The sequence below is a fragment of the Amblyomma mixtum genome, chromosome 2, assembly GCF_055824585.1.
Source record: "Amblyomma mixtum isolate Tamu chromosome 2, ASM5582458v1, whole genome shotgun sequence".
NCBI lineage: Eukaryota > Metazoa > Arthropoda > Arachnida > Ixodida > Ixodidae > Amblyomma > Amblyomma mixtum.
Window position 1 is genome coordinate 169,465,866 of NC_143013.1, and position 137,237 is coordinate 169,603,102.

At 48.4% G+C, this 137,237-nt stretch overlaps 3 protein-coding genes across 4 annotated transcripts; 2 read left to right on the forward strand and 1 right to left on the reverse strand.

The window, feature by feature from the left end:
* The first annotated feature begins 10,172 nt into the window (after window positions 1–10,172).
* On the forward strand, window positions 10,173–108,154 carry LOC149361538 (fatty-acid amide hydrolase 2-like). Of its 2 annotated transcripts, XM_089572707.1 has the most exons (9): window positions 10,173–10,255; window positions 10,552–10,609; window positions 74,401–74,614; window positions 87,311–87,520; window positions 93,400–93,519; window positions 102,521–102,678; window positions 104,157–104,252; window positions 105,521–105,714; window positions 107,380–108,154. In XM_089572707.1, the coding sequence occupies exons 2-9, from the start codon at window positions 10,559–10,561 to the stop codon at window positions 107,804–107,806; spliced, it is 1,470 nt and encodes a 489-aa protein (XP_089428833.1). In that variant the 5' UTR covers window positions 10,173–10,255; window positions 10,552–10,558; the 3' UTR covers window positions 107,807–108,154. The 2 variants fall into 2 exon arrangements, with proteins under 2 accessions (XP_089428833.1, XP_089428832.1); XM_089572706.1 differs by lacking the exons at window positions 10,173–10,255; window positions 10,552–10,609 and adding an exon at window positions 45,782–46,246.
* Window positions 16,823–25,836, reverse strand: LOC149361539 (uncharacterized). Its single transcript, XM_089572708.1, has 3 exons — window positions 24,853–25,836; window positions 20,938–21,170; window positions 16,823–17,180 (listed from the first exon to the last, which is right to left on the reverse strand). The coding sequence occupies exons 1-3, from the start codon at window positions 25,834–25,836 to the stop codon at window positions 16,823–16,825; spliced, it is 1,575 nt and encodes a 524-aa protein (XP_089428834.1).
* A 15,640-nt stretch (window positions 108,155–123,794) lies between the features above and the next one.
* Window positions 123,795–132,055, forward strand: LOC149361540 (uncharacterized). Its single transcript, XM_089569524.1, has 2 exons — window positions 123,795–124,102; window positions 130,092–132,055. Exons 1-2 carry the CDS (start codon window positions 123,888–123,890, stop codon window positions 131,998–132,000), a joined length of 2,124 nt encoding a protein of 707 aa, XP_089425650.1. The 5' UTR covers window positions 123,795–123,887; the 3' UTR covers window positions 132,001–132,055.
* Window positions 132,056–137,237: the final 5,182 nt, after the last annotated feature.

Sequence of the window (137,237 nt, forward strand, 5' to 3'; positions counted from 1 at the left end):
CGATCTTTGGGAGTCGCGGATTGAGTGGATTTGGCAGGAAGCGAACGGAACGACACACACTGTCAAGCTGCCATTTTTTTTTATTCACACACACACACACAGAGCAAAGAAAATGTGAAACGGCGACGGCGCACCAACGAATACATGACGCCATCTCGTGACTGCCCATTACACTACTAACACTCCCCCTTAATGGACAGTCATTGCGCCCACACTTTTAATGCCCAAACATTCACAGTGCTTGACAGTCGTTCTTCCATTTAAGGCCTTAGTGAAGAGGTTAGCACAATTGTTCGACGACTCGACGTACTGGAGTTGTAACTTACCCTCTTCGACCTTCTCTCTCAGGAAATAATACTTGAGGTCAATATGTTTGCATCTATCTGAAGTAACTTGGCTTTTTGCAAGTGCAATTGCACCCTGGTAGTCAGCCATTAAAATCTGTGGTTCGTGCATGAATTCATGAGCATTGAGTTCCTTCATGAGATTTTGGAACCACATTACTTCTTTTGTAGCTTGACACATTGCTACATATTCTGCTTCGACTGTTGACAATGCAGTGCTTCACTGCTTCTTGCTACTCCAGGAAATTGCAGCACCAGCTAGCGTGGACACGTACCCGCTGAATGACTTCCTGTCAGCTTTGTCACTAGCCCAGTCTGCGTCGAAAGAGGCTTGTATGCACTTTCGAGTTCTCTAGTGGACTAGTGCATTATCCTTTGTATGTTTCACATAGCGAAGAATATGCTGTATCCCATTCCAATGTTCTTCTGTTGGATGTTCATTGAACTGGCTCTTATAAGTAGTCGCAAAAGCAAAGTCCGGCCTTGTGCCTCCGGCGAGGTGAGGTAGGTCCTCACTTGATGAGTTATTGCTGTCTCCTCTTTGATGCTTGCTTCCAGGATCCAAAGGGAACGATGCTGTCTTTGCGTCTGACATGCCAAACGTCTCCAGTATGTCGTTAGCGTAGGCTGTCTGGTCCAGCGTTAGTTTTCCATCTCTTTCTCTCTTCAGTCGTATGGAAAGAATGTGGCTAGACTCACCCAAGTTTTTTGCATCGAACACTTGACCCAAGCGGCTCTTGAAGTGGGCAATCTCTTTCTCATCTTCTGCAATGATCAGCAAGTCATCAACGTACACTCCTACGATGAGGTTCTTCTTCTTGTTGATATAAACACAGGGTTCTGCTTTTGACCTTGTCATTCCTTCTGAACTGAGCATTTTGTCCAAAGCAAGGTTCCACTCCCTTCCAGACTGTCGTAGCCCGTAAAGGCTCTTCTTCAGAAGGCAGACTCCATCCTTCTTACAGTCATTCAAAGGCTGCGGTAGTTCCATGCAGACGGTCTCCTTTAGAATACCATTTAAGTATGCTGTGGTGATGTCCATCTGGTGGATCTTTCAATTTCTCTCAACTGCTATGGTCAGCAGCGTCCAGATGGACTTCAGCTTCACCACAGGAGAGAAGGCTTCCTTGTAATCGGTACGTTTAACTTGTGAATATCCGCATGCAACCAACCGTGCTTTGTACCGCTCTAGGTCACCATTTTCATTGTACTTCTTGCGGAACACCCACTTGCATTTTACGACTTGTCTGTCTTTTGGTCGTGGCACTAGCTCCCATGTATTGGAAACTTCGAGGCTGTCCAGTTCACTCTGTATAGCTGCTTTCCATTCCTCCTTGTCAGGTGCAGATAAGGCTTCATGTAGAGTTTCTGGATCTCTTTGGCTGTTTTGTGTCGCTATGCAGCAGCCGTGACATTCCTTTTGACGTGGTTTCTTGTTTGCTAGTCTTTCCGACCGTCTTAGTGCCTGTGTACCACAATCTGTCACGCTGGACAGTCGCTGCGTAGCTCGTTCGTCCTGTGTAGTTGCCTCGTCTTCATCAGCTGATGAGCCAATTTCTTCAGCGTAGTTGTAATCAGTATCATTGCGATCTGAACTACCAACATCATGTGGCTCGTTCAAGCTGTCTTCAACTTGTAACATGACAGTGCAATCAGTGTCGCTATGTGCTTCAGTCTTTCTACTTGCAACTTGGGTAAGCTTGCATGGGAAGGACTCTTCTTCAAAGGTAACGTCTCGACTTACAAAGAAGCGATCTTCCTTCCGGTTCCACAGCTTGTACCCCTTCACTCCTTCTGTGTAGCCGACCAATATGCACTCTTCTGATTTTGGGTCCAACTTGGTCCCCTTGCACCGTGTGTTTCGCACACTCCATGCTCTGCACCCAAACACTCTTAGGTGGTCCAGTTTCACTTCTCCCCATGTCCACAGAGCTTCTAGTGACTCTCCTCCAATCGCCTTCGATGGGCACTTGTTTCTAATGTGACCTGCAGTGACAACGGCATCAGCCCAGAGCCTTTTGGTGACACCTAATTCGATGAGGAGGCACCTCGTCATGTCAAGCAACGTTTGGTTCATTCTCTCTGCGGCTCCATGCTGCTCTGGTGTGCCAGGAATGGTCAGCTGGTGCTTTATGGCATGCTTGGGCAGGTACTCGTTGAACTCTTTGCTTGAGTACTCTCCTCCACTGTCACTGCGCAAGGTCTTCACCTTCATGCTGTGCAGATTTTCCGCCATGCGTCTGTACTGGTCAAACTTCTCAAGTACTTCGCTTTGGCCTTCATGGGGTACACAACAGTTTATCTGGAGTAGTCGTCTATGAAGGTAACAAAGTAATGAGCCCCCTTTGGTCGTTGGTGTGATCTTGCCAACCACATCTGAATGCACCAGCTCCAGTGGAGCCTTAGCGCATGTTGCCTCCCCTTTGGGAAGCTGCTTCGCCTTAGCTTCCCCAGACAACATGTGTCACATTTGTCCTTCACAGGGCCTTCACTAGCTCCGCAGAGACGTTGAACAGCATCCTGGTGAAGGTGGCCTAGTCGTCTCTGCCACAAAGCCGTGTCTTTGGTCTTTGCCATCTTCGTTGACATAATCTCTTCTTTGACAGAGTACAGTCGTCCCTCTCGAGTTGCTGTAAGGATCAGTTCACCAGTGTTCTTTGTAACTTCGGCTTTGCCCCCGGGGAACGTCACGTGCAAACCTCGCTCTTTAATTCTTCCGACTGATAGTAGGTTGCCGTTCAACTCGGGCACATAAAGGACATCTTCCAGCGTGATGAATGACCCACCACACTCTTCAGATAGTTGAATCTTAACTCTTCCTTTCCCCATGACACTCGTGGATTCTTTGTTTGCCGTTTCCACTCCTGACTCGCATGGCTTGAAGTCAGTGATCTTTGCCTTGTGCAATGTCATGTGATCTGTAGCACCGCTATCAAGATGCCACACATGAAGAGGTGGTGTTGTCACATTTCTGGCACATAAAGCCATCTGTGTTGCAATCTTTGCCTGTGATGAGTTTCTATTCTTCTGGTCATCCAATTCGTCATGAAACTGGTCTCAATCTTTGGCTATGTGACCAATTTTGCCACAAGCAAAGCATCGCAGCTTCTTCTTTTGCATACTTGAGGTACATTGACGAACCTTCTCTTCCTTCTTGACAGTGAGCTGATGGTGCACCTTCCCATTGGGTTGCTTGCTCTCAGTCCTTAATCGAGATTTAGTGACTAGGGCCCTTGTCTGACTCTCTTCGTTGCTTAACCGATATTCCTCACGATGCAGCTTTCTCTTTTCTTCGATCAGCAGCCTTGTCTTCACTACTTTGGTCGAGAGGGTTTGCTCGTCTTGCTCCAAGTTCAGAATGAGCGGTTCATATGAGTCAGGAAGTCCCATTAGCATCACTAATGCAACCTCTCGGTCTGTAAATGCATACCCTGCACTTGACAACTTTCTACGCAGCACCATCAATCTTCCTAGGTAATCTTGCATTCACTCCTCTCTCTTCATTTTCAAATTGAAAAAAATCTCGCATCAACTGGAGTATACTATGCAAGAGGCCATACTTTGAGTGCATTTCCTGCAGCGTATTCCAGGCTTCTTTTGCAGTTCTGCAAGTCCCGATGTCATCCAGGTAGTTGTCCCCGACGATAAGGAACATAAAAGACAGGGCCTTGTCAGTCTGCTTTTCTCGCTCGTTCATTTCTCTATTCGAGAATCCGGGACCGATCGCTTCCCAGGATCCCTTCTGTACGAGAGCAGCTCTTGCGCTTATCGACCATGTGTGATAGTTATCTGATGACAACTTCGGCAATCTTAGCTCGTCTAATGCCATGTTCGCTGATCCTCGAACGCAAGAGGGACAATACACTTATTTTTCGTAGCTGTTTCTCAGTTAGCGTACGCGAAAAACGATTTGTCGGTCACTTATTCCCGAAAAATTTCGCCACTAACATCCACTGAAAAGTTTTTGTCAGTCACTTCTTCCTGACAATTTTGCTGTACTCACCCCGGACGAGTCGAAGCGTCTTCCGTACACATCCAACACGGAGTCTGCAGCAACGCCAGTGTCGCGTGACGGTCAGTCTTTCTTCAAAAAAAAAAAAAAAGAAACGCACTTCTCACTTCACGGGCACACACAACTTGTCAGTCACTTCTTCCCGACAGTTTCACGCACGATGTTCGCGCCAGTCTATACCTCCGAAGACATCCGCATGGCGTGAGGAAGGTGGTGTAGCTTGACGTTCTCTTCTTCAACGTGGTCGCACCTTTTCATCAATCAATCAAGGCAATCCGTCTCATTTCTTCCAAAAATGCGGTCGATGCGTCGTCCTGGGCCGATAACCTATTGGTTTTGTTGAGTACGCCGGGTGGCCAGATCTTTGGGAGTCGCGGATTGAGTGGATTTGGCACGAAGCCAACGGAACGACACACACTGTCAAGCTGCCATTTTTTTTATTCACACACACACACACACAGAGCAAAGAAAAGGTGAAACGGCGACGGCGCACCAACGAATAGATGGCGCCATCTCGGGACTGGCCATTACACTACTAACAATTTCTATATCTGTGTTGCCTGGACAGGCCCATATAATGTGGTATAGGATTGTTTTAATGCTACAGTGTGCGCACTGCGGCTCAGAGTCTTCTGGATGGACTGCGAGAAGTTTTTTTGAGCTTGGGTGCGTGTTTGCATATGCTTAATGTTAATTCTTGTTCCTTTTCTTGTTCTGCATCCCATAGCGCGTGTTCCTTTCTGCAAGTGCCCCGCCGCGGTGGCTCAGTGGTTACAGCGCTCGACTGCTGACCGGAAAGACTTGAGGTCGATCCTGGGCCTGGCGGCCGAATCTTGATGAAGGCGAAGTTCTAGAGGCCCGTGTGCTGTTCGATATCAGTGCACGCTAAAGAACCCCAGGTGGTCGAAATTTTCGGAGCCCTTCACTGCGGCGTTCCTCATAGCCTGAGTCGCTTCGGTACGATAAACCTCCATAAACCAACCAATAAACCTGTATGCAAGCATATAGGATTGCAGGAATTCTGAGAATGTGGTCAGCGAGTTGTGTAGCTGTGTTTGTATACATTTGTTGGGGAACTTCGAGTAGGAATACTTTAGTTTGAGTGAGTTGGTTGTAACGAGACATAATTGCACAAGTGCAAACTGGTGTGGCGCAGGCCGATTTCTTCAGCGCCACTTAAGACCCCTACTTTTTGTTCGCCCGTTTCTTGTCCGAAGCTGAACTGAAGTGGTTGAGGAACTAAGGAATTGGCTGCCAGAAGCGCACTCGGCCTTTTCGACTGATGTTTCGGACTTGCACAACTCCATCCCGCATGATGAAATGTTTATTGCCGTAAGAGAAAAAAAATCGCCTTAAAAGGCGAAATGTTATTTTAGGACTTAACAGGCATCAGCGTTTAAGGTTTTTGGCACTTCTGGAATTTGATCACCTCTCGAATAGAGTAGCTGATAGCGGCTTTGAAATCACCTTCCTTTTTAAAGCCGATTTACTGAATTTCCTCACCGGCAAACAATCCACTCTTTTTTCCGATCTTGGTGCATTGATACATGAAGTCAGTCCTTCTGTGCCATGTTTTTGTTGGTTAGCGTAGGTCTTGTGGAAACTGTGCGGAGGCGTTTGTTCTACAGATTTAAATTTGCACTGTAATACCTACACTTCGGAATTTTGTTCGCTCCATGTCCAAACCTTTACTTATCTCATGTGACCTGTTATTGTCTGCCATTCTTCTTAATTTCCCCAAATTGGTTGTGTTCATCTGCCTGATTTATATTCTCTGGGTGTATGTTCCTTGGTTTTGCACTCTGTATCATTTGATCCGCTGCCATTCTACCGTTTTACATTGGGCCCAGAAGCCTGTCAAGCTCATTCAAGTTTGTTCCTCTGTGTTCTTTGCATTTTGTTCAAGCGAAATAAAGATTGATTGCCTGATTGAATGATTGATAGATCAACTGCTTTATTTCACAACCGACAGTGTTACGTTCAGCGTAACGGTGTCTGCACTGGTTCGTGTCTTGCTCCACTCTTGACATCTTTCTATCGTGCGTTGACTGCCGTATTAATGACCAGCTTCTGTTGACCTCTAAACTTTTTAGGGTATTTAGGTGTATAGACGACATTTTTTGGTACTCACAAGTCACATTGGTTCAAAACCAAGCGCGGTTATTGATGACATCGTCGCTATGTTCATTATGGCATCTAAGAGGCTTAGCTTTACCCAAGAAGTGCCCAGCAATAACAGCTTTCAGTTCCTCGAATTAAGGCTTGTTTTAGCATCAGCATTCGGCAGCAGCAGCAGTATCACATCCACGACGCTTGTCTTGGAAGGCGCTTGACGATTTCCTCCCACTTCGCAGGTTGGTGGCTTTGCTTCCTTTATTTTTAAATTTTTATTGCATCTGCTTCTGCTGCCGGGTGCAAGTGCTTAGTGCTAGCCATGCTCAAGACGAACCTGACCCTTCTTTTTCCTGCCATGCTGCTATCCCGCCCAATGACCCATTTGTAACCTGTGTAGCGTGCGAATTCAACTACCACGTCGGAAAAGCATGTTCAGGTCTAAGAGCCAGAAAATACAAAAGCAAAACGGCCTATAGGTGCATTGTGCAGTGGAAATGTCGGACATGTGTGGTGGCGTCAGAGCGCACTTCTAGGCCGTCCAGCAATCAATGTCGTTCAGGTGGCTCCTCCCCTACCCAGAGCTATTCAAATAACGAACAGCAGGAGCTCACTCAACAGGCACTAATGGGCATCGTGAGAGATATGAAAAAAGCTATGCCTTTGATGCCTTTATTTGAGACGATGAAAGCACTTCCCGAGTTAAGGCAAACAGTGACTGATGTAGAAGTGCCTGTCCAACACATGTCGGATAAATATGATGAAGTGCTACAGCGCCTAACCAAGCAGGACCGCGAACTAACAGATATCAAGGGGCGCATTACAGCAGTGGAAGACTCCGTTAGTGCGAAGGAGATTTCTGATTTAAAGGATCAAGTTAACGAACAGGAACAGTATGGCAGAATCTCGAGATTCATGGGGTCAAATGGGAAGAAAATGAAAACCTTTTACCTAAAATCAATGAGTTGGCGGCTTCCCTTGGCTTTCGTTTACTTGTTGAAGACATTGATGGCATTCACCGTCTTTCCACAAAAGAAGGGCGAAAAGCTCCCATTCTAGTGCGGTTCGTTTCTCGAAAAACAAAAGAGAACTGGATTAATAAGAGTGAGCAACTGGTTGATAGTGAATCAGAATTCCGCTTCTACGACAACCTTACCAATCCAAACAAGCATCTTTTGTGGATGGCACAGCAAATGGGTTATTAAGGCGAAAGCCTTTAATTCCTCATCGTTGTCGACAGAAGGTTGTCAGCAGAGGTGTCACGCTTTTTCTAATCATACCAGAAAAACGAATATTTGTGCGAGTTGAGATTAGAACCACCATCCTTTCATACCTCAGCCGAGTGTGCTAATGGCTACGCTACTTCCTGCCAACGCATATGTAGTCCTCCTCGTCTAGGACGCTGGAGAGTGTTTGCAGAAAGGCATCGAATCAGACGGATGCTTCCCAAACGCCCTCCAGTGTCTCCAGCATTTAAGATTAACAAACAATTGTGTACTTAACATCTTAACCACACTTCAGTGACACAAGCAGCAACACCGCGCTAAAGGCTTTCGCCTCACCGCACTTTTGGTCAACAAAGTGGCCCCCTGAATTTTTTTGCTTCACGTGGCAGAAGAATGAAAAGGTGATGGTCCGCAAGGGCCAGGAGAACCAATTTCGCGGATTTCTTGCGAGGCAAGTTTTTGCAGAGATATTTACAGAGAGAGGGGAAAGGCAGGGATGTTAACCAGAAAGGATTGCTGTTGGCTACCCTGCACAGGGGAAGGGAATGAGGGGATTAAAATCTGTAATCTCAAGGAAACTCAGCAGGCTGAAAGCGACGATTCGAAAGCGTGAGCGTCCATCAAATGAGTTTTCTTCTGTTTTTTTTTACATCTTGTAGCACTATGCATTATGAAGCATCTTCAGAAAACCACAGTTACTACGCGATACATGAATTTAACGATTCAATAATGGGATTACCTTCCCAACGAAATATGATATTTTCTTTGTTTTGTTTAAAATTACAGTCTTGGAAACAATGCAGATGCCATTGGCGCTTATTTGAATTTATTTCACCATAAATACGATGTTTTAGCGTTTACAGAAACCTGGTTCCCTGATTCATTGGACGTTGTTGAATTTGAAGACTATTCTCGCGTGACTTTGTTCAGAGACAGCAAAAAAGGGGGCGGTGCCTCTCTGTATTTTCGTGATGGCGTATCACACGCCTCTCTACGGTCATTTGCCGTTGTTGATTGCGATTGTGGTGTACTTTTTTCCGAATCTTGTGGTGTTGGTATAATTCTTGTTTATAGACCCCCGTCTGGTAAAGCTGAACGCTTTTTTTCCTACCTTGACAGTGTACTTCACTCGCTTACGGGACATAGCCAATCTGTTGTCATGCTGGGTTATTTAACATAGGTATAATAACTGAGAATAGAGTTTCCAAGAATTTTATTTGTATGATGTCTACCTGCAGCTGTAGAAATGTTATAAACCTGCCAACAAGAATTACCACAAGTACCGAAACTGGTCTTGATTTATATTTCACTGACTTCTTACCAAATGATGCCCAGTCGGGTGTGATGGCCTGCGACGTTAGCGACAATCTTCCATATTTCATCTTTTTGCCCCATTCGAGGAAAAATTTTTTGAGTAGCGCCGCTAACACTTCCTATCGAAAAATTAATGACGAAACTATAAATCACTTTTGATGCATGATTTCACAGGTGGACTGGTCACTGGTTTTTAATGAAGAGGATCCTAGTCGCTGTTACGATGTGTTTGAAAAAAAATTTCAAGATGCCTATTATGGCGCCTTTCCTCTTTTCCGCCGCTCTAGATACAAAAAGCCTAAGAGACCGTGGGTTACGAAAGAGCTGTACAAAAGAGTAAGGCGAAAACATAATATATTTGCTGATTTTTTGAAGCACAAGAACATGAATATACTAAACTTTTATAAAGCTGTAAGGAATAAGCTCAACACTGATCTAAAAACCGCGAAACAGGAATATGACGCAAAAAAGTTCGCTAATAAATTTGCCCCTAATAAAATATGGAGGCCATATACAACAATTTAGTACCAAAACGAAGCCAGCGAACTCCAGCAGAGATTGTGGTAGATGGCGTTCCACTCAGGTCGTCCTTTACCTGACATGGTTAACTAACGAACACTACCTAATGGTTTGCGAAAATCAGCCTGCGCAAACAACATGCACTGATCCAATGTAATATCTTAAAGGCAGTCCAAAACCTTTAATATTTCTCTCCTCAACAAATGTAGCCGAAATCTCTTGGTATATAATGTGTCCAAAAAATAATTGTTCCGTTGGAGCTATCAAAATCAAGCGTGAGGTAGTGAAAGCTGTATGTGGTATAATGGCACCTTTGTTGTCCCATATATGGAACCAAATGCTCAAAGAAGGCAGGTTTCCAGATAAATTAAAGATAGCAAGAGTTTGTCTGATATATAAGACAGGAAGCTATAACGATCCTAACAATTATCGCCCAATATTCGTTTTGGCGGTCTTCGCAAAAATTTCTGAACAAGTAATCAATACCCGCCTTACAGCGTACTTTAATAAAACCCCTTACCGCATGGTGTGTCATATATGATACACACCAAACTTCTTCTTCTCATACCTCAGAAACGAAACTAAAAAATTTATTTTGCATTTAGCGGGAATCTACATCATGTCTAGCAACTACACCGGCGGTGGCTCTACCTCTCGAAGTTTTTTTGAACTTCATTTCTGTTTGCAAACACGAGGACGCCGCGTCGCAAGTTGTGCGCACCAAGTTGGTAAGTGAATCCTATGTTTTTGTAATTCTGACACATACTCCTGTTTAAAAAATTTATTAACGTAAAGAATCGCTCCTTCACTTCATCTGGGCACATTGTGAGTGTGCAAAACCTTTTCATTATGCCGTGAGGGCCACATTTAGGCCTGTATCACATGTGATACACTACGCAGTTAGGGGTAATTTTTTGTGTGTGAAAACGTGTTCGCACTTTTTTAGACAAATAATAAATTTGTACTGTGATTTGCTTTATTTGCTTTTTCCCGACGGTGAGGAATCCTTTTTTCTATGTTCCAGGCCATGGATGTCGGCACTTTTTACGGTGGAACGAAACGTGGAGTCCGGCCCATTCCAGGTGATGGCAATAGAAGCAGCGATAGTTAGCTGTCAGACGACGGCGAGGAAGAGATTTTTAAGGCGAAAGCCTTTAATGGCTCATACTGTCGTGACCAAATTGTTAGCAAATGTGTCCGCGTTTCAGATTGGTCGAAATGGTCGTGACGTCACTGCGCGCGAATTTTGACGGGTGTCCACTGAAATATCCGAGAGAGTTACAATTAAAAATTACAAGGAACTTTAGCGGCTAAAGTGGTGAAAGGCGAAAGCCTGAGTGCTGCATTCTGCTACGCGATTGTTCACTTCACATTTTGTTGGTGTATTAATTAACTGCCAATTAATGACGCTTAAGCTTCGCCTTTAGGAGTGGAACGCGACAGCGTGTTGTAGCGCTGCCAGGGAGTCCACGGAATGCCACCACCCGTTCGGCGCGATGCGCCCTTTGAACGCAACGCTTTTTAAGGAAAGGAAATGGGGCTGTAATTCTCTGTCGTCTCGGTGGACACCTGACCGCACGGTACAGGAAGGGAGGAAGTGTGAGTGAAAGAAGAAAGAAGGGCCGTAGTGAAGAAAATGAAAATTGTATTTGATTAAAAGAAATTACGCATTAACTGCCTCACATATCTCAGTAGACACTCGTCGAAAATTGTATTTGAGGAAAGGAAGTTGCGCAGTAACTGTCTCGCATATTTCGGTGGACACCCGTCAAAATTCGCGCGGGTTGACGTCAAGACAATTTGGACCAATCTGAAACGCGGAAAAATACGCCTTGCTCGTCGGTAAATTGGTTTTTGAGGAAAGGAAATGTATCTATCTCTCATATCTCGGTGGACACCTAAACCTCGCCGTAACGGGAAGGGAGGAATATGGGAGTGAACGAAGACACCGTATTCACTAGACGCACCTTTGTTCATTCCAAACCATCGAGCTGGCATGGCGACCGGTTTTTAAAAAAAAAAAAAAAAAAAAAAAAAAAAAAAAATTTTTAGAGGGAAAGGAATTGTTTTTACCCTGGGGATCTCACTGTTTAATTTGCAGAAAGCCGGAAACAATAGACCATGTATTTTTACACTGTTGGGAAGGGGTTTATTTTTGGGATGTATTGCAGCGAACATTAAAGAAAGAATTTCCACTAGACCCGTATGGCATCCGGTTCTTATGTGTTGAAAATGAGGATGGGGTGCCTTTCGATTTAATAATGCTGACAGGCCTCCACTGTATATGGCGCTTCAGAATGGCAGGCTGGCATTGTGACAGTGACGCAAGACCTGCCAGAATTTACTTTCGCGAAAGTATGGAGATGTTTCTGGCCATTCAGAAAGCCGCTGCGGAGCCTCCGGAGTGGCTCTCAAGACTAGAGCCGCTCTGTACGTTGCGTGAATTTTAATTGGACGAAGCCAGATTTATGCTGGCTGACCACAAGTCGTGTGTACATAGTTATTGTCTTTTGTTGATTGTTTGTGTTGTCCAGTGTTTTGTGTCAAAGCCAGGCAATAAAGAAAAAAAAAAAAAAAAAAAAAGAGCTGGCATGGCGGAGTGGTAGCGTGCTCGACTCGCACTCCGGAGACCGGGGTTCGATTCCCAAGCTCGGCTAATTTCTTACCAGGTTTTATTTATTTATCTGGTCTGACTAAAAGAGTTAATTGGACTAATTGTTTAAGTAAGCAATTAACTAAACTCAGTCAAACTTACTTGGAGCATCACTATACGATCCCTTGAATTGGTTGCATTGGTTACTAGCCAAAGTACAAGTTTGAAATTCGCGCACTGTGACGTCACGACCGTTTTGATCAACTGAAAAGCGTGACATTTCTGTCGACAGCTCCTGCTTACAACGATGAGACATTAAAGGCTTCAATAAAATTTTGTTTTCTTCATTACGGCCCCTCTTTCTTCTTGCAATCCACTTCCTCCCTTCCTGTACGGTATGGTTCAGGTGTCCACCGAGAGAACAGAGGATTACAGCGCCATTTGCTTTCCTTAAAAAGAGTTGCGTTCAAAAGGCAACGCGTCGCGCCGAACGGGTGGTGGCGTTCTGTGGACTCCCTGGCAGCGCTACACGCTGTCGCGTTCCAGTCCTAAAGGCAAAGATTAAGCGTCATTAATTGGCAGTTAATTAATGCACCAACAAAATGTACAGTGAACAATCGGGTAGAAGAATGCAGCACTCAGGCTTCGCCTTTCACCACTTTAGCAGCCAAAGTTCCTCGTAATTTTTCCGACCCAGGCGCCGCCCCTCCTGGCAAATGAGTCGTCCGAAAGCGAGGACGATAGTGAAGATGAAGCTCCGCTTGCAGCATTGAGTACTCGAGGCAAAAAAGGGCCTCTCAAATGCACGCCGAAGTGGACAAAAGCCTGCCTGACCCAAAAGAAATAGTTCACTGGTAGCGCGGAGATGCCGTCAACTACCACAGACCTTGTCACACCCTTACAGTTCAAATTTCTTTGTCCTGTAGAGATTTTTGAGGTCATTTGCGAGGATCTGGTGGACTCAATTTTGGGCTACTATCGGATCAAAATACGGTCCACGAAGTGGTACCATCGGATCTTCTTTCCCTTGTTGGACCTGACCATGGTGAATGCCTGGCTGCTGTGGCGAAGACAAGGGAGCGCCAAAACTCCCCTTCTTGAATTCAAGTGTGCCGTCGCAGAAGTATTCTGCAAGGCAGGGAAGCCACACGAGAGAAAGCGCGCAGGGCGACCAAGGTTGTAAATTGAGACGCTCATCTACACAAAGAAGAGGGCTCCGCTCGTGGCGCTGCCTACTGCTGACGTCCGCCTGGACAAAACGGACCACATGCCTAATTGGCTTCACAAGCGAGTGCGCTGCCGGCTGCCCTCTTGCAACCGGCTCACAAATGTTTCATGCAAGAAGTGCAATGCTGCTCTCTGCTTCGACAGGGAGCAGCATCATCAGCATGAGAGGGGCAAAGTCAGTGACGTCACCTCACTGCAGGAGTTTCACTGTTAAAGATGAACAGATTTTCATTTTTCTGCAATAAAATTTTGTTATTTCACTTACTCTCTACACATTTGCCAATCGTTCTGTCCTTTTTCTTCATATCCTATGTTTTTGTGTATATCCACAAAATATACCCCTAACTGCATGGTGTATCATATGTGATACGCGAAGAAAACACTGTTATAAGTTGCAACTGCGTGTTTTTTTAAATGAAGCATGGCATGAGTGTCTCTGTCACAAATCCAGGACAGTAAAATTTTTTTGCGTAAAAATAAAAATTCATGCGGTAGGGGTTTAAGACCGGAGCTACTGCGAAAGAACAATATGGATTTCAGAGAGGTAAATCTACGGAAAAACTTTACTTCCCATTCAATACACAATAATGAACAATATAAACAAAAGAATTGTTACACTTGGGCTATTTTTAGACTTTAGAAAAGCCTTCGACTCGGTCTTTCAGGAAATTTTACTACGCAAATTACAATTCTATGGGATACAAGGCTCTGCGCGGAGTCTTATTCAGAGCTACTTATCATCCAGAGTACAATTCCCAATGATCAACGACATACCTTCAAGCTACGGCCTTATACGCACTGGTGTGCCACAGCGATCAACACTGGGTCCCATTCTATATCTATTTCACATAAATGATATTGTTAATACTATTTCTTGCTCCGAAACAGTTTTATACGCCGACGACACAAATATTTTCGTTAATGGCGCGAGTTCACAAGCAATAAAATGTAGAGGAAATCTCTGGTTAGAAAAGATTACATTATGGTTGCGCGCCAACAGGTTAGAATTAATACCTGGTGTTGACTGATCATATTAATCAAGCAATAAAAAAATTTCGCGATCAGCGGGCCTTCAAAACAACTTTAGGCTTCTATTAATAATATGGCTCAAAAAGCAACTTTATTTCAGTTTAATTCATTCACATCTTCACTGTTGTTTGCTGATATGGGGAGACCAACACACTAATTTAAATGCTTCGTTTTTGATACAGAAAAGGCATACGAGCAACTGCTAATCCAGGTTACTTAGATAGCACGAACCCGTGGTGGAACAGCTTGGGGCTATTGAAAATTTTTCAGGTAAAAGCTCCTCGGCAAGCGCTTGAGAGGTATAACAGAATTAGCTTATAAATCCCTTGTCAAATCAAGATTACAGCATGCATACCTCATTTGTAACCCGCACCATGCTTACCTTATCAATGCACTTGAATCGGTTCAAAGCTGAGCGGTCAGATTCATCCATTATTTATAATCTTACGCTATCAGTGTGTGAGCACTCAAAGCAGAATTCGGCTTATTACCCCTCTTAATTCGTCGCCCGTATTGCCAGCCTTTCTCGTTTGCATATTTCATAATTTTTTTCTAGTTCACTTATCTGCCCACCTTACCTTGTTCCGCCAGCCCGCATATCTCACAGCACTTGTCTTCTTTTTTTTTTCTTCAAATTTCCCGACTACATGACTGTTCTGTTACTTTTGCCGCTTCATTTTTTTGACGGGCTGCTGCAGACTGATCCGACCTACCCAACAGCATCGCAGTCATCATGTGCTCGTCAAACTTCACTGATAATATCACCAGTCATCTTTCGCAGTGTTAAATACTTGGTCCCCAAGCTATTTGTACCCAACCCTTATGTAATACACCTCACCGTTTCTTTAAGGTGTTAAAACGAAATAAGCCGCCGCAGTGGCTCAGTGGATATGACACTCGACTGCTGATTCAAGAGACGCGGGTTTGATCCCGGCCGCGGAGGTCGAATTTCGATGGGGGCGAAATTCTGGAGGCCTGTGTACTGTGCGATGCCAGTGCACGTTAAAAAACCCCAGGTAGTGGAAATTTCCGGAGCCCTTCACTACGGCGTCCCTAATAGCCTTAGTTGCTTCTGGACGTTAAAACCCCGTAAACTAAACCAAACTCTTAAAATGTTGCTTCGGGACGTTAAAACCCCGTAAACTATACCAAACTTTTAAAATGCAATGAAAATGAAATAGGCATGGGCAGTGCATGAAATGGGAAGGCAAGATTACCGATGGTCGTGAAGGGTAACGGGTTGGATTCCAAGATGGCAAGCTTTTCAGGAGCCTGCAAGGACGCCAGGTGTGCGGATATGATAAGGACGTTTGTGGGCATGAGTGACACGGCTGGCACATGGTTAATTTGAGAGATATGGGAGAGGCTTTTGTCCTCCTGTGGACGTAGTCAGGCTTATGGTGATAATGGAAGCGAAAATGTCGTTGACGAAATGCAATTAAGCACGCCGTAAAGTGCGATCCAAAAGCCGCGAGCAGCGTGGCTGCACCGTGAACACAGAGTGTTTGTGGTAAATCGCCTTTTACAGCATCATCATGACGTTCAGAGAACTCGGCGCAAGGAGACGCTGCCTCTTTTTGCCCTGTAACGTTACAAGCCCGTAGATAAAGATCAATCCCAGCAAGTTCCATAGTTACAGGGCTCAATTGCATCTAGGATGGAGCCGTTTCGGGGACTATGGGTATGTTTCAGATTTCTGATTCTTGAATAACACGCAACAGTTAACAGTTACCATCGACCACATCCGCCACCTTGTGACGCACTCGCACAAGGGCAAGCAGTGCAGCTGCCGTTTCGTACGGACCTGCACCCTATATGTGAAGTACAGGTCCACCATTATTCCTAACTTACAGGAATGCAGCCCCGCAAGCCGATGGATAGTAACTTGAAGAGGTGATTACTAGAGGTCATGGCGACACAGGGTAGACTGTAAGGTAGTAAAAAAGAGTAAATGGTTCTATGATACCAAAGCCTTGGGTAAATTTTCCTCATCACTAAAGTTACTAAAGGCTATACTGTTCGCCACCAAGACGTATTCTCACCCGAAATCGATGCAACTAGCGATAGATGGAGATTTTTAACTGCAGCAGGAGAAGCCCTGAGGAGATTGAAACCTGGGTTAAAATCTTCGTAACTGCAAGAATTTCATATGTTTTGAAGACAGAATTTGCTTCCGTTGGCAACCCTAAATATTGTTCATGATGGAGCATACGCTGCCCGTATCAGGGAGTGCGCTAGATTACCTGCTACTCCATTTTGACTCCCTTGTAGGGCAATACAAGAGAGCTGCGAGAGAGCTGCGCACTCTTTGACAGCACACCAAACCAATCCGCTCGTGTCTCCGAGACGCCAGTGGATGACCTCTACAGCGCATGTCGACGGCTGGGAGACAGCTTCGTTAGAACTTGTATTCAAAAAAGGAAACGGAAAGCCGCGTAGCCCGGGTTCAGGCTCTGGGCTTTTTCTTGCAGGTGACCATGCAGGCCTCGAAGTTACGGAACCGGTTGGCTCCGATTAGACACCGGCGGTTGCTAAGCTCTTCGGGCGACGAGCGCCGGCACCTCAGGCGGCCGTCCTTCATCGACAGGTCGGCGAAGAAGGGGTACTTGAGGTGGCGGCGGTCGCAGGCGACAGCCCTTGGGGGACGGCAGCGAGTGCCGCGCACGGGTCCTGCGCAGCGCCTCCTGCACTCCTGGGCCGTGCGGAAGACGGCGCTGCCGTCGGCTGGGCAGCCTCCCGAAGGGAAGCTCCAGGGGACGCACTTGCGCCCCTGGAAGAACCACCAGCTGGACAGCACGTCTTGCCTGCGCACAGCGAAGAAGCACGCGGTCCCTTTTCTGTAGTCGGAGCGTATGCAGCGCAGTGTGTGCACCCGCCCCTGAGGGAGTGTTTAAAAATGACGCGTCATTAGAGTGCGAGCGGCCGGTGCTAGACATCTAGCATGTTTATGTCACTATTCAGACAAGTTGAGCGAACGTTGAACACCACGGGCTATCCTTCTTCAAGCCGCCAGAGTGCGACACATCAGCGGAAAGAAGGATGCCATGGAAAAGATGCACTTTGAAACCGTGCCGCCACTGGAGGATGCAATGGGGGAAGCGTAGCTCGGTTCAGCGGTAAAACTAGTTTTAGGGTCTTTAACGACCCAAAGATACTCTGACTATGAAGGACACAGTGGTACAGTGCAATTGTGCATTGGTGCGGGCGGTGCTATGGTACAGGCTGAAAAAACATTACGCAATACTTTTCCAAATCAAGTCAATTGTTTCGCCTGGCTCTCGATACAGAGCTTCATGCCCGAATATTGAAGGACGAATGGGGGACGGGGTCGTTTGAAACAGTGAGGGAGGACTTGGATGGATTTTAATAGGGTTTGCTTCCTAGCGGCATTTAAAGACTTTCGTTGCATCCTCGATCGGCAGCGTTCTTGTGCGTTGAGGCTCTCGTGGTAATAGAGCGTAGTTAAGTTTACACCAGAAGCTGGAAGGAGAACGCTCTTTTACTGCCATAGGGAAATGGTATTGAGCCTTTGACGCACGTGCGTAGTTAGGCGTAGCAGTGCTACAGAGAACAAAAGTATCCAACTCTGCAGCAACTTTTTCTTCTTTCAATTCCACCTTCCTCCCTTCCTTCACGGCGCGGTTTAAGTGTCCATCGAAAAGTGAAACGCTTCCCAAGCAGCACAAGTAATCAGCCCAATATTGCAAATGGATGGTTTCCCTCTGCTTCTTTGCAGGACCGTCCTTTGTCAATATGTTACCAATGTTCGGCATATTACCCGCGCTGCTTCGGACTGTGCCCTAACTAGCATAGTTTTTTTGTGAGGCGTGAAAGGCAGCCGAAACTCATAGACCTTGTTATTAGGCAATAGCTAAAGACCACTCGCGTGCTGTAATGTATGGTGGAGGAATGAAGTGACTGTGGACAATGTACCTCCTATACGCACCTTTACTCCGTTTCATACATAGCAGGCAACGCTGCCAAAGCTAGCGCGACTGTCCGCCCAGGCTAAGTCCGCACCCAAAAATAGTTCGCCATGCAACCAAAATGAAAACAAGCATACTTCATTGCGACAAACCCTACACTACCCGGACTTCGTTTTACCTCTTGACCCATTTTCGACTCTACGACTCATCGCGACTTCGGATTATGGCGGAATGGGGAAGAATGATCCGTGGTTGGTAAGGAGGATCGGTCGCGTTCAATCCGCGCCCAAAAAGTAGTTCACACACAGTGGTAGCTGTAGCCAGAGGGTCCGAACGCTTAGTGGCTCGTAGCTTCGACTGCGGCTTTCAGTGCTACCACATATTTTGACAGCGCTCTTTTTTATCGGCCACATACTTTCTGGAGTTTCTTGAAGAAGGAATGACACGTGGCGAAGTCATATGATTTAGCGGACACACTTTTGCCGCAGCCTCCGCAGCGTTGCCTGCCATATATGAAACGGAGTGTAGACAGCTTTTCCAGTCTTTTGTCGGATTTTGTACTAAACAATACATCACCAGTGCCAGTAACCGTCCGAGCTGCCTCTTCACTCTTTCACAGAAAGTCCCATACAAATTTTGCATGCTAAGAAATTTATCGCGTGCGCAAGGTAAGCCAAATAATCTATTGGTAAACAGGTATGTTATGTTGTGAAAGTGGCATTAGAAGGTGAGTACAAGCAACAGCAAGGAAGTTCCAATCATACTTCCTTAAGAACCATGCATACACTGCGAATTACTGCCATGCAGCAGCCCCATTAGTCTTATGCAGGAGATGGACACGTGAATTAGAGAAAAACTAGCGCCAAATCATGCACACCACAAGAGAAGAACGAACAAGAGACACAAGCGCTTGTGGGTCGTCTTTGTTCTTCTCTTGGGGTGTGCATGGTTTGGCGCTAGTTTTTCTATAATTCAAGTATGTACCAACTAGCCCAAAAAGAGGTGCTAAATGGACACGTGACTAGGTGCTTTGCACTCGTTACTCCGGGGACCTCCCTATGCCTTCTAGCGCACATTGGCCACTAATCACAAAGACTTGGGTTCGAATCCAGCCCCGGCAGTCGCAGTTCGATGGATCTCAAACACGAAAATGTCGCACTACCCCCCATGCCGACATCACATACCCGGCAGCTCCCTACTACTGTGTGCCTTATACGGTACCGCGTTCCTTGCACATAAAAATATATTATACATGCAGCTGTCCTGCAGTCTTACCAACATCAAAGAGGAAAGTATAGCATATTAAAAGCACCTTGCCATCGCTCTCATAAGAAGCTGGAACTTGGAAGGAAATTACTGCCTGTAAATCTAATTGAGAACAGCGAAGCAAGGTACGGAAAAGGAAATACCGAGGGTGACGTTCAGCTACAGGAAGAGAGCAACGGGCATTAAGGGGACGAATACAAGTTGATCATATCCTACAGATGACATCAAGAAGAGCGTCAGTGATGTGTGAAGTTTTGAGCCTTTAAGCTGCTTATCGGCTATAGGTGACGTTCCGTGTTAATTTGAATCGTGCATACTTTATCCTCTTTAACTTATACCGCATAGAACACAGGACTTTTTTACACTTAGCGCCTATCGAAATACGTCTGCCGAGACCGGGTTTCGTTCCCGAGACTATGGGCTGAGCAGTCAAACACAGAAGTCTCTATAAGCCGCCACGGCGGGTAAGAAAAGTAAGTAGACAAGGCATGGCCCTCAGTGCAGGGACGAGACTACCGATGGCGCGTTGTGCTTGCACAGCGGATTCTAAGAAAAAAAAAAATTAACATCGGCTAAGCTACTGATGAGCACCAACAATTCGGCGAAAAACTTTCCTCGAGGGGCGGCATCCCCTGTGCTCTATTTCACAGCACAGTTCATTCTTTGCTGTTGTACTTGGCGAACAAGCTGTTAATCCGTTAGCCCGCGTTTAGTCCGCGGTGGCTACGTCGACGATCCGAGGCTCGCAACGCTAAGGAGGCAGCTAGGCCGGATGCTTCTCTCTTAGGCTTGCGATACTGTGGAACATATGGTGCGTTCATGTGGTGACAATATTCGGTTACTATTTGTGTTCCAGCCCTCGTACGGCTGGATTTTGCCGTTCCCGACGGTTCTTATCCAGTTTACGAACGAGCCGTAGCTCGACTGCTGACTGCGGCTGATCCGACGATCCCGCGTGTGCCATGGCGAAGGAACTATGTGACACGCGCGACCTCCGCTCTGAGCCACAAAGAATACGAAGCGGCTACGAGTGAGTGAAGTCCGCTTGTGCTGTTTTGCAGCTGGGAAGCTGTTCAGGGGTAAACGAAGGTTAGCGCGGTTGAGCCCAAGAGCGGAAAGAAAAAGCAGCGTGGGACAGCACAGTATCGATAACTGAGACTATGATGTAAGGGAGAGGTGAACAGGCTGGACGCAGCTTGTACAGGACACGGCTAATTAGAGATCTATGAAAGAGGCCTTTGTCTGGCAGTGGACATAGCCGTACTTATGATGATGATCCCTCCAGCAGTGCCTAGACAAGATCCTCGGAAAGAGACCAGTTAGAGAGCAACTGCCGCGACGTCCACTGTGCGTACACTGGGGTTCTCACCTGGCGCAGCTGGTGAAGAGTGGCATGCCAAAGCACTGGTCAGCCGGCCGCTGGGAACCCAGACAGCTCTGGGCGCAGTGCTGCAGCGAGGCGAACCTGTTGGTGCCGCGGTTGCAGGAGTGCACGGTGTCGCTGGCCGTCTCGACGCAGGCGTTCGTCGAGTGCCGGTAGTGGAACTCGCGCTGAGGGCTCCGGCACACCGTGTAGAAGACGTCGCCGCACATTGGCCGAGTCTGCGCCAGCAAAGAGTCATTCACCGCTAGATTCGCTAACGGGTGCAGGACGGTGAGCTGGCAGCCCAGAGTCCTGAACGAATGCGATTCGGTAACGCAGGAGCTGAAAACAGGAGGATGAATTGAAGTTTGGCACGGCACGTTCATGCTCGGAGCAGGTAGCGGGCGGCCCGTCGTAGTGACAGTGTGCGCACAAAAGAAAGGAAAAGCCTAGCGATCCACTCGTCCAGCCCGTATCACTGTGTAACGAAGGCGTTCTGATCAACAAAGCAGGAGTAGGCCGGGTTTGCCAGTCTCCCTGCCCCACACTCCTATTTCCAAGGCTCATACCCTTCGTAAGATTGAGACCACACACTTGGCGCAAACAATAGTTTATACCGCTTTCTATCTGACCCTTCCGGAGCCGAGTGTCGTGATGTCGACGCAGACCTTGCACACTGCCTCGTCCTGTTCTGTTGCTCTTCAATCCGCGTTCTTCCTTGATCCGCAGACCTCTCCCGGCATACCTGACGATCTTCTTCGGCCTGCTGTGGCAGGCGAAGATAATTTTGAGCAATTGATTTCTGCTCTGATATGACGAGTTTTAATTCAGGTCGGAGTGCAGCGGCAGGAGTGAAATCTGGGAGGGTTGGTTAAACACACGGAAACAAAAACTGAGGGCTCACTTACGCTCCCCCTTTAACGGTTTGAGTCGATAGCTTTGATGGGTCCCGTCAACGACTGCACTTGGTCTTATTGGAATGTTACCAGATCACGTGACGCTTCATTTCCAGGTGACACAAACACACAGTCATTAGTGTACACTCACCCCTCACTGACATGCACTTTGCTGCTCGCTTCATCGATACTACTACCACCGCCGCGGTGGCTCATCGGTGATGGCGCTCGGCTGCTGACCAGAAAGACGCGGGTTCGATCCCGGCCGCGGCGGTCTCAATTCGACGGAGGCGAAATTCTAGAGGCCCGTGTACTGTGCGATGTAAGTGCATGTGAGAGAACCTCAGGTAGTCAAAATTTCCGGAGCCGTTCACTACAGCGTCCCTCACAGCCCCAGTTGCTTTGGGACGTTAAACCCCCTTAAACCCTGTACCATAATCCCTATTTCTTTTATTAGCGCCGCTCTGATCACGCACATAACCATTAGCATAGAGTCGTAAGCTAACACCCATTACGTGAAAGGCCGCACGACATACAAATAAAATACCACCTTAACCAAGCCGTACGAACGTTCCTGCGTGGCCTAGGGCACGGTCGCCTAGGGGTAGCATGTCTGACTCGCGCTCCAAGGGTCATGTGTTTGATTCGCCGCTAAATATTCCAATTTTACTTTTAGCGCAATTAAATTTCTTTAAATTCTTTCATTTCCTAATGACATTAGGGTCATGTTGCGACCTTGTAATCACAATTCATGTAGTTCTGTGATATACTATAAGTAAAGGGCATTGGTTCATGGGTTGTGTGATTTAGCCGTAATGGTTACCATGTGTGCAATGTGGATTATGCGGTGTATTTTGTTGGTGCGTATGAATTGCATGTAATGTACTTCGTGATCTTGTATCTGTTTGCCTGCATGACAGTGTTAGTTGTGCAATGATGCTGAGAATAAGTGTTTGGTTTATTTTTATGAAATAACTGGAAGAGACGTGTTATCATTTGTTTTTCATGTGGAACATGTGGTGTTGAGTTCGTGCAAACAATCTTCCGCCTCACTTTTTCATATTCTTGAGTATGGATCCGGTACTAGCCTTTGGCTATGGATCCGCTCAGCTTTGTGTATTGGAGATGTACCTGTTATGACAATAAAGAAATAAAAAACAAAAAATAAATTTCAAGCTCCGCTGCTCCACGTGTGACGAAAAACCATTTTTGCCAATCCGGAGCTTCGCGAGCCAACGGTGGGTGCTGCCTTTTCACTGAACGGGAGCCTTAAGCTACAGCCTTAAAAAATGGCAGGGTTTGCGCACAGGTGGAAGTTGATGGAGACGAAGACGTGCAAGGCGCAGCGCGAGAGTGTGTTGCGAGGCGTGACTGGCAGCGGCGATAGCACAGTGTCCTCGTGCAGTGGCCAGCGAGGCTGATCTGTTAGCGCCGCCGCCGGTTCGAAGCTCAGTCGCGGCAATATTTTATTTCTGTATGTTGTCCAAGATAAACCTCAAGTTCATGCAAGCCACCACAAGATTTCTGGATGGGTTTGACCGTGTTAAGCACTGCTTTCACACTAAAATGGGAGAGAACGTGGGGAAAGAGACGAAGTGACGCCTTGCTGGATGGCAAAAAGCTGGCAGATGAAAAAGTACAACTTCGAAACCTAAATGTCCTCGAGCATATCTGCCGAGTGCGTGAAATGTTAACAAATACCAAGACCACTGGCGATAATGGCTGCGATCCAGAAAAGCTATTCATTTTTTTTTCTGCAAAGTAAAGAAGAGTAACTCGCCAATCGAATGTTTTGTTGGTGTTACGAACCTTCTTATAGCGTCGTGCGCCCAGATAACGTGGACGCTTGCTTAATGGCTGTGGCGTACGACATGATTGTCTGAAAGCCGTCTCCTGGATCGTGGAGCCCTCGGTAGCATTTGACTTCATGCCCGGGCTGATTTGGGCTTTTATGTAATTACTGAGCTTCATGGAAGGTGTAGTTGTGGGTCAGTGTCGTTATATTTCCTCTATTCTTTCCTCTGTCTCTCACGCTGGGCAGCCGGGGCTAGCGCAAAATACGTTTTAGACGACATAGAGGAGGATAGGGCGCGATTGCGAGACCGTCTTTCCCTGCAAAGACCTTGACCTGACTAATAATGTCGAATTTTTTAACGTTTACGCCCTAGGAATAGGCATAATGGTAACCACCAGGAAAAAGTGGTAAATGCAAAAATGAAAATTTTTATGAGCAGGCAGTTCTTGAAACTGCCACTCCGAAGCGTTCCTATACATAGCTGCACCTGTTAATTGGCGCTGTTGTTTGTCTGCTTGTTTGTCTGTAGCCTGCTTTCCGGCAGGCTGCTCACCTGCTCACAGGGTGGTGGGCAACCTGTGCAGGTGTGAGTTCACACACACACACACACACACACACACACACACACACACACACACACACACACACACACACACACACACACACACACACACACACACACACACACACACACACACACACACACACACACACACACACACACACACTCTCACACACACACACACACACACACACACACACACACACACACACACACTCTCACACTCTCACACACACACACACCTAGCGAACTGCCCACGGGGGCAGTTCAGTTATTCGCGAAGTTCCCCGGGAAGAGCAACCTGCCTCTGAACTAAACCCATACAACCCAAATCTCGCCGCTGGCAGCACCCACCATAGAAGGGTTGCTGTGACGCATCCCTCAACCGCTGCACCGCAGTGCCTGGAGTTGTATGAGGACTCCCCACGATCTACGAATGTACAGGAGAGAATGACCAATTCCGCATATATGGGTATTTACCCACTGTTGCTATCCGAACAACTGCAATCCGTGACACTGGATTCAAAAGCTGGATCTCAACTCCAGAACCGAAGTGAAACCGGAGTGCAGCGCATCTAATTAGCATTTTTCCTAACAGCATAAATCGACACTCACTTTTTTTTTACGAGGGTGTTTTGACACTGGTAAAGGGGCCAGGTAAAACTCACCGGGTGCTGGAAGGGGAAGGCCATGTGTTCCTCGCTGCCCTCCTCGGCCCCGACATCATCGCTGTCGCCAGGCGGCGCCTGAGAAGTGAAAGGGGGAAACGTCGGGTGCTTTGTGCTTCTGCGTTCTTCGATGTTCTTCGTTGCAGCCGCAGACGTCGGGGCCCTGGGAACAGTAAGGTCACCACGCGTCGAAGACGTGCTACCGTTAGTTGTGGCAAGTGCCCTCGTGCGCCGTTCGTAAGGCCGCTTGGTCTGCTGTGCCATTTCCAGGCCGGTCGATGCGGGATGAGCAGAGACCGCCTTCTGAGGGCCTAGGGGATGAAGCGGGCCGACGGGGGCGGAGGACATCATGCGGTTCATCCGCACCATGACGGAGATGGAGAGAAGCAGCACGGACGTCACCATCACCGCCATCAGGACAACGGACACGCAAGTCGCCCAGGATACCTGATTCTCTTGCGGCTTAGGCGGCATCGCATGGTGGTAGCCGCTGGTTCTTTGCGGCGCCTCGTCACTTTCAGAGCTGCCATCGGAACGGCGACCGCTGCTGGTGCTGCTGCTGCTGCTGGCGTAGGCGGCGCTCTTCGTGGAAACGGCGCTCGAGGAAGGCACTGGTGTGTTTACCGCACCGGTGTCGGGCTGCACAGAAGTGACAGCACTGCTGCCCGGAGCAGCTTGGTGGCTCCAGGGAGGAGGTGGATCCTGTACCTGCCTTTGGACCAAAGGCCGCCAGTCGCCGCTGTTGTCGACGCCTTCTTGCATAGCCGACCAAGGATTCTGCGTAAAGTGCGGGTCTGCGATCCAGCTGTAGACCATTTCAGGGTCTCGCTCCTCGGCTGGGCCCAACTCGAAACCTTGACTGCGCTCGTACAGCGGATAGCAGTAGCTCGGTCCTTGCGCAACAAACTCCTCTGCGGACATCAGGTACGCGGCGTTGTCGAACGCCTGTGAACGCCGTGGGCTGGCTTGTTCTTGGTAGGTCATGATGTCGCCGTCGACGGTTTGAAAGCCTGCAAGCGATTCGAGGGGCGGCTGTGGACGGACGTTAGGCTTCTGTTTGTAGAATGGAGCTAATCCGCCGCGAGAGGTGCTTTGCTCTTTGTCTTCATCTCTGAGAGTCTGTGGCGCTGAGAGCGATTAAGATCTATGCTATTCCGGCCTTTTTATTGCCATATTTTTGTTTCAAACGAAAAGGCGCCCACATTTAGAAAAGCGACAGAGAGCAGACTGGGAGGTATAGCCAGAAAAGGCTTAATGCGTAATTGCTTCAGAAGCGAAATTAAAAGCAAGAGAGAGAGAGAAAGAGGAAGAGAAAAGGAAGAGATGACGGTGAAGACATTCCAATTCGATCTAAAATTGGTGGTTGGTCCCCCTATTTCGGCAGCACGTTTGATCATGCAGCCTCTCTTGCCCTGTCGGTCAGCTCCTTCTGAACTCGTGGGTATGACCTGGACAGCAATTCCCGCCGATCGTCAGTTCTGTTGTCATTTCTATATCTGTGTTGCCTTGACAGGCCCATATAATATGGTATAAGCTGGTTTGAACTCTACAGTGTGCGCACTGTGGCTCATAGTCTTCTGGATAGACTGCGAGAAGTTTTGTTTTGAGCTTGGGTATGTGTTTGTATATGATTAGTGTTAATTCGTGTTGCTTTTCTTGTTCTGCACCCGATAGCGCGTGTTCCTTTCTGCAAGTGCCCCGCCGCGGTGGCTCAGTGGTTACGGCGCTCGACTACTGACCTGAAAGACGCGGTTTCGATCCTAGGCCTGGCGGCCGAATTTTGATGAAGGCGAAGTTCTAGAGACCCGTGTGCTGTTCGATGTCAGTGCACGCTAAAGAACCCTAGGTGGTCGAAATTTCCGGAGCCCTCCACTACGGCGTTGCTCATAGCCTGAGTCGCTTCGGTACGATAAACCTCCATAAACCAACCAATAAACCTTTATGCAAGCATATAGCATTGCAGGTATTCTGACAATGTGGTCAGCGGGTTGCTTAGCTGTGTTTGTATACGTTTGTTGGGGAACCCCGAGTAGGAATACTTTAGTTTGAGTTAGTTGGTTCTAACGAGACATAATTGCACAAGTGCAAACTGGTGTGGCGCAGGCCGATTTCTCAGCGCCACTTAAGGACCCTACTTTTTGTTCGCCCGTTTCTTGTCCGAAGCTGAACTGAAGTGGTTGAGGAACTAAGGAATTGGCTGCCAGAAGCGCAGTCGACATTTTGGACTGATGTTTCGGACTTGCAAACTCCATCCCGCATGACGAAATGTTTATTGCCGTAAGAGAAAAAAATCGCCTTAAAAGGCGAAATGTTATTTCAGGACTTAACAGGCATCAGCGTTGAAGGTTTTTGGCACTTCTGGAATTTTATCACCTTCCGACACTTTTGAATAGAGTATCTGACAGCGGCTTTGAAATGGCCTTGCTTCTTAAAGCCGATTTACTGAATTTCCTCCAAGGCAAACAATCCTCTCTTTCTTCCGTTCTTAGTGCATTGCTACATGAAGTCATTCCTTCTGTGCCATGTCTTTGTTGGTTAGCGTAGGTCTTGTGGAAACTGTGCGGAGCCGTTTTTGGTTCTGCAGACTAAAATTTGCACTGTAATACCTGTACTTCGGAATTTTGTTCGCTCTATGTACCAACTTTTACTTATCTCATGGAAACTGGCATTGTCTGCCATTCTTCTTAATTACCGCAAACTGAATGTGTTCAACTGCGTGATTTATATTCTCTGCCTGTTTGTTCCCTGGTTTTGCACTCTGTAGGATTTTAGCCGCTACCATTGTACCTTTATACATTGGGCCCAGAAGCCTGTCAAGTTGATTCAAGTTATTTCCTCTGTGTCCTCTGCCTTTTGTTGAAGCGAAATAAAGATTCATTGGTCATAAAGATTGATTGATTGATTCATTGATTGATTGATTGATAGATGAACTGCCTTATTTTACAACCGCAAGTTTTATGGTTAGTTTAACGGTGTCTGCAGAGGTTCTTGTCTTGCCCCAATATTGAGTGACATCATTTTATCGCACGTTTACTAATGTATTATTGACCAGCTACTAATGACCTCTAGCGTTTTTAAGGCATTTAGGTATAGAGACGACTTTTTATTGGTACTCAAAAGTCACATTTGTTCAAAACAAGCGCGGTTATTGGCGACATCATCACCATGTTCATTAGGGCATATAAGAGGCTTAGCTTTACCCAAGAAGTGCCCAGCAAAAACAGCCTTCAGTTCCTCGAATTAAGACTTGTTTTTGAATAAGACGGAGATGTTTGCTGATTTTTTAAACTCAGATCATGCAAAGGACTACTACCTTGCAATAGCGCGCATTCCATACTTATCGAGTGAGGAATCATGGCGACCTGCTTACATGCAGCATTGGAAAAGTCTCGTGAGCATGAGATCGCACACAGCGTTGATTCTCAAAACAGACGATTGCGCCAAGCAGTCTACCCGGAACACATGGTTGTTAGCTTTTTTGAGAGGGTTTAGAGAAAATGAAGGCAGTGTCGAAGGTGGATAAGGGGGACAAAAACAAAGAAAAGCAAGCGATCGTCGTTATTGTGTAATTCACCGCCTCTCACAAACTCAAGAAGGTGGAAAACTGGTTCAAATTCAATGTGCTGCTATCTTCCCCCTGCAAATTATCGCACGTGTGCACCATCAACAAAGAAAGGCCAGTCAGACAACGCGGTAAGAATCACGAGATTACCTTTACTGATTGCACAGCTGATGTCGTTTGCGGAGCGTGGCTAAGTTGCGGCTGCGCATACATAGGTCAGACAGGCCAGTGCTTTAAAGACAGAGCAAGACAGCACAAGAGGGCGGTAAAAACTGACTATGGCAGCCACATGGCCACTCAGTGTAAAAGCTGTAAGTGCTCTCCGATGTGCGAAAAAACAAAATTCATAGGGAGATCAAAAGATAGGTTTGAAAGGGAAATAACTGATGGAAATTTTATCAAGCAAAGGGACCCTTCAGCAAATCACCCGTATCGCTTTCAGATCAAGAAACTCTTTTTTTGAACGTATCATTGCCCATGTTTTAATCACTGGTTATGTTACTTTGCGAGTGTTTCTTATCCTTTCTCGCCCTCTTTTTTGAATTGCTTTCCTGTGCGGTTTATAAGTGCCTTTTTCCCCAAAATACTCCGTTGGCAGTTGGCGCTAGTCCCGTCTCTGCGTGTTCGTCCACGTGATTTCGTGTCAGTTTGCATTTGTACAATTTCGTCCCGGAGTAGCAGTGGTCGGGCTACGGCGTGTTCGCCTTCGTGCCCCTGTACGGGATTGTTGTCCATATGAACTTAGCTTGCCTTTCAAATTCCGTTATGTCCTTCAGGTAGCTAATGGCTGCCTGGCCTATACTGCCCCTGAGGTAGTTCCTGCACGCTTCTTCCAAATCTGTTATTGTACTCGCATATTAGTACTTAAGCACTAATCGGATGGGTATCAAGCACGAGCAAAATCGTCCACTGTCGCGTTGTCTGTCAGCAGCTGGCACTGCCCGATCATCGACGGCTTCTACGTAGCACAAATCCGAGCTTTTACACTCACTGGAATTCAGTAAACATTATCTGTAGTTTTTTTTTTTTCTGTGTGGTTACTGCGAGCTCGGTCACTGCCTCCTCCGCTTGGATTGGGTCTCTCTGTAACTGATTGATACATTATTTCTGATGTTGCCGTTCGAGTTTTGAACTGCTACCATCATGATGCTCCCAAGTGTCCCTGTCGCGCCTGAATCTAATGTGTTGATGTTGTTCGTCCGCTGATCTTTTTTATTGCTTGAGCTCTAACCCCTGTTCTTCCTCCGCCCGTCGCGGTGGCTCAGTGGTTATGGCTCTCTGCTGCTTATTGAGTATTGAGTACGCTGCAGTATTGAGTAATGCGGGAAAGTTTAAAAACGTGACGGCCACTTTTCTCATGAGAATTCGAGAAGGAAAAAATATGAAGTTCGAAACAAACGTAGATAGCATTGGGAAATACGCACACCAATACAATCGGTGATAGAGAGAGTCGAGGGGCACACGAGTCAAGGTTAAAGCACCATCAAAACAGGCAGTGCACGTAACTGAAGAATCTAATAATCGGCAACGTGTTAACAGGAGAGGTGTCTTGTTTTCTTCTTATCCCGTAGCTGACGTTTCGCTTGGCAGTATACAGTCGAATCTCGATAGCTCGAGCTCGCAGAAAGCAGGAGATTTCTTTTATCTACTCGGCGTTCAATCTAAAGGTGGCCGAAAAAGTGGGCGGCGGAAATTGCAAAGTTTGCCGAGATAAAAGGTGGCCGCAGCTGGTTCAGGACAGGGCTGAATGAAGCTCAGTGGAGAGGTCTTTGTTCAGTGGGCGGGCAACTTGAAATTCCTGACCGGTGCGGTGAGATAGGCGTGCTGCGTCTGTGATATACGGTGATCGATTTAGTGAAGAACGATATCTAACAAGGGAGTAGTTACTCAAAGACATCGACCCAAGCGAAGCCAAAGGGCTACAAGGGAAAACTGTACAGCTTTCTCAGGAACTTCGAAGTTAAAGAAAAATTCGTACTGGTCCTGTGATCGAACCCGGGACCATCGCTTCACAGGGGGTTTTCCCCTTGATATTCGACCAATGACGAAGGATATAATTTGTGATAAAAGGCGGGACTCGCGACACAATGACAGAAATGGCAGTGTGGACTTCGGTTTCAAAGATGAAATGCTCACGTGGTATGATTATGAAGAGTGATGACTCCAGCGGCATGATTTTGAACTGCTTCAAATGGATTTACTAAACACGCTTTGTGCGAGCTCCATATGTTGAATGCATGTCTAGGTTCGGTCTGATAAGTGATTTATATGCGAGTAATTTTACATGTGTGGAGACAAGACAGAGATGTGGCTTGCTTGACTATTTTATTCGATGCTGAAATGTTACCAATATGGGTGCGCCATGACAAAATTGTAAGACTAATTGACTCCTAGATATTTATTGCTTGATAGTGAATCAGTCGGGGTGTGAGCAACTGAATGTTGAAAAAGTTGCGGACTGTGACGCTGCGTACATGAGTAAACGAGTAAACGCTAAATTGCCCCAGCTTAAAAAAAGGTGGTTTGGAGCAGCAGCATGGACTAGAGATGAAACCACAGCACAGAGCGCCACTTGAAACTCTGGCGCTATGTATTTATGTCTTGTGCGGTGGTCTAAATCATTCCTTCTGCACGGCGTCCTCAAGCTCACGTGCAGCTTTGGGTCGTTAAACCCCGCCTTCCATACCACACCATCCCCACCGCGGAAGAAAGCACACCAACGAACAAATAAACGCCGATGGAGATCGGCAGCGGGCCTCCGCACGCCTCTACTGTAGTTTGAACGGTGACTTTGAGCACACTAATTGTAATGCATAAGAAAAAGTTGGGCGCATGTAGGCAGTACGCACCTCGCTCATTGGGTGGTAATCCTGGCCTGTTACTTCCACTCTCTAACTTAAAAACAGTAGTTAAAGATAGCGCACATGGGCTGCTGTCAGCTGGTGTTCCTCGCACGCGAGCAAGGATCACATCTCGAGTCACTACTAAAACAAGGAAACTCTAAAGGTACGCGGAAACTACGAAGAGTTTAGGGGACCTTCCAAGGTGGAGTAGATTTCAGCTAGGATTCACTAGCATCCACGTGAGCGCAAGCACGCTGCTACGAAGGAAAGCTATACAACGTGTTCAGAAGAGTCGTAGTTAAACCAAAATTCGTTTTGGTCTGGGTGAGCGCATGAAGCGATGATCACAACGTATCAGGAAGCAGCTTCGCAGTTAATGCAAAAACTTTTGCGTGGGCCATTAGGGAACAGGGAAAAAGTGAAAGTGCAAACAAACACTGTTGCGATAGAGAGATTTAGCACAGCCTACACGTACTAGCGTAGACATGTACCGCATTACTGGACGCCTCCTGCGCGTCTGCAGTGACAAGATCGGAGCCAGGCGAATTTAAACGCGCGTGCGCAGCTTGGAACCAGTAATGCGATACACGCACACTTATTAACTAATCAGAAAGAGGGAACTGGAATTGTTGGGGTAGGCGGCGGTCTGTCACTAAGTTACTTGACAAGTTTTGAATAAGTGTTTATTTTATTTTTTCAACCAGTGTCTTGTCAAACCAGTGGGGTGACGCATCCAGAGTACAAGTTTTAAAGGTCCGTTTGACCCTGTCGGGACTGCTGATCTTATGCACCAGAGGTACACTTCGTCGCAGACGAATCTTGCACAGGCGCCTTCACTTCATTGTGTTCACGGGCCGTTTTGAGTCAGAATTTGCGAATGTACGACGCCACGGCAGTTGCATAGGAATTTGTCAAAAGAAACCCCAGGGGAATAAAGAAGCATTTTGTGTAGTTTATTCGCAACATGGTACGAAGAGGTGTATGCAGTGATCGGCAAAGAGATAAATGTCATAGGTAATATCGATAAGATAGTTAAAGCATCTGTAGAGTTTTACAGACAAATTCACACACGTGATCAGGACGCTAATAAGAGAAGTGCAGTAGTGCACAGCAATGGGACATCCGGCCAGTAACGAAAGAGGAAATAAAGGAAGCCTTAGGAACAATGACAAGGGGGAAAGCAGCTGGTGAGGATCAAGTAACAGCAGATATCTGAAGAAGGACGGAGGGGAGATGGTGCTAGAAACACTAGCCACCCTGTGAGCCGCCGCGGTGGCTCAGCGGTTATGGTGCTCGGCTGCTGACCCGAAAGACGCGGGTTCGATCCCGGCCGCGGCGGCTGAATTTCTTTGGAGGAGAAATTCTAGAGGCCCGTGTACTGTGCGATGTCAGTGCACGTTAAAGAACCCCAGGTGGTCGAAGTTTCCGGAGCCCTCCACTACGGCGTCTCTCATAGCCTTAGTCGCTTTGGGACGTTAAACCCCATTAACCAAACCAAACCAAACTAGCCACCCTGTGTACGCAGTGTCTTACGGCATGGGGCGCACTAGAAGCTTGGAAGAACGCCTAACATCTTAATCAACAGGAAACGGGACTTCGACTTGAAAAATTGCAGACCGATCAGCTTACTATCCCTTGCCTGCAAGGTGCTTACTAAGGTAATCGCTGATATAATAAGGAAATGCTTAGACTTCAATCAATCAAATGACCGGGCAGGCTACTTGACAATAGACCATATTCACACAAAGGCGAAAGCCTTTAATGTCTCATCGTTGTAAGCAGCAGTTGTCGACAGAAATGTCACGCTTTTCAGTTGGTCGAAACGGTCATGACGTCACAGTGCGCCAATTTCAAACGGGGCCAATTGTACTTTGGCTAGTAACCATGCAACCAATTTAAGGGATCATATAGTGATGCTCGAAGTAAGTGGGACTGAGCTTAGTTAATTGCTTAGTTACCCACTAATTAGCCTAATTAACATTTCTAGTCAGGCCATATAAATAAATAAAACCGAGTAGGAAATTGGTCGAGCTCGGGAATCGAACCCCGGTCTTCGGAGTGCGAGACGAGCATGCTACCCACTCCGCCATGCCAGCTCGATGGTTTGGATTGACCAAAGGCGCGTCTAGTGAATACGGTGTCTTCGCTCACTGCCATCCTCCTCCCTTCCCTTCCGGCGAGGTTTAGGTGTCCACCGAGATATGAGAGACAGATACATTTCCTTTTCTCAAAAACTGATTTACCGACGAGCGAGGCGTAGAACCGAATGGGCGATGGCGTTCTATGGACTCCCTGGCAGCGTTGCAAGACGCTGTCGCGTTCCACTCTTAGAGGCGAAGCTTAACATCTTAACCGCAAATCAGTGACCGCACTTTAGGTCAAAAAAGTGCACCCCCCCCCCTGAATTTTGACGGGTGTCCACCGAGACATGTCAGACAGTTACTGCGTAATTTCCTTTCGTCAAATACAATTTCAATTTTCTTCATTACGGGCCATCTTTGTATTTCTTCTTTCACTCCCACTTCCTCCCTTCCTCTACGGTGCGGTTCAGGTGTCCACCGAGATGACAGAGAATTACTGCGCCATTTCCTTTCCTCAAAAAGCGTTGCGTTCAAACGGCAAGGCATCGCGCCGAACGGGTGGTGGCGTTCCGTGGACTCCCTGGCAGCGCTACAACACGCTGTCGCGTTCCACTCCTAAAGGCGAAGCTTAAGCGTCATTAATTAGCATTTAGTTAGTATTCAGGCATTAATCAGTAATTAACCATTAATTAGTGATTTGTCATCACTTAGTGATTAGTACTCAATTACATGTGACACCACCAGTGCCACAGAAGCAGTCAAAGTGGTGCGGAAAACGCTTTCGCCTGTACGCACTTTAGACAGTCAAAGTGCCCCTGAATCTTTAATAAGGTGATAGGGAAATGCGCAGAACACAATCAACCCTAAAAAAAATTGGAAGGAGCACTTAATGCGATAGTGTTAATTTCTTAAGGCCCATATATGGGGAATGGTTCATCCTCTACTTTACATTCAAAAATCCATAGTCCTCATACCACTATTGGGGCAGTTGTGCAGCTGTTAAGCGACGTGCCAGTGCCCTGCGATGGCAGGTGCTGCCACCGGTGGGGCTTGTGGGACCCAGGTTACGATGCCGAGCAACCTCTCGCGACCAGTCATTGAATCAATTCAACGGCCACCCGCCATGGTGGACAGTTTGCTCATAACCCGGTGGGCGGGTTGTGATGACGCCGAAAGGTCACGTGACCTAGGTGGTTGCTTCTGTGGTGATTTTCCTTGATTTTTCGCTTACGATGAACAACGCCGACGACGGACGCCGGCTTTTTTGTGGCACGGGCTCCTTGATACTGTCGCCCTAAAATGGGCTACAAAGAGTATGGGAGTGAATTTGATCATTCTAAACATCAGCAGTCATGGAGATATTACGGAATCAGCGTGCAGAAGAGCCTTATGTAGAAATACTGGTAGATATCTATAGTGGCGGCGCACCCACCACAGTCTTCGACAAAGACAACGAGCTGGCGATATGGCGACATGAGCTTGTCGCCATATCATTCAGAAAAATGTCAAGTTATAATTTTGTTTGTTTCTGTATATTTCTGTACATATTGTTCTGCACATTAGTTTCTGGACTGTGTTGCTTCGTTGCCGTCAATGCCAGGGGGACCAAGAGTTTTTTCAAGCCGTAAAGGAACGGCTTTTCTTCTTGGCCCCTTTCACAATGTGTACGTCATGTTGTGAAGAACAAATAAAATGATTGAATGAATGAAATTGCAAACTCTTAGCCAATCCTTAGAAAGCCGGACGCAACAACGTTAGGAGTCACTAATCCCTCCTACGCAACTCTACAAGCACCATTACGGTACGCAGGCATCCATCTCGGAGCCTCTTTTCTCTGAAGAATTGCTCTTTCGTCGCTCTTCTATCCCCACAGCTACGTCACGTACCCTGTTACATGACTCGACGCGCCAACCACAGAGCAGTGGACATTTTCCGCACTCTCTGACTGCTGCGTAGCTGGCATCCCGCCAACCTCTCGGCTTTCCGTGTCAACATACCTCGCTTTCATTGGTCGACTGTGGTGGGACGTCACGACCTCTGCCGACCAATCCTGAATTAGTGTGACATCGCGCACGGCTTTTCATCCGAACGTCGACTATAACACTCTCGCGTAAATAAAATTTCGAAACAAGCTGTGCCAGGCCCAGAAACACGATCTCAGCATGCAGAGAACCTTAGCAATCTGGAGTTCGCTGATGAAATTGCCTTGATGAACTTGATGAGGGTATGAACTCCAAAGCATGATCAAGCATTTTCTCAATCTGTGTGTTTTCACGTCCACGCCATTGCGCTGTTCCGATAATGATCAATGACCTAGGCAGAGGAGAACGATGAGTCAAAACACTAATATGCAGAAAACCAAGGTAATATTCAACAGTCTCGCAAGGGTACAGCAGTTCACAACTGGCAGCGAGGCGCCGAAATGGCAAGAGATTAAGTTTACTTCGAACAAACAGTGCCCCCCCCCCCCCCCTCTATATCTGAACCATGAGAGTGAAATAACTAAAAGGATATAACTGAGGTGTGGAGTACATTTGGCAGGTGCTCTCAGATCATGAATCGCAGTCTAGGAGTATGCCTCACGAGAAAAATATACAACAGCTGTATTTTATACCAGTGCTCAACTATAGGGCAAAAGTGGGGAGGTTAAGTGTTCAACCTAAATTGAGTACAACGCGGCGAGCTATGTAAAGGAAAATGATAGGTGCAACGTTAAGAGACGTGAAGAGGGTAGAGTGGGTCAGGAAAAAAACACGGGTATAATGATCTCCTCGTGGATCGAAGACAAAATAATCGGTTCTCGTTAAGAGTGACAGGGTAATACTGTTTTCCATGAGAAGGAGAGCGCCGCTCGGGGATGCAGACAATTAAGTGGGCGGATGAGATTAAGAATATTGTGGGTCTAGGGAGGCCTTGGCTGGAGAACAGAACAGGGTTAATAGAAGAGATGAAAGACACTTTTGTCGTAGAGTATGTGTGATCAGGTTGATGATGATGATGAAGACAAAAAGTTAAGACCTAGAACTGGGAAAGGCCCCCGCGACCGGCAGGGCGAAAGGTGCTTTACATGTTGCCTCGGCCCCAAAGTACCAAAAACGGTCCGAGGCCCCTGTTTGAAGATATCACTTTCCCAGCCGGTGGTTGCAAGCTGTCAGTAATAACTGGCTACGAGCTGCGGGTCAGCGTTAAACCAATTCTTCCGCCATTCCCCCTCCCCTTCTAACGCGCGCTCAACTCCCGTAGGACCTTTCATCGACTTTGTGACTACTGGCCGTGTGTAAGTAAAAAGCTATGAAATCCTCGTTGAACATTTTAATTACGGGCAATCACTCCACCTGTTCGTTCACGACCGGCGTTTCCTCGAGCAAAGACACGACGATCTGCTAGCTATGTGCAGTCCTAGAATATTCTCGGCCCTCGCAGACACGCTCATAGTTCCCGCACTTGCCCGCTTCAAGACTGGAGACGCGGTATGGTCCGCCACCGCACATTTAGAGGATAACTGCACAGCTGCCAACGTTCTGTGCGGCCAGGTGTGTCGACATATTAGCGCGCAGATTTGCTCAGGCTAGCAGTCGTCGGCCAAGGTCTTCCCCTACAAACGTACTTCGATTGACAGTCGCATCGCGGGCAAGAAAAATGCCTCTCAGCCGAACTCCAAGACGGAATCGGCGACAGCGGCACTGGTATGCGCATTTCTGGCCCCGACTATGTGTCGTTGATTGAGAGGCAAACACACTCGATAAATAATAATAGTTCACTGCACATACATGATCGTTTGGGGTGTCCCGGGCATGCAACTGGTGCAAAACGGCAGTACTGCCAAAGTGCGGAGCCTTAAATCCCGACCCAGAAATGCAGGGCAGGTCGCCAAAACTAGGACGTGGCGAACCTGGCCCCCTTGCGATTGAAAGAGCTATAAAAAAAGACGGGGGTGAAGGCGGGCTATGTCTTGTTTTACAGCTGACACTACGTTTGTGTATCGACACTGCAATCCCTGTGTTGAGGTTATAGCAGGCAACACAAAACATTTAAACAAAGCAGGCAAAAAAATAAAACAAAATAAGCCTCAGTACTGCTAGCGTCAGCAGTCGGACGAGCCGGCTAAGAAGAGGAGGAAGAGGAAAACTTTATTTTTCTGCATGGTGTCAGCATTTAACGGTTCCGGATTTCTAAGAGCTTTAGAGCCTATTCCAGCATTAGCTAGCCCCATATTTACGGCAAACCCGGCTTTGTTTCTAGGTATAAGCTGCCACTGATTGTGTTTACAAACACTGCTGTCAAAAATCTCAGCCGCCGCGGTGGCTCAGTGGTTATGGTGCTAGGCTGCTGACCCGAAAGACGCGGGTTCGATCCCGGCCGCGGCGGTTGAATTTCTTTGGAGGAGAAATTCTAGAGGCATGTGTACTGTGCGATGTCAGTGCACGTTAAAGAACCCCAGGTGGTCGAAATTTCCGCAGCCCTTCACTACGGCGTCTCTCATAGCCTCAGTCGCTTTGGGACGTTAAACCCCATAAATGAACCAACCAATCAAAAATCTCAGCCACAATCAGTTCTATAGCAAAGGTTCACAGTCTGCAGACTGATGCAGCACTTCACTTTGACGACACCTTCCCAAGGAACGCAAAGCATTCGCCTGCCAATGTGTTAAATGGGCTTTTAGAGAAGTTTAGGATAATTTTCCAACCCATGCTGTAGTTTTCACAGATGCTTCCCAGCAGAATGAAAAGGCAGCTATAGGACTCTATTGCAGGGCTTTTGATTGGAGTTATTCTTTTAGGGCCCCTGATTATACGTTTATATATATTGACGAATTACTAGCGATTGAGCAGGTTGTACAAAATATGTTTTTCTATGTACATCAGGTGAAAATTCTTGCTGATAGCCTTTCTGTCCTGACTGTGCTTGACTGCTCCAGGGACGCTGTTCTGAGCCGTTCCCAAAGATTTTTCATTACACCACGTACTAAAAGAAGTGCATTTTCACTGGGTACCCGGCCATTGCGGCATTGATGCTGATGTGATGGTTGATTTTTTAGCAAATTCTGCCCTTTGCGGATATGTGATGTCATTAATGCTTAACACTGCGCATTTGACAATAGCCCAATTTCAATGGTTCCTGCAACTGCACTCCTTCAGTCATGAGCCTCTCCTTGCTACAGCGGATTTTAAGCATTTGGCATTCCATTGGAATGCCCGTTTATGCCGTTCAAGGCAATGCGAAGCGTCTATGAGCCTCTTGCGGTGCAGAATACCACGACTGAATGTTTATTTGGACCGATCGGGGTTCCCTCCGTCGAGACTTTGTGAATCATGTGGCAAAATTAAATCACTTCATCACTTTCTCCTCTCCTGTGGACGGTTTGCTTCTCTGCGCAGAGTTCATCCGGAGATTTGCCTCGCTCGATTAGGGCTTCCAATTTCTATTCGGGTTCTTTTCTCATTTAGGGGCAAGCGCCAGGGGATTTGTCCTAAAATCAGTGCGCGATTATCTTCATAATTATATCATTGCGTAAGGGAGATTCCTTTGCTAGTTAAATTATCTGGATGTTTTTCCATTACAAACCAACTTTCAACTACGTCAATCTTAAATGTGCAAGGCATCCTGGCCAATTCCCCACTGTGGGTATGCGAGATGGCGGGTTGTTGGGTACACTAGATGGCCGAAAGTCCCTGGCTCTCGGCGGCCTCTTTAGCCCGTTCGACGGCCCGGACTTGCACCCTCGGATCGGAGCTTAGCAGCACGGCCTCCCACTGCTCGGAGTAATGAGCTGACCCAGGTCCGTAGGAGGCGTGCCATCCAGACAGTTCCAAAGCCACAATTAGTGCATGAGGGAGAGTATTTACCGGGGTATAGGAGAGAATATATTGCCGGGTTGGGGAAGGAGCAAGTCCGTAGCCGGCGCCAGGTGATTTCCTGGGCCTTGGCCAGGGACTTGTGAGGGGTGGTAAAGTTGCCTGTTGGGGTTATAGTAGTGGGTAATATCGTGATATGAGACCAGTCATTTGTAGAACTCAAGGTGGCGGTGCCATGGCCAGCTGACGAATCCTCGGATGCTAGTGTAGGTGGCCTCATCCCCCAGGTTGGAGGAGTAGGCTTAGACCCACATGAGTTAAATTTTCCGGAGGGGAGATGAGGTCTGACGAAGGGGGTGGAGCCGAGGAAAGCAACACATATCTTTATACCTTCCATTCTTTTTTTTCTTATCTTTATTCCTTTATTTCTTGTTTCCTTAGAGGGTCTAGGGTCAAGGCTAAAAGGCGACGCAGCACCTAGGAAGTGTACTTTTATTGACATCATAAACAGCAATTTTTTTCATTTTATTTTGTGAGATATGTACGCACAAACTTTACTGGACCCATAGCCCATTTGGCTACTTAACGGTCCAAATGCACGGTAAGCACAAAAGCAATTGCAGACATTCCAACAACAAATACGAAAAGATGGTAAACACTGCACTAATGGTATTGCAAATACGCAAAAACATAGCGCTACAAATGACAAGTGTAAGAAGCACCAAAAATCACTTTACAAATGCACAAATTCCAAAGCAAACACATTCCAGCAAATTTTTGTACGGTTCGTTCGTTCACGCTCATAGCCACTAGCACGCGGCTTTATCATTTTGTTTGCTAAGCGAAATGCGACCAGGCTTACTTATTTCATTTGATCGCGGCCACGCCCACCTGCTTCCACATTTTTCCAGGTTGCTGTATTGCTTTTTGTTCCTCATCTCTAAGGTTCCTTGCCAGCTTTAAATTGAGCGCGGCCAAGAACTGCAGGCATTCTGTTCGACGACCGCCGAGCATGCTTCTGCTACGCCGCCGCCCACTCATTCAGTTTTCTGTGGGCGCAAGTCAGCCCAATAAACAGTTTTCTTTTCGAAGCACTTTTCGCTGTCTTCCGCACTGCCTTAACTGCAGTCACCACTACGTGACAATATTTACTTCCACAAATCCAGGCAGTCAAGCAGAATGCTGATAATTATGTTCATGTGTGACGTCATCGGGAACCTCAATCCATATCCGGGCATCATTGTATTCTAATAGCCTTTGACCGTAAGTGTTGTGGCATGGGGTAGGTTAGGTCTATTATTAATGCGAAAACATTACAAGTCCCATTACGAAAAAAGCTGGCGGCGTGTGTGTAGTCGCAGACGGTAGAGAAATCCCAGCAATGTCAAGAAAAACATGGTGACGTCATCAAGCGCCAGAATGACGCACACAGCAAGTCGAACACTGCTACTTCAGACGCTCCTATACGTGTCGTATTCTATAATATATTCGCCACTGGCCCGCCTCGATGTGACGCCAGTTTCCCCGACATCCGTACCAAAATTGGGACGCCACTATTAGTCGTACAGCGATTCGGGCGGTGTCATACGAGCATGTTCGTGTGTATGGGTGTCCGAAACAAAGAAATGTCTATGCCTTGCGTTCGCGACACGCAAACTCGGCCAGCCTCATCGCCGTGCAGTGAGAGGGTCCAACGTTTGAGGTGTGGTGCGCAACCAATGCGCAAACACACACACTCGCAGAAAAGAACTCAATTCATGTACAAACATTACGTGCAAACAATACACACAGGGACAGTGATGCTTTTGGATTCACACACGTCAGCAACGTTCAGTATCTCTTCCGAATTTTGTTAGCGGAGCGCGTAGGCGCCGTGTTGTTCAGGTTTCTTTTCATCGCGATATTACGTCACATTGATGCAAACCTTTTTCGATTTAAACCGAATGCATGTACAAACATTACGCGCAAACAATAGACACAGGGACAGCAATGCTTTCGGATTCACACACGTAAGCAACGTTCAGTCTCTCCCGAATTTTATTAGCGGCCTTTGTTTGTCTCATCGGTGATTTAAACAGCGTTAGAGGCGAGAAATCATCAGTTCTAATTAGTGTGTTTATTACTTGAGCTATCTTTAGTTTGTATGCAACTGACGCGGGTAACATTCGTCAGACAATAGCACTCCACGTGTTCACTGTCCGGCCACAGTGGTAGATGGCGAACTTGGGCCGAGCTGTTTTGTTGGCTGTCGTGAGCACTGGTCTCTGGGTGGCACTTGTCTTCGCCCAGATGGAAATAAACGGCGCTGAGAAAGAGGCTGGTCAGAAATGTCATATTTAGTAACTGCAAGCAAAATGAGAAATAGTGGAGCGAAAAAGCAGCGTCCTTTATCACTGCGCAAGGGCGCATTGCCAAACCCTGCGATTCACGTTACGTCTGTACGTTCAGGGGCAGACGTAATGTTTCACGTCTGCAGAAACGCGCGCGGCGGGGGTGAAGGCAGCATGCACAACAGCCGAACCGCCTTCACTTACTTGCTAAAAGCGGCCGCCGCGTAACGCCTTAAGGTTGGTTTGAGGCTATCTATAGTACAGGAGCGATGGTAAGAAATGCGAACAGAGTGCAGCGTAGGCGCTGCGCCGTTTGCATTTATTTGCATAAAGCTTCGGCACAGATGTTAGCCAAATACACTACAGTCGTCTTTGCCGCCGCGGTGGCTCAGCGGTTACGGTGCTCGGCTGCTGACCCAAAAGACGCGGGTTCGATCCCGGCCGCGGCGGCTGGAATTTCTTTGGAGGAGAAATTCTAGAGGCCCGTGTACTGTGCGATGTCAGTGCACGTTAAAGAACCCCAGGTGGTCGAAATTTCCGGAGCCCTCCACTACGGCGTCTCTCATAGCCTTAGTCGCTTTGGGACGTTAAACCCCATAAACTAAACCAAACTACAGTCGTCCATGATACATTCCAGGCTGACTAACGTATTTTTCTTGCCACCCAGGTAAAAGCGCGATGAAAAGAAATTCCAATAGCGGAGCGCATAGGCGTCGCGCTGTTCGAGTTTCTTTCCATCGCGATAGTCCGTCTCAATGGTACAGACTTTTTCCGATTAAAACCGAATTTCAGAAAATGAGTTAGTGTGCCAGAGTCGATACTACATATCAGCCTATGATGCTACGTTGTATCGTTTGTCTGAGTTTATAATTTCATGACCTATGTTGTTAATTCCATTATTTGAGGACAACATGTATGCAATTAATGAAAACTATTACGATAGGTGCTCCAGTATATTTTGTTTCACCCGTAACAAATGCTGCAGTTCTCTTCATGAATTGTTTTCGCTGCTGTCAATGGCTGGAGACCAGGGACTCCTGAAGCCGTGTTAAAAAAAAGAGAAATGAATGAATGAATGAATGAATGAATGAATGAATGAATGAATGAATGAATGAATGAATGAATGAATGAATGGTCTGCGACACCTCCCCCCAGAACCAAGCGCGCCGGTACGACGGATAGACGGGTGGGTAGGGTGGGTGGATGGATGGATGGGTGGGTGAATAGGTAGGCGGGTGGGTGGGCCGGTGGATGGGTGAATGGTGTGGAAATATGGGTCGTCTAGTCTTCCGCCCCCCTCACTTCCACTCCGCGGATGCAGCGTTCCCGCTCGCTAACCGAGGAGGGGTTCGTGCTCGAGGGAACAAAGGGAGGGTCGAGAAAGCGTGAACACTCCTATGCTGTTTATTACACTTGCAATTAATACATAGAGCAGGCCAGCTAGTTACAAAACATCAACGAGGCATTCCTCGGAAATAGAAGGCTACGTAAGAAGGGCTTCCGACTTACCGGCTGGGGAAGGGGCGCTACTTTGGGGGTATCGGATGAATGGATGAATGGTCCCCTTTGAAACGGGATGGTGGCAGTTGCCACCACGCTGTTTTTTTCTTTAACTGTGTTGCAATTTGTTATTAAAATTTGCTATTTTATTTCAATATGTTTTCCTACACTTCTAACCTTACGTCACCTCTCTGCTTTTCAGCCAGCAATCCTCCAATCGCGTTTTGCTAACTTCCACCGCATATTTATTTGCATGACCATCGTTATCTTTAAACCCTAGAGCCTCAGGAAGAGTGACTGTGCCTCATCAACATCCGGGTGGATGCCACACATTTGAGCATGAGGTGTTAAATTGTTTCTACAGATGTACCACACACAGCACATGTGCCATATTCTTCCTTAAACTTCGTTTTGCAGCTGCGCCTTCTAAGACACCGTGACCTAGCTCTTGAGTTATCATAGAACAATTCTTTCTTAATCTGCCTTTTTCAGTACCGATATAGTTCGACACTATGCTTCTTTTCCATTGAATTAATCCAACTTTTACCTTCCGTGTTTTTAACCTGTCGTTTAATGCTCTTTCTTTCTCCGTACTCGTGTCCGGCACAATTACTGTAGTGTACTAGTTCTTTTCCGCCACCCTGAGTCAACGCTATTTCTGTATAAGTATTTAAATACCTTAGCTGCCCAGCTGTTATCGTGCAATTTCCTCAGGCGCTCTTCATATAGTACTTTACTCTAAGCTTTCCGTGCTGCGAACGATGCCCAGCCCATATTCCCCTGTACTGCCTCGTTTGTGGTTTTGCCGTGGGTACCTAGTGCTAATCTTCCAACAGCTCTCTGATTTACGTCTAATCTCGACTTAACTTCTGTCCTTAAGCACAGAACCGCATTGCCGAAAGTAAGTCCTGTCATCATTATTCCTTTCCAAATACCTCTTAGTACTTCATATTTGTTGTACCCCCATAATGCCCTATGTTTCATTATCCCGGCGTCTCTTCGTCTTTGCCCTAAGAGCCTGTTCATGCTTTTCCGTGTATATCTGCCCTTCGTTTGGCCATATCCCGAGGTATTTGTATTCGGTCACTTTGGGTATTTCGTGGCCTTGTATTGTAAGCACCTGATCAGATGTATCGTTAAAAATCAACACAACTAATTTAGCTGCGCTAAAACTGAATGCTAGAGCATCTCCTTCGTCTCCACAAAAATTAACCAAAGTTTGTAAATCTTCCTGGCTATCTGGTAACAGTACAATATCGTCCGCATACATTAAACCCGGGAGTCGCTGCTCAACTACATTTCCGACTAATCTGTACGACAGATTATAACCTAGATTACTTCCTTGCATCCTTCTTTTCATATTAATCATATAAAGCATGAACAGCAGCGGTGATGGAGGAAAACCCTGCCTTAATTCTTTGTGTACCTGCACAGCTGTCGTACTTTATACCCCTTCCCATGTAATTTCAACTTTATTATCGCCGTAGATTTCCTGTAGAAAGTCAATTAGCACATGACTTTTAATGACTTTGATTACGTCATGACTTCTAATATGTTCTACAGGAGTTCCCTGTTCACGTTGTCTTATGCACCGCTCATATCCAGGAAGGTTAAATAGAAAGGACTGATTTCTGCCTTAGCTATTTCTATGCATTGGATAAGCACGAACAGCTGTCATCTAAGCGCCCACCCCTTCTGAGCCCGTTCTGAAGTTCTCCGAGTATCCTATTACTTCAACCCATGACTGCAGTTTTAATTTCATTGCCAGCCTGCATATAACAGATGTTATCGTAATCGGTAGGAAGAATTTTATGTTCATCTTATCTCATTCCCCCTTATAAATCAAATTAATTTTACTCTGTCTCAAGCTTTGCGGAATTAGCTTATTTTTTATGGCTTTCTGCAATGGTTTTGTCAGCGTTTCCTGCTTTTTGGCCCAAGTTCATTAATCAGCTTGACTGAATTTCGTCTATACCTGCTGATGCGGGTTTAGGAATATTTGCTTCCGCCTTTTTCCAGTTAAGACTAATCAGTTCTAAGCTGTTCTCTATTGTGCGGTCCAGTGTTGCTCCCTGATTTGGGGAGATTACCCTATCGTCTTTAATAAATGGCTCAGCTATAACTGATGTAACGTAGTTCTTAGCTTCATCTCCCTCTCAACATTTTACCTCGCATCTTGAACCTGTTCCTGCTTTCTTTGATTCGTTTTACGCAGCCAGCTTATGTGGTTCCAGAATTTCCTTCGCCCCCCTTTAGTTGCACCGCGAATTTCAACCAGCCAGTAATCAGAGGACTGCTTTAATTTAACTTGGACGACGACCTGCAAAACCTATTTCTTGTCCACCAATGTCCACCAATGTGGCTCCGATGGCGGTGTCAGCCATTTTTGCTTCAAAATGACCAAGCTTTTCTTAAAGTTTGCGCTAATCTGCCTTGTAGCTCTTTTTCTAGAGCATCCATACGCAACGCTAGTATGGTGTTCACTTGGTCAACCCTGTCTAAGCGTGCACCTAATACGCAACGTTTGCACATAAAATCCGCTCCTTCGGTCTCCGCTGCCGATTCGAAACGCGTTTCCTTTAAATCCACTGACGCATCGCACTCCTTGCATTTAATCTTCAGTTTCTTGACCATCTTGGCAGGACTGTATTGTTGCTACCATAAAGTGCCAGAATATATACAGGCTCCAAAAAAAACAAAAAAAAACGAGAGCTTCCGGGCCGCTCCCTAACGGCGAAAAGGAGACGCGGCGCCCGGCGCGTGGGACTTACGGTGGCGCCCCCGGCGGTCTTTCTTTAAGCCGGCAAGTCGCTGCGACCGGCGCGCGCGCGGTTTCGACTTGCGCCCGACGACGACGTAGCTGCCGCACGCCCCTTTCTGCCCTCCCTTTCTCGAAGTCGGTTGCTTCCGCGTTCGTCTTGCATGCCGCTTCCTCCGACCCGCTTCTCAGCAGTCAGCGGCGAGACTCCGTGCAGGGACCTGTGAGCGGGGCAGCGTGTTCGACGCCGTCGCCGGTTTTATCAGCACCTCGCTTCATCGGACGAACGTCCGGGGATCTGTGCGCGGCTGTGAGTGCGTCAGTTGCGCGGGTGCGATGGCCGCCGTGGTGACCACTGTGCGGCCGCTGGTCGGCGAGCTGCTGATGCGCGTGCTAGACCGCCTATCGGAGTTGCTGCTGTTCGTGGCCAACCTGACGCGGCGCCGGCAACGTGTGGAGCCCACGCGAGACCCGCTGCTGCTTGCGCCGGCCGTGGTGCTGGCCGACGCCATACGGCACGGACGGGTGAGATATACATAAAATTCAAACTTTGATACATAAGCTTAAAAGTTTGAGGTGTTCTTGATCTCATTTTGCTCATTTTTTTTAACTGGATGAATACTTCAGCAGGCCTTCTCAAAAAATAGTCGCACTGCTGTGGACACGGGCTTGTGGAACTGAAAAGGGTGGAAGCTGGGGGGCTCTCGTGCCTCAGGCGCGCATCGCCCCAAGGTCTACACGTTGTGGAGCATTACCCCGCCACCCAAATGACTCGCCGGTACGAGCTGTAACCACTCGTCTACGCTGAAGTGTCGTACGGTCGTCAATTGCGTAATTCCAAAATAGCAGCCGATAACTTGGTCAACCATGCAAGCACGTTTTCCGGGTAATCTCCACAGAAACGAGCTCGCAGTACATTATATTGCAGTTGCGATAACATGTATTCCTTACATGGCCAACATGTACATGGTCAGCATGTGGCATACAGAAAGGTTATTTTGTTCTCATGCAATCCCATGATAATTTCGGAACAGTGGTGGCCGCGCCGCAAATGACCCGTGTAACCAGACCTGTCACTTGCAGTCTGCTAGCCTTTGGCTACTGTGCACTAGAAATATGGTTTCATACAGTTCAATGCACCTGCGCTTGTGTGTGGCTCTTTGCACAAAGCAGTTGCTGATTGCGCACTTCGTCTTAGTCACGTAAGGCGCTTATGTCCCCGGCGCTTATTTTCGATTCTAGGAATGCCATCGTTTCTTTCCCGGCGAAAATCTTCGTGGCCATTCTGAACAACGGCCGTCACACAGCACACGGGTGTTTTTGTATCTCGCATCTATCGATATGCGGCCGCTGCGGTCAAGATTGTATCGATTGGGTTCAGGAGCCGAACGCCAAGGCCACTAAGACTGGTAACGGTTGGCGATTATGTCGGCATTATCCGCGATTATGCGTTGGGCTGTCGCCAAAGGGGAAATCATTTCGTACCTCAGGGCTGGGTTGCCTGCGACGATCGATATAGGCCGGCAGTCTTTCTGTACAGAAAACGAAATGTTTAAGATGCGTTGCACCAGTTGTGAAGAGAGCATTTGGTAGGTTCTCACGGTATTCCGCGTAACAACGGTCCGTCAGTAAAGGCCGATTCACACGACGGTCCGATACCCACGGCCCGCGCATCACGTGTTCATGCGTCAGCACATTGAGAGGCGCGCTGACCACGCCGCGGGCCGACAGCGCGCCTCCCCATGTGGTGACGCATGAACACGCAGTGTGCGGGCCGCGGGCGAATGGACCGTCGTGTGAATCGGCCTTAAGGAGTGATCCAATGGAAAGCATTCAAAGCACGACAAGCCGTGAACCAAACCGCACAACTGTCGATTTCAGATGGAGTGCTTCACAGTGCCAGCGGTAGCCGCATTGTCACGTACACCCTCCCTGCGTTCTTGATAGCAGGGTTGCAGCAGTCATAATAACGCCTCTTGATAGCATACCATCATTCTTTGGACAAAATAGACGGCGCACTAATCTGGCCGCAACGATATTTTCTGTTCACGTGATTTTAATCGGCAGGAAGGCCGCTACAGCAAAAGATTTCTGAAACGCTTTTAAGATGAGGATCCTCATTAGTACTAAAATGTTCTATCTGAATATGCTTTAATGCTCCTTGACGCAGCCTGTCTTTCATTTTGTATCTCTTCTGCTGCAAGCGTCTTTCGCAGCCAGGTTTGGCATAACGTCCTATCAGTCCTTAACCCCCCCCCCCCCCCCCCCCCCCCCCCCCCCCAGCTGCACGTATTCAGCCGTGAGCACCACAAAGCGCCCCGATGTGCAAACAGTTCTGTTTATCAGCTTTCCGGTGAATATTTTTTGAATGAAAAATTATCACAGTGACTTATGGCTTAGGTAAATAATTCGGCTAGAGCAGTCATTGGTGGCCAATCTGACGCTGAGGCGGCGGCTGCTCAGCGCGATCGCTTCCTACACTCGCATTGCTGCTCGGCCTTCTTAGCCCGAATATCGTGCGAGATGGCATTTCAAGGTCCTATTCTTCGGCTACGTAGCCGTGGCGTGTGTGCGTGCGTTTGTGCGTGTGTTTGTGTGTGTGCGTGTGCGTGCGTGCGTGTTTGTGTGTGTGTTCGTGTGTGTGTGTGTGTTCATGTGTTTGTGTGTTCGTGTGTGTGTGTGTGTATGTGTGGAATTAGGCACCAACCCAAGCGGCCAAGCTTGTGGTGGGTGGAGATGGCTTTGAGATTTTTGGGTGGTGACGCTTCTGGAGATAGGTAGTTTGGTTGGACGGGCGGACGTACGGATGGATGGATGTACAAGGCTGAGCCCTCTAAATCGGGCGGTGGCTCAAACCACCTCGCGGTGACTCGTGGAATTTCACTCTTGTCTTTATTTTAGCTACCAATCACATAACCTTCCCTTGGTTACTTCTATCCGCTTAAAATCTATTTTTCCTTCACTGTCCTTAAACCCCAATAATTCGAATGAATCAGTTCCGGTGTTTTCAACTGTAGGATGAAACCCTTTACAGTGTTTGTGGTAATCACGATATGCGGCTTCGAGTTTTGTTCCATGTGATGAATGCCCAATCTTTATACCGTCTCTTTGTTTCTTTAATTTTGCTGGACTTGTTTTGCGTGTGTCCTTATGTCAAAGTGTTCGTCTATTTGCGTTAAAAGCGAGGCACTAGAAACGGCTTATGCTATCTGGGGAGAATAAATACACAAACCTTTATTGGAAAACAGTGATCCGCAAAATACTACTATAACGGAGCTATATTATAGTGAGCGATGCCAGGAGCAAACCGGAAATAAAGGTACATACTTGTAAAAGGCAATAAAGTTGAAGATTCAAATGTCCCGAAAAAATGGGAAATGCATGCAAGATACAAAATGCATTAAAACCTGTAATTATATAGGAGTTAAAAGGCCAGGCCTGTTAACTCCCATATAATTTTAGGTTTTTGAACCAACAGTTGATATTCGATACGTTATCACCGATGATAACGTATCAACTGTTGGTTCGAAGGGTAATATGTGCTCACTGAAGCATTTTACTCCAGTCATTTTACTCCAGTCCAGGGAGTAGGCAGAGCTGATCATTCTTATGGTGTCTTCGACTGGTCGTTTCAGATCGCTCTAGAGCGCTCTGAGATGCAGCCGCACGTTCGGCTGGTCGAAATCAAGCGCTCTGACTACATTCGGCTGGTTCTTTCAGAGCGCCCGCCTCCAGCTCAGAGCGCTCTGAGGCGCCCCGAGAAAAAAGTTGGAGCGGCCCCGAGATGTGTTCACGTGACAGAGCCACTTCCGCCGTTTCGCGGAGACGGATGCGAAGCCAGGGTAACCAGGGCACATCACGACCGGTCTGGCGAGGCATTCTTACGCATCCGTAGAAGCAAGTTTTGGCGCTTTAGGTATTAGACGCAGTTAAAACGTCCCTGCTGTGTGGCTCTGGGAGGCGAAATGTCGAAAAGCAGACGAATCATTACGCTGGGTACGCCGTCCGTGTTGCTGTCACATCTGGGGGCTGCCGCGGCATATCCAGAGTGGTACAACGGGACACATTTTTTTTTTTTTTCTACGCGAGCCGGAGACGAAGAACTGCTGGGGCAGCGATACAGGTTCAGCGGCGACGGCGGCGTGGGCGGTGCGGACTGTATGATTGCTGTCGTTGACACCAGCCGCAGCGGCAGCGCCACTGCGGTGTGGCGATTCCGGAAGTTAGGTCCTTTCCCTGCTTTTTGCGCTTTCGCTCTGAAAACTTGCTGACTATTCGGCTTCACCGGTCTCGCTGTGCGCTCGGAGCTAGAGCGGCTCTCACTTTGCCAAATCCGAACCGGATCGTGGGAGCGACCAGTCGAAGACACCATTAGAACAAGTCCTGCCGAGGCGTCGAAAAAAGGTCTTGCTCCACGGAACACCTCCACTTTCTCTGGATAAATGTTTTACTCTGTCTCTGTCTGTACGCATTACATGGCACTGCAGTGCCGTCATGAGCGCGAAAAGTAGGGGGGAAGTATTTGTAATTTGTAGAAGCCAAGCGTTGTTGGCACGAACCCAGTCTCACTGTAACCAGCATTGTAAGTTTGTTTGTGCAGCTACTGCGACTGCGGTCATCGTACGATTTTTGAATCAGCGCCCAGATTTCCGCTATACGGCACATGCTCGACCCTATATCTTCCTTGTCGCGGACGGAATAAAATACAAGGAAACGCAGCTTACATTATCGCGTTGGAGTGTGGCCAGAAAGCGTCCCTACCGTTATCAAGAAAGGCGAGGCCGGAAAAAGCGAGAAACTGGGTCCCTCCTGGTCCCACGCTATGGTGCGAGAAAGAAAGCAGATGGCGAGGAAGAAGTAATAGTTCACTCAGCGCAAGAACATAAATTCCAGGGGAATTGGCATGTGTAGCGCTAACTTTCCATCCATTGGGAGCGCGTTGTTCCCTCGCCGCACGTTCGTTTGTGAAACTATGGACAGCCGAGCAAGATTTCAGTCAGGCGTCTGAGGGGTGCTCAGTAGTTCCTGCCTGTAAAATGTCACGATTGCGCAATGGTCCGTAAAAAGTTGCGATAACACGCAACCACATGCTCCGCCACCCTGTTTTTTTATTGACTTGTATGGTTTTTTTTTGAAACAGATGGTAGCAACGTTTTCCCGGCCGTCTTACAAGTGGGCGGCGGACGAAAACGAAAAAAAAAAGAAAAAGAAACAGAGATCGTGCAATTTTCCTGGGTCGGTTTCTGGAAGGCTTAAAGGTCGACGAATGCCTTTCGTTTCTCACGACGAGGAAGGAGAGGTTTAGTTGAGCCACGTGCAGCTGCTTTTAGGCGGTCGCTGCAGTCTGGCCACCAAACCTTTTTCATTGTCCGGGTGCCGCACCGGTATCTAGATTTTATTTATTTGTTTTTTTTTTTGCAGTCATCCAGCCAGGCCAGAGTGTGCTCGTTTTATGTCTCCTCGTACGCGTCTTTGCTCACTTTAGCGAACGCAGCATGATGAAAGCCCGCTTTGAAAGAGAGCGGTGGCGGGTCCCGCCAGAGTCATTTTTTTTTTCAACGCCTGAGCGCTACAACCTCCAGTGACCGATTACGCCACTGGCTCTACCGGTTCCCCACCAATTGCCTAGGTGGTAGGTCACATCACCTTACGATGTCATCACAATCTGTCCACCAGATTATTTGAACCTTCACCGCGGCAGGTGAAAGTTCGGTTAATGATTGGTCCAATTGCAGTTAAATACATTACTGGAGCAACCAGGGTCCCGCAAGCCCCTCCGGCGGCAGCACCTGCCATCGCAGCGCCATGAGTTGGTATGAGAGTTTCGAGGGGTCTGGGAGTGTAAAGTACAGAATGATTGACCAATTCCGCATATCTGGGCATTAACCCATTGACGCTACTGCGTGATACCCTCACGGCGGATCTTGTTCCCCCCCCCCCCCCCCCCCCCAGTTTTAGCGCGCTAAAACTGACGCCCCCGCTCACTGATTTCGCCTGTGTCTGGGGCCTTCTTGGCCTTGAAAACCGAAGTGCTTGAGCACCCAGTTCGCATTTCGTCTAACCGCGCTAAATCGACCGTAATTTTTTTTTTTGTTCCACTTCATAGACATTTTCCCCAACGTCAGCAGGCACTATCATGAAACTCACCCTCTTTTCATATACAAATTCTGTGAACTTTTAGTCGATGCCGAATTTCACTCCCGAATGCCTATACTTAAGTCACTGCCCTGCTTTGAAGCCACACATTTAAGCGTTAATTAATGGCATTTACAGCGGACGCAGTCACGTTAACTTCGCTATCCCTGAACCCTGGTGCTCATCTTGTCGACATGGACACCTGAAAGGATACTACTGCATTCAAATCAAACATGTTAACTTGTCTCTACAGATTACCACACGCTGTACGTGAATCTTCCTACTGGTCACTCATACCTTTTTTTTTTTTTTTAGCCGGGCGTTCTAAGGCACTCTTAGCTGGCTTAAGATATTAAGGCCCTAGCTGAATCTCATGAATCTTCGTATTGGTCACTCATACCTCTTTTTATAGCTGGCCGTTCTAAGGCACTCTGAGCTGGCTTAAGATATTAAGGCCCTAGCTGAATATCATGAATCTTCGTACTGGTCACTCATACCTCTTTTTATAGCTGGGTGTTCTAAGGCACTCTGAGCTGGCTTAAGATAATAAGGCCCTGAATCTCATCACATCATCATTATCATAAATTAATTACCATTTAACAAGAAGTGGTTCCTTTCTGGTCCCATTCTTCTCTCTTCTTCACAGGTCTATATTCATTTTTTTCCCAATCGACTTTATACAGCTCATAGCATCCGCTGTTTGTGCGCTGTGTTTAACGCTCTTTATTACCCAGTGTGTTCTAGGATCCTGCGTACTTACCTATTTGGTTTTCTAGTTAGCTGCTTCCAGAGTGAGGCAAGCTGCTTTTGCACACGTACAGTCTTAGTAAAAAAAGCCGCCGCGGTGGCTCAGTGGTTATGGTGCTCGGCTGCTGACCCGAAAGACGCGGGTTCGATCCCGGCCGCGGCGGTTGAATTTCGATGGAGGCGAAATTCTAGGGGCCCGTGTACTGTGCGATGTCAGTGCACGTTAAAGAACCCCTGGTGGTCGAGATATCCGGAACCCTCCACTACGGCGTCTCTCATAGCCTGAGTCGCTTTGGGACGTTAAACCCCATAAACCAAGCCAGTCTTAGTCAAAAGTAACCAGGCTCCATGGTTTGCTTCTCATTCGTATAACAGAGCCCTCACGGCTTCCTTAAAGATCAAAAAGTTCTTTGAAGGTGAGGACAGGGGTTCTTCTTACCATAAAGAGATTTAGAGCTTGAGGGCTGGCATAATAGCGTTAATATACGACTGAGAAGAAAAAACGTGCAGCCTGGTTACTTTTGACAAAGGCTGTACGTAGACATTTTAGCTCAATCTCCCGTAGTTGCTTTTCGTGCAAGATATTCCTCTGCGCTTCCCGGCTTTCAAATCACTTGTATACCATGCCCTCATGCCATGCCTTATTTGCGCTTCTGCCGAGAGCACATAATGCCAATCTTCAAAACCCTCTCTGATTTATTTCTAGCCCTGCTCATAATTCTCACCTTAGACTGCATTCGCAATAGTAAGTCTTAACGTCATTAATCCATGCCGGATACCCCTCAGCCGGTTGACGTACCTATTGCCATACCTATTTCCATTGCCGCGGCTTTTCTCTTCCTTTTCCCCTGAAGGGAATACGCTCCACCGGATGAAGAACTAGACAAGGAACAAGATGCAACACTGAGAAGAATGCAAACAAACACATGCTGAAGCCCAAAAGGACTACACGCAATCTGCCCAGAAGATATATGAGCCACTATGCGGACACTGGTTTAGAGGCGGGCTTATAGCACATGGTGTGGGCCTGCTAAAACAGCAAAGCAATGGAAAGGATAAAATAGACGACCACTGAGCGGTGGGAGGAAATGCTGTCCTGCTCAGACCCAAAAGTTTGGCAGCAGCTGACCGAAAGGTCAAGACCGGCTGCAATATCCAATGGACTAACGGAATAGGGGGACCGACAACCAGTATTAGTTCCAATTCAAATGTTTTTGTCATCAGAATCCCCTGGAGTAGTCTGCATATGTTTTTTCAAGTACGTCTCGCCCTCGTTTACCGATACTCGGAGACATTTGTCTACGCTCATACCCTGGGCAGTTCGCGGCCTATAAATGCGAACGCCCTTTCAGTGGTGTGGTAGAATACGGTTGACCCTGATCTATTTGGGCGGAATTTCAATTCGAGAACGTCACCTTCGTTTCCGCAGTTGTTTCACGGAGTCTCTTTGATCTCATTGGTTAACAGCTGAGAACACAGCATCGTCTACTTTCATTAAACACGTAAGCCGCTGCTCTACGAATGTTCCGCATGGAATAAGCGAGTAAGAGCGATTATATCATAACTAATACCCGTGCCACACGCACAAATTTAATGTCATTAAGGGCTGACCCTCTTATGTTTGATTAGCATTCGCGCGGTGCCACACGTATAAACATGATGTAAACCTACTGAGTTCGCCACAAATCATTCGCCCGAGCAATGCATACTCTCGTCCCCATTACACACGCAGAAAATCATGCAGCTATGTTAGTAACAACTCACTAACCAGTAGCAAAACGTTAATTCTTAACTTTCAGTCAGATGAGGTATTTCTACTTCATTTTAGATGCGAAGGTTGCCATATCGGCTTGCACCTTTGACAGATGCTCTCGGCATGTGTGCTGACACGCGAGTTTACGGCTTTTTCATCTTGGCAGGCTAGAACAGCCGCATTTTCTGCAAAATTATTTTTATGGTACATTAGAGCAACTTTGGCAAAGAGTTGTGTTCATTGGCGCTGTTTATATTACAGTGAAAATTTTGACTGCCTTGCAAAGCGTTATCGTCATCGTAATTTTTGTATGATCATGAAATTAATAAACTTGAGGCGTTAAGCATTTGCTGCCATTTCTTGTCAGCGGGTGGTGCGGGTATTGCTTTCTTGTAGGCTCATTTCCATTTTTATCATATTGTTGCGCTCCATCGTGGTCCTGCCGCGGAAGACGATGACGCGCCCCAGCACGCCCTCCAAGCACGAGCAGATTCGACTTTCGAGCTTGCACAAAGCAATGGCTTCGACAAGCTGTCCCGCCCCCCGCCTGACTGAGCGGGTCCTGTCCAGTGTTGTCGGTAACGCGTTACTTTTTTCGGTAACTTAGTAACGTACTCGTTACCATTTCGGAACTGTAACGGGTAAAGTGCTTACGTTAACATTATTCGGTAACGTGAGGTATCACGTTACTAGTTACTTTTTATTCCAACTGTCCGCCTCCGCCTCTTTTTCATAAAAAAGAAAGCGGAAAATGATTTTGCAAATAAACAAAATCTACAGGTGCTCTCGACGACCCGTGTTGCGGCTCGCAAGCATGCCAAAAAACACCTGCCCTTGACGACGCACTAAACAAAAAAAAAAGCACGAACACGCAGTCATACACTTGTCTCCATCCCCAAACCACTCACGCACACAACTCTCTAAAGAGTGGACGCATGCCGAGCCACCAATGGACCATTTGCAGAAATCTGTAAGTCAGGTTCTGCGTAAGCTTGTTTTCCAACCAAAAGGTCTTGTTCCCAGGCGACACTCTCGCATTCTTTTGGAAGCAGTTCCCTCTTCTGAGCAAACTCAGGAATGTCGCCAGTTCACTTCAAGATGGCCCCAAGAGAGTTGTCGAAAGAGTACAATGGTACAGCACAGAAAAGGGGATTGCAGTCAACCGGCTGCTTCTATCTGCAACTGCGGCTACGTTTCTGGTTATTGCGAGCGAAGCTGAACTTGAACACCTTGACGTAAACACTCGCATTTTTGCGATAATTATAGAGGTTCAAGTAAAAAAATTTTTTTTTTTGTGCGCAAATTTATTTTTTCCAGAACTATGACATTTAAGCATTTCTTTATTGCTACACGATTTCCGCGTAATTCCGTAAGAAGAAACACACCAGAATTCCTGTAAATTTGCTGAGTTCAGCTGTTTTCTTTGTGAAGTTGGAATTATATGAAGTATGAGCTTTATAAAATTGTTGCTTTGAGTTCTTACAGCGAAGACACACTGATTAAAATTTATGGTCATAGAGTAACGGCAAAGTAACGTGCGATACTTTTTTTCGGTAACGGTAACGCGTTACCTTTTTCGTAGGTAACGTAGGGCGGTAACGCGTTCTTTTTTTTTTAGTGTAACGGCTAACGTATTTAGTTACTTTTTTTCGGTAACGCCTACAACACTGGTCCTGTCAAATATATTTCTGGACACTTGACCGCGACTTACGTCGGTTGTTCGCCACAATATATCATCAAATTTTTATGAGTGCATAGCTCGCATAAATTTTATAATTTGAATCATATAAATCAAGACGCGCAGACGGTGCCCCGCGTGGCGATGCGTGGTGTGTTCTGGTCAGACGCTGTTTTATCCGTCTGTCGCCCGTCCACCACACTCGCAAAACAACGCAAAGCATAGGGAAACTAAGAGAGACAGAGTGGACGTAATGCCGTGCTGTTAAATGTGGTTCTTCGAAAACACGGAAGAAATAAAACAGGTATACTACACAATGTCGTTCGCATTCACCAAACCTAACTGTACAGCTGTTGTGAGGCATCTTGCGCGTGGACAGCTTCCCATGGGCACTGCGCTTTTTTCTCCGCCTCCCCTGATCCAAGCGATGCGGGATGACTGAAGTTCCGACAACCTTTCCCCCTCTTCGCGCGCGAGCGTAGGCACGTGCGCTCACGCGTCGGAACACTTCCGCGTACTCCGGTGAGATAATTGTTGTCCTCTCACGTGGGCGCCGTGACACGAATACAGTCCGCACTTTCCGGGCTGGAAATCTTGGAAATGAGTTTCAGCCCACATAACTGAAGCAGTGATCTGCCTGCACTTCGCAGGTGTGCACTCTAAACAGAAAGTAGTAAGGAGGGAGTGAGGTGCGTCGTGGCGCACTCCGTTTTTTAAAAGGGAATGCGCCCCAGAGGGCTCCTTTCTCACTTTTATAGAGTCTAGGGAGAGAACCAAAATTATAATTGGGTACAACTCAAGAGTGGAGCAGTAAATTCCCCTCAGAAAAGGCGCCTCAATCAGTGGTGTTCACTTCCTATCATGATGCCGCGCTCTGTTGCCTTGTGCGTGCTAGCTACGCAGACAAGCTTTCGCTGGGGGCGCAACTCAGTTATTCTGAGGCGAAAATTTTTGACCGTTCTGACAGAGAGGATATGTGCGGCCCGTGGGACTGATAGCGAGCGAGGAATTGTACGAGAGCGCGAAGTGACAGTTCGCATTTTCTGGAAAAGATATCGTCCAAGTGTGCATTGTTTCGCACAGTGTTTCAAGCGCTCGATGAAAAGCTCGTCTCATCGTCGACGCTGGATGCTTTGTCGTGAATTTTTTTGGAGACATTGCGGTGAGCCGCGCCAAGGTCCGTAACCATCACAGCGGATAGCGATTTTACCTGCAAACAACATTCTCACTGCTACAAAAGATGTAGTGGCGGTCTCGCGTGATGCGCAACCACTACGGGTAATTTGTACAGCAAGCTACCAGCTTGCTTTATTACGACACATGCTTGATAAATCGCACGCCATGAGAGGTAAGGTACAGCGCCGGCCGTACCATTAGATAGCTTTAGCGTCGCTTATACTGGCATCTGTATGCCGCTCAACCGCAAGCCGCCAGCGCACGTGCTGATCGGTTGCTCGTGGTACATGCTGTGCTAAAGCTCTCAACAAGGTTAGGGAACAGCGCAGGGACAAGACACACGGAACAGTCAAAGTCCCACGGGCGCTGACCATGCCCTAAGCATACAAAAGAACCATCTATCCTGCCAATACGCTCTTCTAAAACTCTCAAATTTGGACGCTGGAATTGTCCATCTCGTTCTAAACCAACGAACTGTTCCCATGCGTGCGTACGCGCACTGAAAACAGTCGTGCAACGGCCGCAAAGGAACAGATGAGTTGCCTTTAAATTCGTGCTTCTCTTTCATTGCTTCTTGGTGAGCGAGTGGCAAAAACGTATTAGCGGTGGGCGCCGCCTTTGCGAGAGAGACGTCGCAGCTACGCTTGCATCGTGTTACGCGTCCATGCTGGAAAACGTTGAATGCGGCGTTGTCATCTAGCCGAAGGCTGAGCACAGCACTGCATCGATGTGCGACACAGCGCAAAATAGTAGGCACAGTGCACTGACGCGCGACCGTAAAAAACAAGCATCGCAATCACTCATGCCGTACGACGCAAGAACGCAGTCACTGGTGCGCGACTCCGCTCACGTGGCCGCTGTTGGGCTCCTCAGTTCTTCGGGTCACCGCATCGGAGCTCTTGCATCGCAGTAAGTCGTCCAGTCCTGGTTCGACTTCGAAGCATTTCTACGCCTGGCATGAAGTTCTCAAGTTGTTTCTTTCGTGCAAGGAGGAAGCGGGCCATGCTTCACTAACTTCGGGACTGATCAAAATCATCCTGGACGAGTTAAAAAAAATAATGCTTTCGTTGCTTTTTACTTGTGTCTTCTTTGGAAGGAATCAAGGCATTCTGCTATGGGAGGCGCATAAGAGTAGAATAACATATCCGATTTCACAAAGGTTACCAGTTACGTCCTCAATCGTATTTCGAATCTCGTCGCTATTATAGGACTACAGATAAGCAGGTTAGTTTTAAACGGTTTCGTTGATGCCGGAACAGAGATTTTTTGAAAAATAGAAGTTAAAAATTATTTCTCGACTCCTCTGCCGTAGCGTGATCGAAACCCGGATTTGCTTGTAGGACGGGTGACTGAAAACGCTGGTACTAGAAGCTTTGTAAATGTTATGTTATCTAAAAGCCGTCGCAGTTCGTCCTATATATTGCAACGGGCATACGGAACATTCGAGTTGGTAGATTAAAATTCCCATTGTCGCAGGTGAACTTACGTTTTATTTCTATTTTGTTGATAATGACGGTAATGAATTTTTATGGCGCCAGCGCATATATGGCCACAGGGAGCCATGGCAGAATTTCTTTTCATCAAATTAAGGTGGGACTAAAAACCCATTTCCCAAGCATTTCACTCTGTTGAAGCCAGGCACCAGACCAGGAGAAACCTTGTGCCCTTATGTCACCGGTGGGTACCCGGCGGCATTGGGGATCCAATACCACTCCTCCGGCATACGAGGCGGTTGCTTCAGACACTAGGCCACCACTGCGGTTACTTTTAATCTGTAGCTGCAAGCAGCGCTGACAGCTATGTGCGACGTAGTCTTTGACTGACAGACTTTGCAGCGACGTCTTTTGCCTGGAGAAGAGCCAGTAGGCACGGGAGTGGTTTGTGCGGCCCTCTTATTGTCCCTCTTATTGTCCCTATTATTTTCCCTCTTATTGCATTTGACTTTCCCTGAATAATTCTGTAGTTCCATTGGCCTTACGTGTTTCCCCTGCCTCACTGCAGTTCTTTTCTGGTGTTTGCTTTCTACGTGTGCGCCTTTGGATATTTTGTCATTGTGCCTTCGATTACAGCGATTAGCTTTTTTTTTTTAACGCGACAGCATTGGCTATCTCGTGTGGCAGAAAAGTCGCCGTCATTGGCCGTGAGCGATAAATCCTCGAAAAATCCTCGCAGCAGTAACTTCAGTTGGCCAGCTAGTTCACGTGACCTTGTGGCGCCATCACAACGTGTCCGCCTTGCCTACAGCGACTTCTGGCTGCTCTTTCGGCTTTCTTTCCCTATTTTCTCCCCGACACTGCTTCTTCGCAGAGCTCTGTATGCACACTCCTACACCCTTTCATGGGCCAGACGCTTCACACCTTTTACTTGCATGCTGTAACGAGCACGGGGATCGGAGACCGTTCCCCTGCTGCCTCGGCCTGCCTGGTAATCTCGGACATCTTGGACGTCCGTCCGTGTCACGAAAAAGAAGGTGACCCGCCTCTGACGGAGGGAGGGGCCAAACTGCCGATTTGGGTGGGTGGAAATTAAATTATTTAAAATAATTTCATTGCAGTTGACACCTACCTACCATACTCACCATAGCACTGCACATCAGCTCATTGGTGAAGAGATACACAGCTTTCCCAAGAACTACTTGTCCAAATATTGGGCTTACTGAAACTCGTGAGACCCACATTGTTCTCCCCAAGCCCCACCGGAGGCTGCGTTTGAAACAACCACCTGCCGGGGCAGTGGTGCATCTCTTAAATGCTTCAATACTGCGCCAGCAGTGGGATGACGACACTCCGCGATCTGTGAATGCAAAGCAGATAATGGCCAATGCCGCAAATATGGGCATGTAAGCAAAACCCAAGAGACAGAGAAGGAGTACGTGGTATCTCGAAATAGGCTAACAGTGGTCCGCGACACGCAATCACGCTTTGGGCCGCTTTTGAAAGCCACTGACGCGGAACACTAGAACTGAGCGCAGCGATTTCGAAACAAGTAATGCCGGTCTTCACACGCGCCATCCGAGCGGGTGGAGATGGGGGGGGGGGGGGGGGGGGGGGGTCGTCAGTCCGTCACGTCACACGCTCTGACGGGCGCTCGAATCGGGCTCACACTGGAGTGCTCGAGCGACGAGTAGTAACATAAACATACCAAAATGCAATCTGTCCTTGATACATTGGGAAAACTAGGGGAGTGGCACTCGCAGACCTTACCCCCCCTCCCCTTACCCCTTTTAGACAGTCTGACCGAGTCCTTCGCCGTGTCCCCGTGACCCAGGCCTGTGGCTGGTGCCCGCGAAATGCTAACGGGGCCAGTGACCCACTTGACCGAAAAAAAGCACTCGAGAAAGGAGAAAGAGGGGAACGGAGATGAAGAGAGCGACCGAGCTGTCTGTCGTCGATAAGCGTGTGGAAACGCGTCTGCCGTCCGTAGCTCACCTGTCAGTGCGCCGAGTGACGCGTAGCGCCACGTCGCGGGTTTTCTCCCAGGCTTCGTACGAAGGCGCCTGAGGTTGTCGTCGGCCGGCCTGCTTTTCTGCTGACCTCAAGCAGCGAGGCAAAGCGCGTCAAGCTACGACCAGGAGGTGCACGTCTATTTCTGCTCTAATAAAGTGCTTTTACTGGTTGATGATTTTCGTGGAAGGGCAGCTTGGGCTAACGTGCTTGGTCTGCACAAAGGGGGGACAAGGATCCATTTATTCAAGTATTTCATCCCAGAGTAGCCGGGAGCCAGGCGAGATGAAAGTGTAGTTCTTTGCAACCAGTGAATGGCCGAGAGACTGGAGATCGACTCCCGCACCTTCTTCATATTAGGCGGATACTCAGACCCTTAGGCCACCGCTTCGGTATTTACCAGCTACTTAAACAAGCAGAATGAAGTAAAGGTGTACAGGTACGTTCCTCAGCCGGCACTAAGGTCATTCGTGGTTCTCTTTAGCGCTACTTGACGCATGTACGGGCACCTAAAATTTCTTACGCGACACATGGCTGCATACAGGAATGATGTTTGCACTGGTGGCAATGTCTTGTGTTTTACTGAAGGCTTAAACTTTTTTCTTTTGTAGAAAAGTAACGCTCCGTTAAATTCTTCATTTAAACGTTACAATTTATTTGTGCTTGCCCAAGAGCACGGGGCACTGGGCCTCTTCTACTTGCTCATTAATTAAAAAAAATGTGGTCAGCTTGGCACTACAGTAGAATATATCGCAGTGCACTTGTGTAACTCTTTCCGGCCTGAAAAATTACAAAAGACTGGTAAATACGACGGTCCATACGACCTAATTAAGCGCCTGTGAAGGGACCTGAGCAGGTATAAGAAAGCGCGCACACGTTGCCCCTGCAATAGACCACTTCAAATAGTATAACGAAAGATATCTAGGGGACGCGGCTCTTAAATCTTAAAGTTTATAGATCTACCTCTGCGCAGGTGTGGGAAAAAAACCACAAGGGAGATTACTGAAGATAGTGAAATCTATAAACTCAAAGATAATTGTGTCAGCGTTCTTTCTGCGCAGTCAAGCACAAAGGAGCGTCAATTCGTACACGTAATGCCCCAGTAACGGCCGTTGCAAAAGTTGAACTTGCACGTGTTTACTCGCTCTGGATAATGTTTTCTTTTTTTTTTTGTTTATGACGTGGCCTGGTTCTTCGCACGGCGGTCATCACCGCTATCAAGGAGTAGCTAGGCGTATCATCGCGATGTTTGTTTTGATGTTTGTACTTCTTCTGCGAGTGCCGGTGTATAAATGTGGACGCATCGCATGCAAATTAATCAGTTGAAGTACGGTGCTTTGTGGTGTGTGTCCTTTCTGTCAGTCTTCGTTTCGGTCTCGTGCGCTCGGAAATTTTGAGCATGACAATGGCTTCACGGATTTTCCTGCCGCTCGCTGAATTGTGTTCATTGATAATTTTTTTTTATGCAGTGACTTCCTATAGTTTTGAATTACTCTCTGATTTTTTTGTCCACCACTAATACGACATGACGATACTGCGTATATTAATCAGGCGTGCATATAACAGTCTGTGTAGAAAAAAAATTAGCTTGTTAAAAATGTTTGGAGAACGTCACTACATCAAACATTCCTTTGGGTAAAATTTAAAGGAGCATAGACACCTAACTTTTGGGTGCGTGTTTAATTCTTTGTAAAGATGTGTAAGGTGTTATTATACATAGGTATTATATTATAATATTAGCACCCACTTTTAGGTGCATGTTTTCTTCTTTGTAAATATGCGTAAGGTATTATTACACGTAGGTATATTATTATATTATTATAGGTATTATACGTGTTATTCTCCTACGACCAGTAAATAGTATATAATCAAATTTATTTCTCGGGCTGTTTCAGTTTCAAAAGCCGAACGATGACTGTGACGTCAACGTGTGCTTTTAGGTCACGTGAGGCATGAAAAAACGACAGTGTAATCGCTGCTTCGTCGTTTTAATTCACTGCAATATTAAAACTAGCTTCCCTCAAGAGACTGAATGACAACGAATGCAAAATTAGCAATTATGTTGCAGTTTTTTCATATATCGCGCGACCTAGAAGCACATGCTGACGTCACTGATCATTCGACTGCTGAAACCGAAACATCATGACAGAAAATGTGTATTATTTAGCGGTCGTAGGCGAATACCATGCATACTAGTTTCCTCCGCATCATTGTAGAGAAAAAAATCATGTCACCAAAATTAAGTGTCTATACTCCTTTAAGAGCGACTGCAGACTCTTACTGTTTTAAGCTGTCACCTCAGGCTTTCTTTATGTTTAGTGTAGGTATTATACTTCGGCGGACAACCGTTCCGCGGCGCATCGATGCAACGCGGCCGGCCCCCATGATTGAAGTGCACGTAGCAGACGAACTCCTGCTCGGCAAGCACGTTTTCTTCGCGTGTAGCACTGCCGCTTGGAATCCGCGGGCATTGGAGATTCGGCCGGTAGTCCCCGGGCCCGATAGACGCACGAAACTACGTCGTAAACGAACGGCACTTCGACTGGGCAGTTGCGCTGTTTAGCGCTGTTAGAAGCCGGTCGAGAAACGGGCGCAGCGACGAAAGTTGGTCGCTGGGTGGGACCCCTTCGATTCTGTGCTGGAAGCTCGGATAAGGGTCAATGATCCTTCCGCGATAAGTGGGAGCGAAAGTGCGTTTTGTGCACGTGGACATACGTTAGGCTCATGTTAGGTGTATTACTACAGCGTTACCCGAGTGTGATGTATCACTGGCTTCTTGATTTCCGCGAAAGCGTGTATAGCTGTCATAAATTCAGTTCCTTTGCAAAAACTTGGTATAAGGTAGAACGTCTTTCAGCATGCAGTCCTCACGAATCAGGTTTTTTTTCACACCTTAATATCTCTCGCACTGTGTACTTTGCGCAGCTTAATTAATTAGGTGGTATACTTTGTGAAAACTTTCTGGATGCAATAATTTCCTGCATCGGACCTAACGGGTGCTCGTGGTCACGTTCCACTTGGTCCAATTGTGCACTAATTTACGATTGGAAATTTGAAAGTGGTACCAATGGGAAATTAGTCATCTGGAGTCTATTGTTTGTTTGATTGTTTTTTACTGGGCGGAGAGCCGCCCGTAGTTCAGGTACATTTACGGGGAAGAGATAGGTGATCCGGCCACTCGCTACGGCGTCCGCGGTGCGTGTGAACCGGGTAAATCTATGAAAAAAGGCGCCGATTCTATTTTGCGTGGGAGTCCTCTGCACATGACCGGACCTGGGAAGCCTTGTTACCTCATCAGAGCAGTCGTTTTTTTCTCTCTCTTCTCTCCGCCGCGAATGTGTCTTAACTAAATGCTGCTCTCCGGTTTCACGGAAGCGCTGCTGCTGTTAACCACTATCCGAGCTTCGATCCTAGATTGGAGGTGACCCAAGCCCGCCACCAGCTTTCGTCGCTGCGCCTGTTTTCTGGATTGTCTCGAGCAGCGCTAAGAAGCGCCCAGTCGAAGAGCTGTTTGTTTACGACGTAATTACGTGCAGCTATTGCGCCCGGCCGCCGTCTAGCGGCCGAATCTCCGATGCACGCGCATTCCAAGCGGCAAGGCGAAACATGCGGCAAAACATGCTCGTCTGCTACGTGCACCTCAAGCATCTACAAACATGGCGGCCGGTGGCCGCACACAGCAGCGCTGCGGAGCGGCTCTTCTCCAGAGCACGCTACCCATAACAATGAAGCATATAAAAATTTATAGCGTCAAATCTACTTAAGATAATTCAGCGAATTTTATATTTAAATGTTCAGTGGACTTTCCAATAAGCGTGCGAAATTAATTACTCTGCACAAAAAAAAAATTCATTGTGAAACCCGCGTCCCCATTAAATTCAAACCAATATAGACTGAGAAGATTTCCCTCAAAATTCTGCGCTTGTGCAAGTGAATTGTACAATAGGTACGGGAAGATGCTGTAAAGAATTTCCTGGTGAACTCCGGGTACTGGAGCACCGGATACGCACGCACGCTCACGCAAGCAGACGCGCACGCAAAAAAACGCACTGCACCTGTTTCGTCTGCGCTCGGGGAGAATGCAGTCACGCACACAGCAGCCCGCGTCGATAGATTTTCGCATTCCCCTACTGCTCTGTAGGGAGATGCTAGCCTATGCGCATTTTACCACTTTTATCACCCTAGTGCTCGTGCTGGTTTTAAACGCGCTCTCCCGCATGCCTGTTACACTGCTTCGTGTGCCCATTACCGAACTTCGACCAGTTTATTTGGCAAGATGCACACGATAGAGGAATTCGGAGTTGCCGACATGCGACTGACGTCAGCGGTTGCTTGCTACAACGACCTTGCCAGCGTGTGGACAGCTCCAGCTGCTTGACACACGCAGAAAAAGCTCATTAATTCCCCGACTCTTACAGTGCGCAATGAGGTGTAGCTGTGCAGATAACTCCGTTTGGAAATTTTTACGCTTCTTTCCTTCGTTTGGACCACGAAACTATCGTTTTCTAACTGATTTCGCAACTTTAGTTTTATGCGAAGCATATTACAATAGGTAACCCAAGCCCTTCGTGACGGTTACACGCCGTGCACACCACGTGACACAATGACGTCACGACAGATGAGAGACGGGGCTCCAACTCGTGCCGTCGCTGCGGTTGCACGCCGTGTGAATCACGTGGTATGGTGACGTCACACTCCCGCGCATTTCGAACGCGCGTTCACACTCGGTGTAGGTGAAACGCTCGCTCCACCGGGCAGGCGGACGCGGCTTCCGTGGCAATCCAGGCGCCACCCAACGCGCGTCTCGGGGTTAGTCGGCGTTCCGCTGTAGCCATGCCGCTGTCTTCCCCCACGACGAAGGCTTCTAGTGGTTGTATTAAAATGACCAAGTATTCAACCAAGGAAAGCCTAGCCATCAATATGCTTCGCATCTGACTAGGCTTTACCTTAGCTAAGCCTCAGCCATTTTTTTTTCATGCACTCACATCTCTAGTCTTGAGCGATTTGTAGGACAATTGTTAATTTCAAAGTGCGCAGCAATAACGTCTTTCGCTGCTCGTCAACAGTCAGAAAGTGGCGCAGAATCATTTTTCACCCAGGACAAGAATTTGACCGAGCTCTCCTCTGTGTCCCTTTAATGCGAAAACTGGAAGGAAAATGTCCGGCTTGTTTTCCTTTATTTTTCTTTTCTTTTTAAGGCGAAAGCCTTTAATGTCTCATCGTTGTAAGCAGCAGTTGTCGACAGAGAATGTCACGCTTTTCAGTTGGTCGAAACGGTCGTGACGTCACAGTGCGCCAATTTCAAACGGGGCCAATTGTACTTTGGCTAGTAACCATGGGACCATATAGTGATGCTCCAAGTAAGTGGGACTGAGCCTAGTTAATTGCTTAATTACCCAATTAGCCCAATTAACTTCTCTAGTCAGGCCATATAAATAAATAAAACCCAGTAAGAAATTCGTCGAGCTCGGGAATCGAACCCCGGTCTTCGGAGTGCGAGACGAGCATGCTATCCACTCCGCCATGCCAGCTCGATGGTTTGGAATGAACAAAGGCACGTCTAGTGAATACGGTGTCTTCGCTCACTGCCATCCTCCTCCCTTCCCTTCCGGCGAGGTTTAGGTGTCCACCGAGATATGAGAGAGAAATACATTTCCTTTCCTCAAAAACCAATTTACCGACGCGCGAGGCGTAGAACCGAATGGGCGATGGCGTTCTATGGACTCCCTGGCAGCGTTGCAAGACTCTCTCGCGTTCCACTCTTAGAGGCGAAGCTTAACATCTTAACCACACATCAGTGACCACACTTTAGGTCAAAAAAGTGCACCCCCCCCCCTGAATTTTGACGGGTGTCCACCGCGATATGTGAGACAGTTACTGCGTAATTTTCTTTCCTCAAATACAATTTTCATTTTCTTCATTACGGGCCATCTTAGTCTTTCTTCTTTCACTCCCACTTCCTCCGTTCCTCTACGGTGCGGTTCAGGTGTCCACCGAGATGACAGAGATTTACTGCACCATTTCCTTTTCTCAAAAACCGTTGCGTTGAAACGGCAAGGCATCGTGCCGAACGGGTGGTGGCGTTCCGTGGACTCCCTGGCAGCGCTACAACACGCTGTCGCGTTCCACTCCTAAAGGCGAAGCTTAAGTTTAATTAGCAGTTAATTAGTATTCAGGCATTAATCAGTAATTAACCATTAATTAGTGATTTGTCATCACTTAGTAATTAGTACTCAATTACATGTGACGCCACCAGTGCCACAGAAGCACTGAAAGTGGTGCGGAAAACGCTTTCGCCTCTACGCACTTTAGACAGTCAAAGTGCCCCCTGAATTTTTTTCACTCAAAGGTAGGGGCAAATAATGGTGGCACTTAGTTCGAAAACCGCCTGATAAGGAGTCTTCCTGTAATCTCTTAATAAAGCGAGGGCCTGAAGCAATGATTTGCTCGCGGCGGCTGGAATTTCTTTGGAGGAGAAATTCTAGAGGCCCGTGTACTGTGCGATGCCAGTGCACGTTAAAGAACCCCAGGTGGTCGAAATTTCCGGAGCCCTCCACTACGGCGTCCCTCATAGCCTTAGTCGCTTTGGGACGTTAAACCCCATAAACCAACCAACCAATGATTTGCTGTCTTAAATTATAGCACGCAGGCACCCTGGGACCGGTCCAAGGCATTGTTTCATTTTAGTGGACGATCTCGGAACCTGCGTCCACCAAAAGCGAGCTGCCTCAGCACGTGCGGCCTGTATCTACGCTTTGGACATCTCAAAGTCTTTCCAGTATAGTTTGGTTTAGTTTGGTTTATTGGGCTTTAACGTCTCAAAGCAACTCAGGCTAGTAGACACGACGTAGTGAAGGGCTCCGGAAATTTCGACCGCCTGGGGTTCTTTAACGCATCGCACAGCATACGGACCTCTAGAATTTCGCCTTTATCGAATTTCGACCGCCGCGGCTGGGATCGAACCCGCGTCTTTCGGGTCAGCAACCGAGCGCCGTAACCACTGAGGCACCGCGGCGGGCTCCAGAGTATAGTGTTCCTTTATCACGTACGCGGCGCCGTACTTGGAAGGATTGTGGCGGTCACCGCTTATTGTCGGGGTAAGAATCACCAAAGTCTTAAGTGAATTCTGCAGTGTGAACTTCCAGTGCATATCTGCAGCCATCTGCAGGATAGGCTTTCGTAGAGACATTGGAGAAAACTGGCGCTGCAATTGTTTTTTCACCGTGGGAATGTTTTCAAGTGGGAGGTTCTCATCACTCTTAGCTTCTGAGCGTCCGAAAGTTGAGCCTCGTCTGCAGAATTATGTCTTCTTATCGATTCACAGTTCTTAAGGTGTTTTATTATTCTTATAAGGTGCCCAATGGCAGGCGTTAACGCGCACGAAATGTAGTTTGCTTCATTTCAATCCTGAAATGCACGACTTGAAGAATTTAATTAATTTACAACGGAAACAGCTTCGTGTTTCCGTGAGATGCAGAAATATGCGCGAACAATCAAGATGCCTTCTGAAAGCACAGGTACTGCTCCCGTATCAATACTGTTTACAATAGCCAAAATTCTAAACCCACCATTCTGGCCAAGTAAAATACGAGTTTACGCTTAACGGCATACTTCTGATGCATGATACGAGTGTGAAGTATCGTTTCCCTCAAGGGAGATTTGAAAAACTGCTCTTTACAGCGTGGGTTGATGGATATGCTGCTATTTACCCATAAGATGAATTAGCCCTTATGAATAAAAACGGAGTAAGTTGCCCTCTCGCACACCCCAGTTTAGGGGCATGATATGCTGACCAAGCACAGGGGCAATTTCCATCACTAAACATATCTAATACTTACGGTTGGCAACGGAAACAAATTCCCTCCTCAAAACATGTGAAGTTCTGACAGTTACGAAAATTTCAACCGAGGTTTCAATCTCCTCTGTTTTCTTACTTCAGAAGCTCCGGTGCCGCGTTTAGAGCCTCCTCCCGTGGCTGACTGCATCAAGTTACTATGCTTTGAAGTTAGAATGTTCATTAGTTGCCTAAAGTGAGAACTCCGTATATATAGTGATATAAATTTCCTTCGCGACTTGGGCAGCGTGCTCTGTCCGCCAGTACATATTACTTTCTTTTTATTCTCATAACAGATAAAGAAGGATAGATAGCCGGGCGAGTTTGTAACAATTCATTGGGGAGGGGGGGGGGGGGTACAGCGCGAACAAGACGAAGGACAAAGCAAGAAGACAGCGCTCGTCTGTGTAGTCTTCTTGCTTCATCCTACGTCTTGTTCTCGCTGTACCCCCCACGATGAATTATATAAGATAATTCGTGTTTACAGTGTATCCACTCTTTTTTTGTTGAATCACCAGAGTGGACGTACAAGCTATACAAGCCATTAAACTCATTCTTTATAATAGCAGCGAAGCCAAGCAAGAGGGATAGAATGTCTCAGAGATTCCCGTACCTGGAGGAATATTATTCGGTGCCAGCCGTACTGCTTGGTGCGCCGACGGCGTCATGGCTTTACTGGGAAATCTCTGCCGTCAACGTGCCCCTATCTTCGCTTACCAGCCCAATGAAACTGTGGAATATTGGGGCTGGATGCCGTGTGACTACCAGGTGTTCGTCAGTTCGCAGATATACTTGCCGCTGCGAAGCAACCGCAGTTCTAGTCCAACATTTGCCACGAATACGCCTATATGGGAATAGAAAGAGAGAGTAGGCTGTCCTCTGGCGCACTCCCTTTTATACAACGGTACGTGGCAGAGGACAGCTTTACTGCCTTTTTACTCCCTACTGTTTCGAGTAAGCAGTTCAGGGGCTTTGGACTAGGATGGCTGTTGCCTTGCAGGCAACAGCCATCGTCTCCCGCTTCGGGTCTGATCTGACATTACAAGCCGGAAATAAATAAACAGAATAATTCATCGGCTAAAGTAGCCGGGCTTGCAACGAACCATCCCCTCGGGATTTAGATGCACGAAATCCCGAAAAAGGGAAAGGGGATGTCTGTCGCAGATATTACGGGAAACAAATGTTTAAAATTCGTTTGCCGTCTATCGTGAACGAACTGATTGTAGACACAGATACTACCTCTAAATGATTAATTGATTTCTACAGTATATATTTGTGAAATAAACAAAATGTAGATGCCAGAATCGTTCGCTCTCTGTCTGCTCCTTGTAATGTACACAGCTCCAGTGGTGTAGCAATAGCCGGGTCCTCTTTCCCAGCCTGCATCCTCCCCCGGCAGCATCCTGCCGCATCTTCCATCTAACACATCTCGTATACCTACGAGCCCTCACCCTCCAGAAGCTCCACCCAACCCTCTCCACCGTCCGTAAGGCTTCCAACCACCACCTGATTGATCTGATTTGTGTTGTTAATTAGCTCGGTATCACCTAACCATCTGTTAGCCGTTCTGGTTAGCTTAGCTGGTAAAGCGACTGGCCCCTATAGGCGTTGTTTCCGAGTTTGTTCTTCGGAGCAGGAGAAATTTTTTCCACAACGAGGTTTCTGTGAAAGCCGTTAGCTTTTCTTCGTAGCCGTATGGCTGCGCTTGGGTGAACGTTAAAAATTACTCGCTGATTACAACCGCAGTTCTCGGTTACCACGCATGTGCGGGCATTGTCATAGAGAGCGCACGTGCAGTGAGCTGTCACAATTCGCTCTTTTTGGCATTTGTTCGCTTCCCTGATACAACAAAGGGCCATTCTGAGATCGCGCTCGTTCTTCGCTTCCTCTTTCCATTGTTCAGAGAGGCTGCAGTTAGCTTCTTTTTTTTTTAGTTTGTTCTCGCTCTCTGCTCTTCATTAAGTTCTCCCACAAATGTTTCCTCGCCCACACGACGCGAGCAGCGCCCAAGGAGTCATTTTCATCGCGGTAATCTGACCCACAATGTGAGATGGGCATGTTGTGCCTTGCTTAGAAGTTCAGAAAAGGGGAAAAAAATACAGACGATTGCGGTAGGGGGGGATTCAGAATTTGAGCGCAGCTCTTCATACGACATCTGCCACCATCCGGAATCTTCCCCTGCCAGCCAGCTTGCAGGTGGCGTCTCGTTCTGCTACTTGGACAACCGGTTACGCCGACAACGACTACGACGCCAAACGCAGGAACGGCGCCTCTGAGCTGCGCACTAAAAGCAACTTTTCCTTGCGTATCGGAGCTCACGTTGCTCCTAGGCGTGCTATTGTCAAGGGACCCTGAATTAATTTCGACGACATAAAGTCTGTTATCCTCCAGCGACACGTGTATCAGTGCGCGAGCGCTTGTGCTAGGACAGAAGAGTGAAAGTGTTGGCAGGAATTTGTCGTTAGGAAGGAACGTGTCGTAGACGCCGCTCCTTCCTCTGCGCGAGTACCGACGTCTTCGAGTGTCGGCTGCGTTGACGGAGGCGCTCGGCGGCCGCAGCTCGTCTCGCGACCTTGGCACGAACGGCGCGTCGCGTCAGCCGCCCGCCCGCTCGTCACTCCGGCGTGGGCTGCAGGCTGCTCTGCGCGCAAACTTCCGCGCTCACCTGTGCAAACACGCGGGCCTGTTCGCGTCAGAGCACGCGCGGTCGTGTATTCCTGCTTGTAGCTGAGAGACTGGGAAGCGCCGAGGAGGCCAGAGCGGCATAGAAAGGCCGGCCTCTGCCTCCTCAGCTGTCGCTACAGGTGTTAAATGGATCGGACGGCTTGCTGCATGAATGCGGATGCGGAATGCGGGACCTCGCCTCAGATTGCGATTTCTTTTTGTGGACTTTGGGAACCTTCTATTTATCATCTCTTTTCTGCGAGAGCTCCATGAGGGATTTTTTTCGGGACAACTGGGTCGTCCAGGGTGCAGCCGTGCAGTAACCGAAAAATGCCGCTTTCGCCTGCACGAGGATGTCATTCAGCGGCCTCTCCAGTGTGAGGGACGTGTACTGAGTATAATAGGCAATGTCGAGAATAAGCAGACTGTAGTCATTCGGTCTATATGAGGCCCGGAGTGAGCGCATCTAGTTCGAAGGGGGGGGGGGGGATGTTGCATGGAGAGAGGTGAAATTTTGTGACCATTTTCTTTCTCCTAAAACGTTCCGGTAACCCCGTCAATTTTTTTGAGTGGCCCCGTTTGAAGGCGGTTGACTCATCTCGCAACAATTCTGGTTGCAAGACCGAGTCTTAAAGCACTATTCGCCTTGGGTAATGTAAAAAGTTTTAAGCGGATTGCTACTTGCTCTGCTGCAAGCTGCCTTTATTGATTTCTGCTAAGGTCCCAAAATATGGGACTGTAGCATCTGTAATGATATAAAATGAGTATTTCTTCCAGCAGTTCTTAATGTATGCGGTGTAGAGAGCTTTCGACGCATAGCTGACCCCTTGACGAATAGCTGACGTCCCTGTTGAAGACCACACTCCTGTGTCTCGTTACAAGAGCTTTCCACACGATCGGTCTCGTTGCAAATTACACTTTCATAGGTAAAGAACATGTGCGTAGAAAACAAAACAAAAAAAAAACCCTAAGGATGATCGTTCGCGTTGAAAAGAAAAAAAAAATCTGAGAAGGTGTCGATATGATCTGCCGAGTCTCAATGAAGCCAAGGACGGCACATGGTAGTTTGAGGGCGCCCTAAAAAATGATACGTCCAAGACTGCACCGCTAACGCACAACAGCCTTAATTCAGTATCAAGCAGGAGGAAGAGAGATGGTACAGGAAATTGGCGAAGGTAATGGCAGAGTTACATGAGTATACATAATTGGAAGTCGTGTTTGTAAACAAAGGCGGCGCTGTGGTTGGCTGCAGCCTACTGGGTAGGCAAACAATGAGCACACCTGCACTGCGTCTAGCGAATTAAGCCGCACTGCAAACCAGTTCTTGTGTGGCAATATTCAGAAGCGTGCGTGTCGCTGGTGCCTAGAATTTTTTTTTTTTTTGCTTATGCCTGGTGAGTAGCACTGCGCTTTTTCAGCCTGTCCGCCAGATGCAATTACCACGCTCAGCGCGGAGTCGGCTTCCTCCCCCACTCCGAGCAAATAAAACTGAGAAATCAAAGTTTGAGCTAACCTAGCCCTCTAAAGTTCTCAATTTTGGGTTGATACGGCCTACTCAGTTGCTAGTGCTTGAAGGAGCGTTTCGCGAAGCGGCTTTGCCCACGCTTTTGCACGACTAACCTAGAGGTGTGCTTTTATCCCAGCCACTTCATTCCGGATAAGATTAAAAATTACTTGGCGCTTTAGTCACGCACTTGCAGTGAATAAGGCGAAATGCGATGTTTCTATGTTTTAGAAATTTCTCGAGTGCGCAGCGACCTTAACTAACTTTTCTCTGCTTCCTGAAACAGACGTTTCTAGGAGGAGTCGAAGTCTCTCGCCATCGGTAAGACATTGAGATCCGCAAGAATACTCTCTCTTTGCTGCCTTGAGTTCGAGAATGGTGCACAAAACACATGTAGAGATGTCTCCCAGGAGCATCAAGCGATAATTACGTTCGCTTTAATGAGCTAATTTTTTCAAAGCGTAAGCTTCTTACTTTAATATTTGTATAGCTTTTATTTGTAGCCGTATGGCTGTGCATAGTTTGATGCAAATGAGTAATCACTCTCTTATTGCAAAACTACTCCACCTTGGAGGATTCCCCTACACATGCGACCAATATTTTATTCAAGTGCGTGTTTTGTTGATCAGAAAGACTGTGTGGTGGTATTTACTGTGTTCGCCCTGTTCTGACGGTCTCAAATGGGAAAATTCAGATAATTTGGTAAACAGGAGTGCATGACTTTGCTCATACCCTAGCGATGTTTTGTTGCTTTCGAAGGCTGTTGTTGGTAAGAGTCGCCTGATGATGTTCGCGAAAGTGAAAATGAAGAAACTACGTACGTGTCGTACTATACTTCCTGATTCCGGAGCTGCTTCGGTGACTTCGAGTTCAGTGGCTCGCACTCAAGCAGCAGCTGCTTTGTCTTTCTTTTTTTGTGCGAAGAGGTGCTGGACACTTAGTCCGTGTGAATGGGGTTTAAAAAGCCCCCTGCCCCCCCCCCCCCCCCCCCCCCTCCCGTTTCCTCCGTGCATTAAACTTAGTCTCTCACGCGTACGCGAGGTGTCGCGTCTTCTCATCTTCAGAACACGATAGAACGCGGACGAGTTACAGGTGTTGATTCTTGCACTGTTTGCCGCGCGACTGAAGAGCAAACATGCGGGCTAAATCCAGAAGCGAACAGATCAGATTTTCATGCAGAAATGCATTGCAAATCTCAAAGCTGTTCCGTCGCCGAAAAGGTCTATTAGCTCCGCTCTACCATCACTTTTACCTCATACCTGACCTCCAGAAACCCATGCAAACTTAGGCCGCTTCCTTTCTTGGGCCTTTCGGCGCAACCGCAACAACACAACCTGTCGCCATATCGGAAGTGACAGAGGGTGCGAGCATGAAAAAAAAAATCACCGGGAAGGGCTCGCCAAATTTCGCGCGTAGTTGTGGGTTCTCTGCTGCGTGTACAATCGTATTATTTGCCCCAGGAGTTCATGACAGTACAGTGCAGTGATTGAGCGAGTAGATGTGCTGTCCTCGGAAGGTGTTTCAGGGCCCCTTCAAGAATGTGGTGGAGAAGGGCCCATATTTCTTGCTTTCTTTCATGGCACAATTTCACTAGCGTTCATGTACGAGAACAGGGCCTAGGAAAGCACGCGATTTAAACGCGGTGCTCCTTCAGCGCTGCTCTGTTCGGCGGAAGTCCAGTCGTGCAGCTGGCGCAGAGTGCTCTGCTGGTCAGCCCCTGCGAGTGCTGCTTCCCTCTGGCGCAGGTGAGCAGCGAGGCGGTGATCCGCGCCTACCAGCGGCGGGTGCTCGACGTGGAGCCTCTGCTGAACGCCGTCGTGGACGAGCGTTTCGAGGAGGCCGTCGCCGAGGCCCGTGCCGCCGACGATCTGGCGAGGCAGAGCACGCCCGAGGAGCTGGAGCGCACCAAGCCGCTGTTGGGCGTCCCCTTCATCACCAAGAACTCGGTCATGATCCAGGGTGGGTGGCCCTCCCTGCCTGCAAGGGGGCGCTTGTGTCGAAAATCGAACTCGCCGCGATATCAGCCTCACCAAAGTGCCTAGTTACTAGTAGCAGTCGAGAGAAAACTATATAATAGTGGTATCTTGCCAGTGGTTCCCTGTGGGGTTACTAGGCTAACCAAGAGGCTTGGAATAACAACGTAAGGGGCCATAGAAAAAAGGGAACCGATGCGAGCTTAGTGCATCAGAGTGAGTTCCAAGGGAAGACAAACGTAATACAGGACGATAGTCCCTTAGGCAGATGACAGTAAGAACTTCGCGGGGATGGGGTGGCAGCGGAAGGCATATGGCAGAGTAAGTGGAAATCAATGCGAGATGTCCTTATTACCCAGCAGCGGACGTATCTGGGCTAATGGTGAACACGTTGACCCCCGCCACTTTCCTGCCCAGTCGGTCCGTTCTATGTGCGGCATTTGGCACTCACCACACTCCAGCGCATGCACAACGTTGCGAGAATCAGTGTATATTTTTATGCGAAGCATATTCCTAGAGCTACACTACAGCCCGTCGAGCGCGGCGGTGGAGCTACCATTGACCTTTAGCGTGACCACGTGACACCACGTGACAACATGACGTCACAGCAGAGGAGAGTGGGCTGCCGGCTCGCGCGGTCGGCCGCGGCGGTGGAGGCTCCACTTTAGAGGCGCGGCGGCTGACCACGTGACAACATGACGTCACAGCAGGGGAGAGAGAGATGGGCTGCCGGCTCGCGCGGTCGGCCGCGGCGGTGGAGGCTCCACATCAGAGGCGCTGCAGCTGACCACGTGACGCTACAGCAGCGGTATAAAGCTGAGCTTGCCTCGCTCTCCGGGCACTTACGAGGCGGCCAGGTTTTGGGATGCCGCCTAGAAGCAGGGCTGATTTGAACGAGAAGCGAAAGCTTCAGCGTGCCACAGAGACCGATGAAGAGCGGGATGAACGTCAACCAAGGAAAGCCATGTATTACCAAGCCTAGCCATCAATATGCTTCGCATCTGACTAGGCTTAACCTTAGCTAAGCCTCAGCCATTTTTTCTCGAAAAGAATGTTTGCAGTCAGAATCTGTGCTTTCGGTAACTGTTGTGGACTGCATGTGCCTGCAAACCTGGCACTGATTTCTTCCGAGGAAGGTCAAAGAATAAGAGCGAAAAGCGTGTCGTCTTAAGGAGGGCTTCAAATCACGTTCGTCCACCTGATGTTTTTTAACGTACTTTGACATCACCCAGCACACTGGCGTTTTTAATGCCATAGCTTAAGAACTGTCACACCAGAATCTCGTTAATGTCGTATGTCATGAAATCCTCTTATTGGTCGAGAGAAGTCACGCGACCTTGTGACGTGATCGCAACATGCCCGCTATAGAAGTGGCGATTAAATTAATGACTGCTAGAAAGGTCACGCCAATTTGTGACGTTATTACAATCTGACTTCCTGCTCGTAAGGAACTTATTGAAGGCAAACAGCGTAACGACTACCACCAACTCGCCCGTTTGGCTATAGTGAGGAACCTAGTTTCTAGACAGCAAACTAGCTAGATTCACAGGAGCAACGGGTCGGGGTGGTTGGTACTGCATACCTAGAAGAGCAGCGCTGGGAACAAGACTACGGACGAGAGTAAGGACAGAGAGTAAAGACAGCGCATGTGCTTGTCCTTAATTTCGTCCTTAATCTTGTTCCCATCGCTGCTCTTCCAGGCAAACCAAGATAGAGATTTGAAATCAAAATTCACAAAACAACTGGACAGATGCAAATTTAGGCACCATCAGAGCATAGCAGATACCTGCTACAGCAGCTAGCAGTCCGGAAATGACGGCTGATAAGTCGAAAATTACAAAGAAACTTACAAAGAACACAGATGTCGCAACAGAATCTGCGACAAATGTGAAATCTTTAGTAAAACTATTGCATTCTACTCCTAAGGAGGCTAAAGTGTGTTAATAATTTTGTTTTCGTTTCTCATAAATTGAAACGCAGCTACGGCGTCGAGGATTCGATCTTGCGACCACTGACTCAGCAGCCGATTGCCATAACTGCAACAGCGGCGGGAATTGTCTCAACTGCGCTGAATGGCTATTAATGATCCGAGCTGTTCGCATGGGTTTCCTAACAGGAGCGCTTACGGCGGATGAATTATTCTGGCATGAATAAAGCTCAAGAAAAAAAAAAGGCTCCTACTAGTGGGCGTTCTCGAAGGTACCGCTTATGAGAAGAGTTTTTCCTCCTTTCTCGTGCGGCATGGTGTAATTCTGTGTCGACGGAGCAACCCGCAGTTGTTTTGATGTCGTGCATATGTGTGAAGCCTCGAGGCAGCTCGAAAACGTCCGTATATGTCCGGTAAGCGCAGCCGTTACTCTCCAGGAAAAATTTTCCCCGCCGCGGTAGCCGCGTTTTCATAGAGGCAAAATGATTACGATGAGAACAAAAAATAAATAAACGCCCGTTTACTGACGCTCAGCGGCTCGGCAAACAACTCAACGCGGTCGAAGTCCATCCTTACGTCCACCACTGCGTGCCGAGTTGCCCGAAGTCTTCGTTTTCGGCCTACTAACCAGTAACGTGTTGAAGGAAGTTTGCCCTCCTTGTTTTAAAGGGGAGTAAACGCTGAATTTCGGGGTGCGTTAGATATTAGTATATCTAGATTACCGCGAAGTATTCGTCTGCGGCATGTATATAATATATTATTGAACTTATTCTCTCACCTCTACCGGTTTCCGTTTCAACAACTATGACGTCGTTAAGTCACGTCAGGCATAAAAAAAAAACTGCGATGTAATAGCTCCTTGGTCATTCTAATTCAGTACAACGGTAAAAGCCAGCCAAAGCATGCAGCTACTACGGAATCCAGATACCCGCATTTCGTCGTCTAGATAGCCTAGGTACCGGTAAACCGGCGCTCATAACCTGAGAGGGCCTAAAAGCACCCATAAGTCACGACCTGAGCTTCGACAGCTGTCAGCGGAATGCTGCGCCAGGATACTAAGGTGTGAATGGTAAGGTGCTACGCAGAGCACTTTCACTGCTCAGCTGCGCACTGCTTTCTCTTCATCCGCCCCGCACGTAGCAGAGCATTCGTGTAATACAGCTTCGTTTCTGGGGCACTTTGCTACGGCAGCGGCGCCCGTCTCGCAGTGTCAGCTTCCTTCGGCGCCTGGCTGGCTGGATTTCCGCTACGGCGCGAAGCCATTACGAAGGCAGATTCGGCCCCTACAGACGTGCTCCGGGCTTTTACACGGGGCTGTCAGGTCTCTTCGCCTCTCAGGCAACGTGGGGGCGTTGCGCAACCCTTTTTCTTTTCCCTTGCCCCCTCGAGAACAAAAGAGCTGAGCGGGGAAAAATGCCCGTCGTCGCGTCGTATTTGTGTAGACGGAAAGATGGGCGACCGCCGCTTGGGAGTCTTCTACTGCGACGCTGCTCTTTATCCTGTTCTCGAGGGGTATCGCAAGAGGAAGAAAAAAAGAAGACTAAAATACGCTGGGAGCGGAAGGTTTGAAACTTGTTGCGTAAGGCGGAAAAAGTCGGTCCAACGCTGAGCGGTGGAAAATTTTAACGACCGTTTGCTGTAACGCTCCGTGCTGCCGCGTCAGTTTCAGTATACAATGCGAAGCCGCTGTACAACATCCGTTACTCACTTTTCAGTCGAAGTCTATGCCGGATGTGCAGCCTCGGTAAAAATGGGGTCAGAGCTTCGATCTTGTTGATGTTGCCCTCATAAAAATGGCGCATGCCCACAAGTAGCATTGGCCATAACCAGGGGGTGACTACTAGTTTTGCGGATTGAATGCGCCACAAGTGAAATGAGATCAGAAAATTGGGCAACTTAGAATCAGTGGCGGAGATGGTTGAGGGTGGGAAAGCTTGAATTTGTGAGAGGTAAATAACATAAGAAATAAAAGCAGAAATGAAAATAGCAAAAAGAGAAGGCAGAAATAAATAAATAAAAGGGGAATAACGAAAAATTATCATGGTAGACGTTTCGATTCGAGAAGAAAATTATGAATAACGAAGCAAACATTTCCATTGGTACATCCAAGTATAGAAGCGCCAAAGGATTGAACAACTGCAGAAGGCAGGCGTAAACTGAGCTTATGGAATGGAACTTCTAACAGTCGCCTCCTTAGCGAAGTGTAGCGGCGGCAAATGATAAGAAAATGATCTGTGTCTGGCCCAGCACATTACGGACACCGGGGGGAGATAGCGAGACCAAGCCTATAAAGTAAAACTTTAGCTGCGGCACACGACAACGTAGTCGCGTGAAGGAAACTTCGAGTGTGCGAGATCGCCAAGCTTTACTCCTCCAAAGGAGGTGCTGAAAATCATCCAAGGAAGTAAGCGCTGATGCTGCAAATGCTCGCTTTAAAGTGTACGTACGAAATTGTGCCGTCGTCATGAACACACAGGTTGGAAAAGATTCTACGATTGGACCACTGAAGGCTGCCTTCGCTAAAGCATGAGCTGATTCATTGAAATGAAGGTGTCCAGGAACCCAAACAAACCTGCTCGGCTGCTGACCCAAAAGACGCGGGTTCGATCCCGGCCGCGGCGGCTAGAATTTCTTTGGAGGAGAAATTCTATAGGCCCGTGTACTGTGCGATGTCAGTGCACGTTAAAGAACCCCAGGTGGTGGAAATTTCCGGAGCCCTCCACTACGGCGTCTCTCATAGCCTTAGTCGCTTTGGGACGTTAAACTCCATAAACCAAACCAAACCAAACCGAACCCAAACAAACCGAACTGATTCGACATGTGGAGGGATCAGAACTTTCACCACGCGAAACGACTGCGATTCGGAAGACGTCGATTAGGAAGTGCATAAGTCGCGTGAAGGAAACGTAGTCGCGTGAAGGAAAGAGATAAGGATAATGAGTCCGTAACTATTATTACCGCAGAAAAAGAGTTGGGTAGCTTGCTCAGAGCAAGAACCACTGCTAGCAAGTCAACCAAATAAACAGACGTGAAGTCTGGAAGACGGAGACAATAGATCAGCCTAGGGTCCGCGACAAGAATCTGCTTTTTGTTCGCACAACGAGGCATCAGTCGCAATTGAAACACGTGAGCGAAAGGCCATTGAATAGTCTAGCAACACACTATTTACCAGCGGGAAAAGCATTAATTTGGCACAGCGTGACGATATCATCTAAGATGATGTCCACAAATGAGGTGGTAAACCGCGCCTGAACAATTTCAGGTATTCACACATTTAATAGCCCAAGCAAGGATTCAACAAAAAAGATCTAGGGAGTATAAAAACGAGACCATCCGGCTCCTAGAAATTCCCTTGAAAGACCAAGAAAAATCAATAGTGATAAATGCTGCTCCGAATCACACAGCGTTAAGAAAGTTTGCACGGTCAAAAGGTGAAACTTGCGGTAATAGATGGCACCGGCGCTTCAAGATACAAAACATTGTTGGTCACAAATCGCTTTGTGAGTCCGGCGGGTGGGACTTAGAGAATGACGTATCACGATGCATTTATCACAATAGTGAAGTTTACCGCTATGAATCCCGAACCACGCTATGGTGACCGCCAAACCCTCGCAAGTGACACTCAACAAGACTGCATGTGTGGCGTGACCTTGACATATTTCTGGCGTCTATCGGCTGGTGCAACTGAAGATGAATGACTCCGCGCGCGAAGGATGCGGCGTGGCGACAAGGGTTCGATTTGTCAACGTCGCATAACGTTCAATGCGCTTGACTCGGCTGTCTTTAGCGAGATTGATGGTAGTGCGCCCGGCTGTACACAGCGCCGGAGGTGTCCACGCACTTGTTAGAATGGCTGGGCAGGCAGCAGCGGTCACCAATGGTGCCGCAATTCTCTCTCAGTTGCGGCTAATTTTGATTTTATTCTTTGGCGGAGAGAGTTAAAACAGCGTTGCGAGGTCCAAGGAGAATGAAAGCGCAGCTTTGGACGATGATTGCAGCTTTCGCACGATCACAGGCTGAAGCCTATGCCTCTTTCCTGAGACAGGAATCAATGCGTCCGAACCAGCGTTGGATAGCTATAGTAGCATGATTTACGTGCCACAATTACTTACAAGACAGGCGAGAACAAGGTTTAAGATTCGTGGTCAATAAGGATATAGCTTACCATATAGACCATTTCTTCAGCTTTAAGGAGATGGTGGTAGTTATCGTAATTAGGCTTAATGAAGTGTGCAAGTTCAGGTTGTGAAGGCCTATACGCACCTACATTCGGTTATTGTGACGAGATAGTCGACAGGTTGTACGAAGACGTGGGATCGGCAGTGAGAAAGGCAAAAATGCGTTACATTGTACTGATGGGCGACTTGAATTCCATAGCAGGCAAGAAACAGGCAAGACACCATGCAGTGAGGAACCAAGGCATCGGTTTTAGGAATAGCAGGGGAAAGTTATTAATAGAGTTCGCAGAACGCAATGGTTTATCGGTCATGAATACCTTCTTCTGTATTGGAAGACTCCGAACGGCAAGTCTAAGAACGCAATAGACTTTTGCTCTTTCGCGGCAGCTTGTTCAACAATAGAGACCTTAAGAATGACGGTTGTGTGCTGTGTGTTACCGTTACCGGATGTCTGAGAGCCCGTCTGCATAAACGCGTCGGAAAAAACTTTAGGCATGCCTTAATCCTGTACCGTAGTATATACCCGGAGTTCTAGCAGCAGCAGCACGGGTGCTGCTGTTTCGTGGATGGCGGCGATATTTCTGTGTCTTTCAGAAGTAAATGTGTTTGAGGCGTAAAAATCTGTTCAACGAATAAGCCAGCATTAGTCGAACATTTATTTGCACTACCCCCCCCCCCCCCCCCCCCGCCCTATAAAAATGCGAATGTTCTTTGAATTCAAAGTGAACTGCCCAAATGCAGTACGAGGCAACTGCCCTCGAACCACCTGGAAACCTAAAATTGGCCACTGTCTGTGAATTCAATCTCAGTGTCCTTTCCTTGAACTTCCTTTCAGTGTCCTCTCAATATTCTCCAGAAAAACTGGGCTAAGCAAAGCACAGGCTGGAAAAAAAGATGCCATAAATATCCGTTAATAAAACAAAATAAAGTAAAAACAAAACTGCGAAAAAACACTCCTCCCTCAACAGGATTCAAGCTACTGACTTTCTGACTACTTACGTGTCAGGTCCTGCCCTGTGCTAGACATGCTTTTATTTACTGGCAACAAAATAACACCTTCCGTACACAACAGCTGCCAGCCAACCTGTGACTAATATAGAGAGGCTAAAATACTCTATTTGTCTTCAAGGTTTCAATGTACGAGAGCTATTCAGGTGCCGCACCTCAAGTTTGATTATTTCAGTATATCTTCCAATTGCGTCTTTAAAATACTCTCTAACTGGCCGTGCGTCAAGATCTGCGTGACGCACCGCCATCCCGCTCCTCCATATGGTAACAATGCAATACCAAAGCCACGATGAAATCGTAAGGAACACCAACCTCATTTTCAGTTGGAAGGTATCTTTTGCCAGGGGGGTCAAGCGGAAAATTCTTTCTGAGTCGTTTGGAGGACAGACCAGAAAAAAACCGAGTCCAAACAGTCCAAGGAAGCAAGGCAGCAATGAGTGCTAGTTGGTTGTACATTTTGATGGAATAAGCACGCTACACTAGGAAGAGATGACAAAACAAAGCGAGGTACACGGAGCACGTTTATTGCATAAAAAAAGTCCAAGAAAACGTGCTCAGTAGTTTCATCCTTTCTACACAGAGAGCCGTGGACTCCCCACGGCACACATAATCTTTTCCTGCAGCCACTTTTTTATAGGCAAAGTGCTGCTGTGTAAACGAAAAACAAAGGTTTTGGGTGCAGGTGAAACCATCGTTTCTTAAATCTTACTCTTCTCTCCACTACTGCGCTAGACATCTTCCCCTGCGATGTGACAACCTTTTCGGGCCTGGCCGCCGCGGTGGCTCAGTGGTTACGGCGCTCGGCTGCTGACCCGAAAGACGCGGGTTCGATCCGGGCTGCGGCGGTCGAATTTCGATGGAGGCGAAATTCTAGAGGCCCATGTACTGTGTGAAGTCAGTGCACGTTAAAGAACCCCAGGTGGTCGAAATTTCCATAGCCCTTCACTACGGCGTCCCTCATAGCCTTAGTTACTTTGGGACGTTAAACCCCAACAAACCAATCAATCAACCGACCAACCTTTTCAGGCCTATTCATGCAGGGAAACTGGGCTTAATGCCCCTGCATTAAGACAGTTGCCCGTTTCATGTTTTATTTTCTGCTTCCCAACTGAGTTCGGTTTTATGATTTTATGGGGATTTAACGTTCCAAGGCTACTCAGGCTATAAGGGACGCCGTAGTGAAGGGCTCCGGAAATTTCGACCGCCTGGGGTTCTTTAACGTGCACTGACATCGCACAGTACACGGGCCTCTAGAATTTGGCCTCCATCGAAATGCAACCACCGCTGCCGGGAACGAACGCGCGTATTTTGGGTCAGCAGCTTAGAGCCATAACCACTGAGCCACCGCGGCGACTCTTCCTAACTTAGCGGTTTCTTTAATTTTACTGATCGTTCCTCTTTGCTAGGCTTTATGCACGAAGTTTATACTTCGTTGTGTTTTTTAGTTCAGTTTTCTAATCAGTACTTATTTTGTGCCATGCAAGAATCTATGTAGGGAAAGGATCAAGATGCTCGAAAATGGAAAAACAGTAGCGCCGAAAAACACACACACAGTTCAAGAACGACGTAGGACAAGCGCTCACTTCAACTGACTTCAATTTCTGAAAAGCGAGCAAATATGCAAAAGGGTAGGCATGCGCAGAAAGTAACCTCATGTTCAATCAACAGAACCGTTCAAGATACGAAATTTCAGTTTTAAAAAGGTTCACTGACGTATCGCTGACACAACTTTTTTCCTCTTTTCCTTATGTGGTACACCTCTAAAACCTCCCGTGCCTTACTATCGCCTCTCCTGCCCAGAATCCTTATCCCATTAAGTCGTGGTTCACACTTTTTGCACAGCTCACAATTTTCCCCCGTCATATGTTCTGCCGCTCGGTGACACACCTTGCACTCTGCGCAGTGTTTGGGTAGATGCGCACCTCCTACTTCTTTGAGCGAGCGCGCGTGTTCCGCTGCTCGGTCATTGATGCACCTGCCCGTTTGGCCCACATAGGCCTTGCCGCAGGTCAGCGGTGTAGCGCCCGGCGACGCTATAAAGCGCAGGCGCTGAGATCGGCGTTCCCGCGACAAAAGAAAATAAAGAACGACAGCGCGTGCTCGGAGCGCACGCCCGGCACGCGCAGTTCGGAACGAGAAGCCTGCCACGCTGGTCGTCTCTCTCTGGTGCTCCGCTGCGACCCCGCTAATACCTCAACAGTGGTGACCTGGCGAACCGTGCCTTCTATCGCAGCGGCGTTCCAGCATGGCGTACTGGCAGCACCCAAGTTTCGACCCGCCGCTCCCGGCGTTCCGGCCTGCAGGCGTCGGCGGGTGGTTCGCCCAACTGGAGGCTGCGATGTACCTGAACGGCATCACCATCCAGCCGTTCAAACACGAAGTCCTTTGTGACATCCTCCCGGCCGACCTCCTGCGTCGGCTCACCTACTCTGCTTTCGGCGGCCGGCCATACGATGACTGCGTGCGGCCGTCTTGGCGTACTTCGGCGCCTACTACGTTCCGCCGCCGCTCTACGACGCAGCGGACCCGTTTTCGCCGCCGCCAGCCTCTGTCCCTGGACCGGCCTCGCTCGCGCCCACGCAGCCTTCATCAGAACCCGGCCCGCCTCAGCAGCCCCTCGCCGCATCGCCGCCACTCCCGTCCAGCGTCTCCAGCCCGGCTGTCTCTCTCGACGCCACACCAGGTGGGATCCGCACGAGCTTCGCCTCGCGTCCTGCTCCTACTACTATCCGACCCGCGTCTCTGGCTCTGCCTCCTTGCGCTTCAGTGGCGTTGTCGCCAGAGCCTCCTGCAGCCAAGGACGACTCTGCGGCAGCAGCCGTGCCGAGGCTTCCGGCATCCCCATCTACCTCGTCACTGCCGCCAACAGCTCTGCAGACCTCTGCTGTGAGTGTGCCGCCGCCACCGCAGCATATTCCACATACCAGCCCCACTACCCTGGCGACCACACTGCCTGCCCAAGAGGCCCCACCCCAAGCCCTCAGTACGATCAACTGCTTCTCGGATTCTGACCCTGGCAGCTCGACACCGCTGCAGCAAGCGTCTGCTTTGGTGCCTGACTTGAGCCCCCCTCGGCACCGAATGGTCGAGCTACCCACACCGAGTAGTGCAGCAACTGTCCAACCACCAGCTGTGCCTGTTGCTGTCAGTCAGCCGTCTGATGTAGCAGTCTCAGCTCCACGGCATGTCACTGCCACAACCTCCTGGCAGCCACCTACAGCCAACCGTGCCCACACGCGCCTCAGCACTGGCCAGTCGCTCCGGACTGTCACTCCCGCTTCGCCCAAGCACCTGGCATTGAGCCCAGCAACTTGCTCCGGCGTCGTCACAGCTGTCGCCGCTATGTCGATGGTCAAAACACAGCTGCCGTCAGGCCACGGAGCCGTTTCGCCCACTCCAGCGCTTGTGCCGACGTACTCGGCGCGCCGGATTCCCACCGACACCAGCTCCAACGTCCCCACACCGACGACACTTGTGTCCGCGGGCAGCACTACAGTCGGTGACGGCCCGACCATGGCCTCCCCTGCTCCCATGTCCGTTGTCAGCTCGGCACCCTGCATCATTCGTCCCTTGCGCAGCAGCCAGGCTCGTCCACCTGAGCCGGCGCACTCCACCCGACTGCTCTTCCCGGCCTCTGACCTGAACTTACCGGACCTTGTAGCGACCCCGTGGGGACACTGTTACTCTAGCTGCCTGCTTGCCTGCCGTGGCTACTCCATCTCTGCCCCGTCGGCACGTACATTCCGACGTTCCGTCTAGGCGGGGGGCCCTGTAGCGCCCGGCGACGCTATAAAGCTCAGGCGCTGAGATCGGCGTTCCCGCGACAAAAGAAAATAAAGAACGACAGCGCGTGCTCGGAGCGCACGCCCGGCACGCGCAGTTCGGAACGAGAAGCCTGCCACGCTGGTCGTCTCTCTCTGGTGCTCCGCTGCGACCCCGCAAAATACATCAACAGCGGTATTTCATAGACCACGCCGCTTCAGCACTTCACAAAGTGCTTGCCATGTTTTTTACCGCAGCCATTCCTCTTCCCATCGCTCGATACGCGTGCACAGATCTGTGCTAGCTTCCGTGGAGCCGAAAAGACGACAGGTGCACGCCATATCTGATTGCCACCTTTTTTACGTTGTGGGCAACCCTGTGCACATACGGAACAACTTCAGGTTTCGCGTCTTGCTTCCTTCGCTCTGAAGGCCGCTCAAACAAGGCGCCCTTGACTTTTTGTAGGAGGGCTTCAGCAACACCTGTGATTACCGAGCTTGGGAACCCGGCCCCCACTAATCGATCCACTTGTGTATCAAAGCTCCCTTTCATTCCATGCTGATACGACTTCACGAGTGCAGATTTGAGGCAAAGATTAGCAATAGCGCGTTTAACGGTCTTAGAAGTTCTTCTAAACTGTAGATCAAGATGCTCTCTCCGCCACCACTGTGTCGTTCTGTGTACTTAGTCTGAAGGGTCATGATGTGTTAACGCGAGTGCGCAAAATGACAATATCTCATTTCACAAAAACACTTTTCTATAAATTGCGCACCGAAGCTTTACCTGTTAACGCATGGATTCATAGGAAAAATATATTTTGTATCTTCTGTTAACTGTCGTCCTTGCGATGTACCTGAAACCAGCGAATACTGTTTTATTATCTCCAAAGACTCGATTCTGTTTTGGGACATGCTGAAAAGGACACTAAAGGAAGATTATGCTTTAAATTCTGATTTCCGTAAGCGCGTCGTTTTTGTCGAGCTGCTTTCGGCCGCACTACACGGCGCCATATAGTTTGTTGTCAGAATTCTGGATAGGGCCAAATACTCCACCTGGGCAGTATTTACTTGCGGTGCCGTAATAATGCAAACGCTTGTCCTTTTTCTTCGTTAAAAGGTTGTTTAAGTTTGTTTTCATTTCTTCTGCCGCGTCGAACGATAAATTATTAGAAAATTTTTGTTTCTAATCAACTTCTTCAAAATTCCTCTCATTTTCTGTCGACATTTTTTTCACTACAAGGGCACTTTGCGTTCTAGCTTAGCACCGTATAGCCTCTTGCGTCACTCGAGGTGTGGAAGTGCACATCGCGTAAGAGAACTTATATGCGCGCTTCACAGGGGTGCTACACGCCAAGACAAGTCAGAGTGATTTATTTAGACAACGCCGCTACAGGTGTCTAGGGGACAGACCAAAACGCAGATAAATGCCTGACGAAGAGTCTGCCCACTTCTTGCTCCCATTGAGGGGCACAAGACGTTCAGTGCAGAAAGCACGCACGAAATGGGAATACAGACTTAGTGGTCTACATTTTACCGTAGTGTTATGTATTGGAAATCTTTGTGCCGTTAAACAAATGCACAAAAACCAGAAAAAAAATATCGGAATGGTAACGCCCGGAGTGACAACAGGTACGTAGTGGTCATTCTTTTTGAAAGATTTCAGTACCTGCTTTCTTGAATAATATTCCCAGCAGGAGGATGGTCGTTTAAAAAGCCCTGTGTCCTCGCTCTGTCTCGCTTCGTCGTCGTTTCGATGTCGTACGTGACTGCAGCTGTGTCCCACGCTGTGCCTCTCTTTGTGGTTTCAGGCCTGGTGGCGGACGTGGGCCTTCCGGCGTGGCGGGGCCAGCGCGCCGACCGCGACGCCGAGGTGGTGCGGCAACTGCGCGACGCGGGCGCCATCCCGGTGGCGACGACCAACACCCCGGAGCTGTGCCTCTGGACCGAGTCCTTCAACAAGCTGTACGGCCGCACCAACAACCCGCACGACACGCGGCGCACGGCTGGGGGCAGCAGCGGTACGCTCTCGCATCTTCCTCTTTAGCGAGTACTTACAGTGAGGACCCACCACTTGCCGCCATTTTGTAAGGAAGAATAAGTAAAGAAAACACTAGACTTTTATGCACGCACACACCTGCACCCACACGCGGCTTTCAAGCCGTCCACAGTCGTCGTCTACTGCACGTGGCACCAATCTGTTGTTTGTATCGTGTCGAAGAGAAAATTACAAAGACTAATTATGTGCCCTGAATGCGACAGCATGCACGCGGGGTGTTCGGCTGCTGCGATGGCGTACTGCTCCCGTGCAGTGGCCAGCGAAGCTGATTTTTTCACGCCGCCAGAATGGAAACTGACGAAGGCGATGATACCCACACCCAGCCCGAGAGACTGGAAGCTTTAGCGCATGGGGTGTTGTGCTGCTATTTGTAGACAGCTCAAGTACATAAAAAATCGCGTCACTGTAATAAATACTACGTCGAAAAAAAAAAAAGCTGTAATGGCGCAGTGCTCGAATGAAGCGAAGTGGCCAGCAGAGCTGATCTGTTCGCGCCTGCCTGTGTTCGAAGCCCACTTGGAAAGAAATTGCATGTAAGAAATTTTATCCTTCTTTTTTTCTGATGTAGGCACTGCTGGAACAATTGGAACAAATTTCGAGCGTCACAGTCTGTTGCTTGAAGCCTCGAGGACTGTTTAGAAAAAGAGGGTCTACTCCAATGCCTCAAAGCATGCGGTCGCTATCGGCCTATGCGGAATGGAGGGTTGCACTCCATCACGTGGTCCATTCGTTTGGAGGCACTCATAATGCTCATACATCGTGTCTAAAACTGAGTGATGCCGTAGCGCTCAAGCAGGTTTAGCGTACCGTGTCTTGATGCCCGATCTCGGAAGCCGTGACTCATATGCAGTTCTCGCCCCTCTCACTACTCATATGTGGCGCGGTTTATAAGCTGTTGTGATCGGTATAATATAAAGTTACAACATATAAAATAATATTTAGTTACAGCATAGCGCGATGCGCGACTGTGATGTGCGCCCGCGTTCCGCTAGTGCGCATGCGCCGGCTGGCCCCGGCGCTTTAGGCGCGCGCAGCTTGTCGGCACCTGACGTCAACTGGCCCCCCTCAGAGCGATCTGCGCACGCGCAGTGGTTTCCCTCAGAAGCGGATCGCGCTACGCTAAAACTCTCTAATGAAAACTCTAGGGTGCGCTCCCCCTACTGCGTCTTTTGACCTAATTATGAGACATCATTCCAGTGCACAAAAAACACATGGACAACGAGAGTGGACACCACGGACGCCGACCTTCAACTGAGGTTTATTAAAGCGAAAAGCTTCACAGCGAGGGTCGGAGCCGAGCTTCGCGTGTGCCGTGGAACCGAATGGCGAGTTCTGCGCATGCACGAAGCCGAGTGACGTCACGCGCGGCGCAGGTGGCCGCAACCGTCGCCGCCGCCGACTCCGCACCCTGACCTTTCGGCGCAGCCGTGCGCTGTTGCGCATGTGCGCCGCCTCCTCACCGTTGCTCCTACAGCGCGCTCGCCTCCTCGCCACCGTTTGAACTTTCGTTGCAGCCGCGTGTTTACCACAGTTACTACGCATGCGGAAGGAGGGCTATAGACCAGAATTTTGAGCCTCTCCTGGGCGCGGCCATTTTGCACCGACTGGCGCGCCGCGGTGCGGGCGTTTCTTTGGGGACTGCGGGGCTGCGGCAGTTCCGCGGCCGCGCCTGCATATAGCCGCGCTTCGGGCGCTAAAAAAACATTGTCAAGCATACTTCCGCTGCGTGGCTGTGTTGCAGGAAGTATTTACGTTATCTGAGCGATAACATTGACAAGTTTTAATGACATTTAGTTTGACATTCAGGCTAATTGTGCCGGCGCTTAGGACGCGCTCGTGCTTATATCGAATTCCGTCTTGGTGCTCCACCACAAAGAAACTATTCGTTCAATATCAAGCATTAGGTGTGCGGCTACAATGCAGTTCCAATTCCCATGCACTCTTATTCCTTCCTGCCGGCCGGCCATAAAGCACCCCCCTTCCACAAACAGGGCTTTCTTGTCGCCGCGCCAGTTTATCAACAAATTATCGCTGTGAGCTCAACTGAGTCGCAGCGCAAACAGAAAACAAATCTTGTCATGGTTTATGCAACCTGGTGCATAAAAACGTACTTTCGCTGAATTTATCAAAAGCTTGAATAGATACGAGCAGCTAATCCGGCTTTCACTAATTTTGAGGTCCGAAGTCGTGTTATTTTATTCAGGAGCTCTCGCCGCGTGTGAGAGCGTGCGTAGCCGTTTGGCTAAGTGTGGAAAATGTAAGGAAATTGCGCATATTTTCCTATGAATAAGGTAGATACCGCACCTCTGCGGTGGCTCAGTGGTTACAGCTCTCGGCTCTGGCCCAAAAGACGCGGGTTCGATCCCGGCCGCGGCGGCCGAATTTCGATGGAGGCGAAATTCTAGAGGCCCGTGTACTGTGCGATGTCAGTGCACGTTAAAAAACCCCAGGTGGTCGAAATTTCCGGAGCCCTTCAATACGGCGTACTTCATAGCCTGAGTCGCTTTGGGACTTAAAACCTTAATAAACCAAACCAAACTATTAAGCAAACAAGTGAAGGGGTATGAGGGGCTCGTTATAAATATGAAAGAAGCCAACAGCCACAGAAACCAAGGGGCACAGGGGATTTTTTAAATTTATTTATTTTCTGGTGTTGATCAATTTAGAATATCACTGAATATGTTATCGCTTAAAGCTAATTGATTAGAAAAGCAGAAGAAAAAACAACCACTGCCGCCGGAGGGATCCGAACCCACGACCTCCGAATTACGCGTCCGGTGCTCTACCTCTGAGCTACGGCGACGGCTGTCAAATCTTCTGCTTTGACAGAAGATTTGAAGAAACCAAACTATGGTAGATACCAACAGCAGAAAGGTACTATAGATAAACCTTTACCCCCCAGATACCTCTGACATGCGTGCGGAAAAAGCAGCTGAAATCGGTAGCGGTCGTGCTTACAATCCTGTGCATGAAATGTGTTTAATGGGAACCAGAGCAAGCTCAGCGCAAGGGTGCCGAACACGTACTGGTGATCGAAAACACGCGCTCCGTCGGGACAACCTTCAGTCTGCAGCTCGCCTATCCAGTTACTACTCCACTGAGTCAAATCAATAGATCGACATTCTGATGCCTAAAATTATCATAGATGATATCGCACGTAAAAGGCGACAACAAACGACACGACAGCGCAGAAATCTGCTTAGAAGTTCCGGTTTCCAGTCCGTACACTACCTGGTCGACTACCCTCGGATGTCAGATTTACGAGTAACTGCGCGCAAGATAACCGCTGTACTGTCTGGAAGAAGGAAAATGTGAGTAGTGACGCACAGCCCACACCCTCATACTTTAGCTGATGGAGCACAACAACGGCAGAAGCGAACACGTAAACATGCGTTCTACGCGCGGCGCCGGTGCGACCCGCAGTCCCTCGGGCCGCGCGCGCCGACAGATGGCGACTGGTGTCGAGAGTAGGAGCGCGCCCGCAGCCTGCGTGCGAGGGTAAAAAAATCTGGTCTATATAATGCGCTTGCCTACACCGCTGTCGTGGTGCTCCCAGTGCATTGTGCGCGAACTACGACAGCTATGACCTCAGACAAAGCATAACTGCAGCTTTTCGCTTGTATATCCAGGCTTAACCTGAGCTAAGCCAATGCCAATAAAAAAAAAAAAAACAGACTATTTATGTGCAAAGGGTGCTGAAAATTATTCCGGTGACCAGATAACAATTATTCAAGGCGACAGAACCCAAACCATTAAAACAAAAACAGAGGCAAAGGGTATCCTGCTACTCATATCCACAACATCGGCGTGCCTCCATATCGCCCACCTGGCTGACCTACCAAGCTCATGTGCCTTGAGGTAATCTATTTTTTCCGAAGCGCAACAGAAAGGCTGCTGACGCAGTTCTCTTTCTGAAAAAGATATACAGAAGTCATCAAAAATTTCCCGTCTCTTTTAAGTGCCAAAGTTGCGCAACACATGCCTTTCTATCAAAAACGCCAGGCATGCAGGCTCGTGCGCGCAACGGCGAATGTGGTCAGCTAAATAACCTCCGGCACTTAATGAATCAGCTGTCCTGCGATGCTCAAGCAAGAATTCATTGATGCAGCACTCCGTCTGTCCGATGTAAGGTTTGCCGCAGGCAATGGGGATGCTGTACTCCACGCCAACCTCACAGTTAACGTGAGGTTGGCGTGGTGCATGGCATCCCCCTTGCCTCGGATCTCGTGTTCCGAGGTGTTTACGCAGCAAGGCGGCGGCCGTCCACTGCAAACTCCCACCTGGTGTGATGCAGCTATTGAGTCGAGCGTTTTTTTCACAACTATACAGCCGCAAGTGAAAGGGAAACAGTTGTCAGCCTCACCAGTCGCTCTACGTAGTAGGTAGACGAAAAGCGCATTCACGACGGGGGGAGTTTTGCACCCATAGTCACCGCCTTGCAAGCGTAATAATAGCGATCGGGCTGAACATTCTGAAGTGAAAATTTTGGAACACACTCATGCTTCGAGAATCCTACCGAATGGAATTCCGTTCCTAAGGCAGTCTTTTTTCGGCCCCTTAGCCTGGATTTTTCTGTAAGAGATGAACTAAAGCTAGAAATTAGTGTTTCGAAGTTATGGACAAGTTTCAACCAGCAGACGTCGTTTTCGACTCTCGCTTGAGGTGGTCTGAACAATATAATGCATATTAAAAGCAAGCTTTTCAAATCTGTATGCTTCCTTTCGATGTCGCGATGAGTTTTCCCTGAAGCATAAGCTTACAATTTACCACGAAATATTTCACTCGCACATAAATTACTGTCACCTTGTTTGGGGCACCACATGTAAAACAAACCTAAATATAATCCTCGCCCTCCGAAAGATCGCTGGCGCGTGCTACACTGCTCCTACGGGAACGTTATTTCCGCTGTATACGATTCTTCGCGTGCATGCCACGTTTGAGTATCGCCTCTATGTTGCCTTACGTTCTCGCCGCAATGCTTATCAGACTTTCTGAAGATTCTTGCTAGGCTTAAGCTTAAGGAAAAGCGCTTATTTACCAGAAGCAAACAAGAATTGGACGTTCTCGACGGAGGACATTAGATGGCTACCGGAGCGTTCGGTTCACTTTGCCATACACATTAAATCATCGTTGTAGAAACAACCCAATCACTTTTACTGCACCCGTGAAGGACTTTAAATTTTATTTCATGCAGCAACGTCGTTCTTTTCCTTGCCTAGGGGAGGATTACCTCGAGCACTTAATTTCTTAAGGTTTGAACCACGGATTGTTGCATACTGTTCGACGGTCTCTGGTGATTTGCTGCTTTTCTTTTTATTTTGATTTCCTTGTTTGATGAGCAGAAATTTCACTGTTGTGTACTATATCACGACGTGCTTCATGTATATGTTTGCCTGCTAGTGTGCACATGCCCTGTTGCGGCGCCTTTTTTATTTTTATATATGTTTTAACTTGCCCAACTCGGCCTTGGTCATCTCTTAAGCTACCCTGGTAGCTTTACTTCCGAGGCCTATTTCCTGTATTTAACTGCAAAAAATAAAAATTCAATTTATTATAAATATACCCGCTTACAGTGGGCGCGAAAAATTTCAATGATCAATTTTAATTAGGTGCCTGACGGTGCAATTATTTACTCATTTTGTATCCCCTTGGGCGCAAAATTGATGCACAGAGGTAGATTTCACACGTGTCCCAACGTTTTATTTTTTTAAAATCTATACAGCTTAATTCTGAATGCCCTCTATACAAACACTAGGACTTGGCATCGTAAGAGGCTAGTAGCTGCCGAGATCAATGCTTAAGAACCCTTTTTTTTCTACCTCTCTCTCTATCTTCGTGCAGGGGGAGAAGGCAGCCTGCTCTCGGCTGCGGGTGCTCTGCTGGGCGTCGGCACCGACATCGGAGGCAGCATCCGCCTGCCTTCCACGTACTGCGGCACCTTTGGTCACATGACAACACCCGGTGAATGCTCTTTCCCTGTGTACGGCAGTTCACGGCGGGTCGCCACGGGTCGAGAGGCCGGACATACCCATGAATTCTAGACAAGTGCATTGTTTCAACGGGGTGTTGTTTATGAACACAGTTTTTTTTTCGAATACCTTAAGAAAGCACCACAATAATCCATATATGCGTAGATCCTTCGTTGTGTCGTTTATACTTTTCTGCTATTTAATGTCGAATATGTACGCCATTGGTTTTCTATTGAAGTTATAACGGCTCGGTTCGAGTGTAGGACAAGCTCTAACAGGGAGGTATTGCTATGTTTTGGAAGATTAGACCATTCCCATCAATGTGCTCACAACTATTTTTCAGAATATTCCAGGGTTGCCGAACACTTATTGTCACAAAGTCACCCCATTGGTGTTCTATGCCAAACATGATTATTCATTGCGAGTGGTGTAACCTCCCGATGCTAGATTGTATACGCTCATCAATATGTTCATAACAGTATCTTAAACCAGAACAGCAGCTTGGGCTCGTTGGTTATTCATCTTCAGGTAACAGCGCAAAAAACACAGACGGGACTCGCAGAACAAGAACACACACAACGAGCGCTCACTTTCAAAGTCAGCGTTTGTTGTGTGTTCTTGTTTTGTGTGTCCCGTCTATGCTTTTTGCGCTGTTACTTGAAGTATATTAAAATATTCGACAGTTGCATCAAAATTAAAAGTGACTTTGGAGACAGCGGCAGTTGAATGGTCTCTAACCGTCATGCAGAATGCGTTATCTCGTGCTTCGCGTTAGCCGCAGCTCGCTATCCTGATAGCTGCCGACGTTGTAAATGGCGCTTACGGGGAGGCGACACTCGACTGTCAGCTTGGGCACCGATACTGAGTCGGGAACTCGAGAATTTTTTCTAAGAAACAGGAGGGGCGATGGGGCATTCGTTGATGTAGATAATAAGACGGGCAAATGCTGCCTCGCCCCTGGTTGTTGTAGTAGCGCAATGCGCACTTTGCTATCAGTGCGCCAAGGCATTCTCTACACTCTAAACACAAAAAGGAGTAAAAAGGGACCGCGCTGTTCACTTAACAGGCGCTAGAGGGGCGCTGGGAGGACAAGGAGGACAACTGCAGCTAGTGTTGGTTTGAAATACTTCAGCACACCCTGGTTACTGAAAGCGCACTGATGGACAAAAACGAACAATTCCTGTGCATGCAAGCAGCGCCAGACACAGAAGAGGTGGCCGAACTGTCTCAGGCAACGGAAAGCGAAGTTGCGTTTTTCTTAGGCAGTAGTTCGAATCCCATTCGTATATGAAGTTTTCTCTCCTATATAGCGCTGCCAAGACAACGATACAGCGCTATAGTTGGCTTTCCTCCGACCGCTATGGGAATAATCGGCGTTGAAGTTTGGACTAGCGGGGCAATGGTGCCTATGGAAGTTTCCTGCCCCTGACAGGGTCTGCTGCCCAGGCACTGGGATAGATTCCCATCATTAATAATGAAGAATACTTAAGGCTGGCAACGGAATCAAAGTCTCTCTTCAAAACATGCGAAGTTTCACGAATTATGTAGATTTTAACCGATGTTTAAAGCACCACTATTTGCTAACTTCAGGACCTCCAGCGGCGCCTTAAAAAGCCTTCTCCAGTTGCAAACTACATCTAGTTAGCAAGCTTTGCAGTGGAAATGTACTTCCGTTGCCAAGAGAGTAGTCATGATTATGAATGGTACTTTACGAATATCCCTCAAGAAAAAACTGCACAGCAGCTTTATTTTACCGGTGCTCACTATATGGGGAAAGAACTTGGTGGATAACGGAAAGTGTTCAGCTTAAGTTAAGGACAACGCAGAGAGATATGGAAAGAAAAATGATACGTGTAACGTTAAGAGATCGGAAGCGGGCGGAGTGGGTGAGGGACCATGCACGAGTTAATGACATCCTAGTCAAAATCAAAAGGTAGAAATAGGCTTGGGCAGGGCATGTAATGCGAAGGCAAGGTAACCGCTGGTTCTTAAGAGTAACGGAGTGGATTCCAAGAGAAGGCAAGCGCAGCAGGGTGCGGCAGAAAGTTAGGTGGGCGGAAGAGGTTAAGAAATCTGTTGGTAAGGCGGCCACAGCTGGCAGAGGACAGGGTTAATTGGAGATATATGGGAGAGGCTTTTGCCCTGCACTGGGCGTAGTCAGGGTGATGACGATGATGATGATATTTAGCGTGTAGTGTGCCAACTGTGACAGATTCCGCTACCGCCATGCGCCGACACTACGCTGCACCTGGCGGCGACGAAGTTATGCGCCGACACTACGCTGCGCCTGACGACGACAAAGTTGCCCCGCTCTCTTGGTGCTGGCTACACCCGTCTACGCTGCCAGATCCTGCACGGCGGTTCGGTATTTTGAGGACGCCTAATAAACGCACCCCTACAATTGGTGGAGGTGCGGGGTGCGTCCCCTACCAACCTGGAACTCCGGAGCCGTACGCTGCCGCCTGTGTCAACCATGCCAGATGAGACTGCCCAACACTGGCGGCCAGTTCAACCACCGTCATTTGTTCTGGCGTCATCCGGCAGCGTCACCCTGCCCTCTTCAGTGGCACTGCCGACCAAGATGTTGACGACTGGTTGTCATCGTATGAGCGAGTGAGCAGCTATAACAAGTGGGATGACACTATCAAGCTGAGTAACGTCATCTTTTATCTCACGGATGTGGCGAACCTCTGGTTTCGAAACCATGAGGTGGACCTACCCACTTGGCCCATATTTAAGAAGAGTTTTGCGGAAGTGTTCGGCCGCCCTGCGGTGCGCAAGCTCCGTGCCGAACAGCGCTTACGGGACCGCGCTCAACACACCGACGAGACCTTCACAAGTCACATTGAGGACATCGTTGACCTCTGCAAACGTGTCAACGCCGCCATGCCAGAAGCGGACAAGATCCACCACATCCTCAAAGGCATCGCTGACGACGCATTTCAAATGCTCCTCGCGAAAAATCCCACCTCCGTCAATGAGGTTATTAAGCTTTGCCAGAGCTACGACGAGCTCCGCAAGCAGCGCGCTTCTACACGGCGTGCCGGTGTCTGCGACGAGGCCTTCTCCACACTGGCCCTGGGCGGTACTGCTCCTGAGGACTCCCCTCTTCTCAACTAAATCAAAGCCTTCGTTCATGAAGAGGTCGCTCGCCAGCTGTCCCTCATGTCACATTTTCAAGACCCCGCCCGCCAAGTTCCTGACTCGACCCCGTCTTTGGCTCCTACCATTCGCCGTGTCGTGCAAGACCGAGTCGCTGATCTGCTACCATCCAGCCCTGTGCTCCCGCCTGTGACAGCACCGCTGACGTACGCGCAAGCGGTGGCCAGGCCACGACATCCGTCGGCACCCGATTCCTACCAGGCCGCCCCTTCTTTCCGTCCTCCGCCGCCGTCTGAGCCCCCCGTCTCAAGCTCCGTTCTCAAGAGTTCGCCCACATCCTACGAATCCCTGGCGTACTGCGGACAACCGACCCATCTGTTACGCATGTGGCCTGCCCGGCCATGTCGCGCGGCTTTGGCGCCAGCGTCTTCCGCCTTCTCGACCTGATCTGCGCTCCTACCCGTACGATGCCGAACTATCCTCGCCGAGAAGGCCACGTGGTCCCCCCTTTGTTTCCCCTGATCGCCAAATCTATAGCACTCGCCGATCGCCTTCTCCTCGACGCCGTTACCCTTCTCCGATGCTGCGACGTTCTAGCTCCGCACTTGAGGGAAACTAACAGTCGCAGTTCCGGGGGCAAGAACTGCGCCTGTTTCGAACTCCTCAAGTCCTCCGTGTCGTCCCGCTAATGTTATTGTGGTGTTCGTGGAAGGTGCCAAGGTTCTCGCCCTCGTCGACACGGGCGCTAAAGTATCTGTCATAAGTGAAGCTCTCTGCCGCCGACTCCGCAAAGTGACTACCCCAATTTCTGACTTTTCGCTTCGCACCGCCTCATCACAGCGCATTCATCCCTCAGCCGCATGTACGGCCCGTGTCCTCATTCAAGATGTTTTGTACACCATCGAGTTTATTGTGCTGTCTCACAGCTCACACGACATCATCCTGGGATGTGACTTCCTTTCGACTCATCGTGCCGTTATTGACTGCGCTCGAGCTGAAATTGCCTTTTCTCTGCTCTGTGACGCTCCCTTTTGCGACGTACCTACGCAGTCTGCCAAACTTGTGGTCGCGATTGATACCGACATTCCTCTGTTTTCTGCTGCGCTCGTACCCCTCTCCTGTGCCGGCGTCACTCATTCAACTGTTTTCTTCACGCCTTCCGAAACCGCTTCCCGCCATCCTTGCCTCCTACTTCCCTTTGGTGCTCTGACGATCAACCATGGACAAAGTGCAGTTTACGTCTCGAACCCATCTTCGTGCCCGTCAGCAGTGCTCCGAGGTGAATGCCTCGGACGTATTGAAGACCTTGATTCCTGGCTTCCCTACCCTATTCTTGATACCACCGCTTTCTTCAATGTCGATGTGCTCAGCTCTTGTGATGTTAAGAACGATCTACCGCCCTCCGACGTCTTCCACCGTGCCATTGACGCTGACCTTCCACCCGCGCTACGTAATCAACTCGTCGCCCTCCTCCAGCTCTTCAGTTCTTCTTTCGATCTTCCTCAGACTGCCTTGGGCCGTACGTCCGTCTTTGCGCACACAATCGACACCGGTACACACGCCCCTCTTCGCCAGCGCCCCTATCGTGTCTCGGCTTCTGAGCGCCGCGTCATTTCTGATCACGTGGACGACATGCTTCGTCGGGGTGTCATACAGTCCTCCCACAGTCCCTGGGCGTCTCCTGTTGTGTTGGTAAAAAAGAAAGATGGTTCCATCCGGTTCTGTGTTGATTACCGCCGGCTCAACATCACACGCAAGGACGTCTATCCCCTGCCACGAATCGATGACGCCCTGGACTGCTTGCAGGGAGCTGAGTATTTCTCCTCGCTGGATTTGAGGTCAGGCTACTGGCAGGTGCCCATGGCTGACGCTGATCGCTCAAAAACTGCCTTCATAACACCTGACGGCTTATATGAGTTCAACGTCATGCCTTTTGGCCTTTGCAACGCCCCGGCAACTTTCGAACGCCTGATGGACACTATCCTTAGTGGACTCAAGTGGGATAGTTGTCTTTGCTATCTCGATGACATCGTCGTCTTTTCTGCGGACTTTTCTTCTCATCTGCTCCGCCTGGAGCGCGTTTTGACTTGTCTTACTGACGCTGGGCTTCAGATAAATTTGAAAAAGTGCCGCTTTGCTGCCCAACAACTCACCATTTTAGGACATGTAGTCTCTAAAGATGGCATTCTTCCGGACCCCGCCAAACTTCGTGCAGTTGCCGAATTTCCGTAGCCCACCGCTTCGTTTGCCTTTGCTCGTACTTCCGTCGCTTCATCTTGAATTTCGCCACGATCATCGCTCCTGTGACCCAGCTACTCGGCAGGTCCAACCTCTCCGCTTGGACACCTGCTTGCGATGACGCCTTCGACACCTTGCGCCGCCTTTTGGTTTCGCCTCCTATCTTGCGCCACTTTGACCCGACCACGCCGACTGAGATCCACTGACGCCAGCGGTATTGCACTGGGTGCCGTTCTCACCCAACGCAAACCTGGCTTCCGTGAATATGTGGTCGCCTACGCCAGTCGGACCTTGAGCAAAGCGGAGGCCAACTATTGTGTTAGCGAACGAGAATGTTTGGCCATCATTTGGGCCAGTGGAAAATTTCGTCCCTATGTCTACGGTCGCCCGTTCTGTATAGTAACCGACCACCATGCCCTGTGCTGGCTGGCCTCTCTCAAAGACCCGTCAGGCCGCCTAGCTAGCTGGGCTCTGCGATTGCAGGAGTATGACATTCATGTCATTTACCACTCTGGCCTCAAGCATAATGACGCGGACGCTCTTTCCCGCTCGCCACTACCTAGCGCTTCATCGCCTGCTCCTGTGTCTGCTTATGACTTGTCCTCGCTTGCCACTGCCGACATGTCCACCGAGCAGCGGAAGGACCCTTGGATCGCCACTCTTATTAACTTCCTTTCGAGTCCTACGACTGATAATTCGTCGCGTTCCCTCTTACGTCAAGCACGTCACTTTTCTAATAGGGACGGTCTCCTCTATCGTCGCAATTACCTGTTCGACGGACGCAAATGGCTCCTAGTGATCCCCCGTCATCTACGCACCGACATTTGCGCTGCTTTCCATGCGGACCCCCAGTGTGCCCACGGCGGCGTGTTGAAAACCTACACGCGTCTGCGTCTCCGATTCTGCTGGTGTGGCATGTACCGCTTTGTTCGCCACTTTGTGCGATCTTGCCCATCCTGTCAACGGCGTAGATGTCCGCCTCACACCTCGCCTGCTCCACTGCAGCCGTTACCCTGCCCTGCCCGCCCGTTTGACCACGTTGGCATAGAGCTCCACGGCCCCCTCCCTCCGACTCCCGCTGGTCACCGCTGGATTATCGTGGCCGTGGATCATCTCACACGTTATGTTGAAACGTCTACATTACCATCTGCGTGCGCCCGCGACGTGGCTTCCTTTCTTCTAAAGAACCTGATTCTTCGCCATGGTGCTCCTCAAGAACTGCTCAGCGACCGTGGACGCGTATTCCTGTCTGACGCTCTTGAGGCCCTCCTCAAGGAATGCCGCATTATCCATCGAATCGCTTCGTCTTACCACCCTCAGACCAACGGCCTGACCGAGCGTTTCAACCGAACCCTCAGTGACATGCTGTCCATGTACGTCGACACCAACCACTCCAACTGGGGCCAAGTTCTTCCCTTCGTTACCTACGCATATAACACTGCGACACAAACCACCACTGGATTCTCTCCCTTCTTTCTTCTGTACGGCCGCGAGCCCCCCTGCACGATGGATACTCTTCTTCGCTACCGGCCCGACATTTCCGAGTCCACGCCACTCTCCGACGCTGCCAGGTACGCCGAAGAATGCCGTCAGCTTGCTCGCTCGTTTACCACGCACACCCAGTGGCAGCAAAAACATGACCGCGACACTTCCGCGGCCTGTACCTCCTACCCTGCCGACTCCCTTGTGTGGCTCTGGGTGCCTCCCACAACTCCCGGCCTTTCGCGGGAGCTGCCGCATCGGTATCATGGTCCCTACCGGGTTCTCAAGCAAACCTCTCCGGTCAATATTGTTGAGCCCGTTGTACCCGCTGCGGACTTGCGTCGCCGTGGCCGCGAAACTGTCCACGTCAACCGACTGAAGCCGTACTACGACCCCTCTGTTCTTCCTTCCCCTTAAGACGCCAGGCTGGCTCCTTTTCACCCGGGGGAAACTGTAGTGTGCCAACTGTGACAGGTTCCGCTACCGCCATGCGCCGACACTGCGCTGCGCCTGACGACGACGAAGTTGCCCCGCTCTCTTGGTGCTGGCTACGCCCGTCTACGCTGCCAGATCCTGCACGACGGTTCGGTCTCTTGAGGACGCCTAATAAACGCACCCCTACAAGCGATTCAAATGTACTCCAAAACTTTGCAGCATAGCCTAACCTTCAAAGGCAGTGCGCTTGAGGACAGCTGACTCCCTTTTTACTCCCATCTAGCCTCATTCGTGCTTAGAGTATACCGTGCACAGTTCTATTCGTGGTTACAAAGTCTGCAGGCGCAGAAGTCAGCTCTTGTCCCTTAAAAAATGGGGATGCGTGAAAGGATTATTGTCGGTGCCTAACCTTTCCTCGCGGATAACACCACCGTCAGTCTCTAGAGACTACTCCATCCATCGCTGGCCACGCACTGGCAAGTTCCAACAGTTTGAATTTACGTACACGGTCAATGGCACTGTATATTTGAGTAGGAACATCTTAGAGGTCTGAAGAGAGCAAGCTGAAATACTCAAAAACCAAAAGGCACGGTCGCATTCTTAGTTTAGCAGACTCAATAACTCATAATAAGCAGGCAGACTGCATTTCGACTGACCGTCGTTATCCTTTATGTTGGTGAGACTTAACGCTGAGCCGCATGAGCAGCCTCGTGGAATTAACTCTGTGAGTGAGTTATGTTCCCGATATTTCTGAATTGCACTCACTATTAAAAACAAAGGGATGAGAGGTGACATCCTATGCGCTACTACAAAATTACCATGATAGATTTCGCTGCCTTCCTGAGCTCTGAGACTTCGGTCTATATCTAGTGGTGCTGCTGCGGTCAGCGTTTCCGCCTGCAGAGCAAAGACTCTCAAAAAGCGATTGTTTCCATCGCAATTAAGTTTTCTATCGAAGCACAGCAGATGAGTCAGTCGTAGTACGGGGTAGTCAGGTGGTCGATTGTCTGCCCGATGGTATATTACGGGCGCATGCCATAACGACGGTTCTACGCCTCGGCGATGTGAAACAGTGGTTCAGCACTGAACACGTGCCTTCCGCAGGCTGATGGCGATTAATCCAGCACATTTTGTCGTTACGATTATCAGGAAAGCAAGCAGGGTTGATTATTGAGTCGTGTGCACAGAAAACAAAACAAAAGTTGGAGTCAGCGAAAGAGTTTTGCGACGGAAAGTTTTTAGGCGGAAAAAGGGTCACGTAATTTCCTTTTCAACAAGATAATAACAAAGCTGTGACTTGACCGGTCTGCTTGAAGAAAGCTATGTCAAATACATGAAAAGTAAACATTGGTTTATTGAACTACAGCATTCTTCCTTCATGTAGCTACATGATCAATTTGTAGATATACGCTTATTTCAAGAAATTCATGTTTTCTCGGAGGAAAAAAGGCAAACTCTTCCCTTGCCTTGAGGTGTAGTTCCAGCTGCCCCGCTTTTCTTATTTCCATTTTGAAGTGTATCCCAGTTTTTCGCCTCGACGAATTTAATAACCGTTGCGCTTAACATACCTGGGCATATTGATGCTTTTGCTGGAAGCAGTTAGGATGGTAAGGAGCACGTGCCATGTTAAATAAGAAGCGGCTTTCAAGATCCCCTCAGTCGGCAATCGCCTTTAGCATGAGTGCTACGGTGTTTCTGTGATGCTTCGTCGCACTTAAACCTGTGCTCGTGCGCAGGCATCATTTCGTACGAGGGCCATCGACACCCGTTCAACGAGGAGTTCATGAAGTTGTACTCGACGGGGCCGATGACGCGCTACGCCTGTGACCTTCTGGCTATGCTCAAGGTCATGCTGCCCTCCGAGCAGCTGGCGCGATTGCAGTTGGACAAGAAGGTGACTTTGTGGCTGCAGCTGTTCACTGCGCGTTCGAATCTTTTCGGGCTTGCGTGAGAAGAGTCGCGCCTAACATCGTGAATGAGCATTTATACTGGGCTCTGTATATGAAATAGGAGCACCAGATAACAACACGCCAGTAGCGGAAGTAAACACGGAGTCTTCTTAGACAACCATGCTGAAGGAAGTGACTGCTATTTGAAATTTTAAAAGTATAAATTCAGCAAATATATGATGATGTTATGAGTTAAAGACTATGAAAGGTTGTGAGGGAGCAAGAAAGTAAGTATGCTGTTATTTTCCTCCTCATATATATATTACATTTCATAAAGTTAAATGTATGGATTTTTTAAGGACTGGAATATTGTCGTGTTTTATGCTTTGATATAAAAGTCAGTCACATTTGCGAACTTTTCTGTGTCTCTGGTCAGGTAGTTTCGGTGCATGGACTCGAATGCTCCCGTGCACATATGCTGAGGGTGGCTTATATGTTTTTGTATGATAAATCGTTCATCTCGGGGCCAACTGTGTATTTGAACTGCAAGACTTATTGTATGTATTGTTGACACCTTATATAATTTTGGTCGGGGAAAAAAATTATGTTCGGTCATTTGTTCATGTCCCCTCAGGCTCTAATTATTGTCCACTGATAGAAAATTTGTAAATCAGTATTATGCGTCTTATGTGTTGCATCTATGCTTTAGTGTTTCAACTACTTCGCAAAAGTTTATCTCCGATTGTTGCCGTTTCTGTTCACACAGCGGCGATAAGAGGTATGATGTGCATCGATATGCTTAACTTCTCTTGAGGAGTAAAACTGTCGGAATCGCCCGCATGCCGCATGTCGACCACATCGCAAGATTCCTGCAGGATATGGTATGGCTATTCAAGTCTGAATGAAAACGATTAAGGAATGCGATATTCTGTCGAGTACGAAACCAAACTCTCGTTACGGATCTCCTTGGAGTTATTTCTGTCTTGCTCGCAGCACCGTCGATTTCTCGTGCTTATCGTCGTGCTTATCGTCGTGCTTATCTGCGTGAATGCTGAGAAACGCTTTTCCTTGCGCGTTCTCGAAATCCTGACAGAGGCGTCTTCTTCCGCGCCATTAATGCAGCTTCTGTCGCTGAATTACAGAGCTTGCGACAGAGAGACCGTCACCACTATTTCAAGGGAAAGTGAAATGTGACGGGCCGAGACTACCGTAATTTATCGCATCCACCCGCCCGACTGAAGCCATTATAAAGCATTGTATTCAACTTTCTGAACGGTGCACGCTGACGTACGCCGTATCGTCACGATATGATGTACGTTGCAGTCGTTTTAAAGCGATACGGTTTGCGAACGGAAAAGGAATGTGTGACGTATATACCGCAACATGCATCCTGCACTGGAAACGGTATCTAGGAATATATAGCGTGTACTAGTTGTCCATCTCTAGCGAGTGAGCATTAGAACCTTCCACTCCCTGCTTCCAGGTTGATCTTGGCGACATCAAGGTGTTCTACGCTGACGACGAAGGCTGTAGTTTCTTCAGCCGCGTTCATCCCGACATGCGTGAAGCGGTGCGCAAGGTGAGTGTGCTAACAGATGATTCTTGGCACAGCTCTCCGCGAAGAGCTTCGAGAGTTTCCGCGAGAATGGCGGAAGGTGTAGGCAACATGACACTTTTGCTGTAAACAGCCATTAGGAACGAAAGAAGACACCAGCATGCAGCCTTCAACCGTGGTCGCCTATTTATTTTAGTTATTTACGAAAATGCAATACGTCGATGATTTCGAGTTGTTTCGTTCGTAGTGGGATGCCCTGTTTCTAGGCGCTGGTGGAATGCATGACATATACCCCAGTTTTTTCGACGAGATGAGTCGCGTGTGCTGTCATGTATTTTTTTTTTTGTTTTTCAGCGCTCCTTTCTTTTGGACACCCCCTGCCCTGCGTCGATAGTTTGTCAAATGTTTTTTGAGTTGCAGAAAGGTGGCATGATCAGTGAAGTGATAGTCGCGAATTGTTAACTGCATTACCTTAAGAGCCAGCGCTATTTCATTCGCGCCCAGTTTTCAAGGTGTTCAGTTGAGGATACTCCAGAAACGTGACGATAATGACTGTGTGAGGCAATACAGCATTTATTGCTGACTGTCTCTAGTTGCATAAAGGCAGAGAACCAGACATAGACGTTGATTTGAGCAAGCGTCGGTGTCGTGCGTGTCGCTCATAGACGTCTGGTCCAAAGACCTTTTTCGTCAAAAATAAGCCCTTAACCCCAGCTCCGATTTCAGCGAATTGTTGAACTCAGTGACTCATGCCCATTCTTTATGGGGACCTAGCTACGTTAGCTTATGAGGCCTGATTCGGCGCTTAGCGTGTTGACCTCAATCTATTATGATTGTCACGATCAGGTCGCCAACCGCTGTTTCTTGGGAACAGCTACCAGGAGTTTGGCCCCTAATTTCCTCTCACCAGATACAGCTTATCGCGATTAGTGACAAATAACAGGCAGTGGGTATAGCTCCAGCGAGAGCGGCTTCAACACCCAGTGCTCCTAGGGTTCTTAGATGCACCAGTCACCGCTACGACTACTACGTCATTTTGAATCACGGGCTCAGTTCTGCAGCGTCGCAACGTTACTCCTTAGAGCCGCGCTTTGGCTGTCTGAGCTATACATCGGCCATGCACCGACATCGTATTTCGGATCGAAATTTAGATGCTTTGGGCCCTTGCCAGTGGGGGACGCAACCCTGGCTAAACAAGGTGTTGTCTACCGATCGAGCAACGGTTGCCACCACCCCAAAGTGATGCGCTGACAACGGGCGGCACCCACTATAACCGTCCTCCTTCCCCGCAGGCGTCCGAGCACCTGCAGAGGGAGTGCGGCAGCCGCGTAGAGCGCGTCAGCCTGCAGGCCCTCTCGTGCGGCTTCGAGATGTGGCTGACGCTGCTGGGCGCCAGCAAGGGCGAGCTGGCCACGCGCCTCTTCACCAACGCTGACGGCCGGCCCATCAACCCCTGGACCGAAGCGCTGAAGGTCCTCTGCGGAAGGTGCGCGATGTCGGCTGAGCGACCTATGTGGCGGCCGATCGCCGGGTGACGGGCAGTGCAAGTGTTGAGGTTTGGAGTGTTTAGGGCCCAAGCCGGTGTAGGTTCACGACGAGGAAGTTATCACACCAAGGTCTGACCCGGACATCTTAAACTGGCTATGGAGCTCCGGTTTACTGCCCTTTGTTTGTTTAGGTGGCCGCCATGTCAAACGACATTGAGTAGAGTTTGCCGGAGGAAAATAACAAATGCATTACGGGAGGAAGATGAACCCGTGTTTAAAAAATAAAGCTTACATTAACATAGATTAAGGCAATGCACATATAACAGTTCAAAAGAGTGGCGAGTTGTGCTAGCTGCTCTTCTGCCTTGGCGCCGGCGGCACGAAACAAGGAAGAAAGTGAGAAGAGAGTTTCCGGTCTCTTAACTCTCTTGTCTTTTCGTGCGCCTCTGTCATAGAATCTACAAAAGAAATCATTTTTGGAGTAATTGCGCATTACTCAGCTATGTCAGCTCTGCTCACATTAGGTGGTGCAGCCATCTGTACGGGCTAAATGTTCTAAATCTAGACGAACTGGGAACTGTTAGGACACAGCAACTGAATCCGCGTGACGTATTGAGCTGCAATATTAAGCGGCTGCGACTTTATAGTTATCGTTGGGGACGCATGCAACCGAATTTCTAATTCGCGCTTTTAGAGAGGCCAACCGCGAGTGGTGATCTATCAGAAAGGAGGTTGAATCTGCGCGTGATGCGCATAAAACCAAATGTTTATGAAAGCGATGTTATACAAACTTGACGAACGAGTTAACTTAAAAAAAAAAACAAAAGAGTAGAACGGATCTGAAATTTTTTGCACGGAATGGTAGCCAGCGATAAGAAAATGACTGTCGCCGAGACTATGCAGCTTAAATGGAAGGGTTTGCTGTCAAGTTTCGTGGTTGAAAGTGTTCGCCAAATGACTGCTCCCGAATTCACAGTTGTTACAATACGCGGAAGCCTGTGCCTTGCTACAACTCAAGATTAATTTAGAACTCAGTTCTTAGTGCGACAGCGTTCATATCACTCTTTGGACCATTTCTGTCGGCTCTTTGCGTTGAGTGAAGACGTAAGTTTAGTTCTCGAACCACCTGTGATAAAATTTACAATTTTCATGCGTCTATAGCTCTCTCTTGCTTGGGTGTAACTACCATGCTGGAGGCTACAAAATCATGCGTGGTTCACGGCGTGCAGTGCGCCTATAGGCTCGCCCACTCACACGATACCACGCAGCTCCGTTTTTATCCACCACTACACGGTGACACCGCTTGTCAGCACAACGTGACCAGATATGGCGCTTCATTGTTCCCACTCTCACAGGCATGTAGAAGTTACAGAATGGAAGTGCCGCCGTGGCTTTCCAAGATTTAGCTGCTTGGCACGAGTTATGTCACCACCTCCTCGCCGACAAAAACGCAAACGTCACGTAGCGCAAGGTGTTCTGGACACCATTTCGACGCCTTAAGAAAGAGCCTACAGTTACATTTGGAATTAATGGACAGAGAGATGTGCTTCATGCGAGGAAATTATTGGTGAGAGTTGCCGCAGAAGCTCGCATTTTCTAAATAAATTTCATATGCACTTGCATGCTTATCTACTCCCGCATATCCGGTTTCGTTTCGCTCGCAGGTCGGTGCATACTTTTCCTGCCGTCCTGGTCACCTTCATCGAGCGCTACCTGCTGCCGAACCCCAGCTCGAGCTCCTCGCGTCACTACATGGCCATGGCGCGAGACTTCAGAGAGCGCCTGCTGTCTTCGCTGGGCGAGGACGGCGTGCTCATCTGCCCCGCCGCGTTGGGGCCGGCGCCTTTCCACAACGAGCACGCCATGCGTCCGGGTCACGTGTCTCTGACAGCTCCGGCCAACGTGGCCGGCCTGCCCAGCACAGCCGTGCCCACGGGAACCACCTCGGACGGCCGGCCGGTGGGCGTGCAGGTCATCGCGGCGCCCTACATGGACCGGCTATGCCTGGCCGTGGCGGCGGAGCTGGAGAAGGCATTCGGTGGTTGGCAGGCGCCCTTTGAGCTGGCTGTCGGCCGAACCTCCAAACTGTAGCTGCGTAGTCAAGGAGAGCGCAAGGCGTTTTTACCGGATGGAACTACTTGTGTGTTGTGAACGCATCGTTTTGTTTCGGTCTGGACAGCCACTGTATACGGTTCCCTCTTTAAGATTGGTCTCTCATTTCTGAATGAGACTGGTGCCTTCGAGATGTCCTGCTGGTGGGGACTGCTTTGTGCATACCTATGGTATGTTGTGTGATCAACAAGGCAAAATACCGGCAATAAACTCTATTACAACAGCTGAAAGAACCAAGCACTTGAATCCCATTCAGCGCGAGTGCGTAGTATACCGTCGTATGCATCGCATTTTGTTGTGCGGAATAGGAAGCGCATTCTTATGCATCAGCAGTGAAAAATCATGCAGCGAAATTTTCCTCGAGTAGTTTCCCATTCTTGTCTGAAAATGCCTGGTTACGCAGTTCAAACGTGTTCTTTATCAGCCTTTTCTTTACCTGACATGTTGACACCAGCATAGCAGTGTGTTTATTGGTTTTCTTTTGTGTATGTCATGGGTGTCAGGTTTTGCAAACTATCTGCCGGAACATCCACACAAAGTTCGCGTTGAACAGCAGAAATATGGCCTAGTTTTTCTTTGACAATGTTGCATTCTTTAGTTTAAAGATCTGATTGTGAACAGTCAGTGGGTTTGGCAGGCAAGCGGTTAGTGTGAACGGAAAGCGCGGGTATCAACAGTGGTTGGATGTTTTTTAAGCTCTTCTGGCAACATTGTCGTGCTATCATGGTAGCTTAGATGAATTTAGAGAAGGTATTCAGGTGTTGTTTGTCGGGAGTCTTGCAGGAAAAAGAAAGATACCGAAGTAAATCCCCTCTATCTTTGCATCATGTTTGCCAAATCACTGATTTCTAATTCCAATGTGAAGTTCAGCACAGCAGTAACATCCATACAGTTGGATTTCCCTCCAAAAGTGAAGTAAATTCAGACAAAGTTGATGACGCCAGCTTTTTGTGGAAGCGCGCTGTTTTCCGCAGCCCGGCTTCGTTTTTGTATCTGTGAATAACGCCACAGTAACGTTATCAAGGCGCACGCCTTAATCATATTCCTGATTGCTTTAAAAGCGTATAGACATGAAATTTTAGCGTGCTTGTTTTCTGCTTGAAAATGATGCGTTTCAAATGGCATGAACGGTGAGCATCGAGCAACCGCTCGAAAATTATACACGAGCCGAGGGCCGGGTGTGCGTCGTCCAACGGTGAATATCGAGCGCCCAACGGCGCGGCTTGCATAAGGCCTTGGAATCGATACACTTTAACCATTCAGAGCCAAGTATCCAGCATTAATGAGGCGGCTAGACCTTTGGAATCACTTGCCTACAACGGCGTGAAAATACCGCGACAGCACATGAACAAGCCATTTTCGCTTTCAACGCAAGTGACGTCATGTCACCTGATTGGACTCTTGGGCTTCGTCTGCTGGTTTGGCAATACGTCACCGGGCCTGCTGTGCTTCTCAGTTGCCGTGTGCAGTTTGGTTTCGGTTTTCGCAGCGCGGTCACGTGGTGGTATCGTGATCGTTTGGTTGTGCGTTCCGAGTGCCATACAGTTTCGACGCGCACCGTGCCGTGCCGTGCCGTGCCGTACCATACCATAACATACCATACCATACTACACCTCTTCAGAGACGCTGCCTTAGTTGTCATCAGGAGTTGCGTGGTGGTAATTGTCAGCATGCCCGCTGCTGAATGCGGAGAATGACAGAATAATTGCGTGAAATGTTAATAACCGCGCCACCTCAGCAACTGCCCCCTCGGGTTCCGAGTGCCCCTTTCTTCCAGCTGCGAAACTCCGTCAGTAAGAGTCAGATTGAAACATTAGGGAGTTTCAGATAGGTGGTTCCTATCGATCAAGGGATAGGTCAACAGCGGGGTGCCAGTGCGTAAGCGCAGGACAATAACTCGAAGGGCGCTATGTTCTGCGCATGCGCAGTGGCACCCCGCTATTACCCTATCCTCAAACCGATAGGGGCCCGCCATTCTGAAACCCCCTACTGTACTGGCCTGGCCATCTTGTACTGCGCGCATGCATGTGTGCGCCCGCTACTTTGTTGTGAAGTCTCTCGCGGCGCTGTGTCCTGATAAATCTCTAGATCATGCTCCTTGTAACGCAGGACACTACAGCGGACAGAGAGCGGCAGAGTACTTCTCTCGGGGCGCAATCGCCCCCATAACGATGCTTCTACACCCGATGCCTTCAGAAGCTGTTCAAATAGTGTGTACGACTTCGATAGGCGATTTTCATAATTGCTTTCCGCACCGCTCTGCATGCCCATAAAGTGATGCAACAGCTAACTACATACTTGTGCCGGGAAACTGGGTGAAGGAGATAGCGGTTTCGTAATTATCCTTAGGATCAAAGTAAAGGTCTAAAATGACTGCAGGGGACATTTAAAGATACACTAAAAAGGAAATTTTTTTTTTTACCGTGCTTGTGGTGTTGGCCGTCTTAGTAACGAGAGCCGAGTCCGTGCTGCTGTCCCATGACCAAGAAAGCCCAAGACACTTTATTGAACGCAGACAGCCTATATATACATGAAATGACGTCACAAGACAGAATCCAAGACAATCCACAAAACCGAAACAAGAACTGAAACAAGTACAGAAAACACATGAACCACAATACAACTGTGCTAACTCGATCTACACGTTCCGAGCATTCTTAGAAACTTCGAATTATTGCCCTATGTGGTCGAGTTTCCGAATTTCAATCGGATTAAACGTCCCGGCTACCGCCTTTTTTTTTAACTCACCGCTGAAGGTAGGAGGAGTCAACTAACGCATAAAGTTCCTTTCATGCAGTCTCGTAGTGGCTTCGTTTTCGCTTTGGTTTTGTTTTTTAGGTTTTCGTCAATATACAGACCCTGTCCGAGACAACATAGCCGCAAATTAGGCCCGCGGAAATAACAATACGCGTGGACTCTTTGCTTTCACCGATCGCTACGTATCACTCTGTCGATGGCGGAGCAGCAAGCCTACACGGGTCTGGCTGGAAGGAACTCCACGCGTTGGTTCACTCCTCCTACCGTCAGCGGTGACGTCAAAAAGAAAAAGAAGGCGGCAGCCGGGACGTTTAATCCGATTTAAACTAGAGAAATCGGCCGCACCGGAGAATAGTTCGAAGTTTTTAAGGATGCTCGGAACGTATAGATCGAGCTCCCGCGGTAAAAAGACGAGGCAGAATCTCTCTTTAGCGCACCTTTAGGCTTTGCCTTGAGGGTAGGATGCGATAGCGTTACTAGGCTCACACCCATATATGTGTTTCGGTCACTCTCTACTTTACATTCATAAATCCATGGGAGTCCTCATACCGCTCCTGGAGCAGTGGCGAAGGGGTTTAGCGATGCGCCACTACCCTGCGATGGCGGATCCACCGGTGGAGCTTCTGCGGCTTAGGTTGCTCTTCCCGAGCAGCCTCTTGCGGCCAGTCATGTCAAGTCAAGTCAATGGTGATCAGTCTACTCACAATCCTGTGGGGAGTTTGCGATGGCGCCACAATGTCACGTGACCTATATGGCCCACCTAGGTTGCCGGAGCGACCGCTAGCTTCGGCCGCTCCGGCTGCGGTGCTTTAAACGGTCGCCCACGCCGACGCTGACGCCAGACAGCTTTTTCCGACATGAGGTTATATACTAACGCTAAAGAAAGTGAAAACAAGTATAGTATTAACGCGTGTAATACTAATAATTCTATAGAGTGGTTAGCGTGTCCGCAGTTGTTGAATTTGCCCTGTCGTGAGGAAGTATGCGTGGTAGGAATCGATCATTGTTTCTCGTTTTGGTTTCATTGGGTTTAAAGTCCGAAAGCTACTCAGGTCATCAGGGATACCGTTGTGGAGGGCTCCGGATAATTTCGACCACCTGGGGTTCCTTAACGTGCACTGACATCGCACAGTACAAGAGCCTCTAGAATTTCCCCTCCATCGAAATTCGACCGCCGCGGCCGGGATCGAACCCGCGTCTTTAGGGTCAGCAGCCAGGTGCTATAACCACTTTGCCACCGTGGCGGGGATAATCCGTCTATGTGGTAGGAGCCACGGGCCACATTTGAAGTTGCCAGGCATCGCATACGAGGACACATTCTCCTTCGTCTCTCTCCCACATCTCGACCCGTCTTCTACTCAACGCGTTAAGTGCGAGGAAGAGAACAAAGAAGAAGATGAGTGAATATTCTGCGGTTGAGACCCAACGCCACAGCGACGAATATCAACTGGATCCGTGTGATTCGTCAATTTTTGACATCACAGAAAACCCTCCCGTTGCTCGAAGGCCGGCTTCTCAGACCTCGGCAGCCGTGGATGGCTCGCAAGAGTATTCGGCCTGTCCCACCACCCTCAAGGCGACGGCGGCGCTTTCATCTTCCTGCGCTAACAGGTGAGCCCCGCGACAGGTTGACCTGATTTTGCGTTCCTGTCTGACCGCTTTCAGGCAAGTTGAAGTGAACGCAGACCGGTCACAGTTTTTTACATGTAGAAGAAAAACGAAACGGCTCTCGCAGTCGCCTGCATATATTTCCGCGCTCAGTGAGGAATGCGGCACAGCGGCAGTGAGGCGTCCCACGTGTTTTTGTTGAGTCACACAGCGAGTGTGAGGGGCTACTCTCTGGCAGTCAGAGTCCACTGCGAGTAATCGAGGTAAGCTGAACACAGTGCTTGCACATAAATATATTTTTTTTGCAGCGAGAACTGTTTCTAGGATATTTTCCCAGTGCAGCAGAGTGGCACTATGCAGTTTGGTCACGTCACAACTAGAGGCAGCGGCTTGGCCGATGTGCCGCGTGACTGCGCGCTCTTGTCCACCAGAAATTCTCTCACCAATTGTGACGTCACGTACGACAACACATGATGTCATGCGTGACGTCACAATTGGTGAGAGAATTTCTGGTGGACAAGAGCGCGCAGTCACGTGGCACATCGGCCAAGCCGCTGCCTCTCGTTGCTGCAACTGCTGCCTCCCGTGTTGCCCAATGAAAATAAATGCCAGCAACATCAGCTGCGACAAATAGCTCTCACTGTATCCTGCGTCTTAACCAGCAAGGGTAAGCAGTGATAATAACCAGCAAGGGTAAGCAGTGATAATTTTTTTTCTTCGAACTACAGAACTGATATACTTCAGAGATGAAATTTCCAAACTAGAGTGTATTGTTATTAGGCCGACTCGGACTCGGTTCTCAAATTAATTTCAACAAGGGGAAGCTTTGGGCCAGTTGGTCAGACATGTTGGGGAGGAGGGATAACCGCAAACTTGACAGGACTGAAGATACCGCTCGTCCTGTCCTCTTCTCGATCTTCAGTCCTGTCAAGTTTGCGGTTATCCCTCCTCCCCAACATGAAATTAATTTAAACGGAGTATGGATCCGACGCAAGCATGCGCTTTGCACGTGTTTGGCATGTGTTTTCTCCGTTCACATTCTTCCTCTACTGTTCATGTTCATGCGGGAGGATTATAGTTACAGCGCTTTAGGAGTGAAGGATGAAATTAGCTCATGAATTCATAAGTAAAAAAAAATTAGCAGCTTCAGGGACATAAGTATCTTGTACCGCAGGAGACGGATTTAAGGTTGCTTTACGGCAGAACGAATCACTGAACCGTCAATTTTAGTCGAAGGCCCTTTTCCCTAGCATTTCGCGCCAGAAGAGCCGAGCACCTGGCCGGGGGGGGGGGGGGGGGGGGGGGTAGACTTGTACCCTTTAGAAAACCTGTGTGTCCCCGGCGGCACTAGGGATCGAACCCAGCGCGTCTCGAATACTTCAACCGACAGCCGTACGCAGTTTGACACTATAATGCAGAATAGAGGGTGGTAGCTAAAGGAAGTGCTCATATATGCAAGGAGAATGAAGACGTTTGGCCTAGGAAGCTTTGCAGCCAAGGATTTGACCGAAACGAGCCTTTCCCTGCTTGCGCAGCGTGTTGTCACTGGCACAGTGCACAGTTTTTTTAACGGTGCACACCGCTTTACGGCCAGACAATGCACACGCGAGGACGGGCTCTTAAGGGCAGGCTGTCCTGGAGCCCGGGTCATTTGCTTCATGAACAAAGACGGTTGGTGGAATAGCGGTACGCGGTGCCGGTGGCACACGTTGTACTAACACATTTTAGACGCGCTGTTCTTCCGGCAAGGTACAAATCATTACCAGAGAGTGTAGCTGCTTGAATCTTGTTAGAGACAAGCAGAGCAAGGAAGTTGATGTCGAGCGAGTTGAAAACCTTGCTACATTGACAGTTGCGTCCAAGCCCAGGGCAGCTTGAGGAATGCGATGGCAAGGCCTTTATGGCAAAATAACCGCAGCGATAAATCTCCCCAAAGGAACAAACTCAGACAGGATAGGTATGTACAGAGAGCGTCAAAAAATTCCTAGGCCATAGGGTCTCATTTTGAGCCACGTTGTGGAACGTTTATTGCACCCCGAACCTCAAAGTCTGTAAAGGCCGCGCAGAAGTATCATTTTCACCTCTGAGGACCTCGGTAGCTTTACAGGATTCTAGAGTGCCAGTCCTTTTGACCGTGGAAGGTTTGGCGCACGCTGTACATGATGTTACACATCAGAGAAGCGGGTGTGGCTAACCATGCTGCAGCTCCCCTTTCCCATCCCTTCCAGGACATAGCCCAGGTCATGCAGCGTATTCTCGAGAAAATGTGTTTTGCCTGGGATCATGGAGAACCGTCCTGACGAAAGCGGAAAAGAAGTCCTGCATATTTAGCAAGTTCGTTGTGCTTAAAAAAAATAATCACATTAGCAAAAATGCATTTTTGTTGACTTCTTTCGAGGAAAAAAGTTACAGGGTTGATCTGGTCTTTTCTCCTCGAATTTTCTCAATAACATAGCACAGGCTCCTGTTTCCAAGCTCATAATCCGCGCGGAAGTCAACTCGAGGCTCGCTTATGTGCTTGAAGGTTGAGCTTAATTAATGGATGCGATAACATTACCAGTAAAAGTGCCATTCTTGTTTTTGATTTTGATCGAAGCTATTAACCTCTGAGAAGATTTTCTGAGTCACCGAAACATTATGACATTTTACTCAATTTTAACGAAATCGGCAAAACGCCAAAACGATGGCGTCTACGCACCGGGGACAGCCAACGCGGCAGTTGCGCAAGAGACTTGCATCACGTGAGTTCCCAGGTTCTGCGCGTTGAGAAAACTGATTTGTGTAGAAGGCAGAGACGGCGCTATGAAAACTGCTACTAGATATGTATAATTACAATACCAATTTTTTCCTCGCAATGCCAACTAGCCTTTCGTGTTGTTTGCCGCCAAGATAAATCTGGAAACTGCTGTGGTATGCACGTAGCCATTTGGCAGCCTGTACCATCCGACCTGAGATCAAAGTGTTAATGTTGGTCCCATTATCACGTCGATTTATTACGCCAGTATCTAACTGAAACGCTCTGCGTGCGCGTAGCTCATATCCTTAATGTATACACCTGTTGCACGCAGCCCAACCGAGTCACCGAAGCCCTGTTCGACCTCTTCCTCACCACGAGTCGCTAGCCTGCGGCCCCCCGGTCCTGCGGTGCGGGTCACCACTGCAAGCCATTCCCCTGAGCCGTGTCAGCCGCTGCCGGAAAGAAGCGGCTTCCCTGCCACACGCGGCAGCTCTCCGCACCGCCGCTCTCCGACATCAACATCGCGATCAGTGGTACGCACCACGAACTACGAGTCTCGGGCGCACTGCAAAGGGCTCTGTCCTGGTTTTTGTCACGAGCGCTTTAAATGATCAGGCAGCCAACCGGATTGCAAGTTCTTTAGAACGCGGAAAGCTCTATTTGAAGTGTGTGCTTCAGGATTAAACACACAAGGCAATTCGCTCCGACTGCCGAAAGGGTTTCAGCATAGCGGACAAGTACTACCTGCGCACGCGACGTCCCGCACCTGGCCCTACCTCTGCCATTGCGCATGTGCAGGAAGCGTCCGGTAATCTGGTGCACGTCGAGGCTAGCACGTCACCGCTATACATAAAAATCTCTGATGATGACACACGGGCACTAAAAATTTAGGCCACTGCAACAGTGATCAATGAACGCCGCAGAAAACTGAACCCACTGAGCCCTACGTGTACCTATCCCTACGAATATCAAGTACATATCTACGTACATATCTACGAGTATCAAGTTATCACTTCGACGGTGCTCGCAACCGAATGATTCCTCGCTCAGAACTCCTTGACACACGCATCATATTACTGGACATCCAATAGCTCATTGCAGGAAATGGGGCTCACACGGGCGTTCTCGCCACAGTACCCACACGAGTGGCCGCACTTCCCTCGTGTGGCCTGCCAGATTCATGTGATTCTACGAATCGCACCGCAGTTTACGCACTGCCATGGACCAAAGAAAACTTGTGCAGTTTGCTAGCGTCCCGCTGGACCCAAGCGCCCTCCCTGGATTATTACGATTCGGGAAAGTGTGACGACCCCACATACTGCGCGGGTCCACACGGCACGGAAAGGGAAAGAGACACTGCTAGAGTCAGTTGGAACAAAACAGATATATTCAGGAATTACGTATTATTGAGTACATGATGCGAAAGCGGGGGTGCCCAAGCCTACATGCAGCTGTGTTGGCGCCGGAGTCTACGTCAGGAGGAACGGAGGGACTGCTGAGTTGACCTTGTTCATTCTGTGAGGCACGTCTTCTTCCCGATGGCTTCGGCGCTTGGGGCCCCGGAGGACCGACTGCCCCGCGGTGTCGTCTTGGGGTTTGCTCGTCAGTCCACTGCCTAGCTTACCTCGCTTTTTTCCCCCTCCATTCGGGCGACCCTTCAATCGAGGCTGGATCGTCTCCTTCACCCTCCTCACAGCGCCGGCGCCTGCGGCATTCCTCGTCTTCCCCGTATCTGCCGCCGGCTTGGGTCGTCCCCCTCTTGCCGGTGCCACTGTCACTTTTGCGGGGTGTACTTGACCAGTTTAATCCTTGTCGGAGTGCGAATAAAAATGACGGCCAGACTGTCGCCATTCGGGTCCCTAATGAGCGTTGGCTCCCGACACCCGATGATTCTTGGTGTCATACAGTCTCTTGCTCAAGCGCCTCAGGGGTCCCACAAAGGGAAGATTCCGCCGGAGACAACAGGCCCGCCAGAGACGCCCAGCGCACTGTCACAAAAGTGTTTCCAACAGTGGACATCACGGTTTGCCACTACAATTGACATACGAACGCTGTGCCCCCTACCGTCCTACTCGGCCACAAGGTAATCACGCCATCAATTGTATACCAATGCTGACGCGGCCCAACCGCCTGTAATTACATACAAGTCCCGACTGCTGTCAGTCACTTCATCCTATAGGGCCTCGAACCTGTTCTTGTAATAGAAAGCACACTCGGAGTCCTTGGCACTCCGCCAGAAATTGTTGCCACCTAAAGCACTCAGGCCAAGCTACTTCTATTAAGCTGAGCTTCTATTAAGATTGCCCGCGATCACAATCAAACGGTTTTGAAATATTTTCCCTACATACGGAAAAAGAAAAGCTATCCTGAACCACTTATAGCCCATCATCCTAATACCCTCATTTCCGAAATACCTTGGGCCACCTCATCAGATAATACGGTCAATAGATTAATGTAACAAGAATTCCTTATTTTCCATATTTTAGGAGCACGAACCAAAGTTCTGAGTTGCTTTGGGATGTTAAACCCCCATAAATCAAGCCAAAAGTTCTGAAATTCATTCTTGTTAAACGGCAGAAATCTGCCCAGAAGTTGCGCTGAAAGAGGAAATGTGCAATTCATGCACACCTCCTGGGTGCCACACAAAACTTTACCGCCGCCCATAAAGTGTTTATCTATCCGTCGTCGTCTTGTCAGACTAGCTGTAGATCTAGCAGTACTGACGGGTAACGCTTAAAGACTTGGCTAGGTGAGGCCCCATGGCTTGGTGTATCACGGCTCCGTACCTTAGACGTGCACTCTGCCGAACAGTAATTAGAGCAACGCTTGGGGACAGATCATCTTCGCTGCAATACAAGATGTTCTCAAAGGCGTCTGCTCAATGCAGTCACGACGAAGACAACCACGCAGACGCATCCGATAACGCACCTCAAATGGTAACAAGGCGAACATTTGGTCACTGCACAACTCAAAAACAAACGAAGTCCTTACCAGACAATGTTTGGTCGAACGTTAAACTACATAGTCCTCATATCTCTCTCGCACTAAGCAGCTTCACCGAGTCGTCGCTGTCGGTTTGGCAGCGCTGCAGTGTATCAAAACATCGCGAAAAGCTCTATCGTTGTGGCACAATTGTTTTGCCACTTCTGCATGGCTAGCTCGCTGGAAAGCGAAACCGTGAAGATATGATTACACGCTAGCCACTAAATCTTTGCACTACCTATCGTGGCTGAACTGTATCACTGCCGGATATAGAATTAGTGACTGCTGGAGGAGATGCTTAACAGACGTATCAGTTATCAAAATAATCTGTCGCTCTTAGAACATGCAGTAGTGGTACTGCCTTGGAATGACGTGTTACTGAGAGCTCTTCTCGACTTCCGAAGTGGTCTCACGCTCACAGCCCCATCTTGCAGACCGGTGCCGCTGTACAGGCCCTGGTGCTCAAGCGGGTGCCAGACAATGACACGCATCCTGCTGCCACTTGTCCCCGATCTTGCTCCCAGGAAACGATTGCCAAGGCGACGTGTATACGAGATGCATCCTTGCATCGGTCTTTAGCCGCAGCTTGCGTAGCGTTCACGACTAACAAGCAGCCTTGCCGTGATAATCGCACCCCATCTTTCATAGGGGTGTCCATATGAGAAATTATGCAAAAGCTCGCCCCTATGACCCTCGAAAGGGCTACAAATTTTATTGCGACCAAGTCGCTTAACCCCGTTTCACCATGATTTTTTTGATGGATGAGGTGGATAAGCACTTAGCTGCTACACAGATTCGCCCCATCTCTGTTTGAGTGTCTGTAGCATACCGAATACGCAAACGAATAAAAGCTGAATGGGTTAGCTGCAAATCGACGCTGCAACCCCAGACAAGTAGCACCGCTTTTTCTGTCTCCTGTGCCTGGTTCTCCTAGCCGATCGCGGTTTCACTCTGTCGCTTCGTGAGTCTCCGGCGATATGGGCTATATCGCTTTTTGTACGCAACACAGCAGCGGAAAAGGCCGTTGTGGTATTGGATCATACGATTGCGTCTCTCTCTCGTACTGATGCCTGGCTTACGCAGACCTAGCCGGCTGGGAAGCACCGGAGCCTTGAATTGTAGACTGCACCAAAATGATCATCCTCTTCAGGGCCTTACATGAAAACAACTGCCACGGCGGTCGCTCAGTGTTTATGGCTTTACGCTGCTGATTCGAAAGACGCGGGTTCGATCCCGGCCCCGGCGGTCGAATTTCGATGGAGCCAAAATTCTAGAGGCCCGTGTATTGTTCGATGTCGTGCTCGTTAAAGAACCGCAGGTGGCCGAAATTTCCGGGGCTCTTAACTACGGCGTCCCTCATAGCCAGAGTCGCTTTGGGACGTTAGACCCCCACAAACCAACCAAACCAAACATGAAAGCAACTCGCGTGGCTGATGTAAAGAAAGCAGCAACTCTATGAATAAATTAGTGTTGAGTAGAGGTATGTGCTTCTCCATGTGTTTCACTGCCAATATTGTAAGAAAATCACTGCAGCTGTAATTTAACTCCATTAAAGACGACAGCTGTATGTGCAATTTAGTCTCATTATGGAGAAGGAGGCACTCCTTTAAAAGCACTGTAATTGCCGGCTCCGTAACGTAGTTGGCTTGCCATTTCAGATGAGGATGAGGGTCAAATGACCCACGCACACAAAAGTCACATGCGTAAACATGTGCACCTAGCATTTTAAGCACCTCGCATGATGGGAGTTTCTGCGCCGCTTCGCTTCCCGCAGGGTAAGATAGGAGCAGAAAAAAATACTGACACATATAGGCTCGTAATGGAGACGGCTGTAGCTAACAATAAAACTATTAGCGCAGTCTTATTAACGTTGGCAAATAGGCCATTCTCGAGCACGCGGACAGTTGTTCTGGAGGGTTGGAATGTTGGTATTGATAATAGAATGACAGACCACATAGTAATCAATGAAGACTAGTTAAATGAAACACTGAAAGGAAGGTCAGTAATGAAAGTAAGAAAAAGGGAAGGCCCATGTACATAACCTTTCGGGTTGCCTGAGATTCCAAAAAAAAAAAGATAGGTGGGATGAGTAAGAGTTAGCATGGGCCAAGCGCTGAAAGCCGGCTAGGATCACTTAAATCAAGTTCAGAACAGTAGGATGCAGGTTAAAACGTGAGCACTTCGGCATTATTCTATGAGGGATGTTATCGCATGCTTTCTCGAAGACACTATGGTGTAAGTGTATGTCATGAAGAATAACATATTGGCTATGACAGGAATGGTTTTCAAAAAAAGTGCCAATTTGGAAGGACCAATCTATTGGACCACAAAAATCTAGCAGTGTGAGAGTCCACAATGTTTTTAACGATTAGGAATACGTGCTAGTCACAGAAATGTAGGAATGAATTGGCGCTTGTGACATTATCGGAAGTAAAAAAATTACCACATTTTGCTGTATGCATCCGTGCCTCGTTTTTCTGACGACAAAGTTTTTTTCAAAGCATGCATGCCTTGTTAAAATGGAAACTTGTTGTTTGGTCAACGAACAGAGTTAAAACGTACCAAGCCCGCTGGGACCCGCACATTTTTGTCGTGTAATATGCACTGCACAGTGCGAACATCTGAACTGTGGTAGCCAGATACCATTACACAGCACAAGGACTGTTAGAAGTGTTTGGAAATCAAATAAAAACTGAATTACACGGCCTGCAATTGCCATCGTACCATTTTAGCATAGCGCGCAGTTTCTTGGCAAACCGTGAACTGCCAAGCACGCTGGCGCTCGCCGCTTGTACTTTCTGATTGACAAAACCCTTCTTTTTCTAGTGTCAAAATCTTTGGCACTGAAAGGCTCAGCGACTTATTTCCTGGCGCACATTGTTCACTGCGCAAATTGAATTAAGCCGGTCGCTTACAGTATAACCTGTTTGTTACAATCTCACGAACGCCTGTTTGCTACACTAAGTTATAATTTTTTAAACAGAGCACTCGCAAGAAGAAAAAAAAAACTTCCCGAGTTCAAAGCATGTCGGGGAGGAGGGCAACTTAGCACAGGCGCAAAGCAGGGAATCTGCAAACACAAATCCAAGCAGTAAGGAAATGGGTTAAAATTAAATGTGGTCTCAGCCTCGACAGGTCAACCGCTGCAGCGGCACAGCAGGGCTTTCAGAAATTCCTCAACGTCAGCATTGCTACGATAACTTCAATAACTTCGGTAAGGATATAACTTCGGTAAGGAGTCCATTCAAATAGATTGGCGGGAATAGGGCAGACGCGATCACCGCATGCCGAATTGAATAACGCATTTATAAAGCCATCCACTTGTGATTACAATCTGTATAGCGGTGCCGAAGAACCAAGCACGAAGTTTTCGGAAGCAGGCGGAGGCGCCGAGAAAGGGAGCAGGCGTCGCAGCCTGCGTCAAGCTGTGTCTCCTTCCCCTGACTTCTCGAGAGGGCTCGAACCATTTCGAATCGCGGGTCCGTGCGTTACCTCGCCAGGTCGAGGCGAAGGCGATCTGCCTTCACTCTATCGCTATCTCTCTCGCTCTCTCTTCGCTCTCGCCGCATTTCGTCTTTCGCTGCGCTTTGCGATCTCTCTCTTTCATCCTCCGATGCGCACGTTCTCTCGGTTACGTTGAGGTAGACGCCGAAGCATGCCTCTCAACGGAGGAACGGGCGCCTAAGAGGTGCGCTCTAAAAATTCTAAAAAGAAATGGTGTCAGGCAGGCAAGCAGAGACGATCTCTCTAATGGTCTTCACAGCCTGTTTAGAGAAGACATTCAGAAGGCTCGGTCAAAAATATTTGGGGATGAAGGTTAATCGAGAATAACTTAGTTATCTGCCGTTCGCTGATGGCGTTGCTTTGCTGAATCACTAAGGGTATGAATTGCAAAACATGCTCAGTGGCTTATACAGAGCGATTGGTCTAAAATTAATTTTGCAGGAAGCCAAAGTAATGCTGAAGAGTGCCGGCAGAGAGCCACAGTTTACGATTGGTAGCGAGGTGCTGGAAGTGGTAAAGGAATACGTCTACTTAGATCAGGTAGTGACTGCTGATTCGGACCACGAGAGGGAAGAGGGAGAGAAATTACTTTTATTTGCACACTTCAAGAATGAAGGGGTGAAGGCTTCAGCCTAAACCGTCATTCAATCCCCTAACCGTTTGCCGGAATCCCTTGGGATCTGTCGGCGGTCAAGTCGAGTCCGATGACTGAAATTAGTAGCATAATAAGAAATGTGCACCGCATTTGGCAACTATTCTCAGATCGTGAATGACATTAATACATGAAGAGAGATGTACGTAACCGCTGTTTCTCAACGGTACTAACCTTTGGGGCCTCAGGGTACCGAAAAGGGTTCAACTTCAGTTGAGGACAACGCAGTGAGCTATGGGAAGGAAATTGAGAGACGTAACGTTAAGAGACAGGAAGAGCAAAGAGTGGATTAGGGAATAAACTTAGGTTAAAGGCATCCTCGGCGAAATCGTGAAAAAGAAATGAGCTGGGACGGGGCATTTAATAGGGAAACAAGATAACAGATGGCAGCTAAGGGTAACGGACTGGATTCCAACGGAAGGCAAGCATAGGAGGGTACGGCAGAAAGTAAGGTGGACGGACGAGATTAAGAAGTTGGCGGGGATACGGTAGCCGCAGCTTACACAGGACAGGGATAATTGGAAATGTATGGGAGAGGTCTTCGTCCGCAGTTGGCGTGGTCAGGCTGATGATGATTATGATCTGCATCTGGGAATTGTTTGTCAATTCTATTGATCCGAATAATTTTGTTAATATGCAGGCTTCATTTGTTAATTTCTGGAAGATTGCTTGTATATGTGCGCTTTTATGTTTTGGACTGATAACTTACCCTTGGCTGCTAGGCCACGCACTGTTTTATAAATAGTTTTTTGTTTTTGAACCTTGTATATGTGCACTTTTATGTTTTGAACTGACAACTTAGTCCAAGTTACTAGTCCAAGTACCGTTTTGTAAATGCTTTTTGTGTTTATGAAGCTAAAAAAACACTGATAGACAGCAGTGTGCATTTTAGCCACATCGCTACGGTATCGCGTGTTCCTTTCCACGTTGCTTCTACTCGCGCCGTCGCCTATAAATGATTTGAATTAGGAGGGGAATTTAAATTTATTTTAATTAAAGGGAACATTTTAAAATATACGTGAGGGCAGCCTTTTGTGGCAGTGAAGGGGGCTATTGGGGTGGAGCGTCCGCAACTTTGTTATTCAGCCACAAAGTTTGGCCGCAAGACGGTGCGCCTGTCTTCGTGGTTGGATTCTCTCTGCTTGGTCGCTAAAATGAGTCGCTGGTGGAGCGTGCGCCATCGATGTAATCTTCCTGTAGCAAGACTCACTTAGCAGCTTCGTTGTAACCAAGAATTTTTTTTCTCGACTTACTAACGTTGAAATTTGGCAGTGCTGTTAGAAATATGCCTCAAATTACGAATTATAACCATAAACAATGTTTTAAGACAAAACTAACACCTGCAAGGAAGGTCCATAATCCGCTGTGCCGGAAGAGAGGACTTTTTTCGCCAACGTCACTTCCGCTCCATTGCTAGAAAAAGTTGTCGCGGAGTATAGTTATTTGGAGGGGGTTATCGCGAGAAAAACAAGGGCATGAGAGGGACACAGCGCTCGTCCTGTGTCCCTCTCATGTCCTTGTTTCTCTAAAGCCCGCCTTCAAATCATGCCTCACCAGCTAGCCCTAACTTCCACTTCGCTCGCCGTATAGTGCATTCATGCTGGCGGTACCGAAATGTCACTTCGAATAAACCAGCAGTTCGAATTAGCCGATTTCGAATAAGTCAGACTTCATTGCATTGCCTGACTGATGCTGCCACACCTCACCCGCCCACAACGGTGCAGGGCTCTGGTTCCCCGGCGCATTCGGCGCCAGCGGACGGGCAGCATCCGCGCAGGTGCCGGCAGCCCGACTGCAGCCCACCGCACCACCGCCATTCGATGGCTGCGGCGGTGGGCGTCGTCGCCCTGTCTGTGCTCATCGCGGGGCTCGCTTGGAACTACTGGGTCGGTGGCCGCGTGGTGGCGGCGGCGCGATTGGCACTCGAGCAGCCGTCGGGCTCAGGAATTTGCACACGGGACTCGTGTGCGCGCTACGCTGAGGCCTTCGCCGTCACCATGGACGTGGTGGCCAAACCGTGCGAGAACTTTTACAGGTGAGAGAACACTAGTGCGGTTGACTCTTGACTGTTCGTCGTGTCAAGCAGTCAGGGGAGTCAAACATGCTGCTCGCTGGCCATTGTAGAGCGGTACGCTAGACCCGGCGATTTAAAATTTATGTTCCGGAAGCTATTTTGCAGTAAGTGGTATCTTTGTTTCTGTTTCATTCGTACAACATAAAGTGGTTGAAATGAATCCGGAACCTTCCCCTACGGCGTCCATGACGGCCCACGTGCATTTTAGGGACATTAAACCCCGCATATCATAGTAAACTCTCCCTATCGAGTCCCTACCGCAGCTCACGGTTTCATACACATCCGTATCTTGCCTTGTCTTGTGAGTCAGCAGTCGCGTATATCTGGGGCAAAAACGAAGCAGTTGTAACGCTCTATCATCGCTTTATCCCTGTTGTAAGTCAACTTTTTGTTTTTGCTGGATCCGAAGCAGGAGAATGGAACCGATTATATTAGGCGTGAAAAACAGTGGTGGCCGTTCCTCTTTTTCTTCCCCTCTCCTCACCTTTCTAACTGCTGGCGAGATGAGGGAGAGATAGCTCTGCTAGGGACCCCTCCAGCAATTCAGTCGACATCTCAGGGACGTACCCTCGTATGTATCAAAGCAGAAAGCCGGAAAGTTGGCACTAACCGCGGAGACGTGCAGTATAACGCCAAGGCCTGCTTACGCTTTCCTCATTCTTTGGGTCGAATACGAAGTGCTTTCCGTCGTCACTTTCACAAGGGAGTGATCTTCAGAAGTGGCTAGCGTGTTTTCAGCCGCAACAGAATGCCACAAGTAACCCGTTTTGCGCGCTTTCTTAAAAACCTCTCATATCAGTGCTGCAGCGTTTCATGTCGGTGCGGTATTTAGTATGAGAGCAGTCATTGTGCGGTTGGACAGTTCATAACAAGTAAAAGGTGCACAAGGTGATACCAGGGGTCCAGAAAGCGAGGACTAATGCAAGTGCGATGCGAAGGGTTGCGAACATGTCAATCAGTTGAAGGCGACGCGCAAACGACGTAGTGACGTTTTTGTGTTGAGTTGGGAAGAATTCCGAAAGGGATATTCAGCCAGTTTTTGACAGTTTGTTGTGGTGTGCGTTACCGCCAAACGCGTGTAAATGCGTTCATAGCCAGAAATCCTGGACAAGCGCATTTTCAACGGGATGTTGTTTATGAACGCATTTTTTATCTACGATAAGATTTCACTGTAACAATGAATATATTCGCAGAAGTACCCTCGACAGGCTTGAATTTGTTCGTTGTTAACCTTTTTGCTAATGTCAGAAACGTTCCTGACTGTTTTATTTTTTTTTATGGCAACCTTAACTACTCATTGTGAGCGATGGACGAACTTCAAAAAAAGAATTTCCTACTAATTGGAAGAATAGACCATTGCCTTCAATATTTCCTTGACAGTACCTTATAATATTCTACGGTTGCCTCACAATTCCAATTGTTGCGCAATAATCGAGAACTTGGTGATCCAATTCAATAGACAGCAGCACTGTCCATGACTGCGTAAGGGGCCGTTCATGCCCCTTTTGCACGATGAAGCTCCTTTGCTAAGCGGCTTCCTTGTTTTGCTCGTTTCAACAACGATCCATGATAACATCTTCCTTGAAGGAACATTCAGCTTTATTGCTCTCAGCTCCAGCATTGTGGAGGCCAGTTGGCCCCAGCGATAAGTGCATTGTTTGTTTGCCAAGATGCAACAAACAGGTGGCTTCATGTTTCGTTTGCCTATGCATAAGTGGCTCATGAAATTGCTCCTATCGTGTTGTCCTGCTTTCGAGGTAGTTTAGAAGGCGAGAAAAAGGTACTGGAGGTATAATTTGCGCGGCGGGGACAGCTCAATAGTATATGCTACAAATGATGCGCATTTATGCTATAATACGCACTGGACAAAAACTGGACTGTTATTACCTTGTGCCGCAGGAATGGTGGGTAACATCCAAGGTCGCTTTATTGCGATCGTAACCTTAAGAACAAGCCATATGTGATTCCAAGAACAGGTGAATAAATGAAAGGTATTTTCTTACACGCCAAGATGAATCCGGAAATGAAAGAACGATAATATCTAGAGAAAGGGAAACAGGAAATTGCTTTTTGTTCTAATTCATTAAGGGCATTAATAGATATGAAGATATATTCTTTTGCGTAGCCGAACTCCTGCTAGCTATCGAAATTGTTGTAGACGCTGCAATAAAAAGGAGAAACCACCTTGGGCATCTAGCCGGTGCACTTGCCCTGCAAAGCCACCGTGGCCTTAAAAGGCTGTAAACACCACTCGACGCTGACAGAGCTTGCAAAATGCGTTAGTAAATGGCCCGGAAGAGCGAGCTTTAAAAAAAATGTACAACTTTAAGCATGATTATTACGTGCGTAGGCGCCACACGATCGCAGCGAACCCTGCTTTTTGCGCTGCACAGCGGTGCCGCGTGATACCGTTTTCTGCATCACGTAGGCACTGGAAAAATTTCGAAACAGCGCATTTGTTCTTTTACGCGTCGGCAGTATTAGAAATAACATGGTTATACCGCTGCCTAGTGCGGTGGGAACAAATGCAGCCACTTAACGAGTGAGATTCTAGGTGCGGCAGGCATCACAAGGATTTTGTTTGTTTCTTTCAATTTGCTTTCTAACGACTTCTTCTCTCTTAGCCTTTGTCTAAGTGCGCTCAAGCCGTTAAAAAAGGCCCAGGCTTAGCTTGGTTAAGCCAAGAATGCCTTGAATATTGCGCGGTCTTTTTGCGCGAGGTATTGCTTGGCGGCAGTCGATTTTCTCAGCAGCTTTTCCTCCGTGACGTATGAATGGATGGATAGGAGCGCCCCCTTTGAAACGGGGCGGTGGCAACCGCCACCATGCTCAGCCGCTTTCTTTTTTCTTTTCTTTCCTTTCTTTTTCCTTTTGTTTCATTTTCTTTTTCTTTCTTTATTCTTTTTTTCATTTTTCTTTTTTTGTTTTTTTGTTTCAGTGGGAGTCAGGTGGTGGCTGCGGCCGCGCGCGACAGCGCGAGTTGGGGCCCAGCTTTTCTTGCGGCTGTCGTGACGTCACGTCACGTGGTTGCGCTCAACGTCAATGGTGGCTGCCCGGCCGCGCCCAAGGGCTGAACTGAGTGATTGCAATATGCAACGCATAAAAATGTACCTATATCGTCAGGCTAGGGGTTGGAGTGAAATGTGAGAGAGCAATATAAGAAGAATAAGTTCGTTTGAAGCTATACAGATATCTGAAGGGCGGTAAGCTTGTATACGAGGTCTGTTAGAAAAGTTTCCGACTTTTTTTTTTTACGAACACCTGATGGATTTGAAACAAGCACGCTTGCACCAGCCTACCTTGAACCTTCGTGCGCATGCACAAATTTTTTCCCGCCTGCCGGTAGCGTCAGTCGCTGGGACGCAGCGTTTCAATAAGGCAGTGCGCAGTGCTCTCGTCGGTTTTTTATTGCAAGGAAAATGGCGGAGCGACAGGAGCAGCGCTACTGCATCAAATTTTGCCATAAACTAGGCGACAGCCAAGTGGAAACCATCTGGAATATTCAGACGGCCTTAGGTGACAATGCTATGAGCAGCACACAGATTAAGCAGTGGTACAATTGGTTTAAAGACGGCCGCACATCGGTGCAGAGAGAGCCACGCTCCGGTCGGCCGTCAACATGCCGAAATGACCAGGTCATTGCCGAAGTGAACGCTGTGGTGACGCGGGACCATCGTGTGACTATCCGAGAAATTGTAGAAGAGGTGGACATCAACAATTTTTCTGCACATTCCATTATCACCGAAAATTTGGCAATGGAGAAAGATGCGGCGAAATTCGTGCCGAAGCTGCTCACGGTGGAGCAAAAGCAGCTTCGTGTTGAAGTCTCACAGGATATGCTGGATTCCACAAACAGTGACCCCGACTTCATCAACACCATAATCGCTGGTGACGAGTCTTGAGTGTACAGCTACGACCCGGAAACCAAATCCCAGTCGTCACAATGGCAGCATTCCACGTCACCAAGACCAAAGAAGGCCCGCCAAGTGCGCAGCAATGTCAGAGTGATGCTGACTGCTTTTTTTTTTTTACTCTCTCTGTGTGGCACACCACGCGTACGCACTCCACAGGTTAAACATTGGCCGAAAGAATACCACACGGATGTCCTCCGTCGCCTGCGTGGTGCTGTGCGGCGCAAGAGGCCGAAGTTGAGGTCAACAGCAAATTGGCGCATCCATCACGACAATGCTCCTGCACATTCCTCGTACTAAATTCACACTTTTTTCGCGAAAAACTAGACTGCTGTAGTTCAACAGACTCCTTACTCTCCTGATATGGCCTCCTGTGACTTCTGGCTGTTTCCCAAAATCAAGAGGCCATTGAAAGGAGCGCGATTTCAGACAAGAGAGGACATTAAGGCTGCAACGACAGCTGAGCTCAACTCCATTCCGAAAGGGGCCTTTTTGGAATACTTCTAACAATGGCAGCACCGCTGGGAGAAGTATGTGGAGTCCCAAGGAGACTACTTTGAAGGTGATTAGTTTTACAACGCTCCAGTTACGCCAGTTTTTTTTCTTCGGCAAAAGGTCGGATACTTTTCTAACAGACCTCGTATGCGGAAAACGCAGTGTCACTTGTACATGTTAGCGCCGCTGGGGCAGTGTGCCCGATGGCACTTTGTTATTAGAGTATTTTAACACAGGGTGACCTTATCGTTTTGGGGGATAGTGGAATAGCTTGGCGCCAGTGTACATCCTCAGAACGCGGAGGAACAGGGAGGCCTCTTAACTCCGGATGGGATGAGGCCACACGGCGGCGACCGTCGAAGCGTGGGCCGCTCGTATCACCACTAATGCTTGGTTGCCGGTTCGCAGTGTCTCTCTTTCGCTCCAGATGAATGGTACACTGAGCTCTTTCATTCGTTTCAAGATGCCCGCACAACTAAAATCGAGCAATAATATGCCGCAAATTTTAAGATATGTTCTGTACTGTGACAACATCTAGGCTTAGCGAGTAAGCGCTGTTTGTGCGCCACGAGGATAGAGAAAAAGAGCGGAAAATTCAAACATGCTAATATTTCTCGCTTAAAAAAGGTAGGATTGCAAACATAAATCGTGTGCAAAGCGTTGTGTATTACCTGCAACTGGTATTAATGAAGTAAATGAAAGCAGCTAAAAATATGCGTTAACTAAAATGTAGCCTTTCGCTTTTCAGCCAAAACGACCCTGCGGGTAGCTAAAGCAGGGTAAAAAATTATGACCGAGAAGTGAATAGAATTTTTATTGAAAAAAGGCTGCAATTATAAGTAATACCATTTACGTTTAGGTTTTTGCAAAGAGAATAAAGGGCTTCTGAGGTTTTGTTCGCTGTTTTAAAATTCGCCATTAGAAATGTGGACGTGCAGTAATGCTGCTGTTGATTTAAGGTACGTGCATCGCGAAATTATCGATGTTTGCTGACGTGAAAAAGAAATGTCGATTTTAGTATCGAGACAGCATAGATGTGAAACTTGTTCTCGCCGTCACCAAGTGTATCATTGGGCTACGGCTTCCCGAAATTGATTGCAGGTTAAAGCTTCTAAAGTTACTTTCTTATATTAATATGCAGGTGTGGAAAGCTTGAGAAATGAATTTACATTAAGAAGTAGGTTGCTTATTTTTACATAAATGTTGACGAAATGGGCCGCCTGTCGCAAATTTAGAAGTGAAATCACCGATTTGGCAGTAAGGAGGTTAATTTGAGCGTGTCCAACCGACGGTACGTGGTGCAACAACTTCTGAATGAATGTTTCTTTTCCTCTGCTATTAATCTGTCTTCAGAACGCGTGCTTTCACGTTACCATTAACCTTTCATTGTATTGATGTAAGCAGTTTTTAAGCAGTACTTCGGTTATATTAAAGTTAAGAAAAATGAGAAATTCAACTTTTTACTAATATGCTCGCATTTTTAAGGCTTAGAAAAAGAACATTTGTAAGAAGTTAACAAACACTGTCAATGCTTCTTTACGCAGCTATATTTGCGGAGCTTGGACTAGAAGATCTCAGCGACCTGTGTATGACGACGTCTGGCGCAAGTTCTTGGCGCGCATTTATGACGCTCTGCGTTCGGTGCAAGTGCCGGCGGCCAAACAGAGCCCACCAGAAAAGGCAGCCGCGTACGTCGAGGCCTGTCTCAGCACGCTGGACGTTTCTCATGTTGAAGAAGTGAGGCGTGTTCTCGCGCAAGGCGGTATCACGTGGCCAGAGGCGACCGCTGAGGGGCGTGCAGGTCTCCTAAACGGGCTTTTCTATATGTCCTGCAAGGTCTTCACGCCGGTATTTCTTGATGTCAGTGTCGGTGCAGTTCACGGACTCCGACAGCGCAGCGTTCAAATCAGAAGAGTTGTCGCCGAAGGCGGAGGCGTGTCTGGATACCAACGGCACAATAGCATGAGAAAGGAAGAAACGCATGGATTGCGAGCGCGCCATCAGCCCACTTCTAACATAACTGGAGACGCTGGATTAGCCGGCTTGGGTAACGAACAGAATCGACAAGGACTTCCAACTCTTGCATTCACATTAGACGAACACTTCGAAAGCGTCCAAGCGCAACTCACGCATCACATTGCTTTTTCGCATGCCAGACAGCACTTTGGCGCAACCTACGAAGCTTTCGCCGGAGCCACCAACCAGACTAGGATCTCCGAGCTGTTCGATGACTACTCTTTCATGCAGAAATGGCTAGCTCTCTACAAAAACTCAGCGGTCAGAAGCGGCACGATGATGAATGCGTCGCTCCTGCTCTCACTTACTCCGTCCATAAACGAAACGCAGTGGGAGTGTAGGCTGAAGCGATATTTCAACGCCTCTCTGAACGACTTGAAGGGCGGCTTATATGTTGAGGATGCGCGCAGATTCAGCGCCTTTTTTGATCTGCACCACGAGTTCGGTGAAGCCAAAAGTTCAGCCCTTTTTGGCTTCCTGTGCATCCAGACTTTGTTGCCGTTCACGAGCCGGCAGCTGTTGGAAAGCTTCCATGTGGCCGATGCGGAGTCTGCCGTGAAGTACCAGCGCATGCACTGCCTGAGCACAGCGTACGCAGGATTCAGAGACGTCATCTACGGCCTCCTAGCAGACGAGAACGCCCTGAGTGAAGTTCGGAGGCTTGCGCACGCGATCGAGGTGGCGTTCATGGAGGAGAACCGCGACGACTTTCTCCAGTTCAGCGAACCGATTCGTGGCTTGAACACGAGTACAGATTCTGTTTTCCGGTTCTTCAGCGATACAAAACCGGAAGCCGTGAAGCACGTGTACCGTCTCTGTCCGGATATGACGACCAACCCGCTGCAAAACAAGATCGCCCTTTACTCTCACCTGGAACAGACGCTACCGGACGTGGCCAGTAGTTCGCCAGCCACAGCGGCGGCTATAACTCATCCTTCTACAGTTCAGGACGCCACTGCGTACGCCGGCTTCCAGTTGACGCCGCAGCACCTCTACTTTCCATGGGTGACGCCAGACGTACATATAGCAGCGCTTTACGGTGGCCTCGGTACCAGGCTGGCCTCTGTACTATTCTTCGGTCGGGTGAACGCCAGAGACGACGCAGCATCAGTCTACGCTCAGAATGACCGCTGCCTGTTGCCAGGTCGTTCGTCCGGTCATGGTGTTCACACTGAGTTGCAAGCCGCCGTCGTGTCGCTGAGAATAGCGTGGAGAGCTTACGCTAAGGCTTCTTCGAATGTTGGCGTGAAGGACCTACTGCCCTTAAGAATGGATGTTGTCTTATTCTCCTTTCATTGTTGGCTGCTTTGCGGCAGTAGCGAGGGCGAGACACTCTGCAACGTGCCGCTGCAGCAGAGCGCAAACTTTGCGCGTGTTTTGAATTGCAGCACCAAATCGTCTATGAATCCGCCAAAAAGATGCTCCCTTCTCATATAAATTACAGCACGTGCTAAATTTGAAGATTGTAAACATTAATCAAGGTGAACGATGACATTTGTCCCCTCAAATATATTGTAATCTGCAAGATAGACGCTAGTTTGCATCTTTGCATTATTTTCCATCCCTCGAGTTCGCAAACATTGTTGCCAATGTATTTATGATATTTAGCTGTTTTTATTCTTCGCTTCAGAAGTGGCGTAGTATTGCTTTTTTATAGTCACCTCAAACCGTTTCTTTTTTCGTGTTTCATTCTTTGGTTTCGTTTTTGTACTTAGATTTTTGTTTCTCACTTGTCTTTGCTGCAGTGATCTTTCTTTAGATTGCCAATATTGCGATATGAGTAATTAAACAAATAGCGCTATAAAAATGAGGCCACAGACGGAGATGAAAGCAATGCTCTTATGCTACGTACTAACAATTTTAGTAGACGAAAGCTTTCGCTTTTATTTTGCGCCCATTTGAGTACGGTCTTTTTTAACTAAGTGATCAGGGTTGTCGGCTTCGTCCTTGTTTCGTGGACGTAGCTTGTGCGGTTGTCCATACCCTCTTATATTTCATCATCATGGTTGTTTGGTTCTATATTTTCAGCTGCAAACGTTTGTTTGTATTTTGGATTTGTTGTCAAGTGTTATGATATGTGTTATGCATTCTGTTATGTGTTCGTTCTGGAAATGTTGACTTTTTTATGATTGTCATGTAAAAAAATGGGGCATGCTTGATTCAAATAAACAGTTAGCAGTTTAGTATTCGTTTATAAGTCTCGTCACCCTCGTCTTTTATGGAGACAGCTGCTCACAGGCATTTGGAGGAGGGAAGCTGGTAGTCGTCTTCTGACGCCGACATGGACCCCCTCGAAGGCTGGCGCCAGAATGAGACGATGCAAAGTTGAATATCACTCGCTGCTAATATCAAAGAAAATTACTGCCGAAGTGTGCGAATATTCAAAAGATTTAAACGACGAATCGAATAATTTCCTATTCAATTCGTTCGACAAATTAAATAGCGCGTGTTCAAAATTATTCGAAACGAATGGAGACCATTATCCAATTTTGAAAAGTTCAAGGATAAGTCTCCGAAGTTCTAAGAGGGCGCACGGCATTTTTTTTCGAGAACTATTTTAAAAACAGGGTTCCCTCCCACGCCGCGCAGCTTGCTGCTACGATCGGTCCATGAGGGAAGGAGGGTTCAGTGCCGCGATGCGGTCGATTCGTGTGACGGTGTTTATAGTTAGTATACATATGGCCTTCAAGATTTAGCGATGCGACTGGCAGTCTAAGCAGTCCATCGAAAGAAGAAAGGTGGCGGTGATTCCGAACATACACGGCATTTTGCACAGTTACAGCAAATGTAAGGTAGTTTTTCTCTGCCCCAGAAATGCTGCGAAAATTGTGTAGTATGACCAACTCATTTTCCAACAGCCCAAGAGGATGTAAAAAGAAGCATCGGAGCAAGTTTGTTGAGTGGACAACGTATGTGGTATATCGTATTTCATTGTCTTGTGGCCGGGTACACATCTGAAAATGCGCCAGATGGCTAACTGCAGACCATCGGAACAAAAGCGTAATGTGGTACAGTCATGAAGCGGGTCAAATTTCAAAGCAGTGCGACAGTGCGCTACGCGTCTCCGGACAGCCACTCTCCCCGGCGGCATTTTTCCTTTGTGTGACCCCGCAGGCGCTTGAGTAAGAGACTCTGTGGTGGGCGTCGGGGACCAAGGCTCTTTAGGGATCCAAAGGCCTGCAGCGTAGCCGTCAGTTTTATTCGCACGCCGAGAAGTATTGAACTGGTCAAGCACCAGCAAAAGTAACAGGGCCGCCGGCAGGAGGGAAAAAAGACCCAATCCCGCGGGAGGTCCGGCGAAGAGCGGAAATGCCGCAGGCGCCGGCGCTCAGAGAGGGGCGAGAGAGACCCTCCAGCCTGGAAAAGAGGGATCTCCCCAATGGAGGGGAAAACATGGAAAGCGAATCAGGGGAGAGACGAGAAAAGTCCGAGACGACACCACAGGCAATCGGTCTTCCGGCGCCGCTAGGGCCCAAGCCATCGGGGAGAAGATTGGTTTATTGGGGTTTAACGTCCCGAAGCAACTCAGGCTATGAGGGACGCCGTAGTGAAGGGCTCCGGAAATTTCGACCACCTGGGGTTCTTTAACGTGCACTGACATCGCACAGCACACGGGCCTCTAGGCCGCTGTGGCTGGTATCGAACCCGCGTCTTTCGGGTCAGCAGTCGAGCGTCGTAACCACTGAGCCAGCGCGGCGGGGAGGAGAAGAAGAGCCTCAGCGAGCGAACAGGGTCAACTCCGTAGCTCCTGTTTCTTCTGACGTAGAATCCGGCGCCAACGCAGCGGTATGTAAGCTTGGGCACCTCAGCCTCTGCATCATGCACTCGATAATATGTAATTCTTGAATCTATCTGGTTTGTTCCAACTGAGTCTAGCGGTTTCCCTTTGCCTCTCCATCCCGCGTGGACCCACGCAATATGTGGGGTCGCCACAGCACTGTCGTCACTGCCCCATGAAAACTTGCGAGCCATTGTTCAGCGAGGGCACGGTTGAAGCGGGGAGCAAGGGCCGACACATGCGAATACCATAGAAGCAAGAATGATTCGCAAGAAAAGAGACGAGTGCGTCAGTACACCGCCAGTTAGTCTATCGCATAAGGAAATGACGTTATGTCCTGTGCCTGTGATGTAGCCGTCTTCATGTGCGCTTAAGTTTTCGTCAAAGTTATGAGCAACCACTGAGCCCAAGAAACCGCCTAGTTAGTTACATTATGTGTGGAAAATGCGATACGATTGGAATAAGCGATATTTATTACAGACCACAACACCAGGTTTTCTTTTCCGTTGAGATACTTCTGTCTGCGGAAAGCAGGTGGGAAGAGGGGGCGGGGAGAGAGAGGGGGAGGTGGCAGGTGGCACGGCATATGACCCGACGACGTCATAATTGTGTCGATCAATCAGCGATTTTCATGACAGACTATCAAGCTGGTTTGACTAATCGGCGAAATTTATGGCAGACCAACACGCCGGGTTTTTCCCTTGCGGAGGCTTCTAGTGACAGCGCATTGAAAGCAATTTTCGTGTCTTATTATGGACCTGTTAGGTTAGAGCAACCTAGAAGGCCCAGGCATGATTACGTGTTCTTTGTTCTTTCTCGAACCAGCTGCTCGGAGTTCGCTGCAGCCATCGTTCGACTTTGAACACCACGTTGATGGCTACAGCCCCGCGTATGAAGCAGGCCATTGTAATTTACGAATGCGAATCTTTAACGCCGCTTTGTTATCCTGCTATGGGCGCACTCCGTTATATGCTTTTTTATTCGAGAAGTGTGCCATACGAAATAAGTTCAGAAAGTGGGAATGGAAAACAGGAGGAAGGAAGTTAAAACTGCCATATCGTTTGTTTCCATTTGTGAAGGTACGGTTTGATTTTCTTTTTGTCTTTACCTAGATTGAACCATGCAGTAGCTTCCTGACGAATTTATCGAGTGGCACGTCACTGTTTCATAATGGGAACGGGGGGAGAAATCGTACAGGAACAACACACGCAAACACTTCACACCACAGACGAGATCCCCGCAGTGGACAATCACCTCCTGCATCTGTGGGAGGCGCGCCGGAGCTTAACAAAACGATGGAAGAAACACAAGACGAATCGCAAGCTTAGAGCTCGCATTACACAACTTACGGAGCAGGCTGCGGCATATGCCGCCCAGCTCACAGACACCAATTGGATAGAACGCTGCAACTCGGCAGCGCGTCAGATGAGCTCGAAGGGGACTTGGCGTCTCTTACGCAGCCTCATAGACCCTTCTCAAACGAAAGGGGAGACGCAAAAACAGCTCCGGCGGGCTCTGCACGGGTACCAAGGTACGACGGCGCAACTTGCGGACACTTTGTGCGACAGGTATCTCTGCCGCACAAATGACCCGGTTGGGCCGGAGTACACGTACTCCGGCAAGCCAAATCAGGATTTAGACGCCCCTTTTGAGTTGCATGACGTTAAGGCGGCCCTGGCTGAAATGCGTCGAGGTGGGGCACCGGGTCGGGATCGCATAACAGTGAAACTGTTGGCGAACCTCTCCGACTCTGCATACCTCCACTTGCTACAATACATAAATCAGATCTGGGATGGGTGTCCACTCCCACTCGAATGGAAAACATCGCTTGTAACGTTCATCCCCAAAGCAGGTAAAGCCGTGACTACGGACAACTTGAGACCCATCTCATTGACCTCTTGTGTGGGAAAACTCATGGAGACGATGGTTCGGGATCGCCTCTCTCCGTACATAGAGAGTAAGGGCCTCTTTGCAGACACTATGTTCGGGTTCCGCCTGCACATGTCTGCACAGGATGTCCTACTCCAACTACACAGGGACATAATACGACCCACAGCCATGCAACAAAACGACAAGGCCATTCTCGCCCTCGATCTTAAGGGGGCGTTTGACAATGTTAAACATGCCACCATACTCTCTAACTTGAACACCACTAACTGCGGGGCGAAGGCCTTCGCCTATGTCAGAGACTTCCTCTCTGCGCGTCAGGCACTCCTTCGGATCGAGGACGAGGAATACGGCCCGTACTCTATGGGTACACGAGGTACACCACAGGGGGCGGTGTTATCACCGCTCCTTTTCAACATCGCCATGATGCACCTGCCCGGCCGACTGGCTCAGGTGGAGGGCATAAAACACGCACTCTACGCAGACGACATTACAATCTGGACCACCGAGGGGAGCCTTGGGGAGATGGAGGACCGCCTTCAGCAGGCCGCCTCCATAGTCGAAGCATATGCTGCCGACTGTGGTCTCCAATGTGCTCCCGCCAAATCAGAGCTTCTACACGTCAGGACAAACCACAAGGACAACACGTCTCTACACATATTTCTGTCGGGCGGTCCCATCAGAGAAGTGGCAGAGCTCCGGATCCTGGGTCTGTTCATCAATAACAAACTTAAGCCGGACTCTACTATAGCAAAACTCAAGTGCATAGGTGAACAAGTAGGGCGCATGATCCACCGTGTTTTCAACAGGCGGGGTGGTCTGCGGGGCAGGGACGCGCTACCGCTCGCCCATGCCTTCGTGACCAGCCGGATCCTCTACGCCGTGCCGTACCTACGCATCACCAAACAACAAGACAAGCGCATTGACGCCATCATCAGGAAGGCAACAAAGCGAGCATTGGACCTCCCGGTGGCTACCACCAACGCCAAACTGAAGGCGTTGGGAGTGG

What these genes read in the sequence shown, in the direction of transcription:
- LOC149361539 (XM_089572708.1), bottom strand. Translation starts at nt 25,836, where the DNA reads ATGACCTACCAAGAACAAGCCAGCCCACGGCGTTCACAGGCGTTCGAC. An exon ending in CCTTCCCCTTCCAGCACCCG is followed by an intron (nt 21,171 to 24,852) that starts GTGAGTTTTACC and finishes TTGCTGGCGCAG; the next exon opens with ACTCGGCCAATGTGCGGCGA. An exon ending in CTCTTCACCAGCTGCGCCAG is followed by an intron (nt 17,181 to 20,937) that starts GTGAGAACCCCA and finishes CGCTGTGCGCAG; the next exon opens with GCAAGACGTGCTGTCCAGCT.
- LOC149361538 (XM_089572706.1), top strand. Translation starts at nt 46,058, where the DNA reads ATGGCCGCCGTGGTGACCACTGTGCGGCCGCTGGTCGGCGAGCTGCTG. An exon ending in GAACTCGGTCATGATCCAGG is followed by an intron (nt 74,615 to 87,310) that starts GTGGGTGGCCCT and finishes TTGTGGTTTCAG; the next exon opens with GCCTGGTGGCGGACGTGGGC. An exon ending in GATTGCAGTTGGACAAGAAG is followed by an intron (nt 102,679 to 104,156) that starts GTGACTTTGTGG and finishes CCCTGCTTCCAG; the next exon opens with GTTGATCTTGGCGACATCAA.
- LOC149361540 (XM_089569524.1), top strand. Translation starts at nt 123,888, where the DNA reads ATGGCTGCGGCGGTGGGCGTCGTCGCCCTGTCTGTGCTCATCGCGGGG. An exon ending in CCGTGCGAGAACTTTTACAG is followed by an intron (nt 124,103 to 130,091) that starts GTGAGAGAACAC and finishes TTCTTTACGCAG; the next exon opens with CTATATTTGCGGAGCTTGGA.